This window comes from Haemaphysalis longicornis, unplaced genomic scaffold (genome assembly GCF_048455015.1).
Source record: "Haemaphysalis longicornis isolate Haplotype H1 unplaced genomic scaffold, Haemaphysalis longicornis Haplotype H1 scaffold_6, whole genome shotgun sequence".
In the NCBI taxonomy this organism is placed as follows: domain Eukaryota; kingdom Metazoa; phylum Arthropoda; class Arachnida; order Ixodida; family Ixodidae; genus Haemaphysalis; species Haemaphysalis longicornis.
The window spans coordinates 130,452,453-130,596,631 of NW_027526407.1; the positions used below are offsets into that span (position 1 = coordinate 130,452,453).

Consider the following 144,179-nt stretch of genomic DNA (forward strand, 5'->3'; position numbering starts at 1 on the left):
GTTGGAGCATTGCATGGTTTCCTACGTTTAACGCCGGAGGAAGACGGCCCATAAACGGTAAAGTTTCTTGATAGAATTATCGTCGATCGCAGTGATACGAACTCCGAACAACAATGCGGGTTCACGAGTTTATTGCAAACGTGGGCCTTACGAAACTGACGATGCGCTTTATCATCCATGGCTGGAGTTTTCTCTCAGCAGCCAGCAGTTTCCCCCGCCATCTTGGCATGCACGCCTTCTGCACGTCGCGATTGATGCTGAGGTAGTTTTAATACTCTCCTTCCAATTGCTGCCGAAGAGGTGTCGAAGTTACTAAACCAATTCACCAATATAAGCTCCTTGTGACTAAAACATGTTCATTTCTGCGCCCGAGAAGGTGCAGAATCGACCACACAGCTCTACCGCTTCAGCCGCATCTGCAGTATTTGTGCAAAAAGAAGGCCGCAGTGTCCGTATAAGCCAGGACTCACAATTTCTCTTTTCCGAGAACAAGACTTGTGATTGTGTCTAACGCAGCCACCATCCAACAGAGTGGCTTAACTTAATGGGGTAAGAGCACCGGTGACATCGGCCACCTCTGACACACTGATCTGTGCTCGGAAGTGGGGACGCGAATCCGACCATTTAAGACAAGGCTGGTGGTAACTTCGTAGTAACAAGTCTACATCCATGGGAGCATTACGCCCCCAACCCCTAAGTGCTACAGAAGCGTGAGTACGTAGGGGCCATTCACTTTGTCAAAAGATTTCCTACGTGCATTTGGAGTACTGCCAGCGTTCTACGGCCCAGCGCTGCGGCATCGGACGCGCTCCTAATCCGGTGTAAGTTGGTGATTGAAGCATCCCTTAGAGACACAGGTCTGATGGCTTCCTACGATGCCACCCCGTGCCGCCTCAAGTCGCTTGGCCAGGATTTTTGCAGGTATTTTGTTGTAAGCTTATAGTGGCATGATTGGGCGGAAGTCATTCACATCTATGATAGATTCTGTTAAAGATTTTTTCGGTTTAAGAAACGGATGACTGCACAGCATGAGTATCTGCAGGAGTTATTCTTTCTGTTTTCCTTCAGGAACACTCGCGATGATGGGGCTACGTTCTTTGCGGGCACTTCAGTTGAACTCGGCGATGGCTCCATCTGACAAGGGGGTTTGTTCATTTTCACTTTTTATTCCCCTTAACCGATAACCTGAGATGGTGGTACGCGCGCATTTATTGCTTCCCTAGTAACCTCTGAGACTTCTGGGATGAGTAGCTGTATATCCTCTGCAACGAATTCGGGTGTTTGTTGCTGCTGAATAGTTGCGATAAGCGGTAAAAAAAAGGCAAAATAAGGCAAAATACGGCAAAAAAAAAACACCAGTGGGTTCAACCTCTTGTGAGTTTTTTTTTGAGTACCGAGGTCCCTCTCGAAGGTTTGAAAGTGTCTTGACGGTTATGCCTGGCACTCAACCTGCATTTCTTGACAACAAATAAAGGCTCTCCTGCAGCCTCGCTCTCACTGTTTTCTTAAAGTGGGACACGGCCTTTAAAACCGAAAAATTGTGAAATAATCGTTTTTTTGAAAAACCGTGTACTTTGGTTGCATAGGTCATAAACTACATTTTCTAAAAGGCCGTGTCTAGCGTTCCGTCCTGACGGAACGGCAAGTGTCACTAAAGTTCCGGCCAGAGGAAACACAACTCGCGTTGAGAGCAGTCTTTCTTGATTTTTACCTAACTGGCCAAAGCACTACCGCTCACTGACTAGCCAAAATCACTGATAAATAATAATCATTATTAATAAGTACAGATGATACAGATCCGGACGGATCTCAAAGCCGCCACCCGACGCCCGCTTCAGAATAATTAAGCGAGAGCAGTCGGTCTTGATTTTTATCCAAACGGCCAAACCGCTTCCACTCACTGACGAGCCAGAGTCACTGTTAAATATTCTTCACTGGTAATAATTACAGGAGATCGGGTGTAACTGGCGATGACGTCGGCGTTAGCTCCAGTGAGCGGGAGCGGTTCGGCCGCTTGAGTAAAAAACCAAGACAGACTGCTCTCATCGCGTGAATTGCAAAGCGGGCGTGAAGTATATATATTGCAAAACTCTAAACACGACAGCAAAAAAAAATAAAAAGAAGTTTCAAGAATCGAACTAGGGACTACAGCGTCCGTAGACAGCGGCGGAACCGCTACACCAAGACCCTTTTTTAATTGCCTGCCTTTGGTATGCACAATAAGAACAAAAAAAAAAAGATTACAAAACTAAATCCCAGGACGAGAAATGGGGGCTAATTGGCTGGTTTTGATTTGGTGTTCAGTCTGGACGGAACTTTAGCAATTTTTAGCGTTCCGTCTAGATGAAACGCTGGACAATTTATTTCTAAAATTATCACCCGCAATTAATCGTCAGAATGTAAAACCAGCTGCGGCATCTACCGAAGTGCGAGCAAACGCGAAACCAACCCAAACTTCGCGGAAACGTTGATGCCATGCTACCTTACCTAGAGCCGCCGTTTTAATATTATCGTGTGTGGATTCTTGCGCTTTCGTCTTCTGTCATTAGTGCTATGAGGCGAGGCAATGTCGAGGCGTGGTTCTTTTGGGCATTGGGGACTCGCATCGCTTACCAGTTTCCCGCGTCCCGTGAGCGAAGCAACGATTGCACCCTGCGCGCACTGTTCGAGCGAGCAAGCTCACGAATGCTATTGGCTGCCGCCCGTGATGACACGCCGCCCGCGTGACGCGTTCAGCAGGTTCCATGTGCCATTATCAGTTTTTCAACGCTCCTTTGTTTTCTTGCATCACGTTTTACCACCTTTTTGTCCGCTTGTCCACTCATCCTACTTAGTTTTTTGCCGTCTTTACGAAAGGTCATGTATTTGAATATTTCGGAGCAGCCTGCCAGATCTTGTGATCGGATACGATGCGCGGAGTGAAGGTCATGACTTAATACGCGTTTGGAGTGCGGGGGTGATCTCCGAAGTTTGTTCGCATGGCCACGAGTACCGTGGCATAGACCATGCGCTTAAAACGACGTATCTCCTGCCGAAGTTGGCGCTTCTAACGACGTATATCCTGACATCACGAGTGCATCGACCTCGGTGAACGCGGCCCCCGTCTCCCGTCTCGCATCAACTTGACAAGTTGTAACGTGTTGCTTACTAGCTTACAGACGCAATATATGACACGCGAGCAGGTCAAGGCAAAGAGGAGACAACGTACTGCTATAAAAACAAACTTCGTGCGGTGCCGGCAAAACAGAGGAAGTTCGAAGGCATGAGCCCGACTCTGTGCCTCACAGTGGGGCTCACACCAGGCCACCTAGCCCTCCAGCAAGCTGCGGAAAAAGACGCCGGGCTCATGAACAAGGCCAGCAAACAAAAGCAGGAGAAGACGGAAAGGTGACAGAGGAGGAAGACAGCGTGCACATACACCTCTAGCTATGCTGCGGGCCCCTTTTAAAACAGAAAGTGTTATAAATGCTTATTTGGACCCTTAGAAAAATTCAAAAGAATTGTTTTGAATCAAAATTTCTCAGGCTGCATTGACAGTACCCAAAGCAGCAGCACTCGATATCACGGCAGTATAATCCAGATCTCCCACAGACGCTCTCCAGTTGCTGAATTAAAAGAGGGTTAGGCTAAATCTATTATACTTTCAGGGTTTCGCACACTCAGCCATAATAACCTAGCGCAGAGGTAGCTTTGCGTAGGGCTACCCTTTAACCTTATGCACTCCTACTACATGACTGTCCTTTGGGCAGAAAAGAGCCGCAGTGAAGGTGACGCCACGCTCCGTATTGTACTGTTTATAGCTCAAGAATAGCAAAAACAGCGCAAAGCACAGGACAAGATAGAAAAACCGGACAAAGCACTGACTAACAACCAAATGATTTGTTTCCGTGAACGGTTTATAAATGCGTGAAGAAAGAGGGGAGGTTGGAACGCAAACCAACAAAAGCTTGCACATTTTAAGGTGAGGAAATTGGACAGATAAGTTTTTCTTTTGTTAATAATATTATTATCGTTTATCAGTACTGCAGCCTAGATAGGGCTATAGCAGGAGTGGGTACCAAAGTACAAATACAATAGCAGACAAAGTTCGAGTTTGCACATCAAATAGCGGAAAAAAACAAAGAACAAACACCAGGCTCAGACTAGGATAGGCGCAAAAAGCCGATAAGAAAAAATAATAAAAATCGGTCAGTAAATTACCTATTTATTAGTAGAAATAAGGCACAGACTATCATAAATATAACAAACTCTTATATATAAGGTGTAAAGGTGAACACTAGGAGGATTGTACGGCTGTCAAAAAGTCTTTCTGTGGTAGGAATCGAACACGGCCAGGAAAAGCATTGCACCCTTTTATTATGTGAGAAAAGAAAATATTTTGAATGTGTTTGGGTGGCAAACATCGGAGTAATATTGAGGTTGTGATGGCTTCGCGTTATGGATTGCCTGGAAAAAGTAAAGTAGGTGTCCCTGCATGAGGGATTGGGTGCGAGCACAACAGAATGTAAACGTTTTAATGGCTCAATACGCCACCTTGTGGGAAGCGGGGTAAATAAAGGGTGGTTATTGCAGTCAAAGGCAAAAAATTCAATTCGTAACGGCGGCATATGAAACGAATGGCTTTTTTTTAACAAATTTAGGTTTATTAATTTCGAACTGGTTGTGCGGGTTCCAGAGAGGTGAGGCGTATTCGATGATTGGGCGGATCGATCACTTGTACATGAGTAATTTAATATCGATGGGAGCTTTAGAAAGGGCCAACGTAGGTAGCCGAGATTTTTCAGAGCTTTAGCGGTAATGCAATCGATATGCTTTTTTGCTTTTTCTAAGATAATCGGTTGGCAAATGTGACACCAAGATTTTTGTACGTATTTCCTCTGGAGAGGAACAGTTGTTAAATGATTATGAAAATGAGCTGTGGGTAAGCTGTTGGTAAAGTATAAGATAACAGTTTCATTAAAGTTAATTTTCATGTGTGTTTGTTACAACAAGCACAACAATTTGCAAAGGATTCATTACAATGCGGTGGTCGTTAGTTGAACGAAATACTTGATACAGCAAACAGACATCAGCATAAAGTCGTATGTTTGAAGTTACGTTAGCCGGTAAGTCGTTATTGTAAAGTAAAAATAACAACTCTTCAAGCACAGATCCTTGCGGAACACCTAAAGATACGTTGGTGGTAGAGGATTTGGCGGAATTGAAACTTACGGATGCGTACGCGCCGAAAGAAGACTAGAAATCTATTGAACAAGGGAAGGGGTGTTTTGTTAGTGCATTTAGCCTAAATAGCAATTTAGAATCAATCCCCGTATTGAATGCTTTCGAGAGGTCTTTGAATATAGCATCTATTTGGTTACCGGAATCAACGCTGCAGGATAAGTCATGGGTGAATTCTACTAATTGGGTTACGGTACTGGAAGCCGTGCTGAACGTTCGAAAGAATGGGATTTGATTCAGGATACTTTATTATGTTTACATTTTTTGTGTTCCAAGAGTTTACATAATTTGGCGGTAATAGAGATTGGCCTATAGTTGGAAAATAGTTGTTTGCTGCCTGTTTTATAAAAATGGAAGTACCTTGGCATATATTCATGCCAACGTAGTTGGGGCAATGACAGATAGTAGGGACAATGACAGATCGCGCACACACGTCTCACCACGTTCGCAAATGCGGTGCGCCTCACTAATTTCGCGAGTACGTTGGTCTCTATCTTTTGAAGATTTGATACTTCTTCAACAAAGTTTCACATCCTCATTTTTTAGTGAGCGGGGAGATGACTGTTAGGGACGCCATGCATTTTGTTTTTATGTTCTCGAAATCGATCATAATAACATTACCAGGTTTTTTCCTACATACCGTCGTTTACAGGAAAAGGGAATTTCATAGACAGTTTTATAGCCAGTTTACAGTTTCTAGCTCGATTCCTAATAAATAATGTCTTCTTATTGCTTTCTTCATTAACCCGCTTACAAAGAAAAGCAAGCTTGTTTAGGGCCACCCTCGTGCCCACCACACTCACGCCGGCTTTTTCGGCCACTATGTTTACATTTTGAGAGACATGTTTACATTTTGAGGCGAATTTGGTTTTTTCTCTTTTTCTTGCCCTTGTCGTGACCTATACTTGGCTTCTTCAGTTCACAAATCAACCGCTCTGAAACACTAGTGAATACTGCGGTAGAAAATCGTGCTTGTTTTATACGGTCGACTTGCCTGGGGGTTCGGTTAGTTTAGAGTGTGCAGATCAGTAAGGTAAAAGTGGCTTTTTAGATCACGGCTCATAAGACCAGCAAACATGACATGGTTTAAAAGAAAATTGCATGTCTAAAAATCTTCATCTTGAACAAGGCGGATGTTCGTTGGTGAGGCTAAGGAGTCGTGTTAGAGATTTAAAACGCCAAAGATAAGCTCAGAAATTTGGGTTGGGTCACCGTTGTCAAGAATTAAAACGACAACGTAGCGGAACACCTTATTGTTATCATCAGGTCTAGGGAAGCCTATGATCTTCTGTCAAAAAGGGCCATTAAAACTCGCTAAATATGGTGCAAGACATGAACCTATGCAAATCTCCTCTTTGTAACCATAGGCCCTTTTGTCGTCAGAGATAGGCGTAGACCGCAGGTAAAATCTTAATACCTCCTAAAACTGGCGGACGTTTACCCCACACGAGTTTTGAAGTTTGACGGCGCCTCTGTCAAGGGCCAGGTTTGTCGAACCTGGTCTCATCTATAAAGCAATCCATGATGAACACCCTGTCTGTCTTCGTCTTTGTAAAAACGCACAAGCAAGAATGCCCGTTTCGCGTCATTGTCTGCGAACGTGAAACATGACAACGGCTTGTCGGATATTACCTTCAAGTGTCCTTATCTGTTCTGCAAATAGGCGACCCTAGCTCATCACGGGAGCGCTTGGAGTCTCCTCGTTCTTCCAGAGTGAGTGCCCCGCCAATGTAAGCGGCTTTTCCGTCGATGTCAAGGAATTGTATTACTCGCAGCCAAAGAGCCTTCTTTGTGACGAAGTGTCTCAGTGCATTGACCGTCATGGCGATGTGAAATTTCAAAACTCGAGTGGGGCCAACGTGAGCCAGTTTTTAGATTATTTAGCCTATAACTGCAGTCTACGTTTATCTCTACCAAAATCGATCAATGGGTGGGAAAGAGGAGATTTGCAAAGGTTCATGTCTTGCACCAGTTGTTAGCGATATTTTTTGGCAAGCTTTGACAGAGGTTCAATGGTTACCCTAGATCAGACGGTAACATTTAAGGAGTTCCCTTACGGTGACGAATATTTTATTAGTGTTTACCTGGAAAACATTTACCCGCGAATAATTTCTGAGGTAATCTGAGGAGTTTTTGAATCCTAACTACACCCACTCAAGCCCGTTCTACATGGAGCGAATTTCGCCTGCGAATCCGCTGAAACGAACATTCGCACTTGCGAAGTTCGCAATGCATAGAATTGTCGTCTACACGGGGCCTGCGAACGCAGCTATTTTCGCTAGTATTAACTCGATGATTTTCGCATTTCAGATGCGCCTTGTTTGCAGACTGAAATAAGTTTGCTACCAGCAAAGGTTGTTGTGATTTTATCAAGGGTGGTTTTATTTTACTTTTTTGACAAGTTGTTTCTGCCTGGTTTCCGGTAAATATAAGTTTATTTGCGGTTTTATATAAGAATCGCCAATTCTTTATAAATATACGCACACACAGCTGAGAAGACAAACGTTTTGGTGCCCGCGCTTTTTTCGCGCTCATACAAGCAACGCCATCTGGTTTCCAAGCGTGCAAGTGGTGCCAATATGTGCTCCTATGGGCCGCAGGTCCGGCCCCTCTACGCTGCACACGCCGCACGAGCGGCGTTTGCTCGACCGCTTCAAATATCTGGAACTTTGCCGCAGCAACAAAAAAAGCTGGTTTTGCCGCACGAGCGGCCCTGCATCAGCGAATTCGCAGGCGAAATCGCTCCATGTAGTAAGGGCTTTAGCCTGACGAACGAACATCTTCTTGATAGCACATAAGAATTTCAGTTATGCAATTTTCCTTAAACCTAGGTGAAGGTTGCTGGTCCTATAGGCCGCAGTTGGAGGAGTCACTTTTACCATATTTATCTGCACATTTTAAAAAAGGCAAACAGGGTCTAGGAGAAGCCCGCTTAAAAGCAGCTCTCACGTGCTCGTGCATGCATGAGGTACAATCTATTTTTTTCAAACAAGCCTACCGAATAAAAGAAGCAGGGTTTTCAACCGCCGTCATCACTCGTGTTTCAGAGCGGTTGATTTGTGAACTAAGGAATCCATATAGAGATCAGGACAAGCCTAAAGACAAAGAAAAAGAAAAAAAATCACGCACCTCCACGAAGTGAATTATAACGATTGGGCTAGGCACGGGGATAGTTCTTACTGTAAATCGCCCGTGAGGGTGCTTACTGCTGCTAAAACGATTTCCAATCCAATCCACTCCAAATCCAATCGAATTCAATTCAATCCAATTCAATCCAATCAACTTTAATTAAATATACTTCAGTCCAAATATACAACCAATTCAATTCAATCTAATTCCATGCAATGTTTCTTGCAAATTCTCAGGATGGCTCTCTAAGAGCAATGCCCCTCTCTCTCCCTAACTTTTTGTGGACCTTTTATTTTGTTCTTGTTAACCTTTTGCAAACTTTTTCTTCACAAATGTTTCTATTTACATGGTGCTGTGCGTTTTTCACCTCTCTCTCCCCCGCACTCTCTCTCTCTCTCTCTCTCTCTCTCTCTCTCTCTCTCTAACCTGTTGTAAACCTTCTAGTTTTTGTTATCCTTTTGAAAACATTTCATTCACGGATACATCAATTTTAATGGCGCTGTGCGTCTATTTTTCTCTCGTTCTCTCTCTCTAACCTTTTGTGAACCATTTATTTTGTTTTTTTTAGGCTTTTCAGAACCTTTTGTTCACCGATGTTGCAATTAACACGGTGCTGTGTCGTGAGCACGGACGCTGGACGCCGGAAAAGCCTCGGCCTTAAGGGGATTCGCCCCTAAAACAAAATTTGCCGTGATCAAGTACATTGATCATGTCTCCCACAATGTAAAAGAGTGGCACCAAAAGCGGGCATGGGGGGGGGGGGGGTTTGGCCCCAAACAAGCTTGCTCGTCTTTGTAAGCTGGGTAATGAAGGAGGCAATAAGAAGACCTTATGTACCAAGAAACACGGTAAAAATTTCTTAGGTGCTGCGAAAATGTTGTCTTTAAATTTGTTATCTTCTAAACGACGGTATGTAGGACAAACAGGTGATGTGTTATTGATTGCTTGCGCGACATTCCAACGCACCAGAGGCCATTTCTAACCGTCATCTTTCCGCTCCCTGTATAAAAGCGGACTCTAACCTCTGTTCAAGAAGTTACAGGTATTAGAAGGATACAGGGACCAACCAACTCACAAAATTTCCGAGGGCCACAGCATTTAGGGACACGGTGACACGTGTGTAAGTGCTCCGTCATTGGTCCTACTTTCAAAAGAAATCAGATATCTGATCGAACGCCTCGCTTCGTAAAGTTTGCAAGCCTTCGTGTGTTTGCGTTCTCACCGCCCCACTTTCTTAATACTTTTATAAAACCGTTCGCGGAAATAAAGCATTTGGTGGATAGTCGACGCTTCGTCCTGTTGTTCTTCCTTGTCCAGTTGTTTCCACTGTTTTTGATATTTTTGAATATGTACCCACCAGCCCAAATTTTTACAATGTTGAATTATGTTTATAGCTGCGAAGCATAGCCATATTCATGGGCTGTCATGGAAACGTGGTGTCTCGTGTCTGGAATGCGACAGCAATTGTGGGAACCCAACTCAGCAGTTGCGCAGCTTTACCTGTGTCTCGCTTATTTTCCATTTGTGTGTTCATGCAGTAGCCCCCGTATTTATTCTTTCTTGGTTTGGTGATCTTCAACTTGCCTGGATTTCTTTATCGTGCCATGGCAGCTTAGTGGCTAAGGCACCGTGCTGCTGAACCGAAGGAATCAGTTTGATCCTAACAGCGGCAGCCGTATTGAAAAAAGATTCGAAAAATATTGCCCCCGTGTCGAGACTCTGATTTACATTGAAGGTATCAACAATCTATCAATTTGTAGCCTTTTTCTTCTGCGAGCTTACGTGTCTACATGTAGCTGTAGTGCGCTAAACACACAAAATTTATATTTTTGCCCAGACACTGCACGTAACCATGTTGTTGTTAAGCCCTGTGAAATTTTACGAAAAATATATGAAACATACTCATGCATATACCCGCTGGCATCATCTATTTGAGTTTTTTACTGACCATAAAAACTTTGCATGTGGATTCCAAATTCTAGAAATAATTTGCACAATGATGAGAACACAATCTTTTACTTTTTTGCTTGCTTCCACATTTGTTGCCAGCGTGATAGGCAGCGGCACGACGTTCCAGTAAAGATAATTTGTGTGCACGGTGACTGGTTATGTTTAAGTGTGCGCTTACATTGGAATTGTCGAGTGGCATTAGTGAAATATGTGAATAAAAGCATGGTTTGAATTTTTTGTCGCTTAGTTTGAGGAGAGGGGCATTTGTGCTGTGTCAGATGGCTGGTTCCGCTATTTTCTGATCGATAAAATGACTCACCAGCTTCTCTACTCCAAGTGGGCGCCAACAGAAACTGTGGTATATTTCAGGGGACAAGCGCCTAATTGAACAATATGCAGATGCATTCACTGCTACAGCAGGTGATTCTGTGGTCACTAAAACCCGTGTATAGTCTTTTTACACGTTTAACGGCAATAGCGTGCAGTGTTAAAGCTCAAAAAACATTACCCTCGATTTCTGTATTATACCGGTTTTATATGCTGTGTTACAACGCAGATTTCTCTACACTCATGCCTATATTGAACAACTGGATGTAAAGAGAGGTGCCACTACAGCAGGCTACACACGGCATCTGCTCTAGCAACTCTTGATGGACAACTTGGCACCGGTGTTCTCCTGGTTTGGGAAAAAGGGGAAGCCGGCTTTTTCCCAGCTGCGGGTGGAACTTCGCATTGTGCGTAACTAGATACCTTCATGTTGTTACAGACATTAAATTCCGTCACCAGACAACATATCACGCCCCGATTTCTATTGTCAGTCACATCCTGTGCACATATCAGCTTTGCCCATAAGCTGCAGCTTCTTAGTTTCTGTTGCTTAAAGGGATCTTACATTTGTTTCAGGCTTTGGAGCACGAAGGTTCGACCCACTCTCCGATCGTTCTAGTTTGCGACCACCTTGGCAGTTTCTGGTACCGTGAAGAAGAACGAAATTGTGAAAGAATTCCTGTTATGGCTCACTGATGGTGGTACGGACCATTTAACCCCCAATGAATCATTTGCGTGTTTCCAAGCATTTTTATTTTTTTTATTGTTCCCCAATTGCACCACTAGGTGTAAACAATGCAGTCATATAAATATGTCTTGTAACCAATACTTCAATCATTTCTGTGCTTCTATATTTTTTATTTTTTTTTGCCCAAAGCATATCACTTTGCGTGAAATCTTGAAGTAGTGAAAACATGTGCTCCATTCATAACCACAATTCAATATTTTCTGTTTCTAATGTTTTTTTTGCTGCGCCATTTTACTAGGTATGAATTATTTATTCACAAAAATTTCTACCGCTCTTGTAACCATCGTACAATCTTTTCTATACATACACCTTTTTTTCAGTGTTCACAACAACTTCTTAGGATGTCAGTTTGTTTAAATAGCTTAAATTTAAAGGCACTTCAACCTCGATCGTTCTGTGTTTGCAAGCGGCGTTTGTTTTATTGGTCCCCAATCTTTTTACAAGGTGTATATTATTTAGAGGTACGTAAAGTCGTCTTCTTCTTGTAATCACCATTCAATCACTTCTGCGTTTCTACACTTTTATTGTGTTGTTTTTCAATCATTTCACTTATTGGGAGACATTTGAAGTTGCATAACTTTGTTGTTCTTGTAATGTGGGTTTACTTGTTTTTTTTTCTTTCCTTTTTTGACAATGTGTCTGCTGTGTGTTACTTGTTTATTTTCATGCAAATTTGTACTTTTCTTGTAAAAAAAATTTGTTTCATTTCAGCCGAGGCGTTTAGGTGTCAAAACTAAAGTAGTTGTTTTGGGTAAGCGTATGAAGTCAATATAAACTGTTTTACCTGAACACTTTTGTTTTTTAAGTGTACTTTGGAAGCTTTCTCTCTGCCCAGCTGTACAGTATTAAGGGTTGCTCGCCGAGACTGTCATTCTATTTAGGCTATTTTGTAATTGTTTTCTTAGTTTATTTGCAGAATGCCCGTACTTCCGTGGGATGTCATCCAAACCTAGAATTCATTGACACTGCTGAGGTTGCATTACTGTCGAAGGCAGTTGTGCTGATCGGGTGAATCGCTAATACTTACGGCCACTTGTTGTCAATACGAAATTTTTAGTTTTGAGCTGGGCTTTGTGCGGTTCTCCAAGACTTTGTGACAAGCTCAGCTCTTCACATATAATTTCATGCAGTATTCAGCACATAAAAAATGGCCATGTATCTGCTCCTTTGCTTGCAAATGTCGCAGAAAAACTATAGTTGACTTGTGCCCATGTGAAGAAAAGACCTCCCTTCTCGTTCCCGCTCACCAGTCATGCTTAGCTTTTCCCGTCTCGCTCCTCCCAAGATAACACGCCAGAGGTTTGCTTAAGTCAATTTACCTCACGAAGTTTTACTACTCCAAGCCACTAGTTCGATGCCAGCGCTGCCCTACGGCGGAGACGCGTGTGAATTGAGGCACCTACTGGAACATTTAGAGAACAGCGATGCCCTACTGCACGATCGCTCTAAGAGGAACTTGGATCCCATGTAATGAAACCTTTTGTGTCTATTGGCGTTTCAGGTCCTATACGCCCCCAGGGGTAGCACTGGCTCTTGCAGGGCACGGTTTTCCTGCGTTGATTTAGTATTCTATTTGATGTCCAAAAACTGTGCATCCCTCAATTTTTAAACAAAAGAACACAACAAATAGCACTAATGGGTTCATTTTCTGCCTTATAATTGCGTATTGTCGTATCCTTCTTCAACATTGTTGTCAAGTGTGAACAATAAAACCGGACATAGACGTTAAGATTTGGCTGTGAGTATATAAGACTATTGCGCAGATTTCATTTTACTTTGGCCTGCTGGCTAAATCGAGTCACAGACTGACAGACAGATGAACCGACCAAAATTTCTGCGGTTTAGTATCCCAAGAAAGACTATTGTCTTTATATTTGGAACACATTACTCTGTTAACCCGGTGCCAAGTAACAGCAAAAAGTGCTGAATTGCTAGCAAGACATGCAATTGAAGTGCAAGTACTCACGACACGTAGGCAACCTCACAAAAGGGGCTGCCCAAGCTCCAAATAATGTATAAAGACTGCAAATATAATGCATAGAGGTTCACCTCAACCATATCATACAAACGTAGACTAGACACGAATTTCTCAAAATATTGCTTGTGCCAAAGACAGCAAAGCAACCTAGAGAAGACATACCTATGCGTCTTGCATGTGTACCACTAAAATATTCAATATTCATCAGCTATACTTCTTAGGTGACATCCCGTAAACAGCATATAAAAGTTACATGACATGTTCATGCTACAATAACCTTTACGTAATAAGTACGGGTTTTTGGTAGTCGTAGCAACAGCAAATATACGTAATTTAGACCCCAGCAATATAATGGTCTCCTGGACATCTGCAATGTCGTTTCGTAACATATACAGGATATCTGCAGCACTTAACGTGGTTTGCTGGGGTGTTACAATCACTATAAAGCAATAAATTTGCGCTCTGGGTTTTGTCTTTGCCTCATGGACGGGGCGCCGTTGCGCAATTTCTTTTTTGTGAGGAAAAAGGCCTTCCCTAAGAAGAAAATTGCAGATATGGGCAAACTAAATATTAAAAACATCGGACACTTCCTTCACAAGAAGGGTCACTACGTTATCCTAACCACTCGCGCATGCATCTCTAGCTCTATCGACGACGGTTTCAACTTCTCGTGGCGATGTCAGGGATACCAACCGAGTTTTATATTTTGCAGAATATTATAGGGATACCTGCAAAAAAACATTTGTGGGTCTCTGGATATTAAAAGTGGGCGTTATTATTATTTTCCAATGAAACATTGTGGCCAGTAGTACCATAAATCGTTATTTTACGCGGATGTATGTGATATTTATGGGTTTTGATTAAAAAGTTCAAATTTTTTTGAAGGGGGAGAGCAGGTGGCTGCATGCACATATTCTGGCCCTTGATTTTTTTTAATTCGGCAATATCTTGAAAAACAAAATAAATCTGTTTCTTTTCGGTTATTCATTGTTTGTCGAAAGCTCGCGTAACCCACTGCTTTGTAGACCTCACGCACGTGTGCTGAACTAATCGGCAATGCGGCAAAATAAGCTGCCTGAACAAAAGCTAGAATAAATGTACGCTTCGTTTCAGGTCTCCGATTCTAGAACATTATCTCCCGTAAGACTAGAAACATTTCTGCGAAACGATTCATGCCATAATTAAAAATACGTATAAAAAGGACAAATATCCACACCTATACAAAACGCTAACTGGCACAACAAAAATGAGTGTGAGCACTATTCTCAGCTGAAAAGACGCCTGCATGAGCAACGTCATCGCAAGAACGTGTCACACAGGTGCCAATAAGAGGTTCGCTACGTTAAACGGCTAAGCAACTCTATGATTCGGATAAGCCATGACGCATATAGTAATTGGGAAAAGTAACCATATAATTGGAGTCCAGCATTTGTAATATAAAATCTCATGGTATATTGACTTGTACATTTTATGATCACAGCTTGTGCGACAACTTTCAAAGAAAACAGATTTGTTCTGTATAACCACCCGGAGGCTGGTACTTTGTTGCGACAGTGAAGGCATGACATCTGTACGCCAGCGCTTCGTAAGCGTGACGGAATCAATACTATTCAGACAATAATGTGCTTTAAATACCTTTATTCTTGCAAATATCGACACTACGACGTTCATTTTGATTGTGCGATCGGATCTAATATTTATATCCATCAAATGAACATATGTGCCGTCCACTAGATAGCCACAACCGAGAAAAAGTAAGGACTCAAAAAGTATGTTGTTGTTTGAACGCCACGGAGACGTTAGAGAGGACCAGACAACGCAGCAAAGAGAGTTTCATTCCGAATGCAGGGGAGTCTCCGACTGCTGATGCCACGAGCGTGCGAGAGCTTCCCCGGACGACCGAGCTCGCTGGCCCAAATAGGGCTGCTGCCGCTGGCACTGTGGCTTGCAGCTACAAAGTTTTAGTAAGTGTACATAATTGTCGATTGTTTTGGTGTTTATTACGTAAACGTTCTACGGTAAATACGTCGGGGGCAATCAGATGGAAGCAAGTTTCTCCGGCAAGGTGCCAAAAGTAAGACACCCTGTCTTTTAGCTCTGCTCACTGTGTCTGGACGGCGAGAAGTTGGTTCAGAACACTAGGAGCGGTCGTACAACTGAGCGCAGCTATGCCGGAAGAGAGCGCAAGAAAATTTCTGTACCTCCTTACATGTATGGATTCGCTCTTAGCGCAGAAAAAGTTGAATCTCTCTATAGTGCACCGGTTTTAATTACCGGCAGCAACAAGTTCGGCCGGTTATGTGCAAAATTCTATTACCGCATGGACAATAATGAGGATGTTTCTACAGCTGGTGGCATATTTAACCATATTTGTAGCTATGCTTCTTTTCGCCCTTCTGCCGTCTCTTCCATCCCTTTGCTTGCTAGTGTGTATATGTAGGACAGACGAGGTGGTGTCTTAACGTGAGATTAGGGGAACATTACAATTCAATTGAAGGGATTATAGGTTGCCACTTGTCGGCAAACTGTAAGCACGGTGGTTGCACGCGTTGTTTTGCCGGCAGTCTGATACTATTCTCCAAATAGAAACACACGGCCAAGGAGTTGGTTAAGATAGCGCACTTCCTTGAACGGTCGTTCCATTGCGTCAGTCCGCCTTTTGCTGTTTTTCGTGACCCAGATAGCCAGCTGAAACTGGTGACCCTGGCAACGAATGGAAGCCGGAGTCAAGGCATCTAAGACTAGGGGGCCTTCCACGGGGCGAGGCCTATTCATAAGCCTCTGCTCGATAAATAAAAATATTCATTCTCCCCCTCTTTTTCTGTGAAAAAATCATATTCAGCGATAGGTTGAAAACTTCTTTTTTGTAATCAGTACTGGCTGTGGCAGCAGCTAGGGTGATTCTTTCCATTCTTTCTTTTCGCGCGTGCTCTCTGCGGACGCTATATCTCTATATACGCGTTCCTTTTTCTAACAAAAATAGCTAAAAGTCCGCGATTGGTTGTTTTCTCCCATTTGGTGCTTCTGTCCAGTTTTTACGCTGCTAGCCATCATAAAAACTACGTGAAGAGCAGAGTCCCTCGGAGAATTGGTATTCCTAACAAATCCCGTATGCTGCTACAAAGAAACTAATGCCAACCTTACCACTGTGTTATTTATTCAAGTCTTCATTACTGTTTACTGGTTTGTGGGCAACATCCAATAAAGTGTTTATGGTCTTCACCTTATGCAAATATGACGTTTACCTTTCATTGACAGGTTGCCAACTCGACAAAAAGTCACCGGTTATTCTTAAAGCAGTTAAGTATGAAGCATTCACAATATCTGAAATCAACGCCTAGCCAAAATGGAATACTCGAAGAGCAAACAGAAATAGAAACATTTTTTCTGAAGTTAATAGTATTGATATCAAGAGAGTACGGACTAGAATGTTTGAAATGTACGTACCAAATATTTTAGGTGGGTGTCCTAATGCAGAACTGTTCTCTCGTTCCTTCTGGGTTGGAGATTAAAAAAAATTGTGTGTTTCTTCCTCCATACATTACTTTGTATGTTTTTATTACTGCGTCTAGACAGCAGTTTTGGTGGGTGAAAAGGGCAGTTAATTCACTATAAATTGATACAGGCTGTTTCAGGGAAGACATGTGGTAATAAAAATACGCTTTCAAAGGGAAAACCTGTTTATCGTGCGCGAAGTGCGCAGCGGTGGTGAAAGACGCAATAAACGAATTAAAACTGCCATTAGGGCAACATTTAGGTATTACTTTTTATTGCCTTCTGAGCGTTGAAGCTAGGCGTGTGATTGTCAAGTACAAATTGTAGAACACGATTGTGGCGTGGTTCGGTGCTGCCCTTCTTCTGATCGTATGTCCACTAGGTACGCCGGTGTGTCCCACCGTGTGTAATAGATGTCAAACAACACGCGTGCTTGGAGTTTGCCAATCGCGTGTGTAGGCGTGTCATCCTGGGTCAACGGAATAAACGACCGCTTCTTAGTCCAGTATGTTGGGTTGGGTTCAAGCGCGTCGGCATCGCACTGCTTGCTCGTGCCATCGTCTGCTGTGCCGGCGTACGTCGCGCCCGCTCCAGCGCCGGGCCCTTGTCGTCGGCCACCTCCCGCGACACATCACGATGGTGATGAGGGTGTTCGTGCCGTGGTTCTGGCCGCGGCTGAAAGAACCCGTGAGTGCGGTTTCGTTATCCCCGCTTGTTTTGGCTCGGCGGACGCGTCCGATGGCGCAAAGCCTGGCGCCTTAATGTGTGCTGACTTTCTCGAGCTACCACTTAGGCCCTCACCTATCAGAATCTTCGGCTCTGGCTTCTGCGACCTGTCTACCTGCTGCCGCTCGGTCAGCATGGCCCTGCTCAAGCAGCTTCTCGTGTTCCTCGAATTTCCGGGGCCACCCCTGATTCCGTGGTCGAATTCAAAGCGAATGTTTCAGGCCCACCTCGACGCGGCCGGCGGCAGCGTTGGGGGGATGGTGCGCGCACGTCCGCGATCGTTGGCGTCTTTTGACGGCACGGATAGCAGAATGATTTTGCCGAAGCAGAGCAAAAAGACGCTCGATCCGATTCAAGCAACGCGGAGTCCGCGCACGTGTCTGGGGTTTCTCTGCCCCCGTTATTACGAAGCACGCTTAACTTGTCTAGCATCTTGACCGGCTTTTCGCCGCGTCCACGAACACGCTAATAGAACGTCCCAAGTTCAGAAGTCGCCCATACCCTCCACGGGAAAGCTTTCTCGAATACGTGCGACTTCTCAATTAGAAAGCTGTACTGGACAAGTCTCGCATGACATACGCCGTATGCGTCCGTGACCAGATCATTCATGGGACGTCCAACCCTATAGTAAAGAGAAGCTCCTAGCATATCGCGAAGCTTTATCATTGGAAAAGGAAGAATTGGCCGACACTTCGAGGTGGCGTCTCTTGCAAACCATGCGTCCGCTCCCGGGCAACCTCACCACGTTCAGGGTGTAGATCAGGGAGGGAAACAAGGCAGCGCGACGAAAAAGTGGCCTTGGCCAACGAGGAGGCCGTGGCGCCACATCATCGCCTGTGGCAAGCCAAGGTGGCCACCGCCAACCGCAACCATCTTCGAGAAGCCGCGGTACATTTCTGCAAGAAAAGTCTTGAAGCCACTTCCAGCAGCTATTGTGTGACCGCTGCGGTAGCAGACGGAAGGGTACTCCTTTCTAAAGTGTCCAGCCTGAAATCGTTGTTGCAACGCATGTAACACCTCGGGACATTTCGCGCCGGTGTGCCGCAAGTCAGCGGCGGTGCAGCGAGTTTTTCGAGAAAAGTTGTAAACGTAGCCTTTGCGCGTGTACACGTAAAGCATCTGGCGTCTGGATATGTCATCTCAGCTCCGACATCTTAAGTGTTATCCTCCCCCAATGATCATACTTTGACGTTCATGCTTACAGTTTGCAACTTCTTCCACAAAACACTAAGTCGAACATGCTGAAGTCCGTGGTGTTACGATGCCACTCATGGTTGATAGTGGAGCATCAGTGTCTTTGATGACTGCCCCAGATTTCAAGCGGACTTGATTAAACAGCACATTTTTCACAACGCCGTGGTCGACCTGCGGAATTTCTTCAAGCAATGAATCGACGTCACTGGCTTTTTTCAAGCTACTGTCCAAGTCCTACAACGGTCTTGCTCCTCCTTCTTCTATGTCACCGACAAAGGCACATCGCTGTTAAGACTTGACGCCATCCACCAGTTAGGCATATAGCTATTGGTGCGTCTCTGACGTGTGGGCTGGCATCAATTTGTTTTGTGCAGTGTAAGGTGAACGCGCCACCGGGTTTCGAGCATCTCTTCAATGGCGATTTGTGTCTGGTCAAAGGCTTCATCCATCATATCGAACGGCGTCCAGGTGCTACTCCCATTGCGTGCAAGTTGCGACGACTGCCTCTAGCGGTTTCTGATCAGGCGACCAATCGAGCTCCGACACCTCGAGGATTGTGACGTTATCGAACATGTCGACGCTTCGAAGTGGGTCTCGCTGCTCGTCGTCGTCCGAAAGGTGAATGGTGACATCCGGCTGTTTGTGGACCTCCTTAAGCCAAATAAGCCAATGATAGGTGGGCTTCGCCGCATGTTGAAGGGTTATTGCAAATGTGTCATGGAGCTGTTTGTTCTTCTAAACATGCAGCTGTTTGTGGACCTGTGGGAGCTTAAAAAGGCAATTATCATTGATGGATATCCCTTGACGCATGTTGAAGAGTGGTTGCAAATATTTCATGGAGTTGTTTGTGTTTCTAATCTAAGCTTAGCGCATGCTTATCATCAGCTTTGCTGGAAGAAAGCACTAGAGACCGTACTGCATTCATAACCAATAAAGGCTTGTGTCAGGTTCAAGCGTGCGTGCTTTGGCCTGGCGTTCACGCCTGCAGATGTTCAAAAGATGATATCTTAAATCCTGACGACTTGAAAAAATGTGGTTTGCTATTTTCACGATATTTCCTGGGTGTGGGGTAGAGGGGAAAGACTCAGTCTGAGTATCAAGCTTTCCTGCCTGAAGTATTACCTTGCATATGCAACTGTGGCATGAAGTTAAAGACACAGGAGTTCGTAGGAGCCTACTCACATCAAGTCCTTGAAATCCTTTTTAGGTGTTGCAGGATGCTATGCCCAGTTCATAAATCACTATGCGGATCTAGCCGAACCGCATCGCCTCATGCTCAGGCAAGGTCACCAGTTTTGTTGGACTGACGGTGCCGAGCGCAGTTTCAACTAGTTGAAAGCTCGCTTCACTTGTTCTCCTGTCATTAGATCTTTACCACGGAACTGCCTGTAGTAGTTTAAACCGACGCATGTGCGTTGGCAAGAGCTGTGTTACAGCAACGGTATGGTTGTAAGCTTGAAACCGTAGGCTTCACGTCAAGAACTCTGTCACAAACTGAGGGGAAATACTCTTTTGGGGAACGCCAAGCGCTTCCTTGTTTGATCGTGGTTGACAAGGGCACATTTTCCTGTGGGGGTAGGCTAGACGTTTCACCATTAGAACCGACCATCAAGCTGTAGTTGCATTGTTCGGCGCAGCAGCCTCAGGTCGGAGGCCTTTGAGAATTTCACGGTGGTCATCTTGAATTATACACTACAATTTTCATATTTAATGTTGCTAGAGGTCTGAAAATGTGGTCGCTGACTTTTTTGTCCAGATTACAAATTAAGAAAGAACTCGTTATGGATGAATAAATAATCTCTTTGGTGACATCAGTAGGCGATAACGAGGTCGTTCAGCTTTCAACAAATGCAGATATGACACTTCAGAAAGCTGTTGAGTATGTTTCTAAAGGTTGGCTCTATCAGAAAAGCGTAAAGTCTGACTTAACTGCTTAAGTTCATGTTAGAAATGAACTTTCTCTTGTGGACGGCTTACTAATGTGTTTTGACCCTGTAGTCATTCTCAGTGTTCTTGTACCTACATTCATCAGGGTAGTGCATGAAAATCATCAGGGGATAGTAGTTACGGAGAAACTTCTCCGCGAACCATAATGGTGGCCTCAAATGGATCATGAATTTGAATATCTTGTAAAGCACTGTCACATCTGCCAGCTGAGAGACAAGTCTGCTAAGCCCCATGCAGCTCCATTGCAGCTAGCGTGTTCGTGGACGCGGTTTTTCGCCGCGTCCACGAACACGCTGGTAAAACGTCAAAAGTTTGCACGTCTACTACAACTACCAGGGGAATGCTTTCTCGACTACGTGAACGTTCTCAAGGACAAAGCTATAGCCTCCAAGGTTCTTCAATATGAAAGTCAGCACAACCACTGCCTCATAGCGCACATACAAGCACTGGCTCACTCTCACACAGTCTCAGGGTACACACAAAGAAGGTTCACTCAGCCACGATCAGCGGAAGGAGGAGTGTAAGACTGTACCTTGTACATGTTGGACTTACTACAGGCTGCCATCGACAACAACATGAAACGACATCTGACATTCCTATAAAACCGAGTAAGAAAACAGACATAAAGAATTTCCAGGATGTTACGGCGGATCCTACCTGGAGCCATGGCATCATAGGAAGTTTTACGTTCGCGACCGAGAGTATAAAGTCGCTAAGCCACTGAGGCCGCTTAGTATTACGAGAATGCGCATAGAAGTGGACGAGCCACTTGGTACAATGTGGCCCATGTTCGACAACTTTGAAAACTCTGACGCCCCGTTCTTTTGCCTTCCTCTATTGTTTAGTCGGTTTCTAGAAGATGTTTGCTCAAGAGAGTCCCCCTGACAACCCGACGTTCCATGGGAAGCAATCTATTCAGACTATGCACAGAACTATAGCTCTCACTGATCAGAGTCTCGCTTACCACTTGGGGCGGACGCATCCGGACAAAATGAACAGGTAAACTGACTGGCACACATTTTTAAGTTTTAAGAACAGTACAAAATTTTTTATACCTATGGGAGAGTCTATTGTTCTCGGAAGCATGTGGTGCCGAACCAAACTCATTAAGAATCACTGTTAGTTAAGATGGGTTCCACATTTTTCCATCAGTGAGCACGAAAGTGGAAGGCGCAACCTGAGCCTGTGCTGTAACAGGCTTAGTATATTTCAGAAATCCTTTGTTATGAAATTTCACTTTCACACATCTCCTACCTTTATGGGGATAATGGGGTGTAGGGCACTGGCGCCGTCCTTGTCAGTGTAAGCGCACTTGGTATGCCGCTGTGTCAGAGCGTGCGTAATAGAGGTCGTTGTCGAACAACACAGGTGATTGCAGATAGCCAATCACGTTTGTAGGCGTGTCATCATGAATCATCGCAATAAACGACCGCTTGTCGTTCCAGTCTGTTGTTGGACTAAAGCGGGTGGGTCTCACCGTCCTTGCTCGTGGCTTGGTCTGGTGAACCGGTGTGCATCGCACCCGTTCCAGCACCGGGGCCTTGTCGTCGGTCACCGCCCGCGACACAACAATCATCAGTCGACCTGATGTCCAGCGTTCGATTAGCAATAATGTTATTGCCCGCATAACTTCAGTGGGCACGGCGGGTTTAGCATGAACATGGCCCTAGTCAACCGCTTCGTCTGCTTCATGCAGAGTATTTTTTCGGCACAGCTGCAATGGCTGCGCACTGCTCGTTCGCGCTTGGTGTCAACCCGCCACCCTTGTATCAGCTACCGTCCATCAACGGGTCACCGCCATACGATGCTCCGCCTCCTGACGTCATCATGCTGCTGCTGGCATCTACCACCACAAATACTGAGACGTCATCGACTAGTCTTCTTATAAAGGAATCCTTGAACATCTTTTACTTCAGTGGGCACGGCGGGTTTGGCATGAACATGGCCCTTATCTACCGCTCGTCTGTTTCATGCAGGTCAGTCCCACCTACTGTTCTATAAAAAGTGATCATCGCCTTTTGTTACTCCTGCCGTGAACACACCAGTGTTCTGCCATTGCATACAACTGATGTTCTGTTATCAAGTTATTTTTGTGCGGAGATATTGAGCTGATTCCAGGGCCTAACACTGAGCAAATGTTCAAAAAATTTTGGAAGGGCAAAGTGAATTACGAAAGGATGCGACTGACCTGCTTGCAAAAACTGAAAATCTTATAGCTGATTTTGGCAAAAGGATTTTTGAAATCGAAAATCATATCTCTGAACTTAAACTGAAGACAGCAAAGTTAGATGACCTGGGCTACCTAATATGCACTAAGAAAACCATTGAATTTGAAACAAGAAAACTTACGGACCTCGAAGATAGGAGCAGACGCTATAACGTGGTAGTTTTCGGTATAGCAGAAGAACCTGCCGAAAGTGAAGCTGATCTCAGGCGCAAGGTTATCACAGATACCTTTGAAAAAAAGGTAAATGTAAAATGCGATTCCGTAGTCCGGATTCATAGGCTGGGTAAGGCACGTACTAACGCTACTAATAGACCTGTGATCTTTTACTTTCAAGACTCCAACGAAAAGACGTCCGTAATAAAGAACGTTAAAAAACTTAGAGGTACTAAAATATTCATTCAAATGAATATTCTCAGCAGAGCCTGCAAAAGCGCAAGCTTCTTTGGGAGAGCGCCAAGGCAGATAAATCCCAAGGCAAAACAGCTTTCCTTTTCCATGACAAGTTATGCGTTGGCAACGAACTTTTCATCTGGAATGAAGCGAAAAATGGGAGGCAAAAAATACACCGTATAACCACTCCGAAGTTCGCTGAAGACTTGGTTAGCAATGCTGTGAATGCCTCCCGTGAGCAAGATACGGCGTGACGGGTACGTGACAACCGTTTTAATCTTGTCAATATAAATGCCCGAATTATTGTGAACAAGATAAATCAACTCCAAGCCGAACTTGTGTCACGCAGCCAGCACATTGCTGTTATCACAGAAACCTGGCTTCACAGAGCTATACTTGATGAGGATGTCGTTCTACCCGCTTATAAAATATTTCGTAGGGACCATGAAACAAGAGGAGAGGGTGTTGCTGCCACTTTTAAACCAAATATTGACGTCATTCCCTTGACGCAATGTCCGGACTCTGAATGCCTGTGCCTCAAGGTTACTCGTAATGGTCGTGTTTTTATTTTGTATGCCGTTTATAGACCTCCAGACTCGAAACCTGATTTTCTTACAAAAATTCAAAATCACATGAAAGAATTCAACCACCGCAAACTGATTATCGCGGGTGATTTTAATTTGCCTGGCATTGACTGGAAAAACCTCTGTTCACATGCTTATTCTTCAACCTACATTAGTTTACTTTTAGACATTATGCTCGATAACAACCTTGTTCAAATAGTGCAACAGCCTTCTCGAGTTACCACAAACTCATGCTCATTACTCGGTCTTGTGTTTTGTCATCGTTCTATTATCGATTACGACGTTGCTGTGGAGCTAAGAATATCCGATCACGAAGTTGTAATGGTATCTTTTAGCTTAGGTGGAAATAGCTCTCAGGTTGTGCCTTCGCTCACAAATGTAAAGATTACTCGCGTGCAAATGACAGAGCTGTAGTTACATATCTTGAAAATATTCTTTTCGATTTTGGCATTATGATGTTACATTATCGTGGGACAAGTTTAAGAATATCTGTTTAACATGCACCGACCACTTCATTCCTAGCAAAGTAAAAAAAACTGCGAAGTATACACCATGGATAACCAGGTCGATTATACATCTGAAACCCTCGGCTAAACGCCTACGTCGCATATGCAAAACCTCCCCTAAGCTTACCGACATTCGCGCAGCTCTGTAAGAAGCAATTAGGCATCCAAAAGGGCACTATTTTAACACTACTTTGACTAGCTTCATAAAAGAGAACCCACATAAATTCTAGCGTTTCATTGCTGCTCGGAAAAAATGGTTAGCCACATTTCGCATAATGGCTACCTTCTCGCGGATGCAAAAATTATAGCTGACCACTTCAATAGATACTTCCACAGCGTTTTTTCACATTCTTTCCTGCCAGTCGAAAATAAGCACGATTTGTTTTCCTTCAGTTCCCAAGTTTTCTCGTATTCTGGTGTCCTGAACATACTGCCTAAATTGAAAACAAAATAATCCACTGCTCCCGATGGTATACCTAACGCCTTTCTTCGGCGTTATGCAGAAACCTTGTCTAGTTTTCTCGTTCTTATATACAGGCTTCACGTAGATCAGCTACTTTGCCTCCTGACTTCAAGATAGCCCGCGTTGTTGCCGTTCATAAAAAGGGTGATCCTCTTATCACTCCGAACTATCGGCATACTTCAATAGGCTATTCAGCCTGTAAACGTTTTGAGCATATTCTAGCAACTTGCATCTCTGATTTCCTGGACCAGCACAAAATATTGACCCCTTTCCAACACGGATTCCGAAAATGCCAGTCTACAGTCACTCAACTATCCACAGTTTTTCACTCTATTGCTTCCACTCTAGATAAGCGCGGCCAGGTTGACGTCATTTTGTTTTATATTTCAGTAAGGTCTTCGACTGCGTTCCACATGACAAACTAATTATTAAGCTACGTGTAACAGGGATTCTGATTCTGTAACAGGGATTCTAAAATAGGGATTCAACAACGGACCATATTCACGCGATCAATCATGTGATAGAGAAGTGCGCTGAGTATACTGAACCCCTATATATAGCCTTCATAGATTATGAGAAAGCATTTGACTCAGTCGAAACCCTAGCAGTCATTCAGGCATTACGGAACCAGGGGATAGATGAGCATTATTTAAGAATACTACAGGATATCTACAATGGGTCTACAGCTACCATCATCCTCCAAAGGGAGAGCAGTAAAATACATATAAGGAAGGGTGTCAGACAGGGAGACACAATCTCTCCAATGTTATTCACAGCATGCTTACAAGAAGTATTCAGAACATTGGATTGGGAACAGGTGGGAGTAAGGGGTAATGGAGAATACCTCAGTAACCTCAGATTTGCTGATGACGTTGCCTTGCTAAGTAACTCGGGGGACGAATTGTAAAGCATGCTTTCCGCACTGGGCGAACAGAGTAGAACCGTGGGCCTGAAAATTAATACGCAGAAAACTAAAGTAATGATCAATAACCTCAAGACCGCAAAGCAGTTTGAGATATGTGGCGAGGCAGTAGAAGTGGTAAGCGCACATATCTACTTAGGCCAAGTTGTGACCCCAGATCCCAACCATGAGGCACAGATAATTAGAAGGATTAGAATGGGGTGGGGTGCATATGGCAGACATTCTCAGATAATGAATAGCAGCCTACCATTGTCGCTGAAGAAGAAAGTGTATGACAGCTGCATCTTACCGGTACTCACCTACGGGGCACAAACTTGGAGGCTCACTAAGAGGGTTCAACTTAAATTGAGAACGACTCGGCGGGCAATCGAGTGGAAAATGATAGGTGTAACATTAAGGGACAAGAAGAGAGCGGAGTGGGCCAGGGAGCAAACTGGTGTTTAAGACATATTAGTAGAAATTAGGAAGAAGAAATGGACGTGGGAAGGGCATGTAATGCGAAGGCAAGATAACCGCTGGTCATTAAGGGTAACAGAGTGGATCCCTAGAGAAGGCAAGCGCTGCAGGGGGCGGCAGAAAGTTAGATTGGCAGATGAGATCAAGAAGTTTGCGGGGATAAATTGGTCAAAGTTGGCACAGGACCGAGGTATTTGGAGAATAATGGGAGAGGCCTTTGCCCTGCAGTTGGCGTAGATGGGCTGGCGATGATGATGATGATGATGATGATGATGATGAACAGGGATTCCTCCTTCCCTTGTAGCATAGGTTTCTTCCGAGCTCATTACTGTAAGCAGTATATGAGCTTTAATGACCACTTTTCAGATTTCCTCCCAGTTCCATCTGGTGTTCCACAGGGTAGCGTACTTGGGGCCCTACTTTTTCTTATCTATTTTAATGATATTGTTGATGTTGTTGCTGAACCTGTACAAATACGTCGGTTCGCCAATGATTGCATTCTGTTTAATAACATCCACTCTCTAGATGACCATACAGCCCTACATTCTTTTCTTAATAGCATGCTTTCGTGGTGCACGCAATGGGGTATGAAAATTATTTACGAGAAATTAGTTTATCTTTGAATTAATAATAAAGCTCATCCCCTCAAGTTCTTCTACATAATTTCCAACAATCCTTTTGCTTAGAATATTGAATACAAGTATCTCGGTGTCACAATTACTAACAAGTTGAGCTGAATTACTCATATCAGGAACATTTACGCTTCAGCGTTCCGTAAGTTATATCAACTGAGGCATAAACTTAAAGATGCTCCCTCTCTTGTTAAATATCTGGCCTAAACAACCCTCATAAGACCTAAATTAGAATATGCTTGCACAGTTTGGGATCCGCACACCAAAGTTAACATTAGCAATCTCGAGAAAATCCAAAGAAGAGCTGCACGTTTTTTCTATTCCAAATATAGCCGTCTTGATTCCGTATCTAAACTAATGAACACAAATAACATCCAAACTCTTTAACTAAGGCGCAAATTTCTTGGCTTGAAGTTTCTGCACCAACTGGTTAATAAAAAGCTGAGATTAGATAGTAGTTTGTATGTTCACTCTCAACCAGATCCCGTCACACCCATGACAAATCTCTAACCCCATTTTTATCTAGGACTAACGTTTTCAAATTTTCATTTTTTCCCCGAACTATTCAAGAATAGAATTCGTTACCCGTTTCTGCACTTTCTACTGTTGAATCCCTCGAAGCTTATTTTAGTCCAAATGCCACTGTGCCGAGCTGATGCATCAACCTTGTTAAATGCATTTTTTTATCTCTATACCTTGTATTATTCCTTACAATTGTGACTCAAGCATTCTTCTTATTGGTTCGTTTGTTGTCCGCTCCTGCTTGGGCTGGCAAGCCTGCAGTATTGAATAAATAAAAAAATAAATAACTATGGGCTCAGTACTTGAATTCTTAGGATGCATCATATGAAGCTTGGCGGTGCGACCTTGCCTTAAACCATGTCCATTCGTATTTTGTTAGAATGACTACAGCGATTGCCTAAAAAATAAAAATTTCGTTTCCGGGTCCCAATATTTGTGTTAAGACTATCTCTCGTGGGAAAAGTATTACGGGGTATTCGCGTTCACAAAATCGTGGAACAATACTTTTAGTCCCCGTTTTATTACCCTACTTGGTAATTCGACGTAATGCTATACATTGTTTCCTGATAGAAATGCGGAAAGAGAATAATTCATTTGAGGTACGATTACGCCTCCGAAATATAGTTAATAGGTATCTACACAAAGGGTTTAGAAGGATAAAGGTTGTTTCTTCTTCGGGGTGAACATACGCAGGACGCTCCAGCTGTGCATGCTTAGTTAAGGAGTTTTCTTAGGCAAGTACATACGGCTTCAATTGCTTTAAGAAATATAAAGCACGTGGCTTGATTTTTATTGTGCAGTACAGAATACAACACATTCTTCGAGAACAATGAGAGGAACATTGCTCTGTCAAATATAGTCGCCGTTGAATATTGGGGTCGTATTTATAGTACTTTTGTTGATCATAGTTTTGGCTGGTTGAGATAATTTTGACCTAACCAAAGGGGGTATTCTTTCCTTTCATTGGTTTACACATGCCGTGATCACAAACGCACCAGTATAATCTTTGGCAGTACCCATTCGCAGCCGTGCACTGAAACAAGGATATAGGGGTTTGTTTATTTCAATAAAAAGAACAACTTGAAAAAACACATTTTAATTGTGTTAAACTTTACTGGTTCGGTAATGTGAAAGAAAAATAATATTAAAAAACCAACGCTGCGGCGTGTGAAATAACAGTTTTTCGTAGATAAAAGTTTTGTGACCTTCGTAACACTAATGCTTGATAGTGAACTCCGAAAAATAATAAAATTTTCCTAAGTAAATGTGGGCAACACTGTATTAGAGAGCTCTTGTAATAAAAACGTAAGTAGGGAAGAGAACATGCGCATAAAAAACGACTGCTTGTGTTTATCCTATTTGGCATAAAAAGCATTCTCACATTCCAAATGGTTCTTCTCGTTAGTTAGCGATTACTGTATAATATACGATTGGAAATTCAGTGCTGGCTAGGCCTTTTTTTTTTACCCGTCCCTGCGCCTACTTCATCTACAGGTAATAGAACCAACTAGTTCCTTTTAGTGGCCAGCAGCAGCCGACTCTAAATAGCACCTGGCAAAAGCAAAGCCTCAGTTTGCAATAAGGCAGGCGATTAGTTTCCGCACGATAATTTAACAACAAGGCTTATCTAACCGCACTGCCAAACCAACTGCATTTTTTTATTTATTTTTTAAGCCACTCAAGTGCTACTGGTAAGAAAATGGTTTCCTGTAAATTCTTTTGATCATCTCAGCTAGCAATCAAATATATTTTGATTGAACAATTTAGTTGTCTTTATCTATATTTTTGTAGTTGTTGGGCTGCTCACGGAATAACGGTTTGGAAAACGATCGTTCAGGGAGCGTGAACTGCGAGCATTCTAACGTTATTCGTGGTAACTTAAAAGACTAGTTCATACAAACCACACAAAAATATTGAAAGTGCATAGCAGAAGAAATGACAAAACATAAGTTTATTTGTCACACGACTTCTTCCTTTGTGGAATCTACACGATTTACGTGCGCTTCGTTTGGGGATATTTTTTTCCAAAAGGAAAACTGTACGTATACTATATGTGTGCAGAACGAATATATTGTCAATTTTATACGTAAGTTTTGCTCATTTCGAACATGGTGTTGTCCTTATAGCCCAACATTTGCAAATATATTTTTCGATGTTGCGTGCTTAACTAGTAACATTGGTGATAACGCACGGAAACCTACTCTCAGAAAGTACGATAATGTAGAAGTGAGTTTCATTCTCATACGCAGTAATGTTCCTATCGGCCTGACACCCATAGCAGGAGCTTAGCCACCGCGCAACAGAGAAATTATCTTCCACTTAGAAATGGCGCTTCAGAAATTGTTGACGTCGGGTGTGCATACACATTTTCTCAAAAATGCAAAAAGTAAACATGTTGCAGGTACACCCTTTTCAAAAATTTCTAAGCCGATCCCAAGCATTCTCGACCACGAAAAAAATCAAACCTAAGCTTACCATTTAGATGTGACAAAAATTTCTTTACTAGAGTAAGAAAGAAAAGCGTTTTGTCTAGATTTCTCAATGAAACCTCTCAGCTTAGCTTGTGGCCTGTGTTTGTACACCTAATTTTTTGTGGCTTGCGTGTTTCCGGCTTTGACCTTCAAATTTTGGCAATGACTGGAGGTAATATTTAGCCGCTATTTTAACATATGTTGCAAATGTACTTACAGTACCAGTGGCACTCTTTTGGATACGCTGTTGAGGCATATCACACTGAGGCACATAAGATGCTACGGGCAAATAAGTCCTTCGCCTTATACCAACGTAGGAAGCGATTCCTCTGTTATGTATTTCTACTGACATTTCCATACAGTTAACGTTGATTTAATTCTTCAGGGTTTCGTATACTTGGGAAAGTGGGTAGAACGTTTCTCATACGTGAGTGCTACTCCTGTACGTAAATTTAGGCGTACTGACATTTCTGTTGCGGCAATAAACTTCCCCTAAACTCATATTCCCCAAACGTTATGTGAATAATGGCCACCTTTATCTCATGACAAGAATATTTTACATGGAGTTCCACATGCATAGGTACAAGATTGCGCTGGCACTTTTCTTTTCTATGGCCCTATTTCGGAAAATTTGTAGGTTGTTTTAGGCATACAGATCTATTTGCGTAATCTGTGTATGTAGGGAGGTTTGCACAAGCAAACTCCCCGCGTTCCATTATATTTGTCACAATTTTCGCGTCCTCTTTTCCAGCCTTGTCGGTTATGGCGTACATAAACTGTTTCGTGCGAACTAAAATTTCGACCCATCCTAAGGAGAACATTTTATCACGACTTCCTGAGATTCGTTACAAGTAAAGAGCCCCATTTCTGCCTTGGCCTTGATTTTTTTTGAAGCGGTCTAGAATTTTGGGGCAATCCGCTGCTCACATGCTGGAGTTATCTTCTCACGTGAAGCTTTCGTATTCAAACACAGAGTGTTCTTTTCACAGTTTTTTTCTCGTCGGGAGTGTGCAGCTTAGGAAAATCTGCTATACCCCTCGCACGGGTATTCCCCCTGCTTGCGTGCGTAATGCATTCGAAGCAAACAACTGCGCTCAATTTAAACCCTAAAAATATTAGTCTCAATTGTTGGCAAAATATAAATATTTTTATTAAGAAAATCTTCCTAACTTTCTGAAACCAACAAATTGTTCTAAATTGTTCTTGCAATTGTTGCTGGGTTTCTAATATGTATTTTTCAACAAAACAAGGTCATATATTCTGAGCCACGGTGATTCAGCAAGTTAGAAACTAAGGCCACTTTTGGTAACACAGCTGCCTTTAAGGAAGAGCAGCTGCTTTTCTCCAATGCACAGCGAAACGCTGTCTCGCAAAAAAGGCGTGAGGTCATGTCGCGGTTGACGGGCCTGACGCTGATCGGGTTCTTATGCTGTTCGAGCATGCGCCTGAGTCAGTCATTCTACCACTTCGTCCTGCCTTTTTAACGGGTCCCCGTGCCTGTCCGAGCATTGTCATCTGTTTTTGGGCCACGACCAAGCAGATGCTTGTGTTCTTTTGAAGTAGGCCCGCGAGCATGGTGACAACGAATCTGTGGCTCAATTTGAATGAATGAATGAATGAATGAATTCTTTATTTCCACTTATGGACATCTATACATACAGAAATTGTCGGTCTCATTGGTGATTTTGTCTGATCATCTGTCTGGCTTGTGCAATCTTTCTTTTTCTGGCCTTCGCACGACGGCAGATATCATTTATTTGTGTTCTGAGGGAGAAGCAATGAGCACTGCAATTGTGATGTGATTGGCGGAAGGTTATAATACGATTGTACAATGAATACGGGGCTTTTCGGCCATTGGCTGCATGAAAGTCACGTGAATGTTTGGATAGCTTAACCAATCCAAAAAACTGCGTAGCAATTGCAGGTATTAGAAAAAAACCTGCCTAGGCTCGTTTTGCCGCATTCTCATTTTATTCTGCCTGCGAAATGGCGTCTTCTGCTATCAACTGCCCACCGAATTTACTTCAGCCATACAATGAAAAAGCCGGAAAAAATTAATTCTTTTCATAAATACAAATCATCAAAAGCGCTGTATGGCAGAAAGATTTAGGGGCCTGGAAGAACTGTTTTTACAGAATGGTCAAGCAATCTAGAAAGTATTTTTAGTCGTTAGTCTTTTCTGAAATATAGTATCAAAGCTACACGCTAGACGTTAGCTCGAGATTGCTGTATGTGCCACCAAAACTTTCGTATGAAAGTACAAGTTTGTGTCACTGTAATAAATAATACAATAAATGGGAATAGTTTACGACAAATCTCTGTGGACCAGCCAATCGTTGGAAATATTTTGAATTGCGCGAAGCACACCCCGGTAAATAGCTCAAGATGAACGCTGTTTTTATGCTAGCCACTGCTCTGTGGCGCTAAGAGATAAACAGATCACTAGTAGCAATCGAACGTTGGAGTTCCGCCAACGAGGCAACAATACGCCAACTAGGCATTGTCGAACAAACATTGATAAAACTGTCAGGGAATTTCGTCAGTGAAAGCTAAGAACTACGGACTGTTGCATCACAAGACATGTCTTTTTGGCCTGCCAAAAGATAACACTAAACAACTACATGAGCGTGATGAGGCTGGAAGGCAATAAACGAAGCTTTTTTGCCGGCACATTGAAAAGTTCGAATTATTCATACTCTGAACTACGTAATACCGGTGTACGCATATATGCAGACATTTATTAGTGGGCCGTAGCCCCTGTTATTCCGCCGTATAGTCCGCGGGTGTAATGGCTAAGATAGACAGTTGCAAAGCTGTTTTATAGTTAACTTGAAATCGGCGCCGTCATGAATTAGGTCTTTTTAAGCAGAGAATGTTGGTTAGGAAATGCTGGAAAGAGGTTATGTTGTAGATTCCCCGTTGTAGATTGTAGATATGTTGTAGATTCCCCGTTGAGTTCTGTATAGGTACTATGGTATTGAAACACTGGGGTTTGTAAATTTTCTAATGAAGTTGAATACAGACATCCTAGTTCGTCTATCTCTTCCATCCTCTTGTGAGGCCACAAGGTCTTGACAGTTCATGATGCACAAAATATTGGAGCAACTTTATTAAACAACGTTCGCCCTCGTGATGGACACTAGTACGTTAAGAATCCCTGCCATAATACATAAACTGCAGCCGGAAAAAACCTATTGCTGAGGCACACCGCCAGTATAAATGTTATGCGCGATTGCTGGCAATGGTCAATATTTAAAAATAACAATTCTGCACACTTTCCAAGCAAAAAAAGCCGCTTTACGCGTACACTTTTTGGTGCTAACCTTAACAACTCTTTTTGGGCAACCACCTAGATCCCCTTAGAACTACAACGCACCTCCTAACCGTGAATTTTATCTTGAGTAACTTGACAAAAGGTAGTCACGTGCACAAAGCTTTTTAACCACCTTTCGGGGTCCGGAATTCTAACAATTGCCATTCGGTAAAACCTCGGCGAAAAATCTCTGACAAAACCGAATGGTACAAACCTTGAACTGTTTTCAAAGGGCACTAATCCTGTTCAATATCGTTGTATATCACATATCAATGAAGCGAAATCCCGAAGAATTGCAACACGAAATACCCAATTGGAATATTTCTGTATTGGCACTTGTCTCAAGCAAATATTCTGGTACCGTAAAATAAAATGTTTAAGCTGTGTGTTTGTTGCGTGCGCAATGACATTGATTTTGGCATTTACATGCCGAAACCACACCAGAAATATTAGGTGCGCTGTAGTAGAGGAAGCCAGATTATTTTGACCACCTGGTTATCTTCAACATGCGCAAAAACGAGACGCACACTCGTTCATGCGTTTCGCCTTGGTCCGAAAAGCAGCTACCGTGGCCGGAATCCAACCAGGGTGCTTTGAATCAGCAGTGAACGGCTTAGTCATTGAGGTAATCCAATTGGCGCGTACACCATCTGGCTGTATGGAAAAAAATTACTGCACAAATGAAAATTCTAAGCCGTCACGTGTCCCTGATGCTTTCTTTATATGGCAGAAATAACATCTATCCGGCAAGGTTTGTGAGAACTCTTGTAGATATTAAGCTTCGCTCTGCGAAGGAACATTTGGCGTCCACATTGCGGGTGTTCCCGAAACCTGGTTGATTAAAGAGGCCAAGAAGAAAAAAAACAAGAGTTTGGATGTTTCAAAAGATTGCCTATTAGAATCATACTGACACCAGTTTTAACACACTTCGCATCAACTATTCTATATGTGTGATGGTATTAGTGGCTGAGACATCGGGATTTGCGTCGCACAAACGAGACAGGCGCTTGAGATCTTTATGATAACGGGCACGAACATTTATCCGGACGAGTTAATAAGTACGACATTGCAGGGACGAGCAGAACGAGACACAAAACTCTCTCCTAAAGATACAAAGTTCGGGCGATGGCGACAAAAGATTAACAGTTCACAGTCTAGAAACCTGGCCGTTACAGAAGAAGCGTCGCACTTCGTAGGGCACACTCACGGATGAGGCGTTGGCCAGTTTCGGTACTAGGCGGCTGTCGGTAGATCGGCACAGAGGGAACGCGACGTCACAAGTCGAAGCCGGCGATATAATGCACGGTCAACGACGCCAAGGCTGTCCAGTCGAAGCCGGCGATATAATGCGCGGTCGAGGAATTGCTGGCACTCTAGCCCGCCTCGGTCTACGGGCGTCCTTAACGACGGCCTCAGTAGACGACGGCTACCGCACCTTGCGGGTAGCCCTAGTAAGTATTGCTGCTACGAATACCCCTGCATCGTCACCAGCTACGATCTCCTCCTCCTCTTCATCCGAGGTCACTTTTTCTGCCAGCTATTCTGGCGGTTCCCTAGTGGCGACACCTAGGCAGCACATACCCTCACAGGGGGATCGTCCTCGTTAAATGGTTGCTCTTCGTCGTCATCGACACCTTCCCCGATGCACACACCAGCATTGCCATCTACCTCATCACAAATATGTTTAAGAAAGAAGGAAACGGCCGTGCGACCCACTAGCTCTCTTCCAGAATTTCTAGGTCCTACCTGCCAGCTCTGCGATGGTCGGAGGCCGGCGAAAGCAAACGCAAATTAGGCGGAGCTCATACGCTTGCCGAACGAGCTATTTGCGCTCAATTTTAAGGAACTTTCTTTTTATAGCAGCAAGAATCGGGGGATAAACAGTGGAAGTTACGAAAGCACACCTAAACATAGAAGTACCGATGCGTACTGTTGTTTTTACTGCGTAAACTATGCTTGTTTTAGCTGCACAGCAGTTACCCGCTTTCCAGATGTCTTACACGAACTGACCGATTGGCATAAGCAACATTTTCCTACGTGCCCGTGTTTGGCGATGATACCCCATGTTTCACGAAAATATTACTTGCTATAGTAACAAAAACACATCCAGGGGAAATTACAATAAAAAACAAAGCGACGGCACACAACGGTTCGTGCATGAGTAAGGTAGCGCCATCTGGGAAAACTGACGGGAAGCAGCGCTGCAACCGAATAACGCAGTGCAAGTTCGTTTCTGTGCGCTTTTATGACTACATTGCTAACGTCCCGAAAACGCACGAGTCCGGCGGGAAAATCAAAGTTTTTACCTAAATTAGATTATTTTTTCTCAGTGAATACGCCATCATTTTCTGCCGGACAAGCGCTAGGAGCACTATGTAAACACAAAATCTTTCAAATAAAACAAACTTTATATTGTTCTCACGACCCCTTTGAGCTTCTGTCTGTAGTTAACTTATAAATGATCTAGAGTCGTTTGAGTATGTAGTAACTGATCTCCTCACTGCAATGCGGCGCCATATCCACCGTACAACTATGCGCCCTTTCGTCTGCTGACGCATTCATACCCGTTTTCAGAGCTGTGCTGATTGAGCAAATGCAGTCAAACCGGAAAAGAGGACCGTTTGTGGACCGGTCTCGCCTCAACCGCTGACGCTGCAGTTACCCGCAAATATAAAAATTGCCGCTGGTGTTTCGGTAATGCGTTTAGAATCTGAAACTTGTCTCAATCTAATCATACCACTTCGATATTGCCTGATTGGTAGGCCATTTTCTAGTACAGAAAAATAATAAGGACGAGTACTTTGATTTAGATTTCCGCTCATACATGTTCTAGGAGAGCAGACACGCGCTTCTGACACCACTTAATGGCATTTGCAAGGGAAGAGGTATGATGTGGCAGAGTGATAGCAGTGACGTTATGACCCATGTGCAAGACTTTAATTGCAAGCTGGAATGTTCACCGAATCTAACAAATTGAGCAAAAAAAGAAGAGATGCGCTGCCCTGACGTGTGTTTCACTGGCTCCGCAGTTTCTTGCCCAGTAATGTGGCAGTTTCACTTCCTTCTGCTTTGCATCCACGACTACCGGACTCATCAAGTTCTTGTGATCATCTGGACACCGGCCTTGATAACGCTTGGTGAATACTTCCTGATTTATTTGCTCACAATTCCCGAGCCATGCCTACGGCGAATCGGTAGGCGCACCCAAAGAGTTCATCATGCAAGACACCCCTACCACCATGCCTGTGCCTTTAGACAATACTTCTCCGGAAGTAGAAAGGGATTGTGATAATACAGCAGAAGGCCGCTCTATCGGTGACCAATCCCATCAGGCTTCACCCAACACAGCCTCGGGCACTGAAATGAATCTCGGTATTACGGAAGATCACTCAGCTAAAAGTAATCATCACCAGCAAGACTTCATCGAGGTGGTATCCCGAGCTCAATGTCGCCGGAGGAGCAGTGTAGCCGCAAAAAAACCCTGCCGCTGCTATACCACCCCCACAAACCAAGCAAGCCCCGGCACCCACAAGTAGGCCTTTCAAATGGACTAAGCCATTGCCCAAGGATGATTTCAAACTAGTATTGCGTCAGCAGGGTGGACTCCCACTTGGCTACATCCAATACGCTTATCCTTCCGTGGCCCTATTGAACGCCATCAAGGTCACGGGGCGTCAGGCAAATTTGCTCCTCGTAGTGAACGTAACTCAAAACATTGCCACCACCATCAGGCTTCCGTCCTCTGAAGTGGCACGAGCTCTCGGTCAAGTCAAACATCTAACATTTGTTAACAAGCAGTACCCCTTCCAACTTTACGGCCTGGCCCTTGACGACTCCTTCAAAGGCGTCATCAGTGGGGTCCCGACCCGACTCACTAAAGCAGACATTCTCGACAACATTGATGAGTCGTTGGATGAAGTCTACACAGTTCGAAGAATGACACGTCGTCTACAGTGGTTCTGACCTTCGCCAAGCCCAGGGTCCCTTACACAGTACGGTTGTACGGCGTAGAATACCAATGCTTGGTCTACAGAAAAACTATCCCAGTCTGCTCTACGTGTCATACCATCGGCTAAGAAGCCACGGGTTGTCCTCGCCCAACCGCTCCCGTATGTTATCACTGCGGGATGAAGGAGGCTCAACCAAACCAGCCATGCTCGCCAGCAGCGACCTTTGTTCCAGCCCACACCCGTCCGGGCCAACTGGCTGTCCTAAACGTTATGCCGAACCCTTTTGTTCTTCGGCAAAGATGACTCAGACAAGCCCATGCCAGCACATCTGATACGTCACGAGCATTCTCCTTATTTTGTGGCCGTCATGGAGACCGCTCAACAATTCTTTCAGCACAGAGACGCAGCCATTCTCACGCACACAAGTCGCCCAGTCTTTGGATTCAAAACCTTTACACAACACCGAGTCCAACCAGCCAAAACAGGTAAGCTGGGCTCAACGGGTCTCTCCCACAACTCAACCTCAGTACCTATTCACACTCCCTTAGCAACAATCCGAGAACCCAACCACCAGTGGTGTATGTAAGCGCCTTAATCAAATTTTTGAACAGCAAAACACTTCAATGGCTTCGCTCCAAGCTCCCCTTGATGCCCTACAGAAAGTTTAATCCACTGCTAGCGAAAAGCGCAGGAAACCTAACCCTCCTAGTCCAGCGCCCAATCGCCCTACAAAACGCAATCAACAGACACCGCCACCCCCGCAAATCCAAAACATTTTCGCTGCACTCGCTACACAGCTGGCCACCATAAACCAAGATCTTCAAAATATTCGAGAAGAAAATAAAAATTGCATAAAAAATTGTATGGCTTCGCACGGAGTATAGCACATTCAGGAAACACGTCACCTTTATTTAGCGCTCCACCCGGTTCGGTCGAGCAAAACTATAAGCTCGGCAAATCAGGCAGGACAGGACTACAAAAGTTCTTTAAGGACACACACCCGCACCGTACCATACGCCCGAAACGCCCAAAATGCCATCCCAGCCTACCTAGCTTATGGCGCGGAGACAGCCTAAACACTCCTGCAATAGAATTGTAGTGGAATCAAACAAAAAGCTCCGGCCCTTACTCAATACATCACCACCGTTGATTCTAAGCCAGCGGTCATTGCCGTACAGGAGGCGAATTCTCACATTAAGCTCCTGGGGTATATCCCCTACGGCCCGCCAAATAATGGTTCCACCCTCACACTTATTCGCAACACCGTATCTACAGTTGCACACATCACCCCACAACAAAGGTGTAATCATGTGTTCACCGAGCTCCTATCTCCATCACCTAAACGTAAATCAAGCCTCTACGTTGTGAACACATATTGCTGCCCTACTAAAACTGCCCCCCCACATTTCATCCCCAATACGTGATGCCATCGCTATGGCTAAAACCGGGCCCCCCCTTAGTCTCGGCAATTTAAATGCGCCCATCCCCAATGGGGCTACCCGATGAAAACGAAAAGGGGCGTCCTTGTGGTGCAAGCAGTTGATGATTTTCAACTCCTCCTTCTTAATCCCCCGGCTTACCGAGAAGAACGGGAACCAGCAAACCGAGGGACACTTCCTCAGACCTCTGTTTCTTCAAGGGCACCTTACATGTACTCTTGTCGTCAACTCACGAGAACCTTGGATCCGGCCATGACATCCAACTCACCATTCGCCATCACTCGCCTCACCATTCGCCACCATTCGCCTTACCAACTGGGATGCTTTTCGCAAGGATAATTCGTCGCGCCCCGTAGACCCCCGACAAACCTTTGCCCGACTGGATTTATGACATTACTCAAACAGTGCGAATGAACACAAAAATCATAGGCACTACTTTCCAGACCCCTAGCGTAGATGCTAAATTTCGACATCTCTGGGAAGCCCATCGAAGCTTAACTAGAGGATGGAAACGGCAAAGACATACCCGCAAATTACGACTAGGAATTGCAGCACTTAAGAAGGATGCCACTGAATGCTCCAAACACTTCTCCGAAGAGTATTGGCTTCAGTTATGTGACAGCCTTCATAGTACCCTCACCAATCGCCGAACATGGTATTTGCTAAGGTATCTTATTGACCCGCTTTCCAGCAAGAATGAATCCCAATGCTCTATTCCCAGAACCCTACACTCATTCAACGGATCGGTTCCCGACCTTATACAAGCACTCACGGCAAAATATCTCAACACCTCCCGCCACTTCACCTCACCCACCCACACGGGGTCGACAAACAATGACCTGGATAAGGACTTCCAACTGTATGAACTAGAAGCAGCTCTTTCTGAGGGCTATAGAAATAGCGCTCCCTGTACCGACCAAGCTACTTAGCGGCTTCTTCCCAATCTCGATGGTGCCTGTCTCGATCACCTGCTCCACCACATCAATTTTTACTGGGGCTGAGGCCAACTCCCTCCCCAGTTGAAGACGGCTGGGATCTGGTTCCTACCCAAGCCAAATAAGTCCCCTCACCTTCATAACCTCCGGCCTATTTCTCTAACCTCTTGTGTGGGTAAATCTGTTTAACGATTATTACTAAAGCGCCTTCAAACCTTCCTTGAAAACAAGGGCCCAATTCCAACACCATGTATGTGTTGAAGAAGCATCTGAGAACCCAAAATCTTCTGCTTTAAACTAAAGAAGAGGTCCTTGCTGCAGCTGCACGTCACTCCCCGCGAGCCGGTCTTGCCTTAAATTTGAAAGGCGCATTCGACAATGTCTTGCATTCATACATACTATCCCGTCTAAAGGAAACAGGCTGGGGCCACCGCACGTACTGATACATTGCTGATTTCTTAACTCAACACCACGCCATTATCAGGGTAGGAGACGTTCAATCTCACCCTATTGCACCCGGAAATTGTGGTACGCATAAATATTTTGTCCTCTCTCCACTACTTTTACGGCTCGCCCTCAGAGACTTACCCCATCAACTCGACGTCATCCCGCATGTTCATCACGTGCTTTACGCGGATGACATCACAATACTGACAGATACTGAATCGAGGGGAAACATCCAAGACGCACTTTAATAGGCCACGGATGTAGTTAACACATATGCGTCATCAGTCGGTCTTCAATGCTTACCACAAAAATTGGAACTTACCATCCTTCACAAACATTCCCCTGCTTCACAAATGGAACCCATCTGTATCCACCTCGATGGCCCTACTATATGACCCAGCTCCTCACTTCGGGTTTTAGGCCTTTTCGTCCGCACCAACACACGTAATGACCAAACCTTATTGAAACTCTGAAAAGCGTTTCACCAAGTCTCCAACATGCTTCGACGGGTTTTTTACCGCTTGCGGGGCATGGAGAAGAAAGATCTCAACCGACTCGTGCAGGCTCTCCTGATTTCACGAGTAGCGTATTGAACACCTTTCCTTACCCCAACCAAAAGTGCCACAGAAAACATAGATCGATTAATCCGGAAAGCTTTAAAACAAGTAACAAATCTACCTATGTACACATCAACAGCCCATCTCCTACAACTTGACCTCGACAATATGGTATCCAAGCTTATCGAAGGGCACCTACCAAGCCAACGGTTCCGTTAAACACGAACACCTGCAGGGCTACCTCTCCTAAACTGTCTCCATATCGCATTCAAGCAATCTACTGTCTGTCAGGCCTTCCCGGACCATTGGATCAGCCACATCCGGGTTCGCTCTTTGCCCAAAAAATATGCATTTGACCTCCATCCCGGCCGCCGACAAGCCCGATGCCAAGTGCATTAGAATATTTGGAGGAAAAAGAACAGATTTCGCATATAGGGATGTCAGTACCTACCCTAATGGTCAACGTAAAGTAGTCACAGTAACCACAAAGGGCGCACTCATCACTTCTGCATCAATCTAGACATCGTCAACATGGGTTGCCAAAGAGTTAGCTTTCGCCTTACCCCTCATACATATGAAGTACCCAATTATTATCACGATTCCCAAGCCGCCTGCAGAAGCTTCTTTGCCGGGAGAGTGGCCCCTTCAAAATTAAAAATACTCTCGCCACATCAAGCTTGCCGTTAAGGTACTTTCATCTACACTCCGAAAGAGGCGCGCCATGTCCTCAGCGAACATGGTTATACTTCTATTCGGCCTCTGAATGCGCGATTCAAGAAGCCTCTGTACGTCATCTCGGTGATCCGTGCTATAGAACGTCTCCCGTAGCTATTGTCAAAATTCGACTCATGTTCGCAAGGACGCTTCTCTATTTTCAAGCAATGTTCTCGCACTATCATCTAAACAAATGATTCTCTGCCTCTTTTTGCCGTGCGGTCAATGCCAATCACCAACGTTCCAGCATCAACGGAACAATAAACTCCTATACATGGTAGTTGCGATTCATAATTATGAAGTTTCGGACTTTAGCGCTTAAAATGTTATGTTTAGGTTCAGACGAGTACAAACAGATATAAGCAAATAAAAGAGATACAGATAGACAGACAGACAGACAGACAGACAGACAGACAGACAGACCTACATATCTGAGCAAAGAAAGATCTAAGCAAATAAAAGAGAAACAAAATGGTGGTGTGTGGACTCGCACCAGAGAAAAAAGTTCGAGGAGCATGCCCTCCCTTATATAAATTAAAAATAAAAATTGACATTCAGCACCGGAAATTGTATGAACAATGTCTTCAGTGATTTAAACTGTAAGACATGTGATAGCAACCGGATAAGAATCAAATGATGTGCAAGGACGACAGCATTCCTATTGCTTTGCCATAACTCCACCATTCACGTGGACGCTATGTCTTTGTGTGCTACCAACATAAACACGCGACCCTGTTTGGAATTAACGCCGCATTACTAGCCGCGATCATGCAATTGTAGGTGCTCGCATGCGTTTGGTTTTCCTTTACGACCGACTATGACCATCACCATTAAATCTTGACCTTATAGTATGCTTTGGATGGTTTGTGTTTAACTGTAGACTTTCCGCTTACGGAAACAATTTCTTTGGCTAACACTTCGTAACTTGCGAGCAAGTTTGGAATAGGTTGTGTTTCCATAAATTGTGACAAATTATTTACGTTTATAAAGATTCGCTCTCTAAACTCGTTCGCCTGATTTGTGTTTGCATCTGACGGATTGTTTTCTTGGCTTCCAGAACTCCATCGCAGATTTGAAAAATTTTAGTAGTTTTAATAGAAACATTTATAAATTTTCGAACAATAATATGTGCCCTAATCACAATTTACAAAGCTGTATAACGCAGTAAATTTACTTGTGTGAAATATATATTCGTCCCTGGTTTAATACGGCCTCACACAAATAGCCACTTCGAATATCGGTGCGAATTTTCCTTTTTCTTCGTTTTGTACAGGTATTCAGGTACAAGTTAATTGCCCGCTCTAAATTTATGTTCAAAGCTTCAAACTGGTGTAAACAGCATAAAAGAAAAGACATTGCTGAGCGGAATGTTGACTACGCGAATCTCAGTTAATGTCAATAAAACGGTGTACGAATGTTCACTGGGAACCTCCAATTTCTACGTTGTACAAAACCTAACAGGCAGGTGATCATGTGCTGTTAAAATGGACAATTTCTTTATATTTAAAAGCAATGGGCATTACCTAGAAGAAAAAGAGAAATGTTCGTGATGCCGCCCGCATAAACAAATACGCCATTATTGAAAACAAAAATTCCATGAGTGTATTTCTATTGTACTCAGGAACAATTTATGTGATACCAATAAACGACAAAAAAATTGGTATAACCTTCAAGAATATTGTTACTCAAGCAACATACATTTGTTAAGAATTGCATATATTTATGCTGTCTACAAAACGCCTCTTGCGTTGGTGAATTTTTGCAGAGCCCTTTTGGAGTATCTGATTTCTGGGTGATATGTATTTGTGATAATAAAATTTCTAAGTGTGATTATTCCATCTTGTGCATGTTTCTACCTATTCTCTAAAAAGTCAACAAACATTTGGTAGTTGGGCAAGCCAAGAAAACGGGTATGAATATGAAAAGTTTTTAAAGTTGAGCGGATGAATGCAATAAAAGATTGATTTGAAAAACTCACTTTATAATGTTTCCCAAAGAATTGTTTCGTCATGAGTTTCCGATTTTTATACTGTGTACTCCACTTGTCATGATTCTTGGTACGTTAACCCAATGCGTTCAGCGGGAGATTCACTGAGACCGAAGGCCAGTACAGTATATCCCTAAAAAGTGCTGCTCTACAACCGCATGTTTTGTTGGCCTGTATCTTTGCATAAAACTTTTCGCCGTGGGCTCTGTGGTGTTGCATTATACCATAAAACATGTTTGCTGCTGATAGTGCTTAAATAATTGTTACAATGCACGAAATCGAATGTATGCTCAATCTTAAAAAAAGGCTAGGGAGAAATATGCACTTTTTAAGGCTTCGGAATGTACGAGCATTTTATCCACTAGAATACGTCGGGAGGTTTGCGTCTAATCCACATCGAAGAACCTGATCGTCTCCTCGCAGCCTACAGAAAGTTTTTTCACACACGGTGCCCGGTGCATGCTATGGAATGGCTTTGATCTGTATTCTACGTGTCGTGATGCTACTTATTTCTGCCACGGATTTTAGACACTCTACGACCGTCACAGACTTTGCTGTCATTTGTCCACTCGCCTTGTTTCATTGTTTCGCACTGTGTATTCTTCCGTTTAGATTTACTGCAATTCCACTCTACTGGAAGGAATAGGCAAATTCTGCTATTGCCCCATTTAACCAACTGTCATGGAATGCGTTGTCTTCGGCAGTCTCTTAATGTTTGGAGTATTGAATGCGCTGCTCTGTAGAGACGCTGAAGTCGAAAACTTGTAAATGCATAAAACAACCACCGCTTTTTATCTTATTGAGCAATTACTGCTGTCTTTTTAACTTGAACCATACGGCCACTTTCGGGCTCTACAAAATGCGGCAGTTTTATGTCAAAATTGTAAAGCAGTTGAAAAAAAAGTCTTTATTGCCCTTGTGCAATTACCCACTGGCTAAGCTCCTCCGGAGCACAAATACAGAAATTCTCTCTTCGAGGCAATTGTGAAGGATTCAGCCATGTGGTTTATTTAAAAATAGCTGATGGAGAACATGAGAAAGGGGTCAAAAAAAACTGAAATAATTAGGGCTGTGAAGAGGAGAAACTTAGGATGACTAAAGATGGCAATGCGAAGTGCTTTGAGTGGGCATTAAAGGTTGGCAAACTTGAGGCTGTATCTAGATATGCATAAACCAGTGAATCGACCTTTCAACTACCTCTCTTACCAGATACATGCCGGGAGATACCTACCCCGAGATCATAAGAAAGGAAGAGATTTGGTGAAACGGGTGGCACGCTGGTCACCGAAGCCTATTATTGATTCACCGACCCTCAAATAGAAGAAAACAGAATTGAAACGTTCAGAAGGATTTAAATTTTGCGAAAATGTCACATATAGGAGATTTCCAGCTTTAGACCTTAGTGCCGAAAGTAAAGAAAACACGTCCTTATGGTCCTTGCGGGAAGTCAGCTGTTGTGTGGGGAGTATGCCGGAATCAAACGTTGTCGCGCTCGACGGGCGCGGGATATGCCATCACCATAGTTGGACGGTAATGGTGTCACCTTAATGAATTTTGTTTAATACGAGAACAATGGTAAAAAGAATTAGTCGTGTTTAGTTAATCGGAGACTGTGGGGGAATGAAATACGATTAGTTCAGGGACACACATTCATTTACTTTCATATATGTTTCTTTCAACTTATTATATCAAGTGCTCGGTCATTCCTGTCACAACCATTAAGGAAAACCCAGCTGCAAGCAATCGGTCAACCTGAGCATTGAAACCTTACTTAATCTGATGATGGAATAAATTGTCCTTGCTCCTCGAAGACGAGAAGAAGAAACTGCTCTTTTTATTATCTTTGAGGGCGGAGGCAGATAAGATAGCAACCCTTTTCGACACTTCCTGTTTGTAGAGCCAACACACGTGGTCTGATAAAAGCGTAATATTGATGTGTAAGAACTGCAAGCAGTCATTTTCAGGCAACTCATGGGTGAACAACGACCTTTCCCCAATTGTTGCAACTTGTCTAAAATCTGGTTAACAGCGTCAGAACAAGTTAAACCAGGTAAAACTGTTAAAAATAGAAATAAAAAACATCTCTAAAAACTTTACCTACGTGCCCATCGTCCAGGGCCCGCTCCAAATTCCGATAAATGCTGGCTAAAAGGATGCCACAAAGAACCAGTGCCACGCACACAGCCTTACGTTGCACAAGCAACTGTGCCCTAAAAGCAACGAACGTACATTGCAGATAAAATTCAAGTGAGGTCCTAAAATTATGTACCGTCATGACACAGAAATTCTGAAAGACAACATCGCGGTCGTCAATGCAATCTCAAACAGCCAAAAACAGGTTCTGCGCCTAACATGTTGGCTAGCCTGTGCCCCAAAATACCCAAAGGAATGTACAGACACCAGTTTACTTAGAACGACATGCGACGCAATACGTAAAGTGTGCAGCCGGGGTGGTGTACATGATCCCGCTCACATGCGGGCGGGTGTACATCGGTCAAAAGGGCTGCTTTCTAAACGACCATTTGAGGGAATATCAGCTGAATAATCGTAACAAAATAGGCTCCCGCCTGCCAAACGATTGCGTGGTTTGTGAAAGCAAGCCATGCCAACCGATTTTGACTCAGACGAAGGTGCTGAGCAGAAGCCATGGAGACGTGGCATGGGAAATAATCGAGAACTTCTAGATTCGAAACGATGGTGCACCATCCATATCTTTGTACGGAAATGAGTACGAATTTTTTAAACGTTATATTATGTGATAAGGATGGAGACAAGTGCGCGCATGTGGTGGTATGGGTTTATTAGCATGTTCAATTTTTTAATAAACTAGTTGTTAGTCCGAGCTCGTCCTGTCTCTTCTTTGCATTGTTTCGTCTGAATGCGCAGTTTTCTCGTATAACTGCGCGTTCAGACGGTATGCTTCAGTATCGTTTTCATACCAACTGTATAACGGTACACACATTGTATGATCAAAAACCTACCCAACAACATGCATTTGTGAGCTTTATTTCTTCTGGAGTGGGCCCTTTTCTTGGTGTTTCACCTTCCACGCATCAAGCATCTGCCATCGCCTGCCACATCGCTGTTACACTGCGGCGCTCGAGGTGTTTGGTATATTGCAACCGAAACCGTTTGACACCGCCTGAAGTTTCAGGCCTTTTTGCACTCGTGCATCCGTCTCGGGACATGCAAGACGTGTTTGGAAGATTATTATGCCGGAGTTGTAGTGACCGGAGAGGCTCCTCTACGACTGCGTGCGTGTTCCGACCTACAGCCAGGATGCTGACCTGGTTGGAGAGGCGAGACTCAGTACCTTTTGACGTCCCTCTCACCAGGCAAAAAAGTTTTTGTGGCAAACCCTTGTTCTTCGGCTGCATAAATATAAAGGTGGCAAGGCTGAAGTAAACAAGGAGCTAGTCGTTTTTGGTGATGCCTAGCATCCAGCTTATGTCGAATACGTTTTGCAGAAGGGCCGAAAGTACAACGTCAGCGTTCAACCGTGGATTCCGCCACATGAGTAGTTGAAAATAAACAGGCGCGTTGCAGCTAAGGAAAAGGAAGTGGGCCGAGAACGTTGCCTGCTGGAGGATGCGGACTGCTTGCTGAGGACACCGACTAAGAGGTCGTAAAGGTCTGTGGAGACCACCCCAGACATTGTGAAGTATTTCACGGATAACGATCTTGTGTTGATGCAAGCAGACAAATAAGGAGGATTTGTCGTCTTAGCGTCAGGAACCTACAGGGAAAATGCAAGTCAGGCTGTCCAAAAGAACTTTTCACCAAGGATGGTTGTGGCTTCATAGGTGAAAGCGAGTGCTTCTGCCTTGCGTATAGAATCGTTCTTTGACAAACTGGCAAAGTCAAAGACTCCTAAGAACAGCTCCCTGTTTTGGTTTATTCTCATTCAGATGAGTTCTTGGCAACACCAGGATAGCCGTTTTTGCAAAAACACCAGAGCAGACTATAATTGTTGTATCTTAATGCAACAAGAACTTCTAATGAGGTTCCTTATTTTGAAGGGGGGCTTGCCCATTGGTTTCGCGTTTATAGTTGATGATCAGGTTCACTTTTTGATTTCTCCGTGGCTCCTAGCCGTCCGCTATGAGCCATGCTCATCAGGCGCCTACGGAAATACGTCACCGGTGCCACCCGGAAGCTACGACTCAGCAAGTAGGATTTGAGGGCTCTGCTTAAAGTGTGATGTGGTGCAATAGTAACAGAAGTTTTGCAAGGAGGTGAATAATACAACGTGAGCTACTAAGGAAAGGACACGCATTTGTCGCAGGTGCCGCGTCAGCGCGGTGAAGTTTGTTTTATGCCCAGCTGGGCGCAGCATGTCCGCCAGATACGGTAGCCAGCCGTGTCCACAGGTTACGTCATCACAACAAGGCTTGTTTACACCCACAAGATAAAAAGTACAAATTTTTGGCAAATCACGCTCCTCAGCTAAACGTGGGCTCCAAGGCATGCCGAGCGGACGCCTCCGGAATTTAAATCACATTAGGCTCTGTAACGTGCCCCGAAATCTCGACACACCGGCGTTTCTGTTTTCTGCTTGCATTCGGAACACGGCCGCCGCGGCCGGGAATTGAACCGGCGTCCTTGGTATCAGAAGCTTAACGCCTTACCCACTGAGCCACTATGGCGTGTTTTCAATCGGGAAGTATGCCGCCACCAACATTGCGTCACCTAACCAGACCAGGGGCAAAGGAATAACCTCTGTCTCTCAGAAATGAACGAAGGCATAGATTTTAAGCGTAAAAAAACTAAAATGAAGCCCACTATATATACTGTTTAATGACAGAATTTTCCGAAATACTTATCAATATTTCCACTGTCCCGTCTACGCTGCAAGCTCGGTTTCGGGAGGGACAGATGGCGCCATGTGGCCAAGAGAAACCTCACCGCAAAAATAAGTACGGACGGCTAGGAAGGCTAGGCGTTGCTCTAGAGAAAGGGTAGTGTGAACCTCACAATAGACAAAACCAAAACTTTAATCAATTTATGCCAAACAAAACGCCAAACCGAGAGCACCGCTAGAAAACAGAAAAACTAATGATAAGACTCATCCAACCACTGATCAGGACCCGAATATTGCAGGGCCTACCGTGCCAAAAATTTACCCGCACCAAAGAAAAAGCAAGCAACACCGTCATCGGGAGTGCATTAGGGCATTTTTCAACATCGCAATTTTGACCGGCAGATAAAAACGCAAAGGTGGTACTACCAGGTTAACACACTGGACATGCAAAAACGAGTCCTGAAGACGATGAAGGTCATACTATGAATGCAGGGATAAAATTCCAATATTCCGAGCGGAGAATACACTCGGGAAGCCCAGGACTACAGCTGGTGTAGGTCAATGGGAGAATCCTTTACTGTGCAGTCGTTGATTGATTGCAGGGTTTAAAGCGCCGACGCAACGCAGGTGATGAGGCGCACCGTAGTGGATGGCTCCAGGTAAATTTTGACCACCTGGGGATCTTTACACTGCGCCGAAATCTTGAACACAACTGCATTTTTTGCTTTTCGCCTCCATCAGAAAAGCGACCACTGCGGCTGAGAATCGAACCTGCGACCTCGTGCTGCGCAGCGCAATGCCTTAGCCATTGAGCCACCGCCGCGGGTTACTGTGCAGTCGTCCTAAATAGGAAGTTAGTTATAATCACAAGGAATATGTCCTCAACTTCTGTCTTTCTAACGCCTATCAAGAAAGCGAAGAAATCACTCTCCTAGCACCAAGACAGCGTATTGAGAAACAACATCGGGAGGGGCTATCGTCCCCCTACCGGCACCGCACCCCCCTGTTTGAAAAGAAACTACTGCACGCCATGAAATACACGGTACCGCTACAGCTACCCAGCATGAAAACTCTCATCTACCAGTATTATGGATTCAATGCAGGCGTATGGCAGGTTAATGTTCATTCGGTTGAAAGTTCGAATAATATAAAAAAACATAGTATTCACCCACTCCGCGGTGTACAGAAGCACAAGGCTCAATTTGTGGTAGTTCACTACTCTGCCAATATTTGTGACTGCATTACCCTGCAACATACAAGAAGAAAAAAAGTGGATGTTGGAGCCATTCTCTAGATAATACGAATAGTGGAAGTGTAAAATAGAAGCACAACATCAATACAGAATCCTAAAGGAAATTGTATTGTTTTCTACAGCCAGATGGCCAAAGCAATTCGTGAAATTATTTCCGTCCACAATATAAAATGTTAAAAACGTCACTTGGGCAACCTAACCGAGTGGTATCGAAGAGAAGGAAGCACTAAACAAAACGCCCATAAAATCGCATACCATTCTCCATGTGACCGCGGCTACCACCAGCCCTTCTCAAAAATTATTAGGAACGCTTCCACAGTCTGTGTTTAGGAACACGATCTTTCCATTAGCTACAACCAGGTCTCAATGCCGAAGAATCACGAACTCTGTGGACGAGAACCCAACACAAGTATCTCAAAATTTATGTGCACTAAGGTGCTCTTTGGGAACACCAGTCATTAACATACAACTGTGCTAAAATGGAGAAACATCCACCCTCCTGCATGCAACCTAGCTATGTGCAAGGGTATGGTTATTAGAGAACAGCTCAAACAAATACCATTCTACTTCTTCGAGACATGGGACGTAGCTTTTACCAGCTCATTACCTCAGGATCAGCGCGATCAAATTGAGACGGCAACGAAAGGAGCTGGTGCATCTCGTGCCCTAGTCTCAGATTGCACCTTTGAGTCCCTGCCATTTCTTTGCCGGTTTTCCTACAACGACTGTTTTTTTCCTGAACAAAGTTCATTTCTGTCTGACTTTCTCTCTTTCTCTCTCCCCGGAAAAAGCAAACGAAAAATAGCCTAGACATCACAGAATAAACGGTATGATTTACTGAAACATACGCCTCCTCGCTAAAACTTACCAACACCTCGCATCCGGAATCTTTCAAGCTCACATTTTAAAATCACAGAAGCGCAGAGACCCGTTTTCTCTCCTGGGCCTTGGCGGTTAAAATCCCTTGTGGCCCGCCTTTCTCTTTACGGTGTACTTTAGTGCTGGTGAAGTATACATTGCAAATTCAGCAACTGCATACGAAACGCTCCGAGGGGGTCGATTATCGCTAGCGCGCCTTACGTCTTCGGATCCAAACGTAGATGTGTCTTCAACTTCTATTCCATTCCACACAAAGATCTGATTGATTGATTGATTGATTGATTGATTGATTGATTGATTGATTGATTGATTGATTGATTGATTGATTGATTGATTGATTGATTGATTGATTGATTGATTGATTGATTGCAAGTTTAACGCGCCGACGAATCGTGGCGATGAGGTGCACCGTAGTTGAGGGCTCCGGAATAATTTTGACCACCAGGGGTCTTTTACATGCGCTAAAATCTCGTACACATGGTGTTTTTGCTTCCCGCCTCAATCAGAAAATCGACCGCCATGGCCGCGCGCACAAAGATCTGGTTTTGGCCATTCGAGATTGCATTGAAGCCCGTGATGTCGTTGCCTTTCAGAATTCCTCTGTCACGACGGTAGATGATTTGATAACTTTACTTGAATATTATCTGCAATATACGTTCGTTGCTTTTAAGGAAGAATTTGTTGTGCAAAGTAAGGGTGTGTGCATTCATTTAAGCAGGGCACTGGTTCTTTTTGATTTCTTTTAGGGGCGAAGCTCCTCTTGCCCGGGCCGTCCCGGGCTTACACGGCCCATTGTACACGGCACATTGATGATGATTGTGGCAGGATCCCCGACAGATTGGCCAACTAAAGATTGGCCGAAGAGTTCAGAACGTTCAACGCGTTCGTAGCTACCCAACAAGGAGGAGAAGAAGAAGGAGAAGTTGTAGTTTGTCGCCTGCGAGCTCAAGACTCTTTCTCGGGCCCTGTCCCGTCCCTCGTTGCTGCCATGCACGGCGGAATGATGTTGATTGTGGCACGATCTTCTTAGACACCGGCACATCTACTACAAAACCGTGGAGAACGGCCGCCGACTGCGTGCGGAGGAAGAAAAGGCGCAGAGCTTGTTTAAGGCACAAAATAAGCATGGCGTCCTAGAATACGGTCTTAAGTGTAATAACATACCTGTACTCACGCACTGCTCATTATGAACATCTTGCAAGCAAAAGCAGTGGCGCGGAGAGCTCGCAACGCAGCTGCCATGCGGGCCCGGCGCCAATACCCCACGTTGAGAGCTCGCGAGGCCGAAGTAAGAGCACAGCGTCGCCAGTAATCGCAAGCCAGCACTAGCATTGATCCGGAGGCGGAGGCCGCGGCGAGGGCTCGCGCAGTCGAAGCACTGCGGGCTCGTCTACAAGCGGATCCCAGAGTGAGAGCCGCGGCGCGGGGAACTCGCCACGCGGCTGCGACGCGGGACCGCCGCCAAGACCACAACCCCCTCGCCACGTACTTCTCTGACCAAAAAAGTGTAATCTTTAAAGGAAAGCGCTTCCCACAGCTTTGTAAACCATAATGCAATCCTTGTATATAATTTCATCGATATGTAAATGATAACATCTTGTGTGTATATGAGTGTATGTAATTATAGAAATGTATCGATATGTAAATAATAAAGGCCAAGTTTATAAGTGTACATAAAAACAACCATAAACGACGTGTCGAGTCTTCAACCGATGTGTAGGCGAATGTTTCATAGTTTTACCGATAAGCATTTGAGCTTCGGCCCACGCATCATCATTCACTTCGTGGAGATGGCGGGATTTTTTTAGCCAGCATTGCTCATAATTTCGAGCGTGACCTGGACTACAAGCAGGTATTCAAAGTATTTAGAGATGTTGATGGTTTATGAATTTTTAAACTTTTTACCTGTTTTAACCTAACCTGACGCTGTTAACCATATTTTAAACAAGTTGCGACGACTGCCGAAAAGTCTGTTTTTAATTCATGAGTTGCCTAACAATGACTGCTTGAAGTTGTTATGCATAAACATCATGCTTTTTTTTCAGACTACATGTGTTGGCTTTACAAGCCAAAGGTGCGAAAAGGGTTGTTGCTTCATCTGTCTGCGCACTCGAAGATAGTAAAAAGGGCAGTTGCTTCTTCTCGTCTTAAAGGACCACTATCAAAGTTTTACCATCACAAGATTCAAGAAATTTGGATGCTCAAGTTGCCGATTGCGTGCAGCTAGGTTTTCCTTAATAAATGTCACAGCGGTGGCCGAGCCTTTGGTACAGAAGACGAAAGAAAACACACCCAAAAGGACAGATGGCCTTACGCGCAAGAAACCGGTCTTGTTCCTTACATAGATCGAGTGGCCCATAACTTAAAATGTGGCTAACAGGCACAAATTGCCAGCAGTTTTTTCTGCGACCTAAAAGTTGGCTACCCTGTGCCCGAAGATTCTCAAGGCAATAGAACAGACACTAGTTTGCCTAAAACGACATGCGATGCCATACGTGAAGTGCACACCCGGGGTGGTGAACATGATCCATCTCACATACGGCCGGGTGTACATCGGTGAAACGGTCTGCTGTATCAACGACTGTGTAATTAAGACAAGCTGAATATGCGTAGTAAAACGGGCTCCCACCTCTCGCACCACTACGTGCCTTGTGAAAGAAAGCCATGCGAGGCGGTTTTTAAATGAATCGAATTGAATTGAATTCTTTATTATTTTCAACGGTTCGAAATACATTCAAGTTATTATACAGACAAGGGTTCCGTATTCAACAGACTGCAACAGGACCCTTGATTAATTATTACAAAATAAAGAATACACAGAAAGCAGCAAATCCAAGCAAACAGTAACTAAAATGAATTAACGAAGCTTAGGCAACGCTACAGTACAATAAAAAAACAATGAACTCGGTTAAACAAAACTCAGAAGAACGTGCTGAACAAAAGCCGAGAACAGATTTAACAGACTTAATCGAGGCCTCCGTCATTCCAAAGCTCGAACAGTGTGTGAGGAAACCATCCATAATTATGTAAAAAAAGTGTATAAAATTATAAACCGTCATATTATGTGATAACAATGGCGACATATGTGCGCATGTGCTGCTGTGGGTATATAAGCATGATCAATTTTTCAATGCACTAGTTGGGATTCTGCGCCCGTCCAGTCTCTTCTTTTCTTTGTCCCGTCCGTATGCGCAGTTTTACGTATAAGTTGTCACTTAGATTTCCTAGTTGCAGTTTATGCACTCAAATATATATAAGAAGCCATATTTCAATACTATAGTTAGGCTTGAAGTATTGAGGTCAGTTGGCCGCGCTGGAGCCATGCCACGATTCAGTATGAAAGAAGTGAAGCTGTAGTGTTAACGGAGCCTTGTGTCAAAGCCAGAGACCGACAAACAACGCTCCAGGAGTGTGACCCGAAACACAAAATGGCCACAAGGCGCGCACTTTGTTGCATTTTGGCTGCGGACGTATAACCGACGTTTAAATTGGAAGTTTGACCATGCAAAAAGGAGCACGCGCCGTATTACCGCTTACAGCTACACAAATAAAAACAAAGTGGTCGCGCGTCAAGGAACGGTGGTGATAATACACAAATACCGACCAATCTCCGCACCTAGCATAACGTTTCCTGAGCAATAGTCAAAGCGAAAAGCGGCCTCTTTAATAAAGCTTCACGTAGTTAGTGTATTGTTACGAGGTGGCCTGATGAAGGGTAACAATGCGTAAGAAGAATGAGTGGTCTGTTTCAAACATTTAAATTGCGGGTGTTAGAGCGAACCACAGGGTGCACGCTAGGTACTCCCTTGTCATATTGTATGGTTAATATTTACTAAATGGGCCATTGTCCACACACGTAAAGGGACGCAACTTTAGGTCGAGGACTACAGTCTAATAGTAGGCTTAAACAGTAAAAGACACGGTCAAAATATACCAGTGCGGGTATACATTGACACAGTCTTCAGAGATAAAATTAGTTGTGTTTACAGCGATAATATGGAGGAATGGCAGAGTGATAAGTTCTGCATAAGGCCGCAAGTCGCAACCTGAACCCCTTCTTTTACCCATTACCATTCCGCTAGGCTAATCTGTTGCCTATTTTGACCCGGGAAAACAACCCTAGCAGAACTCGGTGTGCAAAGCTTGCCCGGCGTGCGGCGTACCTCATCTATTGAGATAAAATTGCCTCGGTAGGAAAGGCTTATTGGGATGACGTGAACAACTTGAGTTTTGCGGGAAAGACGGTCTTTCGACGTCTCTCTAGCCTTTTCATAAATCAATTTTTTTATAATTGCATAATCTACAAACTCTTAAATTTCAAATTCCAGCGTTTTCAACCGCCGGATGACTACAAAACAGCTTGTGTAAGTTGATGGAAGCTTCTGACAAAAAAAAGAGCCCATCATGATTTAAAGGATTCGAGACGGTCGTTGATGCCTCCGAAAGTTCGAGCCACACCCAGCCGTAACCACCATGTAGTAAGTGAAACGATCTTGGCCAATCCCCCAAGTGGGTATGCGCCACAAACTGCGCAGCAGGCCGCCTGGTTCTTGCTGCGGCAGGAAAATAAACATCCCCCTCGCGAGGGGCACGATCAAATGCAGAGCATTTCCGGGGGCGCGACGTTAAGTAGTTTGCGTTACGTTAATATTGTTGCACTTGTTGCTGTTGGTTGTTGTATTGTAATTAAATGAGGAGACGTTTTACGTGGTCACGTGACATCATTTATTAGCAGGTGGGTATGGCATCATTTATTAGCAGGTGGGTATGATTATTGTGGCGCAGTGGGAAGAGCACCATGTACCTCGCGTTCCGCCCACAGGTAGTGAAGGCCTTGTATCAGCAGCTTGTTGACGTAGTTTGAATGAGTCAAGGATATAAGGCGCGTTCGTAGCCCTCCATTCTGTGTCCACTTTGTGGCGCAGTGGGTAGAGCACCATGTACCTTGCGTTCCGCCCGCAGGGTCGTGGATCGAAACCAGGCGCCGGTAGGTATTATTTTTTTATATAGTGTGGGGGAGGCGTGCGGACGACTATGGACAACTAGAACGGGTGACATCGTGAGTTAAAGAAATGCTCTGCATTAAAAAACGCTTTTGCATACGGGCGTCCAAAGCAAGACAGTCACCATCAATGTACGAAGCTAGTGCGTGGCGTCGGTCATACCATGCTTTGGTCTTCTGCTGACGCGTCTACGTCCGTGGTAGGGCAAGTGTTCAAACCTTTGCAGCCCGACCAAGGGCCTACATATAGAAGCATCTCGGTCATTAGAAACAAGCATTACAAACATCCTGTCGAAAATTTTTGCGTAACATAAATCACACATGCAGATTTCCCACTTTAGGCTTTGCAGGGCAGTGACCAGTACTCCCTGAAATGTAGTAGGCCCATCGCACAGGTGGAATGGGAACACATTCAATTCTAAGAAACCATCTGGTGTAAAAATCGTGTGTTTTGTTTTTCTTCCGAGTGTACAGAAAACTGCCAATAGCAAATTGAGGGCTACTGAGGAAAAGTAGATGGCAGAAACACGGGAACCAAAGGGGCACTCAAATCGAAGAAGTCGGTAGACGTCGTCCTTCATTACATTCTTGCGCTTTTCTGACAACTCTATTTTGACCGTTTTCCTGGTCAGTTAAGCAAATGCAGCCCATTCGTTGACAGATTCCTAAACTACTCGATTTGGAGCATTTCTTGATTTTGCTGGCGTATAGTGCTGCACTCTGCCGAGGTCACGCAGTAAGGCTCCTGCGGGATCGGTTTTGTATCAACTGAATCAATTAGATGTGGCATTCAAGAGAGGGAGAGAGAGAGAATGGGACCTTTTTTTTGGATGAAAGCAGAGAGATTTGCCGGCATGTTCCCGCCTACATGCGACTCTGCGGGGATCGGGAGAAGGGAGTAAAGTCCCTAAAAGAAGAAGGGCAGAAGAAAGGGGGAAAAGAAGACGTAAAAAGAAAAAGGAAATACGAAGCTTTGAATGGTGAAGTAAAACTCCGCACGACCTCACGGGTAAAGTTCTCCATTGTGTCTGTGACGCCGATTCTGCCTAAATAGTCAAATGAGGCAACCAACAATTTTCTCTTGAACGATGGAGAAGGCCAGGCTGCAACGAGACCTTTCAAAGATATAGATGGGTTGTTAAAGCACTCAACCTTTTCTTCGAGGTGATTTCTTTCTTGTGTGTATGCCGGACTCTCTAGAAGGACGTGCTCTACTGTTTGGGGCAATCCACATTTATCGCAAAAGGGATTTGCAGTTACACCGAGGCGATGGCGGTAAGAGTTCGTGAGCGCTGCGTTGAGACGCAACTGGTGGTAAAGGGCTTCAAGATTACGTGGAATCCACTCTGGTAGCCTCATTCTGAGTCCAAGGTGTATATGGTGCAGAAAAGGGTGCAGAGTTTCAGGACAAGACCATAGGCGGTTTCGCTCCTCTAAGGCAAGCTCCTTCCCTGGCGCTGCGGCCTTGTGCTTTGTGAAAAAATCTTTCTTAAATTTCGCAGATGTAGGCCTCTGCGAGCTGCCTTATCCGCTTTGTCTTTGCCGACAATGCCGCAATGTGCAGACATCCATTGTAGGGTTTCTGGGTGACCGGCGGCGTAGGCGAGATGGTGTAGGTATGTAACGTCACGGGATACATTCTCGTGATGGCTGAAGCAGCTGGCACGCCGTAACGTTTGCAACGCCGCCTTCGATTCCGTGAATATAGCCCATTCTGCTGGTGGCTGACGAAGAATGTAGCCCAGGGCTTGTTTAAGTGCGTGCAGCTCGCCAGACGTGGATGAGGTTGTTCGTTCAATGCAATAGGACAAGGCTTTGCCGGTAGACGAAATGAAGACGCCGGAAGAACTACCATGAGGCGTAGTTGGGCCTTCAGTAAAAATGTGGGCCATATGTGAATATCGGGCATTGATGTGGACGAGGGCGAGTGGTAGGAGGCAAAATTGTGGCAGAGTTTTCCTGGAGTTGAGACCAGGTATGCTAATGTTTATTCAAAGGGGTGAGAGAGTCCACGGAGGGAAATTACGGCATGATTTGTCGTGCTGGAGGTGGTTCAGAAATGTTTAAAGAGTTTATCATTTCTGCCAAGCTGGAATTTTCGTTGCGCTGTACATTACGGGACAAGAAGTTGGTTTGTGAGTGCAACCCATGCACCAATGCCTCAGGTGTATTCGAAATCTCCGGCGGCGGGGAAGAATATTTACCATGCGCAAAGTCCGACGACACCGAAGCGTGCTGAGCCGGAAATCCATCCAATGCGCCGTTACTCAGAGGTAGCAATTGTTTGACCAATTTTGTGCAATCGGTGGTGTATTCTGGTACCACTTCATTCGGAGGGTCAGGTTGGGAAATAGCGTCCGGTGAGAGGTGTAAATACCAAGTATATATGGCGACTATGAGGCCACAAGGGTGAAGTAGGGGCTAAGAACTTTCGTTCAATGTCCCCACATGGGCGTAATCGTCGCTTGAAAAAATGAAGGCCTGGGAACAAAAACATTTCTTAGTTTTATGTTTGATTCGGGATAAACTAACGTTACACTGCAGCTGCCCGTGCTCTACGGGCTAGACATGTCAGAAATGAACACAACTGACCAAGGAGGCGCGTCATCGGAAAGAGCAAAAACTCATTTTCTCGTTACGGTAACATTCTCGATGTACGCAGGCCAAACACGTCGCAATATATCACATTTCGATACCCTGAATGGTTTCGTGTGTTCCCTACTCCGATAGGGTAAGCCAAATCCTGATGGTGTGGACGCCAAACAGAACGTCAGCCGAGATAAGTCAAACTACCTGCAAAGTCTCCAACCAACACCACGGACATTTATATGGCCATGCCACTCGAACGTGCCTTCATCTCCAAGCGATTTTTAAGGGACAGGCTCATAAGTGAAACACTGGAACCAGTATACACTAAACAAGTTGCGTTTATACTGTCCGCACATTACGCAAATTAATCTTTATCATCACTGCTTACAGAGGATTTTGAAAACCTGAGCCTTGTGCGACCTCCCAACTGTCAGCAGGGCCAGCCAGTTTTCCAGCAGCGAGGCACAGTCCGGAAGCGAAACGATGGAGAGCGGAACTTGCGGGAACTCTGCGGGGTGGTGCTATAGTCACAGACGGGTGACGCATTGACTTCGGAGGATGGAGCCGGTAGGTGGAAAAGTAGGTCCGGGTGGCCTGCCTTGTCACATCGTCTGGGGAAAGAATGACTTAAGAACAAAGCAACCTGCTGCTGACAGGGGTGGCAAAAGCAAGGAATAACACGCTGACGTCGCTTAAGCGGCAAACATGTAGTTTATGATAGTGGTCTGTCTCGCTAACAATGCTCATAAAATATTTTCCTCCTCACATGAAGCTGGCACCGTTGGTGGTGTCTTGCGTCGGACTTGTTAGGCAATCAATACAGGCGATTACACAAAGCTTCTCGGAAGCTTATCGAGATAAAGGCGCAGAAAACAAATCATCAGCTAGTCTTGGCACGGTTAGTATAGGTTCGTCTTCATTGCATACACGGGTCAGGGGACACGGGAAGAGAAACATTGACGACATATTACCAGGACACGGCTTGGTTTTTATTTGAGGCCCATGTGCCCGCAGGACAGCGCCCACGCCGAGACTGTACGCGCTAAGGCAGGAACGGTAAAAACCCAGCACATTCCACAAAACATGTTACGAGGCTCAGTCATGATTTATAAAACAGAACGTCTTGTTGAAGTAAAAGAAAGCCAACTTATACTAATTATACTTAATATCTTGCTGTATAAGCACCGTAAATATTATCAAGTTTGTTTCGGTATATTACCGCTGGGGAAAACCAAATTCGGAATCAGTATTTGATTCGTATTAGAAAAATTTGTATGCAACAAAAACATTTTGTCTAAACAGTTTAACAGTGGCTAGTAAAGACATCCGCATATGGTTAATCTTGATCTTTTTATCGTCGGCCTTACAACAACACTGGACCAGGATTCATTCCTAGGTCTGGGGAACGTCCCCAAATCTATACCTACAAAACCAAGCGCCCGACTTACTGACTGACTGACTTACTGACTGACTGACTGACGCATCAACGCCGAGCAAAAACTGCGATATCTGGAGAATTGAAATTTAGGCAGAACATTTGCGACATTGCATGCAGGCTCACTAAGGAGGGAATTTTGGAAATTGAACTCCAAACCAAGGGAAAAGGGGAAATTGGGTTTTCCTATATAAGTGATGGCCTCCTTCCGCCCCCCTTATTTGGAAGTGCTTTTTGCTGATACATGTAGCCCTTATGAGTATCTAAAGAGTAGTTTTTGTATTTCGTCCTAACCAAAACTACCGATGTGATTCCGCAATCCGGAAAAACATTGTTGTACCTAAATATTGTCAACTAAATCTTTCACCGTTTCATTTATCCAAGTAATTTGTGCTAGCATATGTTAGTCATACAATTGCACAGAACCGTTGTAAGAGTTTCGGTGGGCGACGGGGCTAAACAGGCTAAATTGTTTTTTTAAATGACACTGCTGTGCAGGCAAAAATGCCTAGCAGGTGGTGTCCACGCCTAGCCAAACTGCTCTTTCAAACGGTTCTATATTTTCTGAGCACATTGTAATTACGGTGTTTGAGGTCAATATTCCTGAACATTTTAAAAATATCACCGTGGGGATAGTAAAAGCGGTAAATTGTTTTTTTTAGATAATAATTTCTTTATCGCACGCGAATTGACATATTGAACTGTTTTTGCTGAGATAGGTAACTGACTAAACTCTAATTACACTGTTCTACAAAATTATTCAATGACACCCACCAATTAGAAGCAAAAAGGATTGTTGGAAAACACTGTCAATAACCGCACATCCAGTTCATATATCGCATTCGTTCATATAGCGCAAAATGCTGCACCTACAATTGCCCAAATCTTTATTTCAGATTTTTTCCCAATATGCGGACAAGAAGGCAAAGGTGGTGTTTTTTCAAGCCCGCCTGTACGTAGAATTCAGTTGAATTTTTGTGCGTTCGCGTGGCACTCGCCATCTGTTGGGACTTTATGCAACCACGCGTCTCCTGTTGGAGCCATGTCATTTATCATAAATCGGAAAGTGAAGACAGAACGGTAAAAAGCGCAAACGGTAACGCTCGCCATCATTTGGCACTTCCTGGAACCTCACGCCTGCCGTAGGGAGGCCGGGTTACTTATCGTAAAATTGTACCGATGAGGATCTTTCAGATATGCTGAGATGGCACTTCATACGAAGAATACCCTTTACCCAGCCAGCCTCTATCGTGTGTTCCCAGCGAAATCTCCTGCAGAATTCAACTTCTGTTCACAACCTGGCAGTCTTCCTCATATTATATTAGGAGTACAAGCGAAACAACCTCCCTCTTTTTCCAGCAGCTCTTTCCACGCATGAGCTGTCGGAGAACCATGGAGCCTACCAGCGATCTGAATGTACAGACAATTCTTCCTCGATAGCGAAGGGTGCTCGCTTATAACCTGGCTTTCTGGAATAGGGACCCTCTCCCACCTCACCGGCTCAATAAATCTTTTTCCACTCACTGACTCACTCCCTCGAGCGCACCATCTTGGTGCAATTTGTTTACCGAGAGTTGCAGTAAAACACGTGTGCTAGTTGTTTCACATTGCCACCACGCGACTGCAGTTGAAGCTCCTGTATTGAAATCAGGCCGGAGCTCCTGAGTGCATACCAGTTCATGATGAACTAGCCAAATATAACAACTATAAAAAAAATTGACACTTGCTATACAGATTATTGTCATTATACAATGGCCCACCCCGGCACCCCCCCTGGGTAGTACTGCTAGTAAGACATAAAGATTAAATATATTCTCTTGTCATGCGATTCCACAAGAGTTGAATAATATAAATATAAGGATGTATTGATCTATATGATAGATAACCAAGGTATACATTCCGTTGTAATCAGTAATATTTACTTGTCTGTTTTCAATTCATGCGATAAAAAAGTCATATTACTTACTGGTTGGTAGTTGCAGGTTTCATATAGACTGAAATTGAGTGTTAAGTTGTTATGGTTAAAAAAATTGGCCTTCATCACCAGTCATACCAAGCAAACTACCCTTGAGTTCTTCAAAAAGGTAAAGCGATATCAAAACAAATACCGTTGAATACTGCTTGCCAGGGGAAGGCTTACGTTTAATGATGCCAATTTTGTGGGCACCTGTGAACCAGTTTTTTGTAAATAATAGGGCCACACTTCCCATGAAAACAGCCATTGACGTTCACATCTCGAACTAATGCCATAAAAGAGCTTTTAAAGGGACCACAACTGCCATAAATCGTATAAATTTTTTCTTAAAATATTTACGTAGTTCTGCAATGGGCTGAGGTCCGTGTATTTTGGTACCAGGGGGCTTAAATGGAAAACAAATACCTACAATTTATCGCAAAATGTGTCACACGTGTTTTGAGGATTTTCTCACGGTTAAAACCGCTTCGTTTGCTTCTGACTTTTACAATATTCGAAAGGAAAAACTAGGAATTATGACTCCTGGTGCTGTAGTGAAAAAGATGTCAAACTGAGAGTAGGGCATGTTCGTGATTTCTTTCCAAATTGTCACGAAGTCAAGGACGACGCAGTTGTCAGGAAGGAGAAACACGTTTATTGGAGCGAACTTGTGCTCCCCTAACAACTAAAAAAATGCAGAGGCGGCGAAGCAGCGGTCAACAAAGTGACTAGCACAGGCGAGAGTCGTCGAATGAATGCCACGGCGTCTGCTCTGCATGCTTTTATCTTCCGGGCCAAGTGTTTCTGGGAACGTCGATTCACATCCAGAACATTGTAGATCACAGATGATTATTCTGGGCTAGTGACGTTAGGGCGAAAAAGACTGCTTATCTGAATGTGACAGCCCGTGCGACATAAAAGTAAAGAATGTAAGACGCGCTTCGTTTGTAAAAGAGATAACACAATCGGGCGTGGCCCGGCCGTAAAAACAAACAATAAATAAAGAAACCCATACATGGTTCGCGGCATTACCCCCCATCTAAGAGTGCATCGACCCGATGCTAAAATAAAACACAGTCCAAACGAACAACAAAAAAGGTTCGTCATTTTGCATAGTAAGGTTTCAAGCGAACTACGTGGACGGCTTCAAGCCGCGTGCGTCGTCGTGATGTTCCAGAATCACCATAGGGGATCACCTCATAGGAAAGTTGGCCGACACGTCGTAGAATCAGGTAGGGTTCTAAATACCGTCGCAGAAGATTCTCACTTAGTCTGCGTTGACGGATGGGAGTCCAAACCCACACACGATCCCCAGGGTGATACTCGGCGTCTCGGCGTCGGAGGTTGTACCGCCCGGCAACCACCAGCTGCCGGTCCTTTGTATGAACTCGAGCCAGCTGGCGGGCCTCCTCCGCACGCTGAAGGTATCCTTGGACGTCGGCGTTGATGTCGTCGTCTTCTACGTGCGGAAGCATGGCCTCGAGCATCGTAGTTGGCCATCTTCTATAGACAAGCTCGAACGGCGTCATCTGCGTAGTTTCCTGGATAGCCGTGTTTTACGTAAAGGTGACGTATGGTAGCACTTTGTCCCAAGTCTTATGTTCAACGTCGACGTACATTGACAGCATATCCGCAATTGTCTTGTTCAGGCGTTCCTTTTAGTCCGTTCGTTTGTGGGTGGTACGCATTCGTTCTTCGGTGATCCGTGTTGTTGTTGCATAATATCCCTTGCATCAGCTTCGCAGTGAAGGCCGTTCCGCGGTCCGTGATTAGGGCTTCCGGGGCTCCATGTCGCGGAACAACTTCGCTTATGAAGAACTTTGCGACTTCTTGTGCAGTCCCTCTAGGAAGTGCGGTGGTATCTTCTGTAGCGCGTCTAGTAGTGTGTCGCTAAAACAATCCACACGTTCTCGGATCGAGATGTAGGAAACGCGCCCAGAAAGTCTATTCCAATCTGTTGGAAGGGCCTAGATGAGACGCCGATCGGTTGCAGAAGTCTGGCGGGTCTCGCCGGTGGCGTGTTTCGTCGCTGGCAGTCACGGCAGCTCCGGACGTAGTGGGTGATGTCGGATGCAAGGCGGGGCCAGTAGTACTTTGCCTATTTTCCCAATTGTGCGAGGTGTGGCGGGATGTCTGGAAGGCGGGTCGTCGTGGCACGCTTACACAATTTGGTCACGAAGATCTGCCGGGATGGCAAGAAAATAATTTGCTCTCGTTCCGGGGCTGAAATTCTTCTTCACGAGGACGCAGTTTTCCCGTCTGAATGCAGGTAAGTGGCGTTTGAAGGCCCTGGGCACGGCGACGTTGCATCTTTGGAGGTAGTCAATTATGACGCGTAGATCGGGGTCGGCACGCTTCTGGGCGGCCAGGTAGCTCTCAGTCACGACTCCGAAGAACGCGCTGTCTTCATCGGAGTCTTGTGGTGGTGGGTCGACGGGGGCACGGGACAGGTAGTCGGCGTCGGAGTGTTTCCTCCCGGATTTATAGACTACTTTAACGTCGAATTCTTGCACAAGAATTCACAACCTTCCTTCACAACCTTGAATGATCTTCCATACACGTATGGGCGAAATTTTGAAAGGGCGCATATAATCGCGAGGCACTTTTTCTCAGAGGCTGAGTAGTTTCTTTCTTCCTTGGGCAGACCACGGCTGGCATAGGCGATTACTTTCTCCCACCCGCTTTTCTTTTGTACGAGGATGGCACCCAAGCCTATATCACTGGCGTCCGTGTGCATTTCTGTTTCGCCATTTTCGTCGAATTGCGCGAGCACAGGCGGGCTTTGCAGGCATTTTTGCAGCTAGCAGAAGGCTGCTTCTTGGGCATTTTCCCAGCTGAAAGGGGTGCTATCTTTCGTCAAGTGGGTGAGTGGCTCTGCAATGCAGGCGACGTTTGCGACGAAGTGCCTGTAGTATGCGCATAGCACGAGAAATCTCCGCACGCCCTTCTTATCTTCCGGTCTCGGGAAGTTCGCTATGGAGGATCTTTTCGCAAGATCAGGCCGGACTCCCACGGCGTTGACGACATGGCCCAAAAACTTGAGTTCCTCCTACGCGAAGCCGCACTTTTCAGGCTTCAGCGTTAACCCCGACGTGCGGATGGCCTCTAGTACAGACTCCAACCTCACAAGGTGTTTGTCGAAAGTCCGGAGAATACCACAACATTGTCGAGGTATACGAGGCAGGTGTGCCACTTCAGGCCAGCTAGCACCGTGTTCATGGCTCGTTGAAACGTTGCTGGCGCAGTGCACAACCCGAACGGCATCACCTTGAACCCGTATAGGCCGTGCGATGTTAGAAATGCCGTCTTCTCTCGGTCTCTCTCATCCACTTCAATTTGCCAGTAGCCGGTCTTCAGATCCATCGATGAGAATTATTTCGCATGGCAGAGGTGGTCGAGGGCATCGTTGATTCGGGGGAGGGGGTACACGTCCTTTTTGGTTACTTCGTTCAGTCGCCGGTAGTCAACGCAAAAGCTTAATGTTCCGTCTTTTTTCCTCAGGAGTACGACCGGTGCAGCCCAGGGGCTTTTCGAACGCTGTATAATGTCGTCGCTGAGCATGTCGTTGACTTGAGTCCGGATGGCTTCCCGCTCGTTTGAAGAGACGCGGTACGGTGACTGTCGGGTAAGTAGGGCTCCATCTCCGGTTATTATTTGGTGCTTCGCCAGTGGTGTCTGACGTATTTTGAATTCGGCGAAAAACACTCTCTGAAGCGATGAAGCAAATCCAATAATTTCTTCCGTTCTTCTTGCGGTCACGTCCGATTCACGTCGAAGGGATTCGGAAGCTTGAACGTTTCTTCGGGTGCGTTTTCAAAGTCGGCAACCGCGCCCACGTCACTTTCTTCTTGTGTTTCTTCGAGGTGCGCAGTTGAAGCGCCCTTATTTAAATGCTGGTACTCCTCTGTGAAATTGGTGACCAAAACTTTGGATTTACGCTGCTTAAACCACGCAATGCCTCTTGCGACTGACACACCGCGGTCGAGAAGCAACCTTTGGTCAATCTCCACGATAGTGTCGACGTCGGGAGAAGCACCTTCACAGTACACAGTGACCATCAAGCTTGCGGGGTGTGCCAGGGTGACGTGATCATCGGCGATCCTTACAGCTGCATCGTGTGCGGGGTTCGATTCCGGCGTCATAGAGCGATGGGAGGAAAAAGCTAACGACTTCGTCTGCAGATCGATTATTGTGCCTTTGTCCGTCAAAAAGTCCATTCCGAGAATTACGTCGCGGGAGAAGTTAGGCAAAATGACGAACGCCGCTAGGTACGTCGTGCCGTCTAAGGTGACGGGTGCTGCGCACGTTCCACTTGGCATAATGAGGTGGCCTCCTGCTGTGTGTATATGCAGACCGTCCGATCTTATCGTAACTTCCTTCAGCTTAGACGCGAATGACGCGCTCATTATCGTGTAGTAGGCTCCCGTGTCGATGAGGGCGACTACGTCAAAGCCATCGATGGACAACTGGACTTCGGATGCCACCTTCCTCGAGTTCCGGGTGCGTCGGGGCGTCGAATCTCGGCTTGTGCGTGTTGACGGTCGGGCACTGTGTGTCGTTGTTGTTGCCTTCTCAGCGGCAGTCTCGGGCACGTTGGGTACGCGTCGCGCCGTGTAGCTGTCGTCGTGTTCGGCAGTCTCGTTAGGATTATGTCGGGTCGTCGGGATGAGGGCGTGTCGTGAATCACGGTCTTCGGCGCACCCTTGCGTCGTTGGAGGGTTTTCATTTTTCCGCCGTTGTGCAACTTCACCTCCAGAAATTGCTGCTTTAGTTTCCCCCGCGTGGGCTGGGGGACCTTCCCCGTGGGAAATCAGCATTGCTACGGCGGTTAAGCGACTGGTATGTGTAGGGTGACGGCGATCAGTTGAAACGGGCTGGTCGACAGCAGGTGTTGGAGAGGTATTCTTCGATCTCCGATGGGTGCTGGCCGCGTCGGGGGCGTGGTGCGTCGATAGAGAATCCTCGCAGACCGAGCCTTTTGTAAGGGCAGTGATGGTAGGTGTGGTCGGCCTCTCCGCAGTGGTAGCACAGCGGACTATGTTTGGGCGTTCACCACACGTCGGTCTTCCTTGGGGAGGCGGGTTGCATCGCAGGTGGTCGGGCCGGCGACACTGAACGACGGTACAGAGCCTCGCGACGATAGGGCGCAGGTGGGTGAGGGCGACAGGTAGCAGCTGCGTAGGCCATGGCTTGCGGCTCGCGAGGTGCTGCTGGCGTCGTTGGAGTTCCCAGCGGTTGCTGCACTTCTTCTCTAATAACGTCTGTGAGGGAAGAAACTTGTGGTTGCGGCGGCGTTGGGAGCAGTTTCCGCAGCTCCTCCCTCACTATTTCGCAGATAGCCTCGCGTAGGCTATCTGCGGGAATGCGCATGCTCTCGACGCCATTCGCATTGGCCGTGCCAATAGAGCTGCGGTCATACTGCTTAGCGCGCATTTCCAGGGCTTTCTCAATGGTCACGGTCACGAATCCGGCGATGGTTTTGGGCGGGTTGCGGACAAGTCCAGCAAACAGTTTCTCTTTCACACCGCGCATTAAAAGCATAGCTTCTTTTCTTCCGTCATTTTGGGGTCCGCGCGGCGAAAAAAGTCGCTTCATCTCCTCAACAGAACTCATGACCCCTTCGTTGGGGTGCTGCGTTCGAGTTTCAAGCAAAAGCGCAGCTTGCGCATTTCTCACCACGGTAGTGACGGCCTTAAGGAACTCCCTTTGGAATTGAGTCCCGTCGGTCAAAGAGCTCTCATGGTTCTCGAGCCAAGTTCGAGCAGCATCTTCTAAGTAAAAGAAGACGTGCCGGAAAGTTTCTTCGTCATCCCAGCTGTTGAAGATGCGGATGCGCTCCAGCTTCTCCAACCATTCTTCGGGGTCTTCAGCGGGGGCTCCTCAGAACGATGGCGGTTCTCGGGGCTGCAGCAGGATGATTGGCGACATTGTTTATTGCACCCTGGTGTTGGTTGCAGCATTCATTCTCTTGGGCCCTTCTTCCAGGAGACCGAACTCGGGTAGCAATTCTTGCAGTCGGCGGCTTTCTCTGGTTGGACTGGCTTAGTGGCTTCCAGATGTCGTAGAGAGCATAAAGTCTTGGTACCCTGCAGCTCCACCAGATGCCACGAAGCCAAAAACGACGCAGCTGTGCTGAAGGAGAAACAAGTTTATTAGAGCGAACTTGTGCTCCCCTAACAACTCAAAAGAATACAGAGGCGGCGAAGCAGCGGTCAACAAAGTGACTAGCACACGTGAGTGTCGTCGAATGAATGCCGGGGCGTCTGCTCTGCAGGCTTTTATAGTTCGGCGCAGGTGTTTCCGGATTATTTTGGACTAGAGACGTTAGGGCGAAACAGACTGCTTATCTGATTGTGATAGCCCGTGCGGCATAAAAGTAAAGAATGTAAGACGCGCTTCGTTCGGAACGCAGATAACACAGACGGGCGTGGCCCGGTAGTAAAAATAAACAACAAATAAACAAACCCATACATGGTTTGGGGCAATATTCGAAAGGTAAAACTAGAAATGATTACGGCTGGTGCAGTTGTTACAAAGATGCCAAACTGAGAGTTAGGGCATGTTCTTGATTTATTTCCAAACTGCTGAAGTGGCAAAACCTACAACCTCATGGGCGCATCGTTTAACACCAGAGTTGTTCAGGCTCTTGTTGGCCCTGTCTGTGAAAAAATACCAAGAAAATACTAAGCCCACCGGAGTGTTTATGTCATGAGATGCACCCGGCCTCATCAAGGTTTGCACGTTGGCTTGCACGACGTGTGGGGCTCAACAAAAAAAATAATGACCCCATATGATCGTGTTCCTCAGGTCAATTGGGTACGCATCGTTCAACTCTGCCTTGCCAAACACTGACACGCGTTCGGGTCCTGACCATAGACTTTCTCTTCTCTGTGGGCCGCGAGAAACAGCTCATGCTAGAGACACCGAGATGTCCGAATCTGTGCCGCGCACATGGAAGGTGGAGCGACCAAAAATTCCTGCACACCAAAAGGACAGGCGGCTTTCTGGCTTAGCAGGTAGCGTGCCCCTTTGACACGCCAGAACATAGGCGCCGGCTACGAGCCGCGGGCCCCCAACTGGTGCATTCAACTGAACGTTTGACATAGCGGCATCGCCTACCAAGGACACAAGCTACCGAGTCATGACAAACTTTCAGCTCGGGTCCTTCAGTATCCAAGCGGCGGTAGCGACTGCTTTCAGTGATTAGTCCGGATTTTAACATGAACATTCTCAAGCAAAAGTTACTCTTAGATCACATGCTTGCCACGTTTGGAATTCCTTGTCTTTTCCTTAAGTGGGGTTGTCTGCCTAGTACCGTTAGGGCAACTTGCATCATCTGGTCTTTGCAAAATTTGACTTAACTGAGATTTTCAAGCCTTTCCCACTTTGCTATAGGGATCATCAGGCCATCTTGGATAAGCTAAGTAAGAATCCGGAAGCGCTGATGAATCTGGGTGATTTACTTTCAAAAGTGAAACCATCAGTTAATCCGTCATAAGGCCAACAAGAAGTAGCACATGACCAAAAGGGGAGGGAATACTCGACGAAGAAATGGCGGCGACGGAGGATTAGGCATACCAAGACTGAAGAGTGCCATCAGCATTTGGGGTATATCCGTGTGGCCTGGTGCAGCATCCGACTAATTTGCCTTGGCTTTTCATCAATAACAACCAGTACAAGGGCTTTTAAATGCGGAGCATTTCTTAGGCTCGTGATGTCACTCATCGATGTTGTCGGCGCCGTCCACACGCTCACTGCGCATGCGCGTAGCGTCGAGGCGCAGGTGCGCGTCTCTCCTCCGTACCCTCCTCGCTCTGAACAACAGGTGCGGTGGTGCGGGAGGAGCGCGTGTACCCCGTGAGCTCCGTCGCTCTCAACAACAGCTGCGGCGGTGCGGGGGGAGAGCGTCTGTGCGCGCATGCGTCGTAGCTACCCGTGCGCTGCGTCGCGCTCAACAATAACGGCGGCAAGGCGTGTCCACGGGATAACGGCGTTGTGGGTGCGGGGAAAGTTCGCGCGCTTGTGTACGGAAGTGTGCGCATGCGCGTCTCTCCCCCATACTCCTCTCCCTCGAACGCGGGCGGTGTGTATATAAGCGGTGGAGCGCGCGTTCGGAATTCTGTCAAGGGCGCCTTTGCTTGGATTTCGCTTGACTTGACGCTTTGCTTGATGGCACCAAGCAATAAGACAGACTATGACTTTACACTCATAGCCTTCGCTTCTCCTTTATTCAAAATAAAGAATAATAAATACGAAATAACAATTAAGCATTCCCAAACCACACCCAATTACGCAACATTCACGCAATACCCCCACCACTCTGCGACGCATTTACTCGAGTTACCCCAGTGGAAAGATGCGGGCGGGTTTTTTGCTCTTCGATGCACCAACTTTTATAGTTGAGCCTTCGTACAACCTTTTTATGCAAAAAAGTACCATATCCAGTGGGTCAATATACTTCTTCAACTTGCGGCAAGAAATTGCAGCTCCATCAAGGAAGCAAAAGGGACCTTTCATTTGGAACTGCGCAAGAGAGTATCTGTAAGTATTTCTTAAGTGGCGGCCGCGGTAACAACTCCACACGGCATTGTCTTAAATTCGGAAACGCTATCTAACGTTACGAGAGCCGTGTGTTCCTTGTCTGCAGCATCAGGGGGATTTACCAATCACCTGATCGTTACCTCATTGTCGAAATGTAGGACGCCAAGTGGAAACTGCCGCTGACATATTGAATCCCCGGAAGTCGGAACACATGTGTTTTGTGACAGCGTTAAATTGGTGATAGCGAACACAAAACCTCCACCATCAGTTTTTCTTCCGACCGGGAATAACCGGAGCCCCAATGGACTGCACGATTCTTATATAGCAACCTCACGACCATGTCTTGAACTGAGCTGAGAAGGAGACATTCGATGCTACTCCTGGCGAGTCCGTTTTGCCCAACCGTAACGATAAATTTAGCATTTCGAGACGGTAGAATTGGAGGTGACCTTTCCTTACTTGAGGAGTCCAACATGGATGAGTACTTATAAGTTACATTCGAAAGGGCATATTGGTCAGGCAGGGGCAGAGACTTCTTCATTATGCAAAAAAAAAACTGGGGGCTTATCGAGAAAGGTGCGCCGACGCATCATCAGGTTTTCTTCAAACAGCCGCAGAACGTGTGACGTATTCATCGTAGTGGGCATGGTATAAATGTCGGCTCAGATGAGTAATTTAGAGCCAGTAGTGCAGAACGCCCTTGTTCGACTGGTACAAAGGAGCGAGGAGGGAGAAGAGCTAACAACTTCGCGAGGCCAGTTTAGGAAAAGCGCCAAGTAAGTACATTCCAGATTATTAGAATGACGCCATTGGTGGAGGGATAGAGGGAGCATATATCCACATCCTAATGAAAAACTCTTTCTTCGTTGAGACTGAGGTGCCTGTTGTGTGGCAGCGTATAGAAATAGAATTTGCAAGTCGCAGCCAATAATAACTTTCTGTTCTTTTTGCAACTGTGCGGTTATGCCTGATATGTGTACACGTAAGGTCGTCAAAATGTGGTTCCTGTGAGTAAGTTTTGTCGCTGGGTCTTCAGGATCAGCGATAGGCGCGATCTTATACAAGGTTGCAATTCTTCTTGACGGGATGCATTGAAAATTATTCTTTGCGGGCAACAAGGTAATAACTACCCCAATGGCTGCGCTTTTTCTCCATTGAGGTGTTCACTCCGATTACTATGTTTTATGCATTGTCACTGTTTCACTGCAATACCCATGGCACACCCTGCTCATTGAAATCTATCCTCCTTATTGTCCGCGTCTTGTGACGCTTATTCTCCCGGAGCATGCAACAGATAGTCTGACATGGTGTGCCTTCGACTAGACTTGTGCGTTTTCCTGGTGTCTAAATGTTGCAATCGAGGTCTTCATCCAGCGAGTCATCCGGCGCGGTCCTTCAACTTAGCCAGCTAGCAATGTGAGAGATGGTCGGCGACAACTGTGGACGCGCGTACGGGAAACCACATACATGATTAGTCACTGCTGATGCTTCTGTGCAGAACTCTTTATGTTTTTAGTACACCCAATTTGACCCACGCAATGGCCCGAAATGAGTACGGAATGACCTGCTGAACCTGGATTCGTTCGTGAATTAGGACTGCGTCAATACCATTAGGTGTCCGTTTGTGCTTTAGTGTCATCATAAAGAAAGTGTTGCTCCCTGTTTATATTTCTGGATATTGTGTGGTTTGACAGACCATGACATAGCTAGAATGTAGGCGTTAGTGAGTTTTCAAACAATTTTAATAACGATCCGAATGGAACTAATATATTGAGCATTAGAATTTTAGGTAAAACATAGACCAGCTGCTATATAGACATAAAATGAAGCAAATTTAATGATCAAACAGATATACTGGCAACATTTTACACATTTATTTTATTTCCCGTAATAATGATCATTTCTGAAACGCTAAGAGTGCTGCCAGGAAACGTATGTTCAGAGCTACATCTCAATCAAGCCACACTGTATAGAATATTTTCCAAAAACTAGAAACTTTGAATGTGCATTGTCGAGTTCGTATTGCAATGCAGGTTTGTATTTATTTTCTGTAAAGGAGGTATTCTGCGATAACTCAATGAAAGTTAATTATACGTTGCCACAATAGACGAACAAGTGACCAACAATATTGACGGGTGGATGAAAACTCATTGGTGTTGTTTGTGAGCATATTTTTACTATTCTAGTTTAATTTTTGTGATAACTGAAGATTACCGAGAAAACAGTTTAACACAATTACCAATGACTAAGGCTCTAAAACATGTTTAGAGAAAAATGCCTCACAATCACTATACTCCCTATTTCGAAATTTGTGCGCAGCGCAAACTGCGGTATTGTCGGCATCGACGCACAGCAGCTGCGTATCACAAACTTAATGGGTATTCAAGGAACGCTCGGCGGCGCGCGCTACTGTGTCATTATCTCGACGAACGTGGCTGCCATTGAGCTAAATGCTGCAAATTGTGTTGGAATCTCCCACTCAAATTTTCAGCGGTTCTAATGAGCCACGGAATAAGGAGGACATGAAGCACATCAGATCGCCTCAGTCAGTGTTCAGCGCTCACCCCGAAGTGCGGCAGTGTGCTGAGGCAGCCCTCACTTCTGGGTTGTTTAGGCAGCAGCAATGGGAAACCTCTGCCTCGGCGGCGCGACGTTTCTTTTAGGAAGTGAACGCACATGATCGTTCAGAAGAGGACGGCAGCGGCTGCAAAGGCGTAATTTCGAAGCACGTGGGAGAGCATGTGGGAGAGCACCGGGGGAGTCGCTTTTAGAGACGGAACTTCGCTTTACGGTTTTTTTGTCTTACACATTTAAAAACATACAAATAAAATAATCTTCAATTTTGCAAAGAGTATAGGTTACGGTACAAATTCAAATAATCTAGACAAGAAAAGGCTATCGAAAGTGGTAGATCTTCTTACAGTGGAAAAGCTATGCGATTGCGTAATTTATGTAAACCATTATTGAGCTAATTGGTTTAAAGTGCTTAAACCAAAGAATACGTTTGATTTGAGAAAAATTGAATATTACAAATTACCACGGATTTTCAGCAATTATGGGAAGCGATGCGGAGGGTACTATGTTCGATGTCTTTTTCGATGAGCTGCCAATTTAAGCCTTGCATATTCCATCATTGAAGCGAGCGAAGCGCACGTGCAAAATGCATGTCTGGAAACGATATGAATTGTACTTGCGGCGCGTATGTGTTTTTCTAAGCGTCCCGATGGAAGTATGTGAACTGTGTACGGAAATGTTAACTGTGATTTTCGACTTTCGTTATGTTTTTTAATATGATTAGTATAGGAAGCTATCAATGACAAGTGCTTTCTTTGTAAACAAGTTTAGTAATTGCATTATGTAGAGCTGTAATAAATTATGAGTATATTTATTCACTGCTGTAGGTAATTTTCACACAATGCCTATTTGTGTGGCGTTCGTTTTTATATGTATTATTGAGGCATGTGTTGAACTTTTTGGTAATTTCAAATATTTATTTGTTCAAAAGATTCGAAATTTATTGTGTACGCGGATCGTGTTTTCTTGAATGGCTGTTAACTATGCCGGCTGCCTGGGCCACACTCAAGCACGCTAATGCTTAGGCGGCGCAGAATTACGAATGTTTGTAATTTGCAGTGCACAAATAAACTTACTTACTAGCTTACTTACTTACTATGTCTCTCAGCCTCGCCCTCAAAATTTCAGCTGCCATAGCCGCCATACAAAGTCTCGTGCGGGATGAGTATAATGTCCCCACATTTACTCATTTCGTACACCTTCCCCCGCATTATTCTTTCTGCTTTAAGGCACTCAGTTAGTACGCCGACGCCGATGTCACATCATAGCCGAGGCAGGGAAAATGCAGCGCACTAAAATAACATTTTTCTGACACCACGAAACGGACGGTAACTACCTCGCTGTTTGCAATTGCAGTGACTTAAACAAGCCCTAGCAGACCCATGTTTAGGCCACTGCATTTACGCCTTGTTTAAAATACCTTTGTCGACTGAGTTTCTTTTCTATTTCAAGGTTGACGTGAAGGGAAAGACGCGAGTCGTTTGACTGTAAACACGATAGCGGTCGAAGAAAGTTTCTACGTTTAGGTATAAAAGATTGTTTCAGGGAGAGTTATGGTATTTACAAAAAAACTTTCGGAAATAAGATAGTTTTCATATTGAACCACTTTAGCGAATCGTAATTCTTCGTTTCCCGATTTAAAATACCAAGGAATGGCATGGTGCGCTCTCGCGAGCGGCGGCCACGGAGCGATGTCCCGCAGTAAACAGAACCAAAAAAAATGGTAGCGCTCATTTGTGTATGCCTCGAGATGACCGCCCAGCGTTCCTAGCGCACGTTTTTTTTTTAAATCAAGCGTGCATATTTAGAGAGATTTGCCAGGAGTGGCGACAAAAAGGTCCAGTGTTCGCCGTTATCATGGTAACAATTGCTCAAAACAAGAAAGGTCATAGCGTAAACCCTTCTAAGGTGATGTTCAATTATTATCTCTTCCAAAACCATGAAAAGAGCTCACTCTTATCGAAACAATGACGGAGTAAATGTCGTTGCGGCAGCAGCGAAGAAGCACACCGGCTGCATTCATGCACATAAAGCATTGTGGTGAGCGTGGAAATTACGTACCGCTTCGCTACCTTCAAGTCATACGCATGAGTGTTAGCTTATTTCGTGTTTTCTTGCGCCAAGGGATCGGGGCCGTGGTGGACACAACACAACGAGTCCCGATTGCTAGTTAGTGTAACAATTAGTTTGTATTTGCAAACTGCCTCTACAATATTGCAGTTGGATGTGTGATTGGAATGTCCATATCTTAGGTGACCATCAGCCACCAGACATCTAGCGTCATGTCGGGGAAAATGAAATATGCCGAAGGCCTTTCCTCTCAGCATTTTATACTTCAGTCCATCAGACCTTCCCTTCAGGAGCACGGTGGCTGCAGAGTGCCGCAAAGTCATACTCATAGGTTGACGTAACTAAGACCTGTGCACGCCACTCTGACGCTGCCTTTCATTTCGATGGAGATAAGATAAAGCCCAGACGAGGCTAGAACGGAGAGGTATGCGAGCCCGCACCTCCACTGTAGCATACATGTACACCACAGAGTGTCGTCAGCACAGGGACATGGCTTTGCGGCCCTTTTCAGCGGCTGAGCAAGAGATGCAAACGTCCGGATGACAGAAATACCCAGACCATGAGTTTGCGGGCAATTACAACTTCTTAAGTCGAATTCTAAATGTCGGGTCGACTAATGACCGTTTAGAATTTTTAGATTATAATCGCAAGCATAACTGCAATAATTAAAATGTTATTAACAAGTACGAGGTTGTTGCTACGCTAAATGGCAACGACCGCCCGCGATCATGCCTCTGCTCCCGTGATGGAGCAGCGGCATGATGTCGGGTGAAGCTTTCGCTATCAAATAGGGTTTACCAAAGGTGAACCAAAGTAATTTTTAATGGAACTGTGGCAAATCAATGGGGTTCGGAAATAGGTACCTATGGTAGTAGAAGAGATTATCTGCATTGCTCAACACACCGCCTGTTTGTGCTCTCGAGCCTTCGTATTTGTTATGTAATGTATAAATAATAAATTTGCGGCGGCAACATTATGCTTTGCCAGGAGACTCTGGATAAGCATTGCGGAAGCTTGTAGATAAGTAGCCAGGTGGGAACTCTGATGTCGGCGTGGCAACGTTTTAAACGCAGAAGATAGTTCTCGTGGTGCGCAGATGTTTTAATGGAGAAACCGCCTTTCATGAGGTTTATTTGTGTGATCATCGGCTCATTTATTATAGTGCTGATATAGTTCTACCCAATATATCAAGCACATAGAAGACATTTCGGAAGCTCATAGTGAATTTGGAAGTTTTACTAAAACATAAGCTTAAAACTTTGACGACACTAACAATTTGTCAAGCAATAACACACTACACCACGGCCGCATAAATCGCTCTGTACAAATTATCTTGTTTTTGATTCAGCTTTACATTACGTGCGTCGGCAGCTTAAAACATTCTGAGTGATCTAGTATTTCCCTATTGTTATTCTGTACAATATAGTCTCCTTCAAAATAACCAAACGTATGCCTCTCATTTCCCAGCTCATTTAAAACTTTAGGCTTCATTACTGTTCCATATGTAGAGGCACAAACAATTGCTTCGATAACAGCTGCCGTAGGCAGCTTGACGATGCAGCAGCCATTTTAACACTAATTAGCTGCATCGTGACAAATTAAACACAGTTATAAGGGAACCACAAACATAAAACATAAGATCACCAAACAATTTTTGTTTTATTTTGTCAGACGTAGCGCTTGTTTCGTCCACGAGTGGGAAAATAAGCAAATACAGCAAACAAAAAAAAAATGAAGTAGACCCCCTATTTTGATACACTTCATACGTTCTTAACGCTTCAACGCTCGGTATATCTCAAAATGAACACAATCAAAGGCGTGTAAAAGAGAACGTCGAGTATTCTCAATAAGTATTATAGCACGCTTTGTGAACCACCAGATCTGCTGTGTTAATTAAAGAGTAGTTTATCTCTTTCTGTCGGGAACCGTATATGTTACGCGTATTGCTCATGTTTTCTTACGCCTTTCTTTATTCGAGTACTTAGGCGATATTTGAACAAGTTGGAGGTTTGAATAACAAGACTTTTCAGGAAAGGTTCTTGTTTGGCTTCTTGTAACTTACGTAAAATACGTGAGGAAAAATATCTTTTGGGTGTATAAAGTTTATGCTATGCGGACTAGTTTACATTATCTCAACCCGTTCGGGAATAGCTCAGCGTGAAATATAAATTGGATTAAAATACGGCCTATTCTTTTTTGCGCGTTGCTTCCTAACAGCCTCAAAGCTGCTTCCGTGATACACGTTACCGCTGAGACATATTCTTGAAACGATTGCATAACATAATGTTAATAATGAACATGATTCGATTGAAAACCGTGTGTATTTTATTGCTCAGTTTAACGCGACGACGCAACGCAGGCGATGAGGCGCAGCGTAGTGATGGGCTCTAGAATATTTTGACCCCCTGGGGATCTTTAGTGTGTGCGGAAATCTCGCACATGGTCATTTTTGCTTTTTGCCTCCATCAAAACATCAGATGCTGCAGCCGGTAGTCGAACCCGCATCCTCGCGATCAGCAGCTCAACGCCTTCTCCACTGAGCCAGCGTGAGGGGGGTACCAGTGTGTATTTAAATGTTCGCTTGTTTTTGTTTGAAAGAAGGATTTCTACCTCTACCAGCCACCGGTTTTAAATTGCTGAATACCAGTTGGGTTGCGTTTTAACATGTATTACAAATGACAAATGGAGGAGCTGGTTCTGATAAACAGCAATTATAAAAGTTACCTCAGCTTTCTGGCCATTCTCAAAATGTCAAAACTGCTCAGTTTAAACCTGCATAAATGGGAATCACTGAGGTCACACGCCGGATTGTTTCGGTGTCAGCGCTTGTGTCGGGCGCCGTGTAGCCCCAAGCTAGCACATCAGGCTGGCGAGGTTCTTCGGTCTCACCCTTCGAAACATGCTCCTCTCCGTTTCCTTTCTTCGGATACACGGCCGGGCTACAGTGGCAGCGGCCGCCACTCGAGCCCATCAGCGGCCGACGTGGCTGCGTTCGGGTTCCCGGCCCCGCGAATTCCAGGTAACGGCTGTCAGAATATCTGGTTTCACTTCCTGTAGAGCCACGTGTGTGAATTCAAGGCACGTAGCATGTGGACTTGTTGCGAGGGTCGTTCACAGCTATGCTTTCCAACCACCTTCACAGCGTGCATTCGAGCCATTTTTTTTCTGCACGTTAACCTCTTGTCAACAACACAAAATTCAGTGGCCGGGGTTTATTCTGTGCCCTTAGATAAAACTATATTGTGTCGCCCTTTATCCTAACCCCCTTTTTATCAACAGTTTTTTTTCATAGAGCTTTATAGCTGGGTGGTGAGTGCACAGGAGCAGATAAATTCCTCCCTACATAAAAAGTTACACTTTTTGTTTTTCCGTCAAGGGAAGTTGAACCTGTCGAAGAGTGTGTGGTAGTGAAGGTTTTTGATGCAGTTGTGACCACACTAGGTGATCTTCAGCATCCACTGTAGACTGTCATATGAGCGTTTGTAGTGTGCGCTGTTTCTTTTTTGAAACCCACCCGGAAAAAAATTGGCTCTAATCCACGCTGTAAAGGTGGTCGAAAGAAGAGCTTTGAACTAACCCCACACAAATGCTACATGCGAAGTCGCTTGAGTTGCCAAACTTGTATCGACAAAGAGTTAAACCAGAGATAATACCAGCCACTACCTTTTATTCATGAGGGTGGCGTCACAAACGCAGAAATTTCGGCCACGACCTGGTTCGAGCGGCTGCCGCCACCGAGGTAGCCCGGCTACGCGTCGGAAGAAAGATAACGGATAGAAACATGTTTCAAAGGGTTAGACAACGGAACCTAGCCATCCTGATTTCCTAGCTCGGGGCTACACCACCACGCCACACCAGTGCAGACAACGAAACAATCCGGTATGTCAACTTAGTGATTCCCATTAATACAGATTGAAACTAAATAGTTTTGTAAGTGTTAGGATTGCGAGAAAGCTGGCGGAACTTTTATATTCGCTATTTTTCAGAACCAGTTGCTCCATTATCCTTTTGTATTACCTGATAAAACACAACTGAATTGGTATTCCGCAATTTAGAAAACGCAGTCCCGTTCGTGACAAGCAGTGCGCTGTATGTGGCGCTTCTTTAGGAGGCAGATTTCTGTAAGTGGCCTCTACATTTTGTTTTACCGCCCGGCTAACTTATCCGGAATGTGTCTTTGCCGTACGACCATTTATTCCCACCGGGTCCGGCTTACCCTAGAAGTGCTGTCTAAAAAGTTAATCAATCCGTGCGTAGTAAGCGTGTAATGAACGCGAAGCTACTGCAAAACTGGCCCAATACGGTTGCTAAAGCAGACGATAAAGACGACAGAAGTGTCCCGCCGACGCGCCTGCAAGGGGGAGCACGGGGAACACTGAGTAATAGAGCCCTTTCGCCGCACCAACTAGGCTGTCCTCCGTGAGTGAAAAGCGCCTTCGGCCTGCCCAGCCGCGTTGGGAGTCTATTGTCCCGCATGCCATGAACGAACCGTCAGCTGGCAAAGGTAGAAAGCTTTGATTTAACAGTAAATTGACTGTTTTTAGGTGCACGCAAACCTAATACATTACATAAAATTTGGAAATTAGCGAGAACTGACCCCTTCAAAAAATCCAAACGACAAAAACTGAGTTTACGTAGCAATCAGAAATCTTTTTTTCTCGTACGGGTGACGGTGTTGTATGTCACCACGTTGACAAGAGATAACACCGCATTTGCGCGGTGACTAGAGAAATGCATTACCTCCACTAATAGCTTCTTAACAATCACGAGAACTTTATAGTGTAGAAATATCCGAAGAGATGTCAGTTGAAAACTAAAATGCACAATTGAACACTACAACGTAACTGCCAACGAAACTATCGCCGAATAGTCGTTACCACCTACAGATCCTATAAAACCTGGCGTTGGTACAGTTAGTGCATTGCAGGTACAACAAGAATGCATTTGTTAGTAGCGGGCTTTTTAAATCTCTTAGAAAGTGTTTTTTAAGGGCGATAAAACGTTCACATTCATACTAACGTGAAAATATTGTTGTTTATTTAAGCAATAAGGGGCTTTGCTTTCTCTTTACCTTGTGCTTCAAAACACTATTTTCTCAAAGTATAACACGCTACCTGAAAGATTTGCGCATTGCTTGGTGCTTCGCCGCTACGGAAGACACCGTCATAAATTGAGATATCGACATGTGAACGAAGCTTTTTTGTAAAAAAAAATTCCGACATATCAAAAGAAAAATTTGTACTACTCACTTTCGGGGTGCACCTTGAGTGGCCAAAACAAGAGCCACCAAAAAGATCACTTCAATACAGCTTGTCCTCATCACAGCACTGGAAGCACAAAAACACGAAGCCAGGCATTGTTCTGCTCTTAAATCCAGACTGCTACGATATGAGAAGTATTCAATTATATATACAAATATTGCTCCAAATACATCTGGGCGTGTTGTAAATATTGCTTAAGCTTTCTCATGAGACCTCGAGAACAATTGAGGTATTCAATTCTCCTCTAACAAATTTGATTTATTTTCATGAAACATGCTTTTATTTTGTATACTTTCGCAAAAATGCCAGCACCTTTATTTGAATACTTCCGTACATACTTCGGAATACTTCAGTGCAAATGGTCTGTCGTTTCTGCTGCCTACGTTCGTACGCTCATCAATTGTTTAAGAAAAAAAGATGCGAGACAGAACTTTCTGTGACCTCGTTTAAATGTGTTTTCCTTTGCAGCTTGTAAGTTTTGTTTTTGTAAAACTTGATATTTAAATACATGTATTTTTAAAACGAATACTAAATACACAAAACAAAAGTAATATTTTTTTGGAAAAGGTATCTTCTGAGAAGTAAAAGAACCCAAGTTATACGTGTTTATGGTCGAAGACCTACTAAATGATACGACGAAAAAAATATGCCTAATTGGGGTGAGTTGCATGCGTCATGATTTCGTGAAAACTTGCCTATCTAAAATATTACATGATGAAATATTAGTAAAAAGTTAATTTAGGCCATTTTATACCCAATAAACAATTTGGGATTAAAATCCGGGTGCCTTGCTGGAAACATTTTCGCCGAAAAAACAGTGAAGCCCGTGAGTAGCACGGAAAAGCCATCAAAACTTCCACGATATCTTTGCGGCTCGCTGTGAACTTGCCACCTAAGAATTCTGTTTTACCAACTCCCGGCATGTGGCGCTTATCCCATTTGTAGGTGTTCATTCCTTGTTACGAAAAATAATGTGACGTTTGTAAAAGTGCGTTTTAGGGGCAAAACCGTTAGGGGTGGGGGCTGTTGGCGCCCCCTGTTGTCGCAGTCGTCGTAATCGTCGTCTCATGTAGTCGCGGTTCTAAAAACCACTGAGTCACTTGTTTAAGCCTGGTGTTTGAGTGCTTCGTAACGCGTTATAAAAACACCAGGACACTCGTTTGCACCTCCCGCTAAGGACCGCTGTGCTTCAAAGAGAAGACACTTTTACAGCAACGCTGTATACGTCTACCGCCAACGTTTTCATTTCCGTTGGCAAAAACGCCAAGCTGCAAAGAATAAAAGTTCCAGATGGCATCTATGTGTAGGTTTTAAGATGTACGATGCAATAGCGGTACATCGACGTCAAAGAACGGTTTCGGAATGGGGTACATACATTTACAATGAATTCTTTCCAAGCAATGATGTTCAGTGAAGAGAGCAAAACTAGCGGCAAAGGTTCTGATTCTGAAATGCACAGAGAAGTAAAAGGCCATCTGGGCTCGTGAAGCTACAGATGACCGCCCTAATGGTTTCGGCTGCGAGGGGGGTTGGTGGAGAACGCGAAGGTGGCTGTGCTTGAAAGCTTTTTCTCTTTTGTCATCGCCAGCCTGAACACTTTTGGTTATCTTGGTAAGAGTGAGGATGACAGGGAGAATATATTTTTTGTACCGTACACGATAAAGAGCGAGTTCGGGATAACGGGGTAACAAGATGGAAGGGCTGGTAATGGTGAAACCTGAAGAGCGGGGCCAAAATGCTGCGGGTATTTTTCTTGCTCCCTCAATGAGCTCACTCTGACCTGGTGACAAGGCGGTCAGGGCTGCTTCAATGTTTTGGCGGAAACGGAAGGTGCAATGTTTCATTAAGTATCCTCTGAGGATATGTTCATATACGTCCATGTTGAGTTGAGGAGGTAGGGTTTTTTCCGACATAAGCTAAACATTTTCGCCCTTATTGATTTGAGAATATACCTAAAAATGATGTGTGTGGGCTAATGAGACGTTCGCCCTATTTTTTTTAGAGAGCAGACTCTTGTACTCGCGGTCGCAGGGAGCATGGTATGCGAGTTCAGCGGCTTTTTACCGGCTTCGGCGTAACCATTTAGATCCTCGTGTCCGCGCGTCAATGTGATGTCAAGTGTAATCAATGGAAATGGAAGAATCTTCCTTCAAGCGTTTAGCTGTTCTGCCTCCCACACAAGTCGAATAGCTCTTTGAGAGTGAGTAAATAAGTTTAAGGGGCTATTTAGTAGTTCCGATATGCGGATTGCCGTCCTTTTTGTTCATCGTGAGAACCGGGAGGTTTAGGCCTGTCTCATACGCGGCCCGTTGACGATGTTTATTTTTTTTTAATTCAGTCTCGGTAACTGTCTGGAATGGCAGGCTGTACGATGTACGTCGCGTTATCAATGCCTGCCTGAGTTTTGTTGTTTCATTTAAATTTTTCTAGCTCTTGCCTTCTTACGTGCATTACAACGCTGGGTAAATGGGTAAATATTTTTATTCTTTGTGATTGTTAGATCGCCTGCGGCGCTTTCTGTGGGGCCATGCCGAGGATGTTTACGTGACCGCCCTCTTCGACAATAGCGTGGCCAATGTTTAGGGTGATTGTTAAATTGGACGCGTGGGGCCGTACTGCCTTTTCCGCGCAAAATTTGCAGTGGTGACGGGGCTGCGCCAAATTAAAAGTAATTTAAAATTTCAATAAAACGTGCCCTGTGCCGGGTTTCATTTCTTAATAGGAGAAACTTTATTAAGTTTTTTATCTTAATTTTCGCCTAACTTGATTTTTGAGAGTGTGGCGTTAATCTTTCGCCACGCGTTTTAATTATGTGACACAATTGTGGGCGGTGGGGTGCTTTTGGGTAAAGGCGTACGTTGCGGGAGCAGCTGCGCGCCGAATCTTCCAAGGATGCGACTCCGACGGGGCGTAGAACACCCGCCGCGGTAGCTCAGTGGCTAAGGCGTTGCGCTGCTGAACACGAGATCGCGGGTTCGATTCCCGGCCGCGGCGGCCGCTTTTCTGATGGAGGCGAAAAGCAAAAACGCCCGTGTGTACGAGATTTCGGCGCACGATAAAGATCCCCAGGTGGTCAAAATTAATCCGGAGCCCTCCACTACGGCGCGCCTCATCGCCTGCGTTGCGTCGGCGCGTTAAACCCCACAATCAATCAATCAATCGGGGCGTAGAACAGACTTCACGGGGAATGCGCGGCGCACCTTGTAATTACGTATCGGCGTAGTAATATTGTACTCCGTTCTATATTTGAGATGCCGCTATGCCCCGTATTCGAGGTTAAGGATAGCCCTTGTATCTGCGTGCACCAGTTGTAGTTTCCGGTTGGAAGCGATGATGCACTTCCGCGGATGGTTGATGAGCACTGCTGATAGTGGATGGCTAGCTGTCACGGTGAAATCAGAAAATCAGCGTAATAAAGCTACCCCGTCAAAACTAGTGCACGGCATGCTTTGCCCCTCCCGAGGTTTTCGGTTAGTGGAGATGGTCCTTGAGTTTTTGTTTCTAAATTGGCGTATTGCCTCCATCGTTGTGCTATGAGTTCCGTAGATTTGCTAGTACAGGGACAACACAAAGAACTCGTTTGCACTGTACAGAAACTTTACCCGTGGTTTCCTTAAAATGTATTCGTGTGTGCTTGGGTATGCACAGTTACTAGACGACAAAGTGCAAAGTCAACAGACCTGTGTAGCTTTCTTGTTTTGTCTTCCGTTAATTGGTTTATTGCATAAAATTTGCTTTCTATTTGCGTGGCCCAGTATTATTTCGAGGATTCACGAAATAACACAGATTACAGATTGTGTACAGATTAGCGAAATGTTTCTGTCTTTGTCTTTCGAGTACCTGCATTCAACTAGGATATAAAGTAAAGAGAGATATCGTACACATTTATGAAATCTTGGCCGTGGTATTCCATTCAACAGGAATACATGTGTTTCATGTGTGCGCCCTCTTCTTAAACGACAAAAAGCCATATCTACTGACCTGCGTAGTTTTTTGGTTATGTGTGTACCGATTTGTGGTTTAATTGCATGAAGTTTGTTTTCCGGTTGCGCATCCCAGTGTTTCTGCCAGCGTTTTCAGAGTGTTTATTTCATGAGGGATTTAAGGTCACAGTAAGGCACTGGCATAATGTACACATTTTTACGAAGAGGTGCAGCAGCTGCCTCCAAGTCAGCAGCCTCGTTTTCAGCTATTCCACAATGGCAAGAAACCCAGCAGACTATGATTCTGAACCCCATCGTGTATGGTGACATATTAAAGTTTTTGAGCAAATTAAACACTGCATTCTTATGGGGCTTCGCTAGTGATAGGGCTGTCACTAGACTCAGCGTATCAGTTTATATGACTGAACAAACGATCCTATTTTGTAATATGTGCTCTACAGCTATCGCTATTCTTGGGCTTCCCCTGTAAAAATGCTGGTTTTAGCGTTTAGAGCTTCTGAAAAGGTTAGGTTGGGTCCATGCACAGCACAAGATACTGCAGACTTTGTTTTGGAGGCATCTGTGTTGAACTGTCTACATTATTATTCATGTTGAACGGTAAGAAAATGTTGACGAATCAAGGCACAAGGTGCTTTGTTCTTGTCTGTTTTTGTGAAAAACATGTCACATACCACTTGCACTAGCGTCCAAGACATAGTGGTTTTGTCGGTGACTTTGAACGAAATCTTCATGTTGGATGTTAGATTGTTCACGGTGATCGTGTAAGGCTGTGGAAGTGAGGGCCTTTTATGGAATAAAGATACAGTGGATATGTCGTGTATTAAAACGTTAGATTTATGCTTTATGATTGAGGTTGTTTTACTGCGTATAGCAAGGCTGTGTATACACGCTGATTTTCCAGTGAACCCACATCTGATCCAATATATACCCCTTCTTTTGGGCTGGTATGGAAAGCAACCGTTGGCAAAAGCAGTTCTAGATGATAAACAGGATCAAGCAGTTACATTGCCGCCCTTGGGATTGACCGATACACCACAATGCCATAATAATGTGTCGATCTGATAAGGCTGTTGAAGATTTTCAATAGGCATGACCTATCGTCACCATACGATTGACGAGATATAATATTAAGGATGTTCAGTGCTTTTGTACAGTTTGATCGTAGTTTTATCTGCAGTATGAAAGATAATTTTTCATCCAGCAGCACACCCAAAAATATATGCTCTTTTTGACTGAAGGGATTCCTTCATCAAGACTCTCACATGGATCCGGCCACACACCTCGCTGTTTAGAAAACAGCACGCAGGTGCTCTCGTCTCCGTTAAACCTAAAACCATTCTCATTTGCAAATCTGGAGAGGCTTTTCACACCTAGCTTAATTTGTCTCCCACAGGTTGCAAACTTTTATCATTCAAAACTTCCCGGGATGTCATCCACATAGATAGAATAAAAGAGTGACTGCGCTAAACCTTCCTTAAAGAGTTATTTTGACAATAAAGTGTGAGCAACTCAAAACACATTCTCGGGTTACACTTTGTTTTTTGAGTATACAAAAGATTGCCAAGCCACACGCGATATGTCCTGTGCGAAAGGTAATCCTGTATAATATTCAGTATACTGCAACAAATTCCAAACGAGCAGAAATCTAGTAAGATTGCATGACCCCATACAGTGCCATACGCTTTTTTCATGTAGAAGAAGACCGTCATGCAGTGTTGCTTATTTAAAAATGCATCCCTTCGTAAGCAGCTCGTCAGCGCAATCGGCTTATAGCTGCTGGGGGAAAAACGTCTTTTTCCATCTTTTAAGATTGGAATAACAATGGCCTCTTTCCATGATTTTGGGAGACGTCCTGCTCGCAATATATTATTGAATGACTGAAAAATTGTAGATTGGGTGTCTGCGTGTGCATATTTTATCATTCCGTATGTGATAGTGTCCAACCCTGGTGCTGTTTTCCTGCAGGTTTGTAGTGCTATAGAGAACTCGAGCATAGTGAATGGACAGTTGTATGCCACTTTTTCTTATTCCATCTTGCGCAGAGGTTGTTGTTTCATTACACTTTTCTGTCTTAAATACGGTGCGGTGATTGAGCGGTGGTGGAAACACCCTCAAATTGTCAGCCAAGAGCATTTGCTTGATATTTAGGCGTGTCTCCATTCGTGCTAACAAGTGCGAGAGTGCTAGTATTCCACCCCTGTAATGTATTAATTCTTTCACAAATGTTGTGTATATCAGTGTATAAGTTGATTGATGAGATAAATGTTTTCCAGCTCTCAGTTTTGGCTACGCGTCTTTTTTGCCACTCATTACTTTTGAACGTTTAAATAAAATAAGATTCTCAGTTGTAGTTTTCCTTTCAAGGACACCCCAGGATTTGTTTTGTTCCTTTCGAGCTCCCCTGCGTTTCTCGTTCCAGCCAGCCTTGGCTTGTTGTTGTTTGTACCAGAAGACAGAGGGACAGAGGAATGAGCGGCAATAATAATGTGTGCCGTTATGATACCTGCAGCGTGGTCAATGTCAAGGTTTTCTAATTCTGCATAAGACAGTTCGGACATTTCGTTGATTTTTTCCAATGCGCACACTCCTCACGAAATCCCTGTGCAAGTGTTGGGATAGCGAGGCTGCTTATAGCGCTTAACGTGACACGAAACGTGTCCCTGCCGTAAAGATTTGAACCTACACTCCACTTTACTAAAGGAAAGAGAGTGGGAGAGCCTATTACCAGGTCGATAGCGGAGTGTGAGCTCTGTGTTGTACTGTAACAAGTTGGGTGTTTTTTGCTAAACAAGCGGGTACCAGATGAGACCAAACATTTTCTATAAGTCTGCCCTAGCCATTGGCACGTTCGGGGCCCCACAGCTCATGGTGAGCATTAAATCCCCCATCAGTATGAAAGGGCGTTGGAGCTGCTCAACTATACTTTAAAATTCATTAGGTTGAAGTTGATAATCGGGGGTTATATATAGAAGAACCCACTGAATAATTTATCAAAAATATTGTCCTCATTACAACCACTTCAAGGTTAGTTTCCAGTCTGATTTGGTGACAAACAATCGACTTCTGGACGACCAGGTCAACACATCCGGAAGAGCGAGTGCAGCCATCTCTATTCTTTTTAAAAACTGTGTACTGTGCCCGAAAGTGTGTGAATATAGTTCAAATGTGTTTCCTAGACACAAATTATATCTGCCTTGTGTTCTCACAGTATTTCGTAAATGTCGTCAAGTTTTTTAAACAAGCCCCTACTATTCCACTCTACAATGTTTCGCAGCATAGATTTCGCTTAGGAAAAGATTGTAATTGTGTGTTTATTTCAGTTTTATTTGTTACGTGGTGGACATGTTACTCATATTTTCTGCTTTCTGCGCTCAACTGAGGGGCGCCGCTCCCTCGAAAGCTCTGGTGACACCAAAGACAGCGCTACGTCTATTTCCTCTACGGGCGCTGCACAAGGAGCTCATAGATCATGCCCTTCGGACGTGCTTCAAGAGGGTTGGTGTCTTCGCTGGCCACGCGCGCTGCAGGTGCAGAACGCTTCGCGGCACGCGTGGAGAGCGGAGCCCCCCCCCCCCTAGAGTTCATGTTCCCAAACATCTGAAGAACGCTGAGGGTGGGTGCAACAAACCCCAGATTGTCTTCAACATCTCCCGAAGTCTTTGCCGCCAGGCGGCTAGAGTCACATGCAGTGTAACAACTTTTTGGGATGCCGACGGCAGCACGGTGGGCGCGAGAATGGGACAAAGTCAGCACTGCTGTACTGGGTCACCACCGACATCAGACGCGGCTCCACCCCACGGCGAGCCGCGTTGGCATACCTAGGAGAAAACATGGCATGTTTTCTTCGCGCTTCCTGGTAGGAGATGTTTTGCACGTTACTTTGAGATTGGTTATTTGTTTTTCTGCTTTCAAGTTTTCACATGTTCTGGAATAGGCTGCGTGCGGTTGTTTTCAGTTGGGACTTTTCATCTCATCAGATGTAGTTTCCAGACGGGTGATCGTGCACTGGACACTTGGCGCACGTCAGATGTCCACGGCCGGAGGTTGTACTGTGCCCATACTGTTGGCAGTTGCAGAATCGGGGTGGGTTGGGGATGTATGGTAGGACTTCACAATGCAAAAATCATGCAGCGACTGGCTGCGGAAGAGTGCTCCGATCAAAAGTTAGAAATACAAGCTTCGTGGGTATTTTATTTTTATCACACCTTGTCATTATTCTTCTGACTGCAGTAACCCTTGGTCACGCATGCGATCTAGGATGTCCGAATCGGTTTCTTTCAAGAGGTCAGGTTCAGAAATTACACATTACGAGCTGTTTAAGCTACCTGTGGAGTGACAGATCCTTTGATATGATGCATACCAGTCTGCTCAATAGTTTAGTGAATGGTTCCTAAGTTTGCACTTCAAACAAGAATGTCACCTGATGTTAGCCTTTTCGCCTTGTAGTTTACGCCAACTACACTCTCTATGATCTTAGCTACCAAAAAGTCTGATTTACTGGTGATTCGCGCATTCTTCACAATAAATTGTATTAAGAGAAAACGAGGGAAGTTGTCAGGTCTTGTAAACAATTCAGCAGAATGTGGGGCGAAAGCAAATACTTCAGTGCGAGCCCTCCTCAGGGCTCGATCGTTTGGTTGGGGGTTTAGAATATACCATATGTTTTAGTATAAAGCAGCGAACGGGGGTCCTTTCTTCTCGAGCCTTACCCTATTAGCAAGAGAGGACCCGGAGCTTCCTGCCTGGTAAATATACAGGGAGCCCATCCGCCGGAGCTTGACCTGGGCTCCCACGGCAACCGTTTGAGGTTTGTACCCTTCACTTTACAACACACCGCCATGGTTCTTTCCAGCTCTTGTGGGGGGGCTCGGGGTCCACGGTGTCGCCAATACCGTCACCAGGATTACTCAAGGTGCCCAGTGCGGGCCCCAGGTCATCGGTTTCCGGGAAATCCAATAAGGCCCTGGTGAAAAAACGATTATAGGTGGGTACGAGAGGGCCCGAACAAGGCGTATGGTACCGTTTGTTGCTACCTGACGTCCAATCACCTCATCTAGTTAAAGCGGGCGAAGGTTTTTGAAAAGTGTGTGCATCGCGACGCGAAAGGGGAGAGTTTGGGTGCTTTCCTCCCATCAAATTAGTCATACACAAAAACTCATAACGTATCAACCAGAATACGTAAACTTAAAGGACAACATATAGATAGCCTTCCTCAGGTCAGCACAAAAGGGAACATATTGGAAGACCAGGCTAACACACTTGCAGAAAAATTCCCACACGTTTCCAGATCTGCAACTACACAATTTCTTTCTTGAAACATAAAACTCGCTTGTGAAAAAAGGATTGGTGGTACCACTAACCCCATGCTAGGATTGGTGGTAACGAGTTGGCAGACAAGAAGACCGGGGCTGCTGGACTCAGCAACACCTGTAGACATAAACAACGGTACCCTATACTGACCTCATGCACACCTAAGACGGTACCTGCGTAACACCTTGCAAACACACTCGAGTGAGAACACACAACCAACTGCATGTATTAAATCGAGTTTTGGTACGATAAAAACTGACTCACACAACAGATGCTTCGCAGTGACCAAAGCAGCTTACACATAGCAGACAGACATGTAAGACTCCCACCTGCTCATTCGATCACCAAGACCCATTTGCAGTTGGCGTGGAGAGGCCCTATTTGTAATCCGCATACTCATCCAATGCAAGGCACTTGACACAACATGATGCAAACACTTCCCACAACAATACAAACAACACATCCCAATGAACCTATGATACTTTTTAGGATACGAACCCAAGTTTTCCATCAAGCACGTTTTTGAATTTATCACTGACACCAAATTTATACATATCATTTCTCATCAATTATGACAACGTGGCGCATTAAACCAGTCATCTTCATTTACTTTTGTATGATTCTACGTTGTATAAGAATGTTTTTAAGTGTTTTTATTTGTTTTATGGCTGAAATGAACTATCCTTTGGCGCATTTGCGCTCTGGTTGGCCACGCACCATAAAAATCCAAACATGGTCATTGAAGCAAAGACGTAATATTCCCTTCGTCAGCAATATCTCCAGGAGCGGAAATAACCATAGGGGAAAAGACAGGACGAAAAAACAGAAGTAAATCTGACGAGCGTTCGTCTGTTTACCTATGTTCCTCCCTCTTGTCTTTAGCACTATTTCTGCTTCAGCCATCGTTATCTTCATCATCATTTTCATTATCATCGTTGTCAGGCTGCTCAGATCTACTGTAAGACAAATGCCTTTCCCAGTGAGCTCCACGTAAAAACCGGAATGTGTAAAAACACAACGTTTTCCCGAAAGACCGAATGCCACTATTAGGTGGGTGGTATAGAGAAAAGTTGTGAAACATGTTTACATAGCTGAGTAATTTACTGTCTCAACAAAAAACCAGTTCAATATCTCAAAGGGCACGCGATAAAAAATATTATCTGAATGAAAAAAACTTCGCCACTTCTCACTCTGTCCGTAATGTAATTTTTAAATTTTTGAGCAATATTGAGCTCCAACACCATAATCGCAATGTGCTCATATAATGTGAAGTCGTTTGAATAGGCAGTTTGGCTACGCGTGGACATCCCCTTATAGCCTTTCTCGGGTCTTCAGACGTGTCATTTGGAAATAAAATTTGACCCGTTCGAGGCATCGCAGGGCGCAATCTCTATATGGGTTTGCTGCATATGTATAGGTAAGATATGTTTCTGACAAGCAATTTTATAAACTATTCTCTTAACGTTTGTTGTCGAATCTTTAGGGACACCCCTTTTGTTCCTGAGTGCGCAATAGCCTCGATAGTGTTGTACAGTCGTAAATCCTTAAACTTTTTTGAAGATATTCCTAAAGGCTACACATATCAACAAAAGGCGCTTAGATAAATGGCTGGGCGACACAGATAATCCAAAACGTACGAAAACACAACTTCGCCCTTTTCTTCGGATAGCACTGCCATTTCCAAAAAAAAATCCGGCTTACGGAACCCGTACAGTATGACGCAAATGTGATTGCGAAATTTCAAGTCTCTAGACCTACCAGCAATGGCTGCTCGTTTGTGAGTCATTCAGGCGACCATTCGGGCAGTTCTCCTTATAGTTATAAATAAATGACATTGCCTATTAAGGGAGCCGCGTGGTGCGCAGGAAGCGGGAACAGATTGCGCGCGCTATGCGAATGCCGGAAAATTCAACGGAATTGCACGTCCACAGGGATGAGAAATAAAAAAAATCTCGATGGGCTTTTTATCCACACGATAAGCCAAAATTTCAAATCGTTTTTTGGCCAACTGATTCGGCACCAGTTGCAAGCAAAAACGAATTAGTTATAACAAGCTGTGTGGTTGTCGAGGAATGGTGAAACACACACTTTGCACTAAATCCTGATTGCCTTAATTAGGTGGGTGTCACGAAGATATGTTCTGAAACAGTATTTAGATAGCTTAGTAAGTTACCTTTCGCGATAACACCTGTTCAATATCTCAAATGGCGTGCGATAAAACAATATTATCTGAAATAATAATTTCATCACTCTTCACTCCCTCCGTGGAGTAATTTCTAAAATTTTCACCAATATTGAGCTACAACACCGTAATCGCAATTTCCTCATGAAGTGGTACGCCATTTCAATTAGCAGTTGGGCAAGGCGTAGACATCACCAGTTATGCCTTCTGGTCTCGTCAGGAGTGTATTTTGTAAACACAATTTCGCCCTGTTACCCGCGTTGCAGAGAGAAATCTTTAGATTGGTTTTCGGCATTTGTATGAGTAACATATGCTAGGAAATACCTAATACATGAATGAATCTGCGAAGTATTTATGGGAGAATCGCTGGGAGCACCCATTTCATTTCGGTATGAGAAATCACGTCCATATTGTTGGTTAGGGCAAACTCCAAACACTACTCTTTAGATATTCCGAAAGGCTACACTTATTAGCAAAACACACTTGAATATGTGAATGGGTGACCGACATAATCGAGAATTGGCGAAAACACAATTTTGGACCCTTCATAGGATAGGATAGCGATTTCCAAAAACCTGACCTCACTGAGCCCCCCCCGCTTACGGCGCATACATACTCGTGGTATTTCAAGTCTCTAGACCTACCATTTTGGCGGCGCGTTGTGGTCTCGAGGAACCCTGCTCTAGGCTTTTGCGTGTGCACGTCTCGACCGTCAATAAACCTCTCTCTAACCGGCTACCCAGGCGTCGGCTATCTACTTAACAAGTGGTGGAGGAGCCGGGGATCGATCGAGTATTGGAATTCCGGAGCCGCAAAGTCCCCGCCGCCATGAACACCGAAGGCAGCCAGAGCGCTACGCCCTCGTCGCCGACATGCCCCGCCAGTGTCCTGAAGACCTACCGACGTCTTCGGCTCCGCTACTACTGGCGGGGCATGTACAGTTTTGTGCGCCAGTACATTCGCTCTTGCACACACGGTAAGTGCCGAACATTCCCGCCTCAGCGTTCGTCCGGCCACATGCAACCACTATCTTGTCCAATGAGACCATTCCACGGAATCGGAATCGATCTGTATGGGCCTCTCTCTTGCGCCGCGGCTGTCAACCGCTGGGTCATCGTTGCTGTTGACCGAGACTGGTGCGTTACCCGCTGCTGCGGCCCGCAATGTCCTTCCTTCTTCACCACTTTATTCTGCGTCATGGAGCGCCCCGCGAACTACCCAGAGATCGGGGTAAGGTTTTCTATCGGAAGTCATCGAGGCGCTTCTGACAGCATGCCGTACCATCCACCGTACCACTACGGAATACCATCTGCAGTGCAACGGCCTAACCGAGCGCTTTAACCGTACGCTGGGCGACGTACAGGCTTTGTATGTGCATCAGATAATTATGACTGGGATACCCTGCTTCAATTCATCGCATACGCTTATAATACCGTCACACAGTCCACAACCGTCTTTTCTCACTGTTTCCTTTTGTACGGGCGTGAGCCCTCCTACCCCATCGACACGATTCTTCCCAACCACACCAATGCTTCCGAAACCAGGCCGATTTCTTACGTTGTCCAACACGCCGAAGAGTGCCGCCAGCTATCGCGATCTGTCACGACCGAAGAACTAGCTCGCCAGAAGACTCACCATAAAGAGTCCACACCTGCCTGTACCTGTTCGCACGGCTTCCTCGTCTGGCTGTGGGTCCCCAATAAGTCACCCGGACTACCCACTAAACTACTTTGGAGATACCACGGTCCCTACCGCATTGTTGAACGCAAATCTCTAGTAAAGTACGTTGTCGAACCGGTTTCTCCTTCCACCGACATGTGCTGTCGCGGCCGTGAGCACGTTTACATTCAGCGTCTCAAGGCTTACGTCGAACCACTCGTCGTATCGTACCCGTGAGACGCCAGGATGGCTTGTCTTTGACAGGGTGGGGCTGATTGTAGCGAAGAGTCTGAGCGGATGCCTAGAGCAGGTCGACCTAACGGAGCGCTATCTTCCTAAGCAGGTATGCGGTGCATCGGTGTAGGCAGACAAAAGAGAGTTATAGCAGATCGGAAAAACGGTTCCGGTACGGTAACGTCTACCGTCTGGACGCCACCGCGCATGCGCAGAACCCTACCGTATACCGGAGTGTCTTGGCCGCGCGGTACCGAGACATACCGTGTCCGTCGTTCGGAAGCGGGCGGCCGCTTTGGAAGAGTTTAGGATACGTACGATTGGCTCACGCCTAGTCGAATGGATTGTAAAAATGAGATCGTTTAAGAAAAATGAGGTTGCAGCAAGTGAAATCCACGCAATTCTGACAGCTCAAGCAGCAAGCGAAACATGGTCCCGGCCCTACTGTCGTGGCTTGTGTCGTCGAACGACGCATGTCCGATAGCTTCATTTAGGTTATATAAAGGTGATACGGCTACTTAACTAGTATTAACAGCAGCATGGGGCCCGTCTACAAATCGGCGAGTGAGGAACATGCGTTATCAGTGCGAGGGACTCTCAAATACAACAAAAAACTAGAAACTAGAAACAGCCAGCCGTATGTACTGAGCTTGACCTACTGGCGCCATCTATTGAAATGGCGTAGAGTTAAAATGCCGCTCCATGTTCACGCAGTCGCAGTTCGAATCTCCGTAGGGGCGTTGGATGTTTTTTTCTTCTAATACTGTCTTTAGCGCTTTTGAGAACTGAAAACTAATATTTCAGCACAGGAAGCACCACAAACTCACGAAAAATTGCCAAACGACGTACAACACAAGTCGCTCCCAGTCACGGTAGCATGGCCGGTAGTTACGGTCTGCTATAACTCTAAAAACGAGCCTTCCCGGTACGATCCCGTAGCGGCTACCGTGTACCGTACCGGAACCGTTTTTCCGATCTGCTATAACTCTCTAATATTTCAGACAGGAAGCGCCCTTAACTCACGAAAAATTGCCAAACGACGTACAACACAAGTCGCTCCCAGTCACGGTAGCATGGCCGGTAGTTACGGTCTGCTATATAACTCTAAAAACGAGCCTTCCCGGTACGATTCCGTAGCGGCTACCGTGTACCGTACCGGAACCGTTTTTCCGATCTGCTATAACTCTCTAAAGAAGCAGAAGAACGCTCGGCGTCTCGTTTCGCGGAACCCTTCTCTCGCCTTTTGCATGTGCACGTGTCGATCGTCAATAAACCACTCTCTAACTGCCTACTCAGGCGTGGGCTATCTCCTTTACAATATATATATATATAATTTTTACAATAATACATACGTACACTTTATTTCTTCCATGCCCACTTAAAACGCCCGAGGGCATTACACAAGCGGGGCTCGTTCCAAAAGACAAAAATAATTACATGCACAAAGATGTGAAACTCAACTCGTTTGGCAAACAGCGGTACACGTATTTAATAGAGAGTTGATCACCGAAGTACTAGTCGGGAAGAAATTTATCTGTTCAGTTTTCGCAAAATGTTTTTCGATTACAACACAAGGCTATGCCATCCGGCCATGTGTTTCATGTTTTTAATGCTTGACAAAATGGGTAAGATTTTATTGATGACCTATGGCTGTTGATTCGGCCAATCGGATGATTGTGATTTAGGCGGGATTACGCTCGTGGCGGTGGTGCCAATAAAGCGTGTCTTGTTTCAGGACGGTAATACTAATCGCCACGAAGACACAGGCGAGAGATAATGCGACGACACGCAAGCTTGGGAATATCGAGAGATTCTGCGACCGATGTGAAAGTTATTTCATTGGAGTAATGCGAAGAGATAAAAAGAGTTCCGCGGCTTTGAAGGCCTCCCATATGGTTAGAAAGATATCGCAACTAAACTAGAACGGACAAATGGGCTAGTTGGTAGCTGTTCATTTTGAAGGTTGAAGCGCTAAAAAAACAGGGACGAAAGTAGAAAGAACAAAGACGACACAGTGCTAACTCGAAACTATTTGTTTATTGAAAAGAAACAAATATATACTTTCAACATCTCACGTGGTGCGTACATCTCACCCAAGATAAAACCATGAAATTCACTTCTTAACAGGATTAAGTACATACGGGTCTACATGCGACAACTAAGGGTAAGAGCATAACAACAGCAAAGCCATAACAACCCAAGAAAACGCTACGATCGCAATGAGTTGCACAGATGAAAATATTCTGTCAGTTATACAAATTGTTGGGTTACTAACACATCTATCTCCTGACCTTTTAATGTGAAATGGTTCAATCAGCTCTCGAGTGGTTTTATCTCGATGCCGTGACAAAACACTGGTATCACAGAATATGGGCGAACAGCCGTGCCTGGTGCAGTGTTCCCATAGTTGAGAGCCCTTCTTCGATTTTTCACCGTTTTTGTGTTGTTGCAGACGTATGCTTAAACATCGCCCAGTTTGTGCTACATAACTGTGGCCACACGTCATCGCTATCAAATAGACAACACACATTGCACAACGCACAAAGGAGGAAGTATGATTCACTTGGCATGCTTGTTTTTTTTTTGCGGCTTCTCACTGGGTGATAACATTCTGTCTATTTTGCCGCATAACCTGGCCACTTTGTTTGGGGCCGAGAAAACCACATTGACGTCATACCAGTTAGCAACATTTTTTAACCCGTGCGACATCTTGTGCATATACGGAATTACTACAGGTCTTTTTCCCTTATTTTCTTTTTCTTGTTCCCGCCAGTCTGATTTAGCTCCTTTAATTAACTTATACTATATTGCGAATGACAGATTGCGAAAAACCAGCCTTATTTAGTCTTTCCAGCTGGCTTGTGAAACTACTAGACATTTTTTCTGCGCATGATTTTGTGAGGGATTCTCGCAGACAGGAAACACCGATACCCATTTTTACTGTCTTTGAGTGGCCAGAATTGAAGTGTAGTATGGGCATCTTTGAACGCGGGAAGTAGGACCACCATGCATGCTTTTCTTCTCGATACAGCCTCAGATCCAAGAACTGTAATTCATGTTCCTTTGGTAACTCAACTGTGAAGCTCGGACCACACCCGTAGTGTTGAAAAAGGTTTAAAACCTAAGTAAACTTTTTGTTGATGCTATCAGGTTTTACCAATACAAGAAATTCATCGACATATCTGACAATTTTATTGGCCATCCCTCCCAAGTTATTCTCACTGTTTTTGTCAATCCTTCCTAGAAATATGTTGCTAAGAACAGGGGCAACTTTAGACCCTATGCACACACCTGTTTTTTGTAGATAAAACTTTCCTTTCCATTCTACAAACGTGGACCTCAAATAAAACGACAGTATTTCCAGGAAGGTGTTCACAGACACACCACAAGTGCTGACGAACTTTATCTCGTCATTATCTTCGGTGATGCAAAGACGCACACTCTTCATGAGATCTTCAAATGGCATGAAATTATATTAGCAACATATCATTAGCAACATATTTCTAGGAAGGATTGACAAAAACATTGAGAATAACTTGGGAGTGATGGCCAGTAAAATTGTCAGATACGTCGATGACTTTCTTGTATTTGTTAAGCCTGATAGCCTCAACAAAAAGGGGACTCAGGTTTTTAACCTTTTTAAACAGTACGGCTGTGGACTGAGCTTCACAGTTGAGTTACCAAAAGAACATGAATTACAGTTCTTGGATCTGAGGCTGTATCGAGAAGAAAAGCATGTATGCTGGTCCTACTTCCCGCGTTCAAAGAAGCCCATACTAAACTTGACCACAGTTATGTAGGACAAACTGGGCGATGTTTAAACGTACGTCTGCAAGAACTTAAAAACGGGGAAAAATCGAAGAAGGGCTCTCAACTATGGGAACACTGCGCCACCCACGGCTGTTCGCCCATATTCTGTGATACCAGTGTTTTGTCACGGCATCGACACAAAACCGCTCGAGAGCTGATTGAAGCATTTCACATTAAAAGGTCAGGAGATAGATGTGTTAGTAACCCATCAATTTTTATAACTGACAAAGAATATTTTTAACTGTGCATGTTATTGCGATCGTAGCGGTTTATTAGATTGTTATGGCTTCGCTGTTGTAATGCTTTTACCATTAGTTGTCGCGAGTACACCCGTATGTATTGAATCCTGTTAAGAAGCTAATTTTATGGTTTTATCTTGGGCGAGATGAACGCACCACGTGGGATGTTGAAATTATACATTTGTGTTCCTTTTCAATAAACAAAAATTTGCGAGTCAGCGACGTGTCGTCTTTGTTCTTTCTACTTTCGTCCCTGTTTTGTGAGCGCTTCAACCCTAAAGATGGACACTAAAAACTCCAAATAATTTTATGCGTATTCCCGATTTGCGCGGACAAATTTTAGGTGTGCGAGGTTTCTATATCGAAAGATTCGGGCTTAATATTTCAGCGCAGAACTCTAAGCGTACGTGAAGCATCAGAGAAGACGTATTCAATGTGCGTAGCCTAGAACAGAGATGAGATAAGTTGCAGACGGTTGCGCACGCGTCATGCGCGTGCACCTGCCTTCTGTTATCATTCTTTTCATGACTTGTTTGACCGTGTCTTTTTTCCCCTGCTTCTCTTTGTATACCAATGTTTACTCATTTTCTGTCGAAACTGCCTGTCCTACTGCTCTTGGGCGTGACCCTTGCCTCCCACCAACAGAGGCCAAGTGTCTGAAGTTTCAATCGCCTGACTGATTCCTAGAACGGGTGTGTACGGACCGATTTCGCCTTTTGTTTGCATACGTATATCTTCTTTGGACCTTCTTCGTTCCGCATGACTGATTTTTTGCCGATGTCAAACACGTGCATGAGCATATCTTGTTTTGACCCCTCTTTCACCCCTTTTGCCACGGGGAAGGGAGGAATTACCTGTTATTTTTTCTGATCGTTTCTTTCTTTGTTTGGCTCTTTTTTTCTTATGTTCGTACCGCGTGACTGGGGTTCTTGTTATCCAATTTACTTTTTTGTTTATTTTTATTTTTATTTTTTCCTCCCTCTTTTACTTCTGTCATTTCTTTTGCAGCCCACCAACCATGATCCCACTGTACAAACTCTCTCTTCCCTTGACCTACCCTCGTTGAGATCGAATGGCGTGCGTTTGGTCCCCACTCTGGGCGCGTGTTTTGCTTTCTTCCTCACGTAATTAGTAAAAACAATAATCTAACGTCACTAACGGTAAAAAATAATTTAACCCTTCCCCTGTGCCTTCTTTGGCATTGTAGACTGCCGGCATTTCTTCCTGTATATATTGTTAGGTGACGGCAGGACGCAGGAAATGAAGCATGGAAGATGCGAGTGATGTATTTACACTATACTACACGATGTCGGCCATGAGGGAGCCCGCATAGCTGGGTCTTCGTCTTCTTCTCTGGAGATTGGAGATTGCTCTCCTCTTCTTTCCGTGACACGTCCCCCTCGTCGAAAGCGACCGTCCCGGTCGAGGCCGTCGGAAATGTACAGATGCGGTGACAATGAACGAGGAGAGGAAAAGTGGAAAAGTCCTTGCCGCCACGGATAAGGATGATGGTCGTGGTGAGAACTGGCCCGGGTGCATCAATGCCCGCCGACACAGTGAAACAATGTCCAAAGGCCTCGGAGATGCGCTGGAGTTCTGGGAAGGGGAAGAGCGTCGTCTTCTAGGTAGGTCGCGGCTGGTGACGTCGGTTGTTCTCGGCAAGTCACAGGCTGGGGACTCGGGGCTGGGGAATGGTGCTTCCATGGGTCACAGTGGCTGGCGCGGGCCAACGAATTCCAAGAGTCCTTCAGCGATGTTCAAGCAGCCGAGACGAAGCGAAGCTGGGGCCAGGTTGAGGATCAACTCCGCAATCTCCACCAAAACATGTTACGTGACGGCAGGACGCAGGAAATGAAGCATAGAAGATGCGAGTGATGTATTTACACTATACTACACGATGTCGGCCATGAAGGAGCCCGCATAGCTGGGTCTTCGTCTTCTTCTCTGGAGATTGGAGATTGCTCTCTTCTGCTTTCCATGACCATATATAACTATAATATATATATATATATATATATATATATATATATATATATATATATATATATATATATATAAAAATCTAGAGAAAGGTAAACTCATAGAACGCTGTATAGAAAACCGACAGACACGCGGCAGTATTTGCACTTCCGAATTAGCCATGTCAGACACTGCAAGACAGCAATACCTTACAGCCAAGCCCACCGATTAAGGAGAATTTGCTCAAACCAAGCCGACTTTGACTGAAACTGTCGAGAACTCAAGACCGCCCTCCTGAATAAAAAATACCCGCATAAAGTTATCGACGACGCTATTGGGCGAGCCAACCAATTAGACCGTAACGAAATCTGCGAAAAAAAGCCTGAAAAGCAAGTAAAAGGTTGTCCAGTTTCCCTCATTGTCTGAACTTGCAGCCCGCGCGGCATATGTTGACCCATCATGGTGCAACCTTGAACGCTGCATTGTTAACTTGACCCCTATTTCTCTATCTCGCTCACCCCCCCCCCCCACTTTTTTCTTTTTTTTTGGTCTATTATTGTTGTTGTAACATAGGCGTAGCCCGACTGTACGCACACTCTCCATTTCCGAAACAATTTCCACTCCTGCTCACAGTTTTCTGCAAACCTATATAAGAAATGTGTTCAAAATGTTTGCGACAGCAAAATCATGTAACTTTACTCTGATGAAGGCAAGTCCCGTTGCCGCTACGCAAGTAAACGTTGTTTGTTATTGTTGTTGCTGTGTATCCGACTCTTTACTTATACTATTTATATATATATATATATATATATATATATATATATATATATATATATATAGAGAGAGAGAGAGAGAGAGAGAGAGAGAGTAGTTAAATTTTTGAAGATGGTAGAGAACACAATAAAAGAAAACTTTCAACAAGGTAAAAGCACGATGGTTGCCAACGTTTCAGCAAAGACACACTGCTACAGGGGTCACACGTGAATGTTGGGAATAATTCCCGCGCTAATTCAGTCTTAACTTTTACTAGTAGCCCGCCAAACATAAATAAAATTAAAAAAAAACCACTTCAACATTCTCTAGCAGAGCGAGCGACAGAAAATAGGCTACCGGCCATGTGAGAAAAACCGATGTTTGTATGTACATTCATGCAGACCGCGAGGAATGCGATCAGAACACATTCGGAGTACCCATATTCTGTACATGGTTTATTTCATTTCGACTCGTCCAATTTGGTTCACCTATTGGAGTGTGACGGATGTATTATGCCGTTCATAGGACACCCTAATGAACCTTTTCGAACGCGATTTAATAATCACCGCTATCACACCAAAGCACTCCGAAACCTTCCCTTGTCCAGACACCTAGCGATGCAAAATCCCTCTATCGATGACACACTTCTACAAAGCAGTTTTTCTAGCCGTAGGGAGCGAGAACAATGTGAGTATTACCTAATCTATAAATTTATTACACTGAAGGGGATTCCTGATGAGAGTCCTGGAACAATGACTGTAATTCGTACGCTGCATGACCATTTAGGCACTGTGACCCCGGGACATACGAGGCCTTTTTGTTTTGTCGTTTTCATATGCCTACATTAAGCCCTTCGTGTGCGTCGGCCTTTTCGCGCATGGTATTGCACGGTCTCATGTGCACATCAAGCCTGTTGCTCTCGGTGTGAGGGTGTCCATTGAAACGGCAACAACCTACCCCTATATTCCGGGATCACTTTAATTGTCTCATCCTCTTCCGACCCCCTACCAACACTTCTTTTCCCGCCCCGCTATTTTTGATTCCTTTCTCTCTCATTTTCTTGTCTCATAGTTTAGCAAGCATGACACGCCTTATTATTAGCCAGATTGTACCCATTGCCTGATTATGTCAACAGATGTCATACCCATTTTATTCTTGGGAAATGTGAAATCAAATGTTGGAGCTTACAATTTTGACCGAAGTAAAAGAAGTATTTTATTTTGGTGTCTGCTGTGGCTTTTGCCTCGGTTTTTTATTATTCACTTTGTAATCCCAAATATAAGTGCTCATGAAGGGCGCCCGTCCTTCCTGTTTTTTTTGCTGATGTATTGCTTTGGTTCTCTTTTCCCTTTTTTGCTGCTTTTTCTTTTCTTTTCTATTTTTGTTGCCCCGGAGGCACGGCGCACACCGACTGTCGCCTCTATCTTCTTGTTTTTATTTTTTGACATATTGCTGTACTCCGCCATATTTTCGCGGAATAAGCACGGGGGTTCACGCATGCGGGTGACAGGCCGCGTGCTAACAGTTATAACGCCATGCATTGACCTTGCGCGACACGACATGACACCTTGTACAGACCCTGTACACGGCGTCTGTAGTGTACAGACTCTGTACACTACAGAGGGAGGCGAAGGCTGAAAAGGGGATGCCTCAAATGGGCTCACTATTGGCTTTTGCAGGACCCCCCCAAAGTTGCGGAAGCTGCCTTGGCTCGAATTACAGTAAAGGGCCCCGCTTACATTCTTGACCTTGCCACTGAAGACGGTCAGTAGTCAATCCTTGTTACCGGCGGCGCGCATGTGCACTCACTGCTCGTGGCGGCATGTGCTTTGTAGTTTTTCCTCTTGGAGACACCGAACGTTGTTCGGGCTTTTGCCACAAATGAACTTGTGGCATTTTTAATCATCCCCACCAATCGTGTTCATGCAGTATGTTCCTCTTCACCCCCCATCTTTTCTTTCGGATTTTGTTTGTTTGTTTGTTTGGGGGCCTTTTTTGCTCGCCTATGGCACAATAGGCTCTGTATGGTGTCTGTCGTCCTTTGTTTGTTTTCTATGTGGCTTGTGTTTCGGTGCGCCGCCCCCACCCTGGGTCCATGCGATTTTTTTCCAAAACTTTCATTCCTGAAGAAGGCTTGCCTCAGGTCGAAATGTTGGAAATAAAGTGTCCGAAAAGCGTTATTATACTTTGTGTGTGTGTTGTGTTTGTGCATCTGTGTTTGTGTGTGTGTGTGCGTGTGCGTGCGTGCGTGCGTGCGTGTGTGCGTGTGTGTGTGTATGTGTGTGTGTGGTTGAGTTTAACGGCTTTACGAGTCAACGGGTATGAAACATTACTAGGGTGCTTACGACTAGAACGCGATGTTGATGACACTGTCGCCGCCGAGCTGATGATGCGATGCTGATTGGGGGGACACTCAAAAGAGGGTGATTGCCCCATGGTGCCTAAGTAATTTTTATGCACATTATATTTTGCCACCAGAGTTAAGTAACGACCCATAGAAAGTGCATGCGCGCTACGATAGCGACCATGGAGGAAAGAATGCTCCGGAGAGGCCCCTAGCATCCCAATGAATTGCGAAAAGTGTGGATGCAGTGACTTCATTTTTTTGAGCCCATAGACAGTGTTGCCTAGTTTCTAACGGCTGCGGAGGCTAAACCTGGTAAAATGCCACGGACACTCTTTTACGGTGCTTTGACTGTAGCTGCCTCACTACGTTGGCAACACAGTGCGGCCGTCGCTAGGGCATCGTCCTGGTCAGCAATCTGTGCACTACAGCTGATTTCGCAGCGTTTCTTATACAGCCGTTTCCTTTGTGATTTAATAATTCTTCGAAGGCAATATCCGATGGTTATAATTAAAGTGAGTGGTAAGCATAGTTTCAGTAATTTTGTGGCGATATCTCCTCGATTCGCGCAACAGTTTTCCATCCTTATCTGTCTGCTGGTGAGAAGGTGCGCGTTGGCAGCTTCGGCAGCGTCGCCCCAGTTTCTGCCGCGATTTTCTTGAGTCGGAAATTTGTACTCAATGAACACACGGAAAATTTAGACAGACGCGTAGTGCTTCCGTTTCGTTCGTCAAATAGCGCATGGGTGAATATATGTACCTGTAAAAAGTGATGCCCACTAGGCGCAACCGCGAGTGCGACCGGCAACCCGGCACCCAAGAGTGAGGCATATTGCAAACCACTGCAGCCACTTATTGACGTGAAGGTAGATTGGACAGTTTTAGTTTCACAATTGTCCAGAGTTTACGTACGCAAACGTGAAAAAATTTCCCCGCATTTCCCCGAGGGGAAGAATGTGAAAGTGCGAATGCACGAGTTGAATTTGCGCGGTTCGGTAATGTTTGCGGAAGAGAGATCACACACACACACACACACTACTACAAAGAAAGAAAGATGCATTTATTCACAGACACCTATTTGTGTTGTCGTTGTACTTGATTGCTAGAGCGTATCTCAGCTTTGAAATTTCGTGTCAGCACTCCTTTAAGCAGGTGCATTAGCCCTTCTCACGCCCGATTCTTGGCCAATCCCCCACGTGGGTATGTGCCATTTCAGCGGCCAGGAAGCGCGCGCCCATCTCCCCCGTTGCCAAGGAAGACGAGGAGATTCCTGGCCAATCCCCCACGTGGGTATGTGCCATGTCAGCGGCCAGGCTGCGTGCGCCCATCTCCACGTGCGTGGACATCGCCGGTGGACGCAGGTTCAGGGTCGCTTAAGAAGTGCACTCGCACTTAAAATCGTACGTTGTCCACGCGCATGTACTAGTTTGCAAGTCGTACGCCGCGCGCGCCGCCCGCAGGGTACCTGGATGCACAGCGCCATCTACGAACAGACACTGCAGTAGCCACTCGTGATCCCGCGAGCCTGTTGCTATGGCGATGACAAACGCTACTTCGCCAGGCCTAATAGGTGAAAAATCGTCCTTCTATATCGAAAACACACCCTGTTCTTTGATTGATACTTTAGGTGAGGGTTAGAACGGGCAAATTGAAGGCGAAATTAACAGCTTAGAACATGACATCGCACCGAGAAATTAGCGACGAAGCACTTTTCGCTGCGAAGCCGGAAGGCAGGGCGCCGCCATTTTGGTCAAATTAAACCAGAAACAGAAGAGGAGAAGGGGGAACCAGTGCGGAGCTCAATCGGTTCATCGACATGGTTGGTGGAGATTCAGAAACGGGACGTCATGGCTTCTCCTAACCTTTTCTTTCCTTCATTATAGCAAAATTCGCGTGTTTTGTTTTAAGTTTCCTGATTACTATGTCCTGCCCCGTAGTTTTATTCTAACAACTTTTTCGGAGCCGCATATGAACGCTGGATCTGGAGAATGTGCTCGTTTGTTTTCTGCACAGTCTCTAGCGAAACTTTCAAACAACACATCCTAGACAGATTTTTAATCCATCACTTAAAACGCAACCCCGTCATTCCATCTTGCATTTTTATTGCCAAACGGATGGGGAACCCTAAAGCTCCCTTGTCATGGGGTCTGTCTATATTCAAACGTGGTTTCGCTCTAACTGACTTGCGAATATAGAGGCTGCGGGTTTTACATTAGTAGCGCTTGAGCCTCGGCAGGTGGCTGCGTCCACAACGTTCCATCTTCATTTCATGAGATCGGGAATGGGGAGTAGGGGGGCTTGTTTGTACATCTTACGCGTGCACCACTTACATTCGGGCTGCAAAACCCACAGTAAACTCAGTAAAATTATACCCATTGCTGGTAAACAAAACAAAAAAAAGAAAGAAATTGCAGTCGCTTCTTGCGCTTGTAATGCAAAATTTGAATCCAGCGCTCGGCGCTCACGGCACACATATATGCTGCGGCAAGATTTATTGCGCCTTCAGGTAACGCAAGTAACCGTGGGCTAATTGAGCGTTATCTTGCGGTTTGTCACCGCAGCAGAACATGATCAAAATTTAGTTTCAAATTCTGGCACAAACGACACATGATTTGAAGGAAGTACGCAGCGCACAGGATTACGAGGTACCGTTGCACGTCCGGCGCGTACCGCATTCTGGGCTTGCCTTTATTTTAAGCTTGTAAGAACAAGTTGATTGATTTAATGAATGCCTGATGTTGCATTCCTTTGCTCGGTCACCGCTAGACCCCAAGGTCCGGTTGCGGTTTCCACACATGTCTTATTCTACAATAGCGTAATGCCCAACTTTTCATTCTTTCGGCGTAGTTTCCTCCTTTACTGTTGCTCGCCTTATTTTGTATACCTTCGGTGTCCTCTTGGTTCGCTCGCTTACATCCAGGGTAGATGGCACCGTAAGACCGAAAGAGGAAGCCCTTAAAAGCTTGCGCTCTAAAACGATCGCTTGGAGCTGTTTTATATGTACATAATTTTATGCGAGTTTAATCGTTTTGCCGCATAAAAAGAAGTAGGTATAATTCCTTAAGTATTAGGATGAGGCTGCATAGGCTCAGCCAGAAACTTGTGTGCCAAAAAAATAAAATTAGGGGTTGGTTCGTGGCACACACTGCAAGATCTTGTGTTGGTCATGAGAATTGTTTTGAGAATGTAGTAGCCGTATGGCGGCGTATTTACGGCAGGTGGGAAACTGTTGGAACGTCATTCTATGCAACGAAAAGGTGTCGGAACAAGTCAAGCCTAATCGCTGCAGACCGAATTTTATGATACTGTATACATACGTACATACATACATACATACATACATACATACATACATACAGTTATATTTAGTTCCTCGCGCTTCTATCGCAGCCGTTTGATATATTAACAGGAATCAGATGATAATACGGGGTTTTATGCTATTTTATGCTGTTTTATGGGTTTTATTGTGTCCCCCATTGCGCATCGGCCGTGTGTGCTTAAATGTCTATAAGTGCCTCTGAATGCCTATGTTCCGAAACTGTGGCTCCATAAATGCTGTTTAACCCAAACGTTCACTTAACAGGGAAGTTTAATATGATTACTCATGGCAGCCAACCAGCTGGCACTGACATTTCCGAACTCTATTGGGTTCAATCGGGTTCCGTTGTTAAACACTTCTCCCCCCAGCAACACTGGAATGAGACGCACTGAACACCGGCACAATGTTCATTTCATTTCAACTATCTGGAGATGCTGGTGGTTGTTGCCAGTTCAACAAGTTCTGCTGTGATTCTTAGGCACGTTCCGGGCGTTCTAAAACTGCCTTCTTTTGTTTTGTGCAGTCGCATCGTTCTGTCTAGAATCCCTGTCGTAATGCAGCTCAATATTGAAAATAAACGGTTTATCCTCACAAACGCCTGTCTTTTATGATCCCACCATTTTGAGAATCCAACAGCAAAACAGCGCTGCGCAGCTGCATTTCTTTACGCCTTAAAATTCAAACTCGCGAAGGGCTTTACGACACGCTGTTTAAGAAAAAAACTGTTCTGCCCGCTGTGGTGGCTCACTGGAAGCGGTATTGTGCTGCTGAGCAATAGGACGTGGGTTCGACTGCAGCCATGGCAGCTTCTTCTCTGATGGCGGTGAAAAGCAAAAAACAAATTCCCGTTTAATCGAGATTACAGCGGACGTTAAAATTACACCGGTGTTAAAAATGATTTCAGAGCCCTTCAGTAAGGCGCGCCAAATAGTGGCAAGGGTGCTTGCAAGGATGCTAACAAGGGTACTGGCAGGGATGGTGAAAAGGAGGTGACAGATGTTAAAGAATTGCGGGACCTGCTAAAGATGTTTGAGGATTTTAAGAAAGATTTTCGTGCTGCGATGCGTGATCTTAAAGACGGTATATCTTTCTGCACTGATGTTTGCAATGATGTCAAGGACACTGCCACAGATATAAAGAACCGAAGGCTGGAAATGCAGGAGCTGCTCCGGCATAACATAGAGCTGAGAGAGGAGAACAAAAGGCTATCCGAAAGATGTGATGAACTGGAGCAATATTAGCGCCTGAACAATATGGAGGTAAAGGGCGCGCCCGCGGAAAGCGACCCCGTGACCGTCCTGCAGAAAATAGGAGCGGCAGTGGGCGAGAGAATAGACGCTACTGACATCGATATATGTCACTGGGTTAGCACCCCAAAGCGGGGCGTGTAAAACATAGTTGTGCGTTTTGTTCGACGTAGCAAGCGAAATGACGTGCTCGCAAAGTGCAGAAAAAAGATAGTGGACTGCTCTATCCTTGGATGCGCGCAAAAAAACGCCGCTTATTGTGAACGAACATCTGACCCAGAAAAACAAAGCTTTGCTCTCGGCTGCCATCCAAAAAAAGAAAAAAGTAGGGTGGAAATTAGCATGGACATATAATGGAAGGGTGCTGGAGTCGAAAGGACGAAGACGCGCCTGTGATTCACATAGCTCATGAGAGAACCTGGCCCAAATCCGCAACTAAATTGGTCGCATGAAAATGGCAATTGCAACTAGATTTCGCTCTGATGAACTTGAATGACTCTTGCAAGTATTACACTGTTTCGGAATTCAACTCTAAAATATCATCAACAAAGAACTCGTTCTCCTTACTACATGTAAACTGTAGAAGTATAAGAAAAAAAGGTGATAACATCACCATTTTCTTGCAGTCAGTATCAATAGATTTTGATGTAATAGCTTTCTGTGAAACCTGGATTAGGGATAAAGCCAATGCACCTTATTTTCTGGGCTACCATTTCGAACTTCTTTGTCGACAAAAAAAAGAAAGGTGGAGGGCTCGCTATTTATTTTAAAGATAGTCTAAACTATGAATTAGCAGAAACTTTTTCTCTTATCAATGAAGACATTGAAATCTTGACGATGCGTTTTGGAAAGACCACAATCAGTCTGTTGTACAGACCACCGCACGGACATAAAACCAAGTTCTTACAGTTTTTAGACAAAACGCTAGCATCGGTCACTTTCTGCAAGGCTCCCTGCATGATTATTGGCGACATAAATATTGATATGAAGTCCGTTGACCCGTACAGCCAAGAATTTTAGACAGTTCTATCAGCTTATGGGTTTACAAATCATATAACTTTGCCTACTAGGCTCTCCAATCTATGTGCCACTCTCCTTGATATTTGTGCAACAAATATAGGCTCGGATAGCGTTACAAGCGGAATAATTTCGTATGAGTTACGTGAGCACCTTCCGGTGTTCTGTGTTCTTCCATCAGCACCTAATCAAAGTAAAGTCCGAACTTGGACCCGCCTTGGACGCAAAAAGAATACCGAGGCCCAGGCACACTTTTATAGATTAGTAGAAGCGCATGACTGGAGCTGCAGTTATAACCAAACCGATCCTGATGATGCATAAGGTAAGTTTCTCGGGTTCTTGCGTACAAGCTACACTGCAGCTTTCCATTTACAGAGGCTTTCCCACCGGACCATTAAAAATTGCCGAAAGCCATGGATAACCACTAGTCTTTACGAGAAAATTAAATCTAAAAATAAGTTATTTCATGACTTTGTACGTTCACGAGAACCTGCAGCATTTCTGAAGTACAAAAATACAGAAATACGCTGACGTCGGACCTGAAAAAGGCCAAGAAAGATTATCACCAAAAGACATTTGAAAGGATCTACGATAACCAACGCAAAATCTGGAAGGAAGTGAACGCTCTGACTGGCAAAAGTACAAGTAGTGAATGTATCCAAGAATTAACAGTAAACGATAAAGCTCTTGCAGGAAAGAGATTAGCCGATGCTTTCAACGCCCACTTTATAAATGCGGGAACGTACGAAAGACCTTGCATTAGCGCAGACAACGCGTTAACAGAGGGCCCCCGTGTGCCTGAGTCCATCTTTGTGCGACCAACAGACGCAGTTGAGGTTGCAAATTTATTCCGCAAGCTTAAAACCAATGTAGCAACTGGCATATATGAAATAGGGCCCGCAGAGTTAAAACTGATATCACCATTTATATGCGAAGTTGTATCCTTCATTATTAACCTCACCTTGGCCACAGGCATTTTTCCCAGATATTTAAAACAGGCCAAAGTCACTGCTATATTCAAAGGTGGTGACCGTAACAACCTGTCGAACTATCGTCCTATATCGGTGCTTCCAACTCTATCTAAAATATTCGAAGGCGTAATCCATGAGCGACTAACTTTTTTTTTGACAAGCACCAAATAATAGCAACAAACCAATGCGGCTTCCAAAAGCATAGGTCAACTGAGCAAGCTCTGGCATATATCAAGAAAAAGATAATCGTAAATATTGAAAACAGAAAATACACACTCGGTCTTTTCTTAGATATTCAAAACTCATTTGATTCAATACATTTAGATTTTCTCTTAAAAAATTATCTAGCTGTGGAATTCGTGGGATCGCATTACAAATTCTGGAAAACTACTTGCATGATCGATATCAAATAGTTGTCATCAATGACATATCATCTGCCGAAATGAAATTGAAACAAGGTGTCCCACAAGGATCCCTACTTGGCCCGTTATTATTTCTTGTGTGCATAAATGATATTGTTAAAATACCAGGTTCTTTTGATATTATTATGTATGCAGATGACACGAATATATGTTTTTCTCATCAAACAGTTTAACATTCCTGGAATCTATTGTAAACGAATATCTGGTGCATCTTTCAAACTGGTTACAACAAAACAAGCTGAGATTAAATGCCACAAAGACAACCTATATAATTTTCCGCCCAATCAATAAGCCCTTAAACGAAGATATCAACCTCAAATACGAAGGTCATCTTATTGCATGGGTACATGAGCAAAAGTTCCTTCGTGTTTGGTTCCAAGAACAGTTAAACTGGTCAGTACACGTAAATAATTTAGTTGCGGCTCTGGCACGAACAGTTGGATGTCTTTATAAAATATCACACTTAGTACCGCTATGGCTAAAAAGAAACATGTATTATTCTCTTTTCTATTCAAAATTAACGTACGGAATCTTGGTGTGGGGAACAACCTCACGAAATAATTACAATAAGCTTGTTGTCCTGCAAAATGAGATATTGCGGTGTTTCGAAAATTTTCAAGGGAAATTCCAAGACCTGCCAACTTCACTTTGTTTTCAAAACACTCAATCCTTAGAGCTGACCAGCTGTATTACTTTAGACTCCTGCAGATGGTACACAAAAACAAGTTCTAAGTACATGGTGACGCAAAAAACCGTCATTACTGTCTACGGCGTCCAATAAGGCGTACACCTAAAACTAGGACTAATTACGGCAAACAATCGGCCACTTATCAAGTACCACATGTCTTGAACATCCTAGCGGATAATTTAAATTTTAGCACCAGTGCAACTGTATTTAGGAATGAAACCAAGGTGATGTTTATAGAAAAGAAAGTGAGATATGACAACACTAGGCGTGTCTCACTCTAAAGAATTTAAACTGTACTGTCTGAAGACGTGATTTTTTCATAGACATGACGAACAATCAGTAAGGAAACATTTTGTGTTGTATTGTATCTGCTGGCAACAGGTATTGAAGAAAAAAGTTTTATGTATATTGTATAACTTTTGATTCTCATTATAGGAAATGTACGATTTTTTGTATTTTTCTTGATTTACTTATTTTTTTCTCTGTATTGCTGGATCTTATTGCTAAGCACGCATATTTGATTTGGACATGTCCTCTACTGTGAACTCCTCTGTTGTGAACGCGAGAGGGTCAGGAGCCCTCGTCAGGCACTCAATGCCTTTAGCTCCTGCCCCTTCAGCAGGGATTGTAACAATGTCTGCTGAAAAATAGTCTTCTTCTTCATAGCCTGTGTATTTTGGGCGCGTAAATTCTAATAATCATTCCAAGCAACTTTTCTGTTGCTAAAGGTCCCCTAAAAATGCTGTTTCAATGTGTGGAATTGCATTTACAAACTTCCGTATTTTTTCTAAGCAATCCGGATAATATCGATGGTATAGTATTGTAGATTAGTATAGTAGAACTCTTGGTATTTTTATTTCGTCCCCTGTGCAGTTTATTATTTAGGGGATTTTGTTGTGATCTCATCAGGCTGGTTAACGTTTTATGAGCGTTTTATGTTTAAAATATTCCTTTATATGCTAGTTTTTCTATATGCGAATACGGACCAAGCAACAGGGGCATTTACAATATATGCTAGACATGCACGTGTGGAAAATGGCCAATTAATTTTAGCATTCTAGGACATTTACGGAATAAATGAGCAGCAAACGTCAAACGTAGTTGCATCCGTGCCGTCATGAAAATGACATTTTCGGTTTATCCGTCATTACATTTCTTGCATATTTTCGTTTGAACCTATTTTAATTCATATAAACAAGTTAGGTACCTTTATTTGAAGCGTGTCATGCCTGAGACATTGTTTTGCATTGGCATTTTAGGCGCTAAAACATTCCTGCTGGCTGAAAGATCGATTCATACTAATGATAGTGAGCGCTTCTTCTTGGAAATAACATACCCTGGACCTGTTAATGCACAAACGTTAGGATAAACAAGTCCAAAAATAGCATAAGCTGGCGCACAGTTCAAAGATTCTTCTTGCTTGAGAATTTAGGAAACTACTTTTGGAAAGAAAACAGTGTCACACAAGGCTGAGGTTTGAGGCAGATTACTGCCTGAAATAGGAATAAGGTCACTTGTCAGTGAACCTTAACAGATACGTTCTGAATCTACGTGTGCAGATATTGTCGAAATCACTCACATTCTGTACCCGCTAAACGTGCAAATATCTACTTTACCTTGGTGGGAACCACCGTGCAAGCTTGGCATGCTGGAATCATGTAGGAGATAATATAGAATAAATAATATTGTTTGGTATTCATGACGAGACAAGACTAGGCGAGGACCGTAGAATAATCATAAGAGCGTCTCGATTCCTGTGACGGGAGCACAACTTCATAGGCAGACTTCGTGACAGAAAAACTGTCATATAACTTACAAACCAAAACCCTAAGCAGACAGGCTGAAAAAATTCCCCGCATTTCCCCGAGGGGAAGAATGTGAAAGTGCGAATGCACGAGTTGAATTTGCGCGGTTCGGTAATATTCGCGAAAGAGAGATCACACACACACACACACAACTACAAAGAAAGAAAGATGCATTTATTCACAGACACCTATTTGTGTTGTCGTTGTACTTGATTGCCAGAGCGGATCTCAGCTTTGAAATTTCGTGTCAGTACTCCTTTAGGCAGGTGCATTAGCCCTTCTCACGCCCGATTCTTGGCCAATCCCCCACGTGGGTATGTGCCATGTCAGCTGCCAGGCAGCACGCGCCCATCTCCCCCCGTTGCCAAGGAAGACGAGGAGATTCCTGGCCAATCCCCCACGTGGGTATGTGCCATGTCAGCGGCCAGGCTGCGCGCGCCCATCTCCACGTGCGCGGACATCGCCGGAGGACGCAGGTTCATGGTCGCTTAAGAAGTGCTTTGCACTTAAAACAATGAACACTCATGAGGCATTTAACCACGGAGTGACGTTAGGGATAAGCAACTTGTAAGTGGGCATTATTTTTATTCTGCTGCTGTCAAAGCTTAATTAAAAGTGGGTTGTGTATGGGTCAGCTCCGAAAACCACTGCAAACACAGGAGCAAATCCTGGAATTGATGTTTCGTCTTGATAATGGTGCTTTCCGTACTTGATAAAACAGAGCCTTGCGGTCCAGCCTGGTATGTGCCGTTTGGGTCATCAGCACATACATACCGATTCCCTGTATGCGTGTATAGCGGCAAAAATCCCGAATGATTGTTTTCTTTGTACAGTTCAGGACACCTATGATGATATGTTTCTTCTATGCCATCTTTATATGTCCATGCCATTTATTTTACAAGTTAGGGCAAAAGCTGAGGAGCTGGGGAGCAGAGAAGATATCAAAGAAACTATTATAATTTACCCCCTTCTGCATTAGGACATGGCTCCTGTCGCCTGCGAGATGTTGAGGCACTATAATGGATGGTAAAAGCAGATTGTACCGCCACCATCATTATCTTCTTAAGCACCACCATCATCATCAGCAGATTGCCCACCTTGCACAGAACACACTCGGCACCCGGCACGGAGTCTGGAACGGCACCCCGTTTCTACGCTCCTGGTCATGACCATGGCACGGCCAACGAAACCGAAATAAACGTGGGCTCGGCCGCACCACTTCATCGGCCGCCTACAATTTGTTGACGAGACAAGCGGCTTCTCCATGGTTTCGCAATGCTGCTCCCCAACGACAACGCGGACGACGGCACGCGAAGAAGGTTTTCCGCCTTCCCAGACATTCCCTTGCTGATTATGTTTGGCGCCATCACAAACCACTCTGCATGGTTTGTCATTATGGAGAGCCATTTTTATGTAAATGACATCTGGTCCCCAGAAATCAGGTACCACATCACACTACAGCAGCTACCTGCTGACCTCATTGAACAGATTCAGCTGCCTACCCAAGGACCCGTTGCGTATGACGACTTGAAGGCCGCTGTCATAAACCACTACGGTATAGGAACGCCTTTGTCCACACCACCACGCCTTCCAACGGCATTCGTGGATTACACGTCGCCGGCATGTACACCCTCACCTGTCAAACAAGCGCGAGCCCCGACTACGACTTGAGGCACTTCTGAAATGGCATTTCACTTAGTCAACTCGACGCAACACCATGGCGCAGTCCCACACGTTGTTGCATCTGCTGCCCAAACCCACTTGGCACAGCGCGCCTCGACCACTTCTTCTACTCTAGGCGAAGGCTCCGGTGAGCGATTTGGCAGCGTGACTGTGCTATTTTTCCGAACCTAGACGCCTGCTTCACCATCATTGCACATGATGTGTTACACGACGTTGACGCAATGCCCAGCTCCACTGCAATCGCAGCCTGACTCTTGTGAAATCATACATTGTGGCCCTGTCCGCGGACACCAACAACACAGCCGTGGCCACTGCTCTACATCACGTGCCCCAAGAGCGCCCCTTAAACCACGACGTGCAGGATGACCAGACCAAGGCTGCACAATCGCCCGACCAGGCAAAGTCTGTTATTCGGCGCCGCCGACGTCACCACCGACGTCCTAAGCAACAGTAGTCAAAGCGAGTTTCGTCGCAGGGGCTCCCTCAGTGCACGTCCTCAAGCCGTCACTGGCGCCTTGCCCAAGGCCCTTGGCTCGTGTCCGTCGACGGCGACTTCGGATTCGTCAAAATACTCGTCGACGCTCCGGCACTCGGGTGTCTTGCTGTTGTCGCGCTAAGCATAGTCGTAATACCACGGACGCACTACGAACCTCCGCAACGATGCTGCGCCCGAAACTGCGCTCGACAATTCCACGTAAAGGCCGTCAGCCTCGTCAAACCGGCTGCCAACGACAATGTACACGCATTGCAAGAGCCTGCTTGTGCAGCGCCAATTCTCTGAGTATTGCCATTTCGTCTGCACCATGGCCGCGGCTCACGCCACTTTTTCTCCGGGGCTGCTACACCCTACACCAACTCGTCCCATCCTCCACTCCCAGTCAAGTTCACCAGAGGTTTCCCCACATCCCGGGCGCTACCTCGCCGAAGACCAGGACCGTGCCGTTAGTCAACCCCTGCGACTTTCCCACTGAATGACCACGGACTCTTCCTGACAACGGACAAATTGTACATACCTGTACATAGCGCATAGCGCATTTTCGTGCATTGTCATTTACGTTTGTCGCTTTCTCGGTCTTAATGCTAGGGAGGGAGCAGTTTAGCGCCACCATCAACATAAGCAGATTGGCCGCCTGGCACAGAACACACTCGGCACTCGGCAGCCGGTCTAGAGCGGCACCCTCGTTTGCGCGCCTCGTCCTCCATGGCGCAGCCAACGCAACCTTAATAAGGATGTGCTCGGCCACATCGCCTCATCGGCCGCCTACAAGATAACTGATTTGTAATATTTCTTATTACAACAGAGATATTTTTACACCATGTTTTACACAAATGACTCGAAGACCACCACAGTTGTGCCATGTGCTGCACATGAGGCCCACTCCAATGGCATTAGGACACAAAAAAAACTGTCTTTACGGCTATATCACTAATAAACAGGGGAATTCCCTATTTTCGCAGGCGCTCCAAGCAATGTAACGGCCTTGCACGCATGTGGACGAAAGAAAATTAGGCTGCTAAACAAACTGGCAAGCGCCGGGTTGTCTGCCAACGCTTACAGGTTGACCAATATTATCTGGCTGGCGTCTGGGCAATGCATAGTACGGTGCAATGACATTTTCAGCAGGCCACCGCTGTGCACGCAACACGCTTTGAAGTAGATTTCTCGCACGTCGCCTTCGAGGAACTGCACCAAATCTGTCGTAGCAGACTTAAAAAACTATGACCATCAAAAATTTGACTCACAAACTGACTACAGACTGTACAGTAAAAACAACAAATTGATTGATCCTTCTCCTCCTGGGGCACCTTTAGTTTCCTTAGCGATGGTATTGGTGACACCACGTACTCGGAGCCCCCATACACACGTTTTAACCAATGGCGCTTATGAGATTTACGCTGAAGGGCAAAAACCACAAACGGTAACCGTGGCAGGCCTGGTGAAGCTCCGGCGGATCGGCTCCCTGTCTGTTTACCAGGCAGGGAGCTCCGAGACCATCGAGCTATTAGGCTAAGGCTTTAGAAAAGAAGTTACCCCATCCCCTGCTTTTATACCATGCAATATAGTGTTTAAAAAACCCCAAAACAAGATCGTTACCTCAAGAGAGAGCCATCGATCCGTGACAAAAAGATTGCTTTCTAAAAAAGGGCCACATCAAGGTTTTTTTTTCCTTGATTTTGGCCTCACTCCCAAGTCCGGACACTTTCTCGCGATTTTTTGCCGTGGAATTCTTTTTTAAGTCATAACCATCACTGCCCAGTTTTTGTTTCTGATGTTCGAGTTCCTCCAAACCATGGTCGGCAATTCGTACCAGGCTAAAAAAGTAAAACCTTGGAAGGTCTTGATTGAAGTAGACAGCGAACACCAGTCCACTAACCTCCCCACGCAAACACGCATGAGTGATATTTACATCGATTACATGGCCCATCGCCATCCTGCTAGCGTTTAATATCGGAACTGGATGTAATAAAGAGAATGAAGCAGATCTGTTTGAGGGCTTTGGAGATCAGGGTGTTACGGGAGTGAGGCGGATCACCATACGCCCAAACGACAGAGTCATCATCAGCCTTCCTACGCCCAGTGCAGGGCAAAGCTATCTCCCCTAGATGTCCAATCGTCCCTGTTCTATGCTCGCTGCGATCAATTTATCGCCCCAAACTTCTTGATTTCATCTCCCCATCTAACTTTCTATCGCCCCTGACATCCTTGCCGTCCCAAGTGAGCCAGTTTGTTTCCCTAATGACAAACGTTTATCTTGCCTTTGCAATACTTTATCTGCCAACAGCATTTTCTTCTTCATTTCTACTAATACTTAGTTAACACGCGTGTGTTCTCTCACCAGCTCCGCTGTTTTCCCCTCGCCTAATGTTGCACCTATCGTCTTCCATTCCATTTCACGCTAAGTCGTGTTCAATTGATGTTGAACACTCTTAGTGAACCTCCAAGTTTCTGCCCCGCAGGTGAGTACCGGTAAGATGCAGATGTTATACACTTTCTTCTTCAAGAAAATGTCAGGCTGCCATTTATTATTCGAGAACGCTTGCTGAATGCACTCCACCCAATTCTTATCCTTCTTATGATATGTTGTTCATGGCTGCAATCCAGGACCACTCTTTGGCATAAGTAGGTATATTCGCTTGCCACTTTCACGGCCGCGCCGCCTATCTCAAACTCTTTGAGCATTAATTTCATTTCTTCATTATATTTGCTCGTTCTCTGCATAATGTGAACATGATAATATTTTCCGCATAATATTATGCTTGTTTTCCGCATAATTCTTTGCTATTACTCTGGTCATTCAGTGCGGTAACATGCTTAGTAAGTCATCCCCGAGTTAGTAAGGCAAAGTCATAAGCAAATCTGAGGTTACTGAGGTATTATTCAAAAACACTTAGGCCTACCTGTTCTCAATCTAATGTTGTGAATACATTTTGGTAACTTGCTCTGAATAACATTGAGGATATTGTCACGAAGCCAAGGACAACGAAGTTGTTTTGGAAAAGAAACAAGTTTATTGGAGCGAACTTGTGCTACCCTAACAACTCACAAGGATACAGAGGCGGCGAAGCAGCGGTAAATAAAGTGACGTGCGTCGGCGAGCGTAGCAGAATCGAATACCCCGGCATCTACTCTTCAGGATTTTTATCTCTCGGTGCGCGTGGCTCTCGAACCGTTGACCCCGCACGGGGGACCTTCAGAAATCTTGGTGACGGTACTGGCGATACCGCGAACCCCGAGCCCCCCAACCTAAGCTGTTACCTACCGTGGTGATGTCTTTTTAAGGTGAAGGGTAGAAACCTCTAACGGTGGCCGTCGGAGCCTTGGTCAAGCTGCGGCCGATAGGCTCTCTGCCTGTCTATCAGGCAGGGAGCTCCGGGACCTCTTTGACTACTAGGGCAAGGACAAAGAAGAAAGTACCCCAGTCTCCCTGCTTTTTTCTATGCCCTATGGTATTTACAAAACCGCCCCCCGCAAGCTAATCGGTCTCTGAAAAGGGGCCGCACCTAAGTATCTTTTCGCCCATTGCCATCTTTAACATTTCTTGAACCGGACAATTTTTCTCGATTTCCTGTCATGGAGTCTCTCAATCCAACCCAACCTCAAGCATCCAAGTCAGTCTTCTTGATCGCCAAGTATCTTGAAGCCATAATAGGAAAATCGTTTAAGTGCAAAAAACGAAGGTTTGGTGAACTCCTAATCGAAATAAATGACAAGCAGCAGTCTGCAAAGCTTCTAGCTTAGACTAGGCTGGCTGATCTTGACATCAGGGTCACACCCGATTGGAGCCTCAACAGCTGGCAGGGTGTGATATCCGAAACAGATCTGAAGGAAACGGATGCGGATCTTCTTGCCGGCTTGAAGGATCAGGGCGTCACTGCCGTGAGACGCCTCACTACCCGCTGAGACGACAAGGAGATTCCCACCAAGCACATTATCTTGACCTTTGACCGCGCAGTTCTTCCACAACACATAAATGCAGGTTTTATCTGTTGCTCCATCCGTCCCTACATCCCGAACCCGCGGCGCTGTTTTAAGTGCCAGCGGTTCAGGCACGGCACAAACTCTTGCCGTGGCCGAACAACTTGTGCAAAACGCGCGGCGCACGATCATCCGAGTGACAACTGCCCATCCGACACCCTCTCTTGTGTGAACTGAAGGGGGGGGGGGCATGCAGCCTACTCCCGCAAATGTGAAAAATTTCAAATTGACAAAAAGATAATCAACATCAAGCTAACTGAGAACATCACCTTCCCAGAGGCGCGGAAGAGGTTCTCCTCTCTCCCCCTGGGAAGGTAAGCCGACGCAGCTCGCAGGGGGGCGGAGCGGAGTCTGGTTTCCACAGGGACCCAGTTCAGCGAGTCTGACAGGGTCCCGCCGCCGCCACCCCCCCCTCCCCTGGGTTGCCTCGGGCAGCCCAAACCACCGCCACGCCGATTGCTGAGGCAGCAGCAGTTGTGGTGCCAACATTTTCCGTTGGGACCGGTGCCGCTCCCGCCGCTACCTCCCCATCCTCGAGTGCGTTGGAGGGTGTCGAAGGGATGGACATCGGGGGCCCCGCATCGGCTCCCACCGTGACCGCACCGCCCGTGCCACTTCTGGCGTCCCCGACGCCCGCGGCGGTAGTGGCTCAAACGAAGGGCTCCCGAAGGGGGACCAAGTCCGGGGAGCCCGGTTCGACGAGTACCCCTAGGACATCTGATGACGAAATGGACGTCGCGCCGTTACTGCCTGCAACGCAGCGCAAGGAGCGGCCTCCGACGGCCAAGTAAAAAGCCTAATCCAAGAGTAACAGCCCCGAAAGACGACACATGAACACACACGAACACACACACTCCAGGCATTCATAAATTTAAATAATGGGAACAGAAATCATCATCCATTGGAACTGCAGAGGCCTGCTTAAAAATCTTGACGATGTGTATGAGATTCTGCATTCCAGTCAGCCAAGTATTATGTGTCTCCAAGAAACCCAGCTCAATTCTAAACAAACTAATTTCTTTAATAGGTACTTGGTATTCAGAAAGGACAGGGTGGGATGCACCCACCCTTCAGGAGGTGTGGCCATTATCGTCCGGAAATCATTAGCATGCCACCCTCTCTCTTTAAACACTGTCCTCGAAGCTGTAGCGATCCGTACAATAATATTCAATAGGTTGATAACGATATGCTTCATTTACATCTCTCCTGATTTTGCACTTCTGAGATCTGATTTCGAGGCATTGGTTGACAAGCTGCCCGAACCATACATACTAACAGGCGACCTTAATGCGCACAACTCTCTTTGGTGCTCCTTCAGAGTGGATGCCCGAGGTCGCCTGATGGAGAAGTTTCTTACATCCTCCGGAGCATGCCTTTTCAACAAAAAACCGCTTACATTCCATAACTTAGGACACAATACATACTCGCATCTTCACTTGGCGATTGGTTCCGCAGTTCTCTTTCCATGTCTTGATTGGGGTGTGGGCACAGACCCATATGGTAGTGACCATTTCCCCACTTCATTAACATATATTGGTATAGGCCAGAGCAGTCCATCTTCCCAAAAAATTTAATGAATCAAAAGCAAACTGGGGCACATTCACACAAACATCTCAACCACACCACACATCCATAAAACACCTACACTAGGAGGAAGCTGCCCAACTCGTCACGGCGCACATTCTCGACGCCGCCGAAAAGTCTTTTCCCCAGGCCTCTAGTGTGTCCCGCACCCCAAGGAGGCCCTGGTGGAACGAGGACTACAGGCGGGTGCGACAGGGCCAGAACAAGGCGTGGGGTGTGCTCCGCCGGTACCCCGGGTCTAATAACCTCATTTCTTTCCATCTGCCCGTTCTGCAAAAAGACGGAAGGCACCCTGCCGCACATACTGGCGGAGTGTACTGAGCTCAAGAATCCTCTACCTTCCCTCCCCCTTCCCCTTCCCCCCCTACCCGAGCGATGGGAGATCTTGATGTCCAGCCCCGACCTGTCGACGCAGCAAGAGCTCGCGTCCAGGGGCCAGGAGCTATTGGACTCATATGGGACTCGTGACTAGGGTTCCACCCCGTCTGACGCCTGCGAGCGTCACCTGAAATGGGCTCAGCGAAAGTTGTTTCTCTCTCTCTCTCTCTCTTTTAAACGGGCAAAGGCTTTTGGGAAGCGAGTGCGTCGTGAGGCGAAAAGAGAGAGTTGGCGCACCTTCCTCACTTCCATCAACTCATACACTGATACACACAAAGTCTGGACACGAATACAAAAACTAAAAGGACAACAGACACACAGCCTGCCCCTGGTTAGTACAACAGAGGACATACTGGAAGACCAGGCTAACACACTTGCAAACACTTCGAACACGTGTCCAGTTCAGCACACTACTCAAACAATTTCATGAAACACAAAACATCTGTAGAAAAGAAGTCCCGGCGTGCTAACAACAAGTCGCACACTTCTTACTATTCTCCTTTTTCAATTCATGAGCTGAAGGTCGCTCTGACCACATGTAACCTTCAGCTCCAGGTGCAGACAAAATCACATACACCATGATACAACAACTACACCCAGACACTCTTGGAACACTCCTACATTTATACAACAACATATGGCTTTCGGGGCACATTCCTCGCTCTTGGAGAGAGGCCATAGTAGTGGCTTTCCTGAAGGAAGGAAAGGACCCTTCCTCACCCGCTAGCTATCGACCCATCGCCCTCACAAGCTGCCTGTGCAAGCTCCTCGAGAAGATGATAATCAGGAGACTCGTGTACTTTCTTGAGTACAATGGTCTTCTCGAGAGCTGCCAGGCAGGCTTCTGGGCGGGGCGGTCCAGCAACGACCAACTCGTCGCGCTCGAGTCCTATATAAAGGAAGCTTTCCTCAACAAACAATATTGTATGACGTTATTCTTTGATCTGGAAAAAGCATACGATACCGCATGGTGGTATGGCATCCTAAGCGACCTCAATATTTTCGGCATAACAGGTAACATGATGAACACACTTGCCAGATACTTGTCTCAAAGAACCTTTCGTGTGCGAGTTTGAACTGATGATGATGATGATGGTTAGAGTTTTTTGGCGCAAGGCCAGCTGGGGCAAAGAGCGCCAAACAAAAGTATCTAAAATAAAATAGTGGCTACTAAAGCCAAAACAACAAAAAAATCAAATAATGGCAATGGTGATGGCTGGTGTATAGGGCCAGATTTGATTATGCGTGATAGGAAATGAGGTTTAAAAAATTCACATCTGACAAGTACTCAAACATACGTTTAACGGAAAACATGGCATCATCACCCAGAAACAGAGATGGATGTTGGAGGATATGTTGTCTGTAGATTTCTCTGAAGTGTTTGTGTCGTGTTGTGTGAAGTGCCTTGCATGTTATTAGTATGTGTACTACGGATAGGGCCTCTCCACACCTGCTGCACTGGGGTCTAGGAGATCCCGTCAGCAGATACGAGTGAGTTGCATACGTGTGCCCTATCCGTAGCCTACCCAAAGCGACTTCCGTGTGTCTGTTGTGTGAGTCAGATGTGTACCGTCCCAAGTGTGGCTTAATAACATGTAGTTTGTTGTCTGTCTGTTCATCCCAGTGTGTCTGCCATGTTCTGCGCCGGTGTTGTCTTATGTTTGGCTTGAGGTCTGTGTAGGGTATCGTTTTAATGTCTACAGTGTTCCTGAGTGCAGCATCAGTGGCCCTCTCGTCTGCCAACTCATTCCCAGCGATCCCTGCGTGTCCTGGGACCCAGCAGAGGACCAGCTCATGCTTTTGTGCATACACGGACATGATAGTGTTGAATAAAAGATTAACTATGTGGTTTTTGGGGGGCTTGTGCGATGACAGTGCGCGAACAACACTCAAAGAATCTGTATAAATGATGGAATTGGGAATTTGAGTTTCAAGAAAGTGTCGTACAATGAGTAAAATTCCACACGCTTCTGCTGAAAAAATTGTGTGCACGCTCATGGTTCTGGCTGCATTGAAACTTGGACCATGAGCAGCGCACGACACCATAGTGGAGGTTTTAGAAGCGTCACTATAAAATTCTGCACATGTGTATTTAAACTGCAAAGACAGAAAGTGCTGCAGTATTGCAGCTCGTGGTACACGATTTTTGTCAAGTCTCATAAAAGAAAGGTCGCACGGCACCCGGCGAACTTGCCAAGGCGGTAAAATGTTTAAAGAGGATGACTTGTACACGTCTAAAAACGAAGCACTCAGATCCGAGGCTCTCTCTCTCGCTCGAAGTGAAAAAGGCGGAGTAACGGACGGCCGATTTACAAACAGCACAGATGTGGATGTATCGTTAAGGACAGGATTAAAAGGGTGGTTATTGTGAGATGAAATTTTAAATGCACAATGTTCGCTGGTTCTCAAGGCTCCACTTATTACATTCAACATATAGACTCTCGACAGGGCTAGTGCGAAAAGCACCAGAGGCGAGACGAAGCCCCAAGTGTAGCACTGGGTCAAGCATTCGTAACGCTGTTTTACTCGCCGACCCATACACCACACTGCCATAGTCCAAACGGGACCCAACCAAAGCAGTATACAAGCGCAGCAGGAGTTCTTTAACGGAACTATAGGATTGGTGGGAGAGAACCTTAAGGATATTCATTGTTTTAAGACATTTTTGTTTTAGTTGTTATATATGAGGAATAAAGGAAAGTTTTTCATCAAGAATTATACCGAGGAACTTGTGTTCTTTTTTGACCGGAATCGAGACACCATTCAGTTTGATGTCTTGATCTGGCCTGATCCCACGCCTTTTCGAAAACACAACACAAGTGCTCTTGACTGGGTTCAGCTTAAAACCGTTCTGATCTGCCCAGCCTGCTAGTTTGTTGACACCAAGCGGGACGTGGCGTTCGCAGATTGACATATTGCATGATTTAAAATATATTTGCACATCATCTACATACATGGTACAGGAAATGGTTCGTGGCAACGCCTTTCGAAGTGAGTTCATCTTGACTATGAACAACGTACAACTCAAAACGCCACCTTGAGGCACACCATTTTCCTGCACAAAATCATTTGAAAGGGCAGTACCAACTCTTACACGAAAGGTTCGTTCTGCCAGGTAGCTATAAAGAGTGTTAAACATATTGCCCGAAACACCAAATGATTTCAGGTCTCTAAGTATCCCGTATCGCCAAGCAGTGTCGTAGGCTTTCTCAAGATCAAATAAGACCGTAGCACAAAACTGTTTGTGGACAAAGGCATCCTTTATATACGACTCAAGGGCGACGAGTTGGTCGTTTGTGGATCGCCCCACCCTGAAGCCGGCCTGGCAGCTCTCGAGAAGACCAATATATTCTAAGAAGTACACGAGTCTCCTGTTAATCATCTTCTCGAGAAGCTTGAACAGGCAGCTTGTGAGGGCGATGGGTCGGTAACTGGCGGGAGAAGACGGGTCCTTACCCTCCTTCAAGAACGCCACTGCAATAGCCTCCCTCCAAGATTTCGGAATGTGCCCCGAAAGCCATATGTTGTTGTATAAGTGTAGGAGTGTCAAGAGTATCTGGGTGTAGGTGTTGTATCATTGTGTATGTAACCTGATCTGTGCCTGGAGCTGAAGGTTTACATGTGCTCAGGCAGCCTTCAGCTCATAGAGAGTAAATTCAGAGTTGTAACCAGATTTTGACCTGTTATTATCATGTAAGGACTTCTTTTCACAAGTGGTTTTATGTCTCAGGAAAGTGGTTGTGTAGTGTGCAGAGCTGGAAACGTGTTGAAAGTGTTGTGCAAGTGTGTTAGCCTGGTCTTCCAGTGTGTCCCCTGTTGTACTAACCAGGGGCAGGCTGTGTGTCTGTTGTCCTTTTAGTTGTCGTATTCGTGTCCAGACTTTGTGTGTGTCTGTGTATGAGTTAATAGATGTAAGGAAGGTGCGCCAACTGTCTCGTTTTGCCTCACGCCGCACACGTTTTCCTAACGCCTTGGCCCGTTTGAACAAAATAAGGTTGCCCGACGTGAGGTACCGTCGAAAAATACCCCACGCCTTGTTCTGGGCCTCTCGCGCCCGCCTACAGTCCTCATTCCACCACGGCCTCCTCTGATTGCGCGGAGCACCAGAGGCGTGGGGAATGGACTTCTCAGCGGCGTCGAGGATGTGCGCCGTGAGGAGTTTGGTAGCTTCTTCAACGTGTAGGTGTTCAATGGATGTGTGGTGTAGTTTAGATGTTTCTGTAAATGTACTCCAGTTCGCTCTATCTTCATTGAACCTGTTATGGGAAGATGGACTGCTCGGGCCTTTACCTAAGTATGCTAATGTGGTTGGGAAGTGGTCACTGCCATATGGGTTAGTGCCAACGTCCCATTCTAGAGATGGAAAGAGTACTGCAGAGCCAATCGCCAAATCAAGGTGTGAATAACTGTGGTGTCCTATATTATGGTATGTAGGCTTGTTTGTATTGAATAGACATGCTCCCGAAGATGTTAGATATTTTACGATAAGGCGACCTCGGGCATCTGTGTGAGCAGAGCCCCAAAGGGAGTTATGTGCGTTGAGGTCGCCTAAAAGAATGAAAGGTGTGGGTAGCTGATTCATAAGGCCCTCGAAATCCGAGCTCAAGAGCTGGAAATCAGGAGGGATGTAAACTGAGCATAGAGTTATTAGCCTATTGAAAATTATGGTACGAATGGCAACAACCTCAAGGACGGTCTGTAACAGGATAGAATGACAAGCCAAGGACTTTCGGGCAATGATGGCCACACCACCGGAAGATGTACCACCACCAACCCTGTCCTTCCAAAATACCTGGTAACTATTCAAAAAGTTTGTATGTCTGGAATTTAAGTGTGTTTCTTGTACACACATGACAATTAGCTGATTGGAATGCAGTAGCTCATAAACATCATCAAGATTTAGAAGAAGGCCTCTGGAGTTCCATTGCATGATATTTTCTCTTCCCATTATTGAAGTTTAGATCTACTGGTGTATGTGTGTGTTTACGTGTCGGCTTTCGGGGCTTGTACTCTTGGAAGGCGCTTTTTCATTTTGTCTACTGACCTGGACGCCGGAGCCCGTTCCTTCCGCTGTGGTGCATGCCGGAACGACTCGACGTCTAGGTCGTCATCTGAAGGCAAGGGGGTGCCCAGCGGACTGGGCCCCCTAGACTTGGACTGGGCACCCTTTGTGGTGCCCTTTTTGGCCGCGACCGCCGAGGGCGTCAGGAGCGCCCCGGGTGGCACAGGTGGTGCGGCGGAGGTGGGAACTGCTGCGGTTTTTCCAGCTCCATCTCCTCCGGGCCCTCGCAGGCGCTTCGGGCCGGTGTAGAGGAGGAAACAGTGGGTGCAGCAGCATCCCCATGAGACGTGGTTGCCACCGCAGCCGCTGCTGGCTCAGCGAGCGGTGCGGAGGTGGGTTGGGCTGCTTGAGGCAACCCAGAGGGGGGCGGGGGCGGGACCAAGTCCGACTCTCGGTACTGGGTCCCCGCCGAAACAAGACGCCGCTCCGCCCCCCGGCGAGCTGCGTCGGCGTACCTCCCCAGGGGGAAAGAGGCGAATCTCTTTCGCGCCTCGGGGAAGGAGATGTTCTGGGTTACTTTTACGTGTATTATCTTCTTCTCCTGGTGAACTTCTCATTGATTGATTGTGGGGGTTTAACGCGCCGACGCAACGCAGGCGATGAGGCGCGCCGTAGTGGAGGGCTCCGGATTAATTTTGACCACCTGGGGATCTTTATCGTGCGCCGAAATCTTGTACACACGGGCGTTTTTGCTTTTCGCCTCCATCAGAAAAGCGGCCGCCGCGGCCGGGAATCGAACCCGCGACCTCGTGCTCAGCAGCGCAACGCCTTAGCCACTGAGCCACCGCGGCGGGTCGTGAACTTCTCACAGCTGCGGGACCATGCCGCGTGCGGCCCCTGACAGTTTGCACAGGTGAAGGTGGTGGAGTCACACTTTTCAGTGGGGTGGTCGTGTGCGGCGCATTTTGCGCAGGTCTGTTTGCCACGGCAAGAAGTCGTAGCGTGCCCGAACCGCTGGCACTTGTAGCAGAGGCGCGGGTTAGGTATGTACGGACGTACACCACACCTAATGAAACCAGCATTGATGTGCTCAGGAAGTTTTGAACTGCTGAAAGTTAAGACTACATGCTTTGTTGGTATTTCTACATTGTCGCGACGGATGGTCATTCTCCTGACAGCTGTTACGCCCTGATCCTTCAGGCCTTCCAGAAGGTCGGCCTCTGTTTTACTTAGCAGATCTGGCTGAGATATCACCCCCTGCGAGCTGTTGAGGCTGCGGTGGGGTGTGACAGTGATGTCCAGATCTGCCATGCGGGTTTGGGTCAGGAGATTTGTGGCTTGCTGCTTCGTCTTGACTTCAACCAACAATTCGCCTGCTCGTAGTTTTTTCGCCTCGAAAGATTTGCCAATGATTCCTTAAAGGAACTTGGAGACGAGGAATACAGATTGGGAGGAGACGGGTTTGGATTTGTCTATTGATTCGAGGACCAAAAAACGGGGATAGTTGTCATGTTTTGGAACGTTGATAGTTGGTAGGGGTGGAAAGGAAGCTTCGGTGCGGCCCCATTTCGGGGGCCAATCACGTCTGGGGGGGGGTTGCGAAAATGCCATATGATACATTGAAAAGCAGGGAGACGGGGGTACTTTCTTCTTTGACCTTACCCTGGTAGCCAAAGAGGTCCCGGAGCTCCATGCCTGGTAAACAGACAGGGAGCCCATCCGCCGGAGCTTGACCTCGGCTCCGACGGCCACCATTCGTGGTTTCTAAACCTCCACCTATAAACACATCGCCACGGTTGGATCCAGCTTATGTTTGGGGCTCGGGGTCCGCGGTATCGCCAGTACCGTCACCAAGATTGCTGAAGGTGCCCCGTGCGGGGGCGAGTTGGAACTGCACTCTCTAGGGTTCATGTGCAGAGAAATGGAGTGCCGCAAAGTGGAGTTTTATGTTGCACCCTTTTTATTGTGAAAATGAATTCTCTTAGGGAGGCGCTGCCACCGTCGATTTTATGTTCAATATATGTAGACGACGTTCCACTCTTCTTTAAATCCTGTAACTTGTCGGTGTGTGAGCGCCAGGTCCAGCTTGGTGTTAACAAGCTTGCTGGCTGGGAAGATGGCAATGGTTTTAAATTTATTCCCGGAAAGTGCACTTGCGTTTTGTTTTCCAAGAGGCCTGGCATCTGGCCGGATCCAGACATTCAACTTAATGGTGTCTCTACTCCTGTCAAGAAAATACACCTCTTTTCCACGAAGGGAATCGTGAGGAAATGCGAATGTATTTCTTTTGCGCGAGAGTGCACGAAATTTATAATTAATGAGGAGGCGGTGATTTGTAGCGTAACCATTTATTTAACACCTGTTTGTGTTGTCGTTGTACTTGACGGCCACGATCACTGCGTTGTGGTCGGTAAAGTGCACAGTCAAAGGGTCTTTGAGAAGCATGCGGGCGTGGGAGAGTGGGGCGAGCGTCGAGAGGAGAAGCACCGAAGCACCGCGCCTACCCTCGCCTAAGCACTCCCACACACGCGGGAGCTCCGGCGAGCTCCCGCGATGCGAGCGCTCTCACACGCCCGAGCGCGCTCCTCCTCTCCACTTACTCACCGGTGATCCTCCCCCACCACCTGCTCCGGTTGCTAGGGCAGAAGAGGAGCGCGCGCGCTCGCCGCTGTTGCTATGAGAGAGGGGGTGAGAGCGGAAAAATAACACCTAAGACTAAGAAATGCATTCGCATTTAGAAGGTCCACAAGTTTTTAGGTATAATCTTCGACGAAAAGCTCACATTTATAACAGACATAAAACAATTAAAACATAAATGCCTAAAGACAATGACTAACCTGAAGGTTCTCTCGCACATTTTTTGTGCCGCTGAGAAAACCCTTCTTTTACGTGTTTTTACTAGCTTGATAGGTTCACGATTTGACTATGGTAGCGTTGTCTATGGGTCAGCCACTAAAACGTCCCTCAAAATGCTGGACCCAGTGCTCCATCTCGGGCTCCGCCTGGCGTGTGGCGCCTTTCGTACTAGCCCGGTCGAAAGCCTCTATGTGGATTGCAACAAACGGAAGCTACAATGTCAGCGAGCACACACAAATCTCCTTTATGCCTTTAATATTTCATCCATGCCGCACGATCCTTATAAATCAGTTTTTCATGATACATTCATGACTGAACTCCTTTTAAATCGACCATCGTAATCTGCGCTTTTCTTTTACAGAGTTAGAGAGGAAGTGTCAGACCTTGCTGTCTCCCATTTAGATACAATGCAAAGTTCTCTAACGGATGTTATAGCACCATGGCATCTCGGCCCTGTATCATGCGACACATCTTTCACGCATGTAGATAAAAACCGAGCTCCCACATGTGCAATTCTGCAGCATTTTTTGTATTTGCAGCAGAAGTACCAATTTTCTGAATTTTATACGGACGCTTCTAGAACTGCCATCTCTGTGATCTGCGCGGCGCATGGGCCCGGCCTTAATGTCACTATAACTCTGAATAGTCATACTATTATCTTTACGGAAGGCTTACGGTGTACTTCTTGCTGTGAACCACATACTAAAAAGCCACATCCCACAATCCATTATCTATACAGATTCCCTCAGTGTTGTGCGGGCACTGTCGTCAACAATGCCTTCGAAAAACCACGTTGTCAATCTGATCATCAAGGGTATTATGTCGGTGTATGTATGCAAATTTGAAATGGTTCCATGCTGGGTCCCTGGCCACAGAGGTATAGCCGGGAACGAAGCAGCTGATCGAATAGCTGCTGCTGCTACACTCTTGAATACAGTAGACATAACCACATTACCTGTTGCATATTCTGCGCCGACGTCACCATTGCGTGGCGCGCACGGTTACGTGCGCATCTTTCTTTGTGTCGCGGCGGCAGCTATCGCCGCTCCTCTCCCACGTCCCCCTTTCTCTCTTACGTTCGAACCAAATATAAGCGAGCCTGGCTTTGACAATAAATCGACATTCTGCTCTCATGCTGACCGGCGTAAGCTCAGTTCTTCGGCGCGCCTTTGTGCGGCCCGTGGGATGCAACAGTGGCGACGAGGATTGAAGACGCGATAGTCACGAAAAAGTAACCCGAAGACCGCACCACGCCGTTGAACGACATGGCCCATCTCAAGCTACCAGACTTCGACGAAAGCAAAGACAAGTGGAAACCGTACCTTATCAAGGTTGAAGCTTACTTCGAAGCGAACGCCGTTGAGAATTCAGCAAAAAAGAGAGCATTACTTGTGGCGGCATTGAGCACCCACACTGTACAGACTTTGGCAGGGAAAGTAGCACCGCGCACGCCAAATTTCTTGACTTATGAAGAAGCAGTGGCCACGCTCAACGAGTATTAGGACCCAAAAAAGAACGAAATTTCCGAAAGCTACAAATTTTTCAACTGGTGCCAAGCTGAAGGGGAGCCGATGCATGCCTTTTTGGTGGAAATTCGGCGGATAGCTGATAACTGCAACTTCGGAGGGGCTCTGGACCGGATGCTACGGGACCGCATTGTTTGCGGCGTACGTTCTAGTGCGTTGCAGAAACAGCTATTGTCAAAGAAGGACTTAACGCTGGAAGAAGCAGAGACTATAGCAATGGCAGCCGAGGCCGCAGAAACAGATGTAAAAAACATGAACGCGGAGGACACACCACTACTAAAAGTAGATGCGTCTAGAAAAATGTACCCACAAGGGGAACGGAAGACTTCTCAAGTCGAAAGCTGTGGCAGATGCGGTAGTGGACAGCACGATGATGACGGTTGTCCCTGGGCCAGGTCACGGTGTTATCAGTGTAAACGTAAAGGGCACCTTGCACGAAAGTGCCGAAGCCGTGCGCAGTTTGCAAACGACTCCAGAGCGGTGCGAACCAACACGTTGACTGTCACAGAAGGCTCCTCTAACGAGGAAATGGAAACAGCCCATATCTGGACACTAGCGTCTAAAAGGAAGAACGTTCTGGAGCCCCCGATTCACCGAGTATTCACGTGGGGAGGCATTGAATTGCCAATGGAGGTAGACACCGGGTCACCAATTTGCGTCATTTCTCGCGAACTTTATGAGAAGCACCGCAGGCAGTGGCCAAGTCTGAGAGCCTCCAATATCAAGCTTTCCTGCTACGTAGGCCGGCTACCTGTCCTGGGAGAACTTCAGTTACGCGCCCACTACGAAGGGGTGTCCGTGGACTGTTTGCTGACTGTGTTGGACTGTGCGGGGCCAAGCTTGTGCGGCCGTGATTTGCTTCGTTTACTTGACAACGCAGGAGCTCCAATATTGCAGGTAGCAGCACGGGACGTCTTTCCGGAAGACCACAAAAGCAGCTACCGCACCAACAGCATCTTCGAGGACTACCACCACGTCTTTTCTGCCGACCTGGGCCTTATCGAGGGAACCCCCGCCAGCCTGCACATAAAAGAGGGCCCCATTCCAAAATTCTGTAAGACATGGCCCCTTCCCTACGCTTTGCGGGATAAAGTAACGCAAGAGCTGGACAGGCTGGTTTCAATGGGAGTGTTGCCGCCCGTAAAGTATTCCGATTGGGCAACGCCAATTGTGGTGGTGTTAACGAAAGACAGCACTGTCAGAATTTGCGGGATTTTAAAGCCACCTTGAACCCACCTTGTGCCACTGAGCAATACCCGTTGCCCGTGATTGAGGACATGTTTGCTCGCTTAAGCGATGGTGACTGTTTTAGCACTCTTGACCTGCGCGACGCATACAACCAAGTACCACGCGATGAAGCGGCAAGAAAAGTCTGCGTCATTAACACGCACAGAGGCCTGTTTTGCTTTAATAGGCTGCCATTCGGAATAGCATCCGCCCCGGCAATCTTTCAAAGAAAGATGGATGAGGTGCTGGCAGGCCTGCCGGGCGTGCAAGCTTATCTAGACGACGTGCTCGTGTCGGAAAGAAGGAATGATAATGGCGAGCGACTAAGAAACGTCCTGCAGCGCTTCCGCGAACGGGGAATAAAGCTTAGATTTGATAAGTGCGAATTGCGCAGACCGGCTGTGACGTATCTTGGGCACCGAATCGACCGAGAAGGTCTTCACCCGACAGAAAAGAACGTCGACGCTATTGTTGAGGCACCGAGTCCGCGCAATGTTACCCGAACTGCGCTCGTTTCTTGGAATGCTGACGTTTTACGCGAAATTCCTACCTAGCATGTCAACTATGCTTTTCCCTTTATATCAGTTGCTGGAAAAGAATGCGCGCTGGAACTGGAAGGAGCAGCAGGAAGCTGCTTTTACAGCTGCCAAGAAAAGGCTTAAAGATGCCCAAGTTCTCGTGCCTTTCGATCCAAACAAAGAGTTGAAGTTGGAATTTGACGCATCCCCCCACGGTGTCGGGGCAGCTCTGTTCCACACAGTAGGCAATGTTTATAAACCCATTGGATTCCGTTCCAGAACATTGACACAAGCTGAGCGGAACTATTCTCAACTAGAACGAGAGGCGCTGGCGCTCACTTTTGGCGTAACAAAATTTCGTGACTACCTTCTAGGGCGAGAGTTCACGCTGGTGACCGACCACCAGCCACTTCTGGGCCTGCTGAGACCGGACCGCCAGACACCAACGATGGCCGCCGCCCGAATCCAACGGTGGGCACTTTGCCTCGGGGCCTACCAATACAAGCTTCAGTACACTCCAGGGAGGCAGATGTTCAACTCCGACGCCCTGAGCCGTCTACCCCGGCGAGTTCCGGAACCTGTCCCGGTTGATGAACCGGCCGAATACGTTCTGTCCCTGGAAACACTGGACGAAGGGGGAGTGACCACACGTGAGCTGAAGGATTTGACTGCTACTGACCCTGTCCTGTCTGAGGTTAAACGTATACACTGAACGGGTGGCCTAAAACAAAAGACTCCTTGCCCCATTTGGTCCTGCCATACTTTGACCGGAAGTTGGAGTTGTCAGTGGTGCATGAGCTACTCTACTGGGGAAACCGGGTAGTAGTACCAGAAGAGGTTCGTACTCGAGTGTTACGTCTACTGCATGACACGCACCAGGGATCGTCTGCTATGAAAGCTGTTGCACGTTCGCTGTTTTGGTGGCCAGGGCTGGATAGAGATATAGAGAAAATATCGGCTTCGTGTCAAACCTGCATCCAGAACCTACCGATGCCTACAGCCGCGCCACCAGTCAGCTGGCCAGCGACAAATGAGAGATGGTCTCGTGTTCACGTGGATTTTGCGGGCCCAATCGCAGGAAAACTGATTCTGGTGGTGGTCAACACGCATACAAAATGGGTCGAAGCCATACCGCTGGTGCACGCTAACAGTGAAATCACGGTAAACTGCCTGCGTACTATTTTTAGCAGGTTTGGTGTCCCCCGAACCTTAGTTTCTGATAATGGGCCACAATTTACCAGCCAGGAATTGGAGACATTTCCAAAGAACAACAACATAGTGCATCTAAGGTGCGCCCCCTACCACCCCCAGTCGAATGGAGCTGCAGAAAGAGTAGTGCGAACTATAAAGGAGGGGCTTCGAAAAATGAAAGGAGGGAAGATGGAGGACAATCTAGTGCGACTCTTGTTCAACAACCGGAGAACTCCACAGAAAAATGAAAAGTCACCAGCAGAGATGCTTCTCGGTTACCAAATACGGTCCCGTCTCGACTAGTGTTTTCCTCCTACTCTTGCAGAGCCGTCGCAGGGTCAAGACGACTGGACCTTGCTACCAGAGACCAGTGTTTACGTGCGGAACTATGGTAGCGGTGACAAGTGGATACTAGGACGGGTAAAGACTGCGTCCGGGTCCAGGATGGCTACCGTGGAAACTTCGGGAGGACTGGCCCAGCGACATGCCGATCAAGTGCGCTTGCAACGCAACGATACATTGGAGCAGCAGCAACAGCCTGACCGTGTGATCGAGCAACGACTGGCATCCAGCCCGCCAACGACAGCAGAGGAGGGTGATCCGGCAACCAACACGCCTCGGTGCGCAGACTCTCCGGTACGGGTACCCGGCGTCACCTCCCCACCTCAACCTACGACCAAATCAGCCCCAACGGACAACACTGCAAGAAGCCCCCAACAAGTCCTCAGACGTTCTACGAGAACACGCCGACCGGTGGAGCGTTTCCAATTTTAAGGAGAAAGAAGTGTTGCATATTCTGCGACGACGTCACCATTGCGTGGCGCGCACGGTTATGTGCGCATCTTTCTTTGTGTCGCGGTGGCAGCTATCGCCGCTCCTCTCCCTCGTCCCCCTTTCTCTCTTACGTTCAAACCAAATATAAGCGAGCCTGGCTTTGACAATAAATCGACGTTCTGCTCTCATGCTGACGGCGTAAGCTCTGTTCTTCGGCGCGCCTTTGTGCGGCCCGTGGGATGCAACATTACCCTACACCGACGGGAAACCACACATCAGACAACAACTTCGCAAAACATGGCACACACACTGAAATGAACGAAGAGACAACAAGTTACACGTAATAAAACCTCACTTGGGACCATACACCACCGGCACACGCAATATATACTCTGAAGTAGCCTTGGCCAGATCACGGATAGGGCACACACATGCAACGCACTCGCACCTGCTCACTGGATCTCCAAGACCTCGGTGCAGCATGTGCGGAGAGGCCCTATCCGTAGTGCACATAGTAATCACATGCAAGGCACTTCACACAACACGACACAAATACTTCAGAGAACTCTACATACAACATATCCCACTACATCCATCGCTGTTTCTAGGTGACGATGCAATTGTTTTTGTGAAACGTGTGTTTGAGTATTTGTCAGACGTTAAGTTTTTAAACCTCCTTTCCTATCACGCATAATCAAATCTGGCCCTATACACCAGCCATCACCATTATCTTTAACTGATTTTACTTTGTTCGTTTGACGTTTTTTTTTAATTACCTTTTTGTGGTAACCACTTCATTTCATAAATAACATTTTCCGTGGCGCTCCTTGCCCTTAGTCGGCCTTGCGCAGTAAACAACCCAACCATCATCATCATCAAACCGTTGATTCGCATCGAGAACATTGTAGATCCAAGGATATTATTCCGGGCTGTTCACGTTAGGTCGGAATGATCTCCCTATCAGAACAGATAACACATGGTGCAACGGAAAGAAAGAATGGAATACGCGCTTCCCTTGGCACAGGGATAACACAGACCGGCGCAGCCGAGTGGTAAAAGCAAAACACAAATAAACAAACCCCATGCATGGTTATCTGCAATATTGTGTCTCCTTCTCGGACGCTCTTCCTTATAGATATTTTACTTATCTCCTTACTGAGGATTGTCGTAGCTGTGGAGCATATATAGCATCTGGTATTCTTACGTAATGCTCGACTACACACTGATTCCGCAATGCCTGAATGACTGCGGTGCTTTCGACTGCTTTATACCCACCAATAACATAATCTTGAGCTGTCACCGATCAACACTTTCTGAGTAAATCAAGGCAGGCTTTATACCGCATCCGGTCCTACCGTACATATCGAACCCGCGCCGATACTTCAAGGTTAGTGGTAGGGGCACCGGACAAATATTTGTTGCGACCGAATGACGTGCGCAAAAGGTGCAGCCCAACACCGACCGTTTGACACATATCCACCGCAAGTCGTCACCTCTGCAAACTGCGAAGGACCACGCGCAGCCTGTTCGAGGGCTTGAAAGAAGATCAAAGAAGACAAACAAATAATGAAATTGAAGGTTAAAGGGTACGCCACTTTACAGAGGCACGAACGATGCTTGCTTCTTTCCCTCTGGGGAGGTGCGCCAACAGAGTTCGGCGGGTGGAAGAGCGGCCCCCAGTTTCGGCAGGAGCTTAGTACCTGAAGTCGGACTTTTTCCTCCGCCCCGCGTGGTTGTCTCATGCAGCGCAACCCCTCACCACACAGCTTGTTTAGGGAACACTGGTTGTGATGGCGTAGAAAACCCGTCTGGTTGGTACAGATTCATCTTCACAGCGCACAACTAATCGGAGAAAAGGCAGGATGACACTAAACAAGCGCTCAACCAAAACATTTTTTTATTGAAAAGGCGCAACAATAAAGCCGTCGAAGGTATAAAAGAAATATAAAAAAATTCACACACGAAGCTTATAAAAGCAACTGCACAGGCGCATGGTCTCATGTGCCGCTCTCATAATAATATGCAGATTGCGCTTCTAAAATCAAGAAAGACGGAACACTAAATCACGAGTCAGGCATTTTTCAAATTTCATGTGCTACCACAACTTCCCTCGCCTTTTGGTTACCGTGCCTCAAAAGTACTGTTTAAGTTTATGTTTAAGTTAATGTGTATTGCAGTTTTTTACGCATGTGTACAGTTGTGTTGTAGTAGAGAGGAAGGTCCAAAGGCCGAAGCCGTACGCGGGCCCTCAATAGAATTACACAAAACAGAGAATAGAAACGACATAAAAAAAACATGTGCATAACTATAGCACTAGCCCAAATTATGTTAGCAGTCCTAAACTACACGAAACCATAAAAAAATCATAACAATATGGGACATATAAAGACAACCGAAATGTAAACAACAACATCAAAGCACAACAAAACTAAGCAACCAGATTACATTACAAGCAAGGTTAGACTCCAAGCATGTAGTTGCTAGGTGACCTTTTAAACTTGTCGAATAATTTTGTTTTTATAGTGGCAATGACGAAAAGCTGTCGAAGTACGGCACAAACGGATTCTTAGGCGCTGACCAGGGGGGGACGTCGAGAGCCCCGTAATCAGGTAGATTTTTATTTGGATCCGCAAAGGTTAGGTACGAGGAATTTAAATAGTGATGGTGTAGCCAAGTGATGTATTTGCAATTCTGCCTATTGGGAGAGTGGAAGGAATGATAGCTAGACGTTTCTCTTTGAGATAGCACATTCAGAGTTTTGTACAAATGTTAATGGCAGTACAATGCCGATACAAAAGGCATACCTGTCATTGGCCTCACCGTTTCAGCCAATGTTTGTGTAACTTTGATCCATTGACAACTTCATTTTCAGAAGTTGTGTACATTGATTTTCGTGGAAGTAGGAGCCCTAATGTGTTGCACACCTTTTTCACATTGTTCTCTTGACAAATATTAGGGACTTGTATATTGGTTTTGAATATGCGTGTGATACTATGGGAACAAAAAAAAGAATTTTAAAGCTGTAATTGGGTAATTCTCCCTGCAACTGTGTCGAAACGTTGGTGGATTCATAAGGTATTTTGGACGCAGCCAAAAATTTAGGTTTCAAAGCAAACTTGCCATGCTTCACTTGCGGCGTAAGTCGAAAAATCAGACCACATAAAAAAACCAACATTATGCAAAAGATTTTTAAAAATATAGCTTAATGCTAACCATAAATTTTCTAGTGCGTACACAAAACTAACATCGTAATTTGGTTAAAATTGAACCTGGGTCTCACGCGTCATAAATCGGACAAGTATTCAACTTGTCCCCCGCACGGGGAACCTTGAGCAATCTTGGTGACGGTACTAGCGATACCGCGGACGCCGAGCACCCAAACATAAGCTGGATCCAACCGTGGCGATGTGTTTATTGGTGGAGGGTTAAAAACCACGAGCGGTGGCCGTCGGAGCCTTGGTCAAGCTCCGGCAGATGGCCTCCCTGCCTGTCTACCAGGCATGGAGCTCCAAGACCTCTTTGACTACCAGGGTAAGGTCAAAGGAGAACGTACCCACGTCTCGCTGCTTTCCAATGTATCATATGGCATTTTCCAAACCCCCTCCCCCCGCCCCCCAAACGTGATCGGCCCCCGAAAAGAGGACGCACCCGGAGTTTCGTTTCCACCACTTCCTGACTTCAGTCCTCCTAAGCCGAACAACTATCCTCGCTTCATCGTGATGGAATCTGTAGACCAATCACATCCTCTTGCTTCACAGTCGGTATGCCTCATTTCAAAGTTTCTTGACGGTATTGTTTGCGGGTCGTATAACGCCAAAAAACATCGAACCGGTGAAATTCTTGTCGGCGTCAGTAGCCAGGATCAGGCCAAAAATCTTCTTGCTCAAACCAGCATCGCCGACCTGCAAATCCGAGTCACGCCCCACCGCAGCCTAAACAGCTCCCAGGGCGTGATTTCCGACTATGACCTACTGAATGAAAATGAAGCCGACTTGCTGGAGGGCCTTCTTGGCCAGCGTGTAACAGCGGTCAGGCGAATAACTATACGAAGAGATGATAAACACATACCAACAAAGCACCTCATCCTAACCTTTGACAGGTCGAGCCTTCCAGAATACATAAATGCGGGTTTCGTGCGATGTCCAGTCCGGCCTTACATCCGGAACCCGCGGCGCTGTTTCAAGTGCCAACGGTTAGGACATGGCACGAACTCCTGTCGCGCACGACTTACCTGCGCGAAATGCGCCCAGCACGACCACGCGTCCGAAATTTGTAACGTGCAACAGTCTCTGCATAAACTGCCAGGGTCCACACGCGGCCTACTCCAGAAAATGTAAAAAATTTCAACTTGAAAAGAAAATCATAAACATCAAGGTAACCGAAAACATCACCTTTTTAGAGGCGCGGAAGAGGTTCGCCTCCTTCCCTCTGGGCAGGTACGCCGACGCACCTCGCCGGGGGGCGGAGCGGCGTCTTATTTCTGCGGGGACCCAGTACCGAGAGTCGGACGTGGTCCCGCCTCTCCCCCTTGGTTGCCTCTTGCAGCCCAACCCGCCTCCGCAACGCTCCCTGGGCCAGCAGCGGCTGTGGTTGCATCCACGTCAGGTGGGAGTGATGCTGCATCCTCCACTTCCGCTCCACCGTCCCAAACCACACGCGAGGGCACGGAGATGGAGACGGGTGCAGTCGCAGCGACCCCCTCCGTCGCCTCACTGCCTGCGCTATCTGTCGTGCTCCCCACGCCTTTGGCACTGGCAGCGCAGGCAAAGCACGCCCGAAAGGGTACCACGTCAAGGGGGCCCAGTCCGCTGGGCACCCCCTTGCCATCAGATGACGACATGGACTTCGAGCCCTTCCGGCTTTCATCGCAGCGGAAAGAACGGGCTGCGATGTCCATGTCAGTAATAAAGGCCAGAAAACCCCTTCGAAAAGTCCAAGCCCCAAAAGACCCTACATAAATAGTCACACGCCAGTAGCTCCGAACACATCATAATGGGAAGAGAAAACATAATGCAATGGAACTGCAGAGGCCTTCTGAATAATCTTGACAATGTATACGAAATACTGCATGCTTATTAGCCAAGTGTAATGTGTGTTCAGGAAACACATTTGAATTCTAAACACACAAATTTCTTGAACAGTTACTTGATATTGTGAGCATTCGCGACCACACTCCCGGTGGTGGAGAACTCCTGAGGACAATTCCCGCACCTCGTCTTCAGCTGTACATACTCGTCAGCACCAGCCATGCGGCACTGTTCCATCATCTTCTACGGACATGATCATCATCATCGTGTGTTCTGCGGTGCTTGCGGCTCTAACGCCTCAGTAAGCGCCGTTCCTAGCCCTTGTCTCTCAAGTGGTGGAGGGTGCGTCTCAGTCCCGCTGTGTACCTCTCCATTCACACTCCTGGAGCTCCGCTCATGTCGCCGTTTAGCACGCCTGGCCATGCCCATGACGCAGGAATCGGCCAACGCTTCGTCCCCCGTTCCGGTGCAGTGCTTCGTCACGAGCCATCAGCGCGATCCCCCGAAGTTTGCAGGCCGTCGGAGCGAAGATGTTGAAGACTGGCTTGACAGCTTCGCAAGGGTCAGTACGTTCAACGGTGGGGACGATAAGCTTAAGCTACGAAACCCCACTTTTGCCCTCACGGAGGTAGCCAAAACATGGTATTTGAACAACGCAAGTACCATCACTGATTGGGACGGCTTCACTTCAGAGTTGCACCTGATTTTCGGGTCCCCGGCTGCACGTTCCGCAGCTGCGAAGAAAAAACTTGCGGCCCGCGTGAACGTCCGAATGAAACGTACACTTCATACATTGAAGACGTCCTTGCGCTCTGCCGCCGCGTTGACAAGGACATGATCGAGGCTAATCGAGTGCATGACATTCTGAAGGGTATCGAGCAGTTTGCATTCACCGCCCTGGCCCTTCAAAATCCTATGACTGTTTCGGCTGTGACTGCCACTTGCCAGCTCCTGGATGGCCTTCAGTCTTCGCGCATTCAGCCAGAGACACCAGTTCTTCAGCTTGGAGATGAAGACCTTCGTTCTCTTATACGGGCCAGAATCAGGGAAGAGCTCAACAACCACGTCCCCTCATGTGCACCCAACTCTTCCTACTCCGCTGAGACTCCAGGTCTGTGGGAAATCATTAAAAAAGAGCTCTCGTCGGTGACCAGTCAGGCACCACCCGGTCTTCTGTCTCCGTTGGCCATGCCCGCGTCCTACTCCGAAGTTGCTGGACGCCCTCCCGTCCCACTGGCACCGGTCAGCCCTCACCATCACCCAGCATATGTTTCTGCGTTCCCTTCCACTTCTGGGCCACAACCGTACTACTCCACATGGCGACAAACCCGTCCAGAGCCGCCGGCAAATCGTCCCGTGACTTTTTACTGTGGAATACGGGGCCATATTGCCCGAGTCTGCCGCCGGCGCCAGCAGGATGAACGACGTGGCTATGACTTTTACGAGCGCGATGAAATGAACCCCCGCTTCAGTTACCGACAACAAGCCTACCAGTCCCCGGCACGTCGTTTCCGGCCTCCTGCTGATTATGCTGATGTTCCTCCAAATACTCGCGAGTCTCGGCGCCGATCTCCGTCTCCGTTCCGCCGTTTGGTTTCAGCCCTACGTCCCGCTGTGCACAATGATAACCGCCACTCGGAAAACTAGACCATGCAGTTTTTTTGGGGAAAACTGCATCGATTGGGACTACACAAATTCCTCCAGAGCATCCGTCAGACTTACTGTCAGTATCAGTTGAATGATTTTGGTTAACGCGTTGGTAGACACTGGGGCAAGTGTCACGATTATCCATTCTGATTTGTGTGAAAGACTACGAAAAGTTAAAACTCCATAGGAGGGCCCTCTATTGCATGGAGCTAACAAGGTGTCCATACGACTGTCAGGACAGTGCACAGTTCGCGTTTCTATTGAAGGAGTTTGTCACCACATCCAGTGTGCCGTGCTTTCCCCGTACCCTTACTTGCTAATTCTTTGCTGGGACTTCCTCTCGTCGACGTCTGCGATGATGTCTTGCCGCTTGCCCAGTATCAGCCTCACGAACACAGAACATTCTGCCCTCCCTGAAACTTGTTCCCTTCGTCTCGTGTTGACTGACGACTATGTTGTGCCTCCGCGTCACGAGCGCGTACTTTCAGTTTTTGCTGGAACAGCTATTAACGGTGACATGCCAGCCATCTCTTCTGGCCGTCTCCTTTCTCGAGGCATCGTCATTGCTACCTGCCTCATCCGCTTTTGCCGCGGCCGTGCACTAATTCCTGTACAGAACACAACACCAGACCCAGTTCTACTTTCGGAAGGCTGCACAATCGCTTCTGTGTCCGACATTGAAATCACCATTCGTCCCAGCAGTTCCGCCGCAGCTAGTCCCTGCCCGTTGCCAGAACCAACCTCTCCTCAGCCTACTCTCGCCCACACTATCAGCTCCGACCTTACACAAGCTGAGACTCTCGCAGTATTGGAAATTTTAAACAAGCATCGGGGCTCCTTTGATTCGCATTCCAAGCCTTTCACCCAAACAACAACAGCCACGCATCGAATTCAAATAGATGGGGACACCATTGTTCGCCGCCGTTCGTATCGTGTCTCTTCCTCGGAAAGGAAGATAATTGAGGAAAATGTGGCAGACATGCTCAACCGCTACGTTATTCGGCCTTCATTCAGTCCATGGTCCTCTCCAGTTGTATTGGTAGAAAAAAAAGACGGCTCCGTGAGATTTTGCGTGGACTATCGGGCCTTAAGCAAAATTTCCCGCGAAGATTTGTATCCCATGCCGCGAATAGATGACGCACTAGACTGCTTACAAGGAGCCGAATACTTTTCAAGCCTGGACCTCCGTTCAGGCTATTGGCAAATTCCCATGCATGAGTCCGACAAGAAGAAGACAGCGTTTGCCACTCCCGATGGTCTATATGAATTTATGTCAAGCCGTTCGGGCTCTGCAATGCTACCGCCACTTTTGAGGGGATGATGGATACGGTTCTTCGAGGACTCAAATGGAAAATTTGCTTTTGTTATCCTGACGACATCGTTGTCTTTGCTTCGACGTTTCATGACTATCTACGGCGTCTGGATGCAGTCCTCACGTGCCTCTCCAAAGCCGGACTTCAGCTGAACTCAAAAAAATGCCGCTCTGCTAGTAAAACGATAAAAGTGCTTGGTCACGTTGTCAGCAAAGAAGGCATACGACCCGACCCTGACAAAGTATCGGCAGTGCTACACTTTCCCCGACCGCTTCAAGTTGAGGAGCTTCGGAGTTTCTTGGGGCTAGCGTCACATTTCCGTCGGTTCATCCGGAACTTTGCTACTATTGCATCCCCCCTGAACCAACTCCTACAGGCGGGCACACCTTACGTCTGGTCGAGTGAGTGCCAACATGCTTTTGAATCGCCTAAATCCGCTGTCACTTCTGGACCAGTGCTCAGTCATTTCGACGATAGAAAGCCAATCATAGTTCACACCGACGCAAGTGGGCATGGAATAGGTGCTGTCGTGCTTCAGAGCGATCCCAATCTTAAAGAGCGGCCTGTTGCTTACGCAAGCCGCTCACTCACACCGGCTGAGAGAAATTACACCATAATTGAGCAGGCGTGCCCTGCCGTCGTGTGGGCTATACAAAAGTTTCGGCCATACCTGCACGGTTGCCACTTCACAGTGGTGACCGACCATCATGCAATTTGCTGGCAAAGTTTCGGCCATACCTGCACGGTTGCCATTTCACAGTGGTGACCGACCATCATGCACTTTGCTGGCTCTCCTCACTCAAAAACCTGTCTGGACGCCTGGGCCGCTGGATACTACGGCTCCAGCAGTATAACTTTACTGTCACCTACAAGTCAGGCAAGAAACACATTGACGCCAACGCCCTGTGTCGGTGTCCATTGGCCTCGCCTTCGTCTTCAGTTGCTCCGGAGCTCCCAACTGCAAAGTGTTCTCTCCCACCCATTGCCTCTGAAAGCGTCGTCGGACTTTCTGATTTGCCATCTTTGCAACCTGCGGACCCCTATTGCGGCCCCATCATTGATCGGTTCACCGGCCGCGTCCCACCTCCAAACAGCCGTGCGCGCCGTCAATTGCAAAATTTTCAGCTACACCGAAGCGTGCTTTACCGGCGCAATTACCACCCTAATGGACACAAGTGGGTCCCAATCGTCCCTCGTTCTCTCCGCCAATATATTTTGGAAGCGTATCACGACGCAGCAACCGCTGGGCATCTTGGCTTCGAAAAGACGTACGACTGCATTCGTGGTCACTACTTTTGGCCTGGCCTCCCAGCGAGTGTGGCTAAATACGTTGGAACCTGCTCGTCTTGTCAGCACCGTAAGCGACTGACAACCACACCTGCCGGCTTGCGGCAGTCTCTGCCCTGTCCGGTTTCGCCCTTCGACACTATTGGGATTGACTTGTACGGGCCTTTGCCTTGGACACAGTCGGGATACCGGTGGATTGTTACGGCGGTAGACCACTTGACTCGGTAAGCCGAAACAGCACCAATACGCTCCGGTATAGCTATGGAAGTGGGCGACTTTGTCTTGCGTCTTATAATTTTGCGCCATGGAGCACCACGCCTCCTCCTCAGCGATTGCGGCAGGACTTTCCTCCTCAGCGTACTCCAAGAGCTTCGTGCTTCCGACACCGTTCACAAAACAACCTCTGGCTATCATCCCCAGACTAAGGGATTAACCAAAAGATTTCATAGAACCCTCTCGGACATGATTTCTATGTACATCAGCCCTGGCCATCGAAATTGGGACCTAAACCTCCCATTCGTCACTTTTGCCTACAATACTGCAGTACAACGAACAACTGGATTCTCTCCGTTCTTTCTCGTATTTGGTCGCTCACCTTCCTCAATACTCGACCCAGCTTTCTTCTATGCACCGGTTTCCTCTGATACACCACTTCACGAGCAATATATTTCAAGGCTCGCCCATTGCCGCCAGCTCGCTCGGTCCCGCACAGAAGCTCATCAGCAACTCCGCAAAGTTCGGTACAACTCCTCCCATCGCCCTGTTCGCTTTCGACCGGGAGAAGAGGTGCTTCTTTGGACTCCTGTTTGAATTCCTGGCCTTTGCAAAAAATTTCTGCTCCGCTTTATGGGCCCCTACGTAATCGTCGAAGAAACCTCCAAGGTGAATTACCGCGTCACTCCAGTGGACCCTTCCCCAAATCGCCGCCGTCGTGGCACGGAAATTGTTCACGTCTCGCGACTGAAACCGTTTCAGCGCCGTTCCCCACAATGACTTGCGGCACGGAGGACGCTTCCGCCGGAGGGGGGGGGGGATTAGTGTGAGCATTCGCGACCACACTCCCGGCGGTGGAGAATTCCAGAGGACAATTCCCGCACCTCGTCTTCATCTGTACATACTCATCAGCACCACCCATGCGGCACTGTTCCATCATCTTCTACGGACATGATCATCATTATCGTGTGTTCTGCGGTGCTTGCGGCTCGAACGCCTCAGTAAACGCCTTTCCTAGCCCTTGTCTCCCAATATACAGAAAGGACGGCCATAATTGCCCGGAAATCCTTAGCCTGCCACCCTGTCACTCTGCACACCGTCCTTGAGGCTGTAGCAATTAGAACAATAACATTTAATAGGTTTATAACGGTGTGCTTTATATACATTCCTCCTGATGTTTCACTTTCGAGCTCTGACTTCGAGGCGTTGGTTGACGAGCTGCCCGAACCACACAGCCTCACCGGCCACCTTAATGCTCACAACTCTCTTTGGGGCTCTTCTCGCACGGATGCCCGAGGTCGCCTGATAGAGAAATTCCTTACATCTTCAGGAGCATGCCTTTTCAAATATAAACAGCCTACATACTATAACATAAAACACAACACATACTATATCTTGACTTGGCGATTGGCTCCGCAGTTCTCTTTCCTCTTCTCGAGTGGGGTGTGGGCACTGACCCATATGGCAGTGACCACTTCCCCACTTCACTAACATACATAGGTAAAGGCCCGAGGAGTCCATCTTCCCATAATAGGTTCAATGAAGCACGAGCTAACTGGAACATATTTACAGAGACATCCAAACTACACCACACATGCAAAGGACACCATGTTGAAGAAGCTACCCAACTGCTCACGCCGCAAATCCTCGACGCCGCCGAAAGGTCCATTCCCCACACCTCTGGTGCCTCGCGCAACCAGCGGAGGCCGTGGTAGAATGAGGACTGTAGGCGGGCGCGAGAGGCCCAGAACAAGGCGTGGGGTATCCTTCGTCGGTACCCCACGTCGGGAAACCTCCTCTTTTTCAAACGGGCCAAGGCGTTAGGAAAACGTGTGCGCCGTGGGAAAAAACGAAAGAGTTGGCACTCCTTTTTGACATCCATAAACTCGTACACAGACACACACAAAGTCTGGACACACATACGTAAGCTCAAAGGACAACAGACACACAGCCTGCCCCTGGTTAGTACAACAGGGGACACACTGGA

The 144,179-nt window shown here is 45.9% G+C and overlaps 1 protein-coding gene and 1 long non-coding RNA gene across 2 annotated transcripts; one reads left to right on the forward strand and one right to left on the reverse strand.

Annotated features, from left to right (window-relative positions):
- Nucleotides 1-28,207: 28,207 nt before the first annotated feature.
- LOC144141944 (uncharacterized) lies at nucleotides 28,208-79,708 on the reverse strand. Its single transcript, XR_013316766.1, has 3 exons — nucleotides 79,576-79,708; nucleotides 61,154-61,181; nucleotides 28,208-28,449 (listed from the first exon to the last, which is right to left on the reverse strand). It is a non-coding gene; the product is annotated as an uncharacterized LOC144141944 (long non-coding RNA).
- Nucleotides 79,709-130,841: 51,133 nt separating this feature from the next.
- LOC144141945 (uncharacterized) lies at nucleotides 130,842-132,816 on the forward strand. The gene is made up of 2 exons (XM_077673387.1): nucleotides 130,842-131,390; nucleotides 132,257-132,816. Exons 1-2 carry the CDS (start codon nucleotides 131,189-131,191, stop codon nucleotides 132,703-132,705), a joined length of 651 nt encoding a protein of 216 aa, XP_077529513.1. The 5' UTR covers nucleotides 130,842-131,188; the 3' UTR covers nucleotides 132,706-132,816.
- Nucleotides 132,817-144,179: the final 11,363 nt, after the last annotated feature.

Coding starts and splice junctions, on each gene's coding strand:
- LOC144141945 (XM_077673387.1), top strand. CDS start 131,189: ATGGCCGCCGCCCGAATCCAACGGTGGGCACTTTGCCTCGGGGCCTAC. Junction 131,391..132,256: donor CGAAGGGGGAGTGACCACAC/GTGAGCTGAAGG, acceptor CTACTCTTGCAG/AGCCGTCGCAGGGTCAAGAC.